This window comes from Ranitomeya imitator, chromosome 4, assembly GCF_032444005.1.
Source record: "Ranitomeya imitator isolate aRanImi1 chromosome 4, aRanImi1.pri, whole genome shotgun sequence".
Classification (NCBI taxonomy): domain Eukaryota; kingdom Metazoa; phylum Chordata; class Amphibia; order Anura; family Dendrobatidae; genus Ranitomeya; species Ranitomeya imitator.
The window spans coordinates 31,953,723-32,078,330 of NC_091285.1; the positions used below are offsets into that span (position 1 = coordinate 31,953,723).

Genomic DNA, 124,608 nt, shown 5'->3' on the forward strand with positions numbered 1-124,608 from the left:
GTGGTGGCTTTTTCTTAGGGATTCCTTTTTTAGGGACTTCAGGGTCAGTCGTCGTTGAGTGGGGGCGCCATATCGTTTCCCAGGGTGCCAACCTCCGCTGTCAGGAAGGGAATTTTCCTAGGGATAGGCACATCTATCTTCCCTAGTCTCTTCCTGTGCATATATATATATATTTTTTCTGGCTATATAGACCAGAGACCCTGTTTTTCCATAGGATCCCCCTTTCTGGTCTATTTGATATTTTCTATATATTTTTAATTATTATATTAAAATTCATTGTTTTAGGTCTTTTGTCAGTTCTCTGGGTTTTTTTTCCTTTAATAATAATAAGACTTTGCTATTGTTATTTTGGTTTTCTTTTTAAACCTTTTTTCCTCCAAACGCAGAGGATGAAGGACAGATCTTGTGGGCTTAACTTATCCTATCTGCTGATCCTCGGGCCATGGGTGTTGTAAAGTGGTGATGGTGCCAGCAATGGCTGATGCGACGCTTGTCCATGGAGGTCCTGGAAGTAAGGGTGTTCTGTCTGATGGCAGTCGCACTTGGTGTCCTGTACCTTCCGCTGAGCCCCTAGTCCATGTATCAGTGTGGCTGTAAGGATTGATGCCACCGCACGGTCTGAGCCCATTTGGCCCGGCAAAAGCATACGGGGAGTAGCAGAGCACTGCCAGCAGTTCCACTCTCGGTCTCTCTCAAGAGGCAACCGCACTGTACTCACGGGCCCGGAGCGCTCAGCTTCTTGCTTAGTCACAATAAGCGGACGCACTGCATGTCTTTGATCACAAGTTCTGCCCCATGTTTCCAGAAGCCCCTCCCACAAGTCGGTTTGGCTTGATGGGCACTTCTTGCGCACCATACGGTCAAGCTGGTCCCACAACAGCTCAATGGGGCTGAGATCTGGTGACTGCGCTGGCCATTCCATTACAGATAGAATACCAGCTGCCTGCTTCTTCCCTAAATAGTTCTTGCATAATTTGGAGGTGTGCTTTGGGTCATTGTCTTGTTGTAGGATGAAATTGGCTCCAATCAAGCGCTGTCCACAGGGTATGGCATGGCATTGCAAAATGGAGTGATAGCCTTCCCTATTAAAAATCCCTTTTACCTTGTACAAATCTCCTACCTTACCAGCACCAAAGCAACAGCAGACAATTACATGACCTCCACCATGCTTGACAGATGGTGTCAGGCACTCTTTTAGCATCTTTTCAGTTGTTCTGCGTCTCACAAATGTTCTTCTGTGTGATGCAAACACCTCAAACTTGGATTGGTCTGTCCATAACACTTTTTTCCAGTCTTCCTCTGTTCAATGTCTGTGTTCTTTTGCCCATATTAATCTTTCTTTTTATTAGCCAGTCTCAGATATGGCCAGCATCCCGGAGTCGCCTCTTCACTGTAGACGTTGACACTGGCGTTTTGTGTGTACTATTTAATGAAGCTGCCAGTTGAGGACCTGTGTGGTGTCGATTTCTCAAACTACAGACTCTAATGTACTTGTCTTGTTTCTCAGTTGTGCAGCGGGGCCTCCCATTTCTCTTTCTACTCTAGTTAGAGCTGGTTTGTGCTCTCCTGTGAAGGGAGTAGTACATACCGTTGTAGGAAATCTTCAGTTTCTTGGCAACTTCTCGCATGGAATAGACTTCATTTCTAAGAACAAGAATATACTGTCGAGCTTCTGGCCATTTTGAGAGTTTAATGGAACCAACAAATGTAATGCACCAGATTCTCAACTAGCTCAAAGGAAGGTCAGGGTTTATAGGTTCTCTAATCAGCCAAACTGTTTTCAGCTGTGCTTACATACTTGCTCAAGGGTTTTCAAGGGTATTCTAACATCCATTAGCCTTCTTACACAGTTAGCTGTTATGATCTGGTGATTAAGGAGCGACATGCGTCTAGCTCTGAGCAGGTGGCAACTATACTGACCGCAGTCCCTAAGCTCAACACAACACTAGAAGTAGCCGTGGAATGCTCCTAACTCTGCCTAGGCATCTCGTCACAGCCTAAGAGCTAACTACCCCTAAAGATAGAAGCAGGAAAACTATCTTGCCTCAGAGAAAATCCCCAAAGGATAGATTAGCCCCCCACAAATAATGACTGTGAGAGGAGAAGGAAATGACATACGTAGTATGAAACAAGATTTAGCACAGGAGGCCACTTCTAGCTAGATAGAAAAAGTACAGGACAGAGCGCTGTGCGGTCAGTAATAAAAACTAGAAAAAGTCCACCGCAGAGAAATGCAAGAATCTCCACACCTGACTAAAGGTGTGGAGGGCAAACTCTGCTGCCCAGAGCTTCCAGCTTAGCTGAATAGATCCATACTGAAAAGCTGGACAAAAGAACAAAAACAAAGAAAGTGTGAACAACAAAGTCCACAACAAGTGAACCGCAAAAGGACAAGCAAGAACTTAGCTTAGATGAACTGGTCAGAGTGTCAGGAAAGTCCTAAGAGCAATGACTCCAGGCAGGAACAATTGACAACTGGAATTTAATGAGGGATAAGGCCAGACTAATATAGCCGAGCCAGAAAAACGATCAGTGAAAACAGCTGCTGAAGCTAAATCCAAGAAGCAGCCATACCACTCAAACCACAGGAGGGAGCCCAAGAGCAGAACTCACAAAAATGCTACTTACAACCACCGGAGGGAGCCCAAGAGCGGAATTCACAACAGTTAGCAAACAAAAAGTACCATAAGAACACTGGAGTGATGGTTGTTGGAAATGGGCCTCTATACACCTATGAAGATATTGCATTACAAGTTTGCAGCTAAAATAGTAATTTACCACATTAACAATGTATAGAGCGTATTTCTGAATCATTTAATGTTAGCGTCATTGGAAAAAACTGCTTTTCTTTAAAAAATAAGGACATTTCTAAGTGACTCTAAACTTTCGAACAGTAGTGTGTCACCAGCATATCCAGCTTTACTGATCACTCACTGTTCCACAAGCTGTCTGGCTTATCAGACTCCACAGCATCAATGCCACTGGTCTGTGCTTCTCATCCTGACCAACAGCTTGATGACTCTTCCTCACCAGATGAGCCAATATTAATTATCTGAGACCGGTATTCACTGCCACTGGTTAAAGTTTGAGTACTAGGGAGTCCCTAAGACTTTTCACCCCGGCTCAGCCAGTGCCCATCAGATTTTAGCTTTCGAGAACCCACTACTTTCCCACTGATGATCTGTGCGGAAATTTGGCTGCAAGTGTTCAGTTCCCATGCAGCGCCACCACAGGAAAAATAAAGCATTACACATATCCCATTCAAATCAACAGGCAGGGTCCTCCAGAATGGGAAAATTTAGTTAATAGATAAGGATTGTGAAACAGGGATTCTTCCCACTTAATAATTCAGAATTTTTTGATAAGACAATGGAAAATATTTTTTTTTTTTATCATACCAGAGAACCCATTTAAGCCAGAAAATATCAAACATTGCTAAACTGAGTGTGTTCATTACGGACCCAAACTCCCTTGTACTTAAAGAGATTAAAATGAAAAAAAAAATTCCAACATCCCGGTGTCTGCGGAACTTATCTATAATGAAATTCTGTGTAATTTTATAATTTAGAAACAGACTATTCCACATCTTGGAAATTATCATAAAGAATCGCCATTGTGCCGCGGAGACAACATGGGCATCTCCAAATGTAGTTTTGACTGATGTTCTTCTAAAAAAAAAATATAGGTAAAATAATAACATAAAAAAAATCTAAAAAATATAGAATATAAATTATAATAGAATAATAAAAAATAGTAATAAAACAGAATAAAATACATCTTTATTTTCTCGTCTCTTGAGCTACTTTCTTAGCAATAATTTAACAGTCTCCATGAAAATTTCCACTTGCAGCTTCCTCACCGGCACACAAAATATGGGTCACTCCATGAGAACATCCGATCAGCGTTGTCTTTTGTTCTGAATCATTCTCCCCTGTTGTCTGTTGTCAGATAGAGAGCAGCAGCTGGCGGCAAAACGCAAAATCAACATTTTATTCACTAGCCTTTTCTAACTCTGCTGTAGTCACAAATTGCATAGTAGGGCACTGCCGGGCAAACCCTTGCCACAATTAGGCTAGAACCACAAACACTGACATAAATCTAATCCTCCGCCATGTACAGCGTGGATTAGAGTAAGCTTTGTTTGAAGGATTTTGCTTCCAATATTCAAATTTATTTATTCTAAAAAATGTAACAACCACATAAACAGGATATTGGGTATTTTATTTATTTATTTAAATTCAATATTTAAATTTACTTTTATAACTGTCCATTTTTTTTTTATATATTTTTAGGTTGTTATTTTTTTTTTAATTCTTTTTATTACATTTTTAGATTCTTTCATTTACTAGGTTTTCAGTCTATTATTTTATTTGCGTTTTTTGAAACGTATTTTTTTGTGTGTTTATGTTTTTTTAGAATGTATTAATATATTTGCATTAATTTTGAGCGTTTGTGCATCATTGGATTATATCCGTAGTCTACTGTAAAATAAACAAATATATTAAAAGTAAAAAAACAAATATTTTATCCATAATCTGCACCTGATGAAGTGAGATGCAAAAAAATGCCTAGATAACAATATAAAATTGGGTAAAATATATTATTTTGGGTATAATATGCAGCTAAACACAAAACATGTCTAAAAAACATCAATAATAATAAAATACTAAATGAGTAGACAAATAAATATTACATTTTGTTGGTTATAGTCTGCAGTCAATGCAGTAAAGTACAAAAAAATACTAAAAAAAAATAGAAAAATATTATATATATATATATATATATATATATATATATATATATACATGCCGTATAGAATTTTAGTTATAACTTGCAGTCAATAGCGTTAAATACAAAAAGAACTAAAAAAAAGAAAAATATACAAAACAATTAAAAATAAAAAAATATATATTTTCTTAGCTATAATCTGCAGTCGATGCAGTTATATAGAAAAAATGTCGAAAAAAGAAAAATATAGAAAAATAATTAAAAATATATATTATTTTAGCTACAATCTGCATTGGCAGTTAAACATAAAAATGCCTAAAAATATGAAAAATATACAAAAACAATGAAAAATAAAAAAAAATATAATGTAAATTATTTTAGTTATAATCTGCATTTTTTTATATTTATATATAAAAAATTATATATAAATATATATATTTAAAAAATTATATATATATACATATATATTGTAATCTGCAGTTAAATGCAAAAGATATAAAAAAACCTATAAAAAAAAAATATATATATTTTATTTTGGTTATATTATTGCATTTATTACAGTCAAATATAAAAAAATGCCTAAAAAACGCTCAATAATAATAGAAAAGCATATGTGCCTAGACAAGCCTAATACAGGTTTAGACAGCCTGCTTTTTATAATGACGTTGGTTCGGGAGTTTGGGAGGAGTGAAAATATGTTTATCTGCAAAGCTGCAAAAATAATTTAGGATGGCACAGTCTAAATACTGCATGGGCAGAGCAAAGCCTTGTGGCGTTGCCTGGAAAATGCAAAAAAAAAAAAAAAAAAATCTAGAAACACGAGCAAACATCTGCTGGGTTACAGAAAGGTTTGTCTGCGCCGTCCGTGCTGTTTGTGTGCCTCTCTAATGAGAGTGTTCAGCCCTCTGCACTCCATTGATTGGCGGATCCATCCTGCGTGGAGCTGCCTCCTGGCATTCAGCCATCCCTGCCTTAAAATGGACGTTTGGAAATAGAATCCGTGCAGGAAGATAATCACAAATGTCACGTAGACATAAAGAAATGCTAATGCTGAGCTGGGAGTTGTAAAAATATTCTGCATTTTTCTGTGCATTTCTATTCTCCCTGCAGCATAAAGTGCTGATCCGTGCCCGTCAGCCTGCGGGGAACGTCATTGTTTATAGTCTATACATACATCCATATCTGCCCCTTCCCCAAATCCTTACACAACATATGGAATGGCCCACTAAATCCTGTAAAACCCCGGCCGTACGATCCGCCTCGGCTCTCTCTGCCTTTGTGTGAAATCCTGGACCCCCTGGTTAATGAAGCAGCGAGGTCTCGAATCGAATTTCAGCGGCTCTCTGATTTAATTTGGACATTTCAATACTAATTGTCATTATTTTTTTTTTAACCATATGAAGCCCCTGAACGTCCAATTGATAGAACGCGATCTCTTATCCTGCATCCATAGCGCATAAGCAAGGGACAGGAGAAGATTAAACAGGGAGCGGAGGAGATGGGAGGGAGGAAGGAGGGGGTTCAGGCAATTTAACAGACTGCCATAAAGTGAATTCAGTGATTTCTTTATTTCTGTACCGAGCGTTTCTGTAGGCATAAAAATGAAGAAATCTGCATTTGTGATATTTCAAGAACAATTCGGTATATTATTAAATTAAGAAGGAAAGACACAAATAAACGTATATATCAGTGGAATTCTGAGAGAATAGAAGAAAATAATCCCACGTGTGTACATTGAATATTGCAATAACCATGGATGATGGGAATATAGTAAAGGTTATGCCCACAGAACATTATATATGTGTGTATACTGTATATATATACACAAACATACAGTTGTGCTCAAAAGTTTACATACCCCAGCAGAATTTTTGCTTTCTTGGCCTTTTTTCAGAGAATATGAATATATACCCCATTTCTTAACACCGTGTATTGCCCCCTCTAACATCAATGACAGCTTGAAGTCTTTTGTGGTAGTTGTGGTTAAGGTTCTTTATTTTCTCACATGGTAAAGCTGCCCACTCTTCTTGGCAAAAAGCCTCCGGCTCCTGTAAATTCCTGGGCTGTCTAGCATGAACTGCACGCTTGAGATCTCCCCAGAGTGGCTCAATGATATTGAGGTCAGAAGACTGAGATGGCCACTCCAGAACCTTCACTTTGTTCTGCTCTAGCCAATGACAGGTCGACTTGGCCTTGTGTTTTGGATCGTTGTCATGTTAGAACGTCCAAGTACATCCCATGCACAGCTTTCAGGCAAATTTGCCTCCAGTATTTGCTGATAACATGCTGCATTCATCTTTCCTTCATATTTGACCATGTTTCCTTTGCCTTTGTAGCTCAAACATCCCAAAACATCAGCGATCCACCTCCGTGCTTTACAGTAGGAATGGTGTTCCTTTCATCATAGGCCTTCTTGACCTCTCTCCAAATATAACGTTTATGGTTGTGGCAAAAAAGTTAAATTGTGGTCTCATCACTCCATTTTACCTGTTTCTAGAAGTTTTGAGGCTTGTCTCTGTGCTATTTTGTGTATTATAGGGGAGACACTTCGTGGCATTTGCGCAGTAATAGCTTTTTTCTGGTTACTCGACCATGCAGCCCATTTTTCTTCAAGTGCCTCCTTATTGTACATCTTGAAACAGCCACAACTGATACTTTTCAGAGAGTCCAGTATTTCAGCTGATGCTATTTGTGGGTTTTTCTTTGCATCCCAAACAATTTTCCTGGTAGTTGTGGATCACATTTTTGTTGGTCTCCCTGACCGTGGTTTTGTTTTTACAGAGCCCCTGATTTTCCATTTGTTAATCACAGTTTCAATAGGAGCAATGGGAAGACAGGAGATAAGATTCCTGGGCCCCTGAGCTGCCCCTCAGGCTAGGGGAGCCCTGTCTCTCCTTAAGGCCGGGATCACACACAGCGAGATACGGCCGAGTCTCGCAGATTAAAACCAAGCTCTGGCACCAGCACTCCAGAGCAGAGCATGCGGCCGCATAACAATACATGGAGCCGCACGCTCCACTCCGGAGTGCCGGTGCCAGAGCTTGTTTTTAACCTGCAAGACTCGGCCGTATCTCGCTGTAGTGTGACTCTGGCCTTACTCAGGGGTACCCTTGATGGTAGCGAGGCCTGAGTCACCGAACTGTCCCTATCTCCTGTCCAGCCCTGAGCTAAGTCCTTAACCCCCCCACCCCAGGAGGTAAACCGTAAAGGAAAACACTGATAAAGACCGATAGGGATAAACTAAATAGCACCACAAAGCAAACTATCAGGACGACACAATATGTGCGTGGAGAGAACACAATACAAATAGAGAAATGAACAAACAACGAAGTATACTTCACCAGACTCCAAATTAAGATTTGAGTATGAACAGCTACTCCAACACAGGACTGGTAAGCAAGAGGCACACAAATGCTATAGTACACATCCAGGAATGTTCTGTGCCATACTCTAAGGGAGAAGATGTTCCCAGCAGCCTCAGCCTATAATTGACACTAATCAAAAAGTTAAGTCCTGCAAAGCTAAAAATCAGAGAATAAACCACTGCAGATGACCAAACTCAGGCTGAGCAACAGGAAGGTTTAAGACTGCACATCAGACTCCCCAGTGTGAACAGTCTGAAGCTGGCAATATTTGAACACTGCTGACTGGCATTATCAATTCCAGATCCATTGACAATTCTTTTGCTTTCCCCATGAAACACAATCCAGAAATGTCAGTGGCTGGATGAACGATGCAATAGTCTGTCTGGATCCCAGAAACTCACTCAGCTTTTATGCACACACTGATTACAAGCAAACAGGTCACAGTTTACCTTTAGTAGCCATTCAAACCCATTTGTGTCAACTTCAGTGCATGTTATCAGGCCAAAATCACCAGGATATGTGAACTTTAGATCAGGGTCATTTCGATGTTTTGGGTTGCCATTATGATTTAAAAAGAGAAAACACAGTAGTTTGACAATAAATGGCTTCACCCAGCCACTAACAATGAGTGGAGAAAAAGTTTTGGTGTTATCATTCATATTCTCTGAAAAAAAGGCCAAGAAAGCAAAAATTCTGCTGGGGTATGTAAACTTTTGAGCAACTGCTCATATAATAATGCCATACTATATTTACATGAATACTCAATGCACAACTAGCACTACCATATTATGGCCTTGGTGTCCTTCTCCAATAGACATACATGGCCAAAAATGATGCAAGACAGAGCACGCTCTGTCTGCATAATTATAGTCAAAGGCCTCGTTGGCGCACAACCCTAAATCCCGTTTGGCGGGGTGTTCAGAGGTCAATGGAGTCATTTAACATAAAACACTGTATGAACCCAGCCTAAGCCATTCATTTTGTAACAGAAAAATATTGCTTGTGTCATCTGTATATTATTGATGGTAGATCGACTTTTCCTTCTCTTCTTCCAAAAGACACAACTTCTTTTTATTTTTTTTTAGAAATAATCTAATGAGGTCATTTTTTTTGTGGGACAAGCTGTAGTTTTGAATGGCACCATTCATTTTCCCATATAATGTACGGTAAAACATGCTTTAACTAAGAACCAGGGCCTGTGTTCACTAGGGGTGTCAGTCTGTTGGATGAAGCATAGTCAAGTGTGGTGTTGGAGAGCGATCAGCCAAAATGTGAGCTTTAACTGGGGAAGAGACATGCCAGAGTCTCTCTCTCTGCATAGGATCAGCTAGGAAAGCTCAGCAGTCTGTGTGTTGGAGATGCAGCCTGGTCAGTGTGAACTGTGCCTGGAGTTGAATACTTCTGCTTTGGTTTTGAATCCTTGGAGCTTTATGAAAGATATAAAACTTCACGTTTTGACCAAATCGCATTGCTTGTGTGAACGCTACCTAATGCCTACCTGAGAGCATGAATCCCTACAGTGCAATAAACTGGTGAAAAGAGAAAACACAATTCCGCCTTTGTTTTTAGGGTTTTGGTTTGACAGTGTTCTTTGTGCTGTAAAACATGGTAACATGATTCTCCAGGTCATCATGATTTTTATATATATTTTTTTAAATTTTGGGGACATATTTTAAAAATATATATTTTGCTTGTGTCACCATTTCATGGGACCCGTAACCATTTTTTTTTGACCAACTGCAAATCTGGTGATTTTTTTTCTTTAAGGCATTTGAGGAAATGAATGTTATAGCTTGGCCCCCGGCGGTACCAAATATATTTATTGTGGGGTGAGGGGTGTTTAAAAATGTTTCAGTTTTTCTTTTCCAATTTTTAACAAATCTCTTTTTAACACATTGTTGAATCACAAATAATAAACCTAATGTTTGGGTGAACGAACACTTCACCCGGCAAAACATAGCAATATCATAAAATGTCAAAGTTTATATTTTGAAAATGTTTATTTTATTATATTATGTTTTGTTCCCTAGGGGAACCAATTTTTTTATTTGGTAAGGACTTAACCTAGCCATAATAAAAAGAAAACTTACTGGTGGACAAGTATCAAAGGAGACATTTACATTAATTAAGGTAGGTCCAAGACTTTGGGTCATGGAGGGCAATAAAGTTTGTGGCATTTATCCAGCTTAGGCATGATCTTCATATGTGTCTTCTTTGGATGAACCACCACAGTAGAAGACCTCACTGGTTTACACTCCGAAAAGTAAAAGATGGGAAGAGACAATAGTCACAGACACTCCAAAGCTGAACCCCCCATGTGCAAGAATATACCTACTATAATACTACTATGTCACGTGGCTCAGTGGTTAGCAATGCAGCCTTGCAGAGCTGAGGTCCTGGGTTTACATCCCACCATGGACAACATCTGCACGGAGTTTGTATGTTCTTCCTGTGTTTGCGTGGGTTTCCTCCGGGCACTCCGGTTTCCTCCCACATTCCAAAGACATACTGATAGGGAATTTAGCTTGTGAGCCACATCGGGGACAGTGATGATGTCTGTAAAGCGCTGCGTAATAAGACAGCGCTATATAAGCAAAGCATATGAAATAAAATAAATAACCACCAAAAGGCTGTGTGCACACGATGCGGATTTATTGCAGATCCGCAGTGTTTTTTTTCCCGCGCAGAAACGATGCAGATCCGCAAAGTGATTTACAGTACAATGTAAATCAATAGGAAAAAAAAATGCTGTGCTAATGGTGCGGAAAATTCCGCATGAAAAACACTGCGGAACTAAAGTAGTAGCATGTCACTTCTTTTGTGCGGATCTGCAGCGTTTCTGCACTCTTCCATTCTAGAAATATGCAGTGGTAAAAAAACGCAGGAAATCCGCACAAAAACATACAAAATCCGCATAAAAAAAGTGTCAAATCTGCACCTGCATTTTCTGTCAGGAGATGCGGATTTTGTGAAGAAAATTCTGCACCCCAATCCGCAATGTGTGCACATAGCCTAATACTGCTCCTATGTACAAGAATATAACTACTATAATACTACTCCTATGTACAAGAATATATTATATCTACTATAATACTGCTCTTATGTACAAGAATATAACTACTATAATACTGCTACTTGTACAAGAATATAACTACTATAATACTGCCCCTATGTACAACAATATAACTGATATAATACTGCTCCTATGTACAAGAATATAACTACTATAATACTGCTCCTATGTACAAGAATATAACTACTATAATACTGCTCTGCTATGTACAATAATATAACTACTATAATACTGCTCTGCTATGTACAATAATATAACTACTATAATACTGCTCCTATGTAGAAGAATATAACTACTATAATACTTCTCTTATGTACAAGAATATAACTACTATAATACTGCTCTGCTATGTAGATGCGTAGAAAGAATATTTTTATTTTTTGCTTCTGTTTAGTTAGTACCGTATAAAAAGCTGAATTGAACACACCATATCAGATTTTGTTATTTTGCTTTATTTAGGATGTTACGTAATAAGACACATAATGACTTGAACATATAAAAGGAAATTATATCACATACAGGACGGACTAGCAAAGTAAGTCATCACATACTATAGAAATGAATAAATAGATCCTGGACTTCCCTTAGACTGTAAACATTGGATGGATGAAGGGACCCGGACTGATAGGAATACTGAGGTCTCTGTACGTCTCAGCTGATGGGGTACAGCATGATGGCCACGACCTTGTTACACACCACGAGCCAACATGTAATCCCTACACCACCTGAAATTAGAAATACATGTACAGTGAATAACCTGCGTATATAAGAGTCTACCTGGTGTTAATGTGGCTGACATTCCCGCTACACAAGAGTTGTCACACAGCAAATCGGTCAGTTACGGAGGGATGCACCACATTCCGCTAGATCAGTACAACTAGACAGTTGTGATCTTATGGAAACAGCCACTACAGAACGGGAAATAGGGGTCAAATTGGATGTGCAGTTATTATATAATCACAATCAAAATGGACATTTTTCTAAAATGTTTAGATCCAAATACTTCCATACTATGCCACATACAGTGGGTACAAAAGTATTCAGACCCCTTTACATTTTTCCCTCTTTGTGTCATTGCAGCCATTTGGTAAATTCAAAATAACAGGATTTTTGGTTGCTTACCGTAAAATCTGTTTCTTGAAGCCTCCATTGGGGGACACAGGAACCATGGGTGTATGCTGCTGCCACTAGGAGGCTGACACTATGCAAATAAAGTTAGCTCCTCCTCTGCAGTGTACACCCATACTGGCATTATACTCTTCAGTTAGTGAGAAAGCAGTAGGAGATAAATAACAAGGTTGAAAAACCATAACCACAAACTTGAGAACTGTAAACGTGAGAACAGTCATAAGACATAGAACAACAAAAACATTGGGAGGGAGCTGTGTCCCCCAATGAAGGCTCCAAGAAACAGATTTTACAGTAAGCAACCAAAAATCCTGTTTTCTTTATCGCCTCTCAATGGGGGACACAGGAACCATGGGACGTCCCAAAGCAGTCCCCAGGGCGGGAAAAACAGACTTCCATCAGGTCAGAGGACTCACCACTGCCGCCTGCAGGATCCTTCTGCCTAGGCTGGCGTCCGCCGAAGCGTAGGTACGGACCTTGTAAAATTTGGCGAACGTGTGGATGGAAGACCAAGTTGCAGCTTTGCAAAGCTGTAGGGCGGAAGCCCTGTGGTGCACCGCCCAGGAGGCGCCGACTGCCCGGGTAGAGTGAGCCTTGATCCCAGGAGGGGGCACTCTGTTCTTAACCCGGTAAGCCTCCAGAAATGCCGTTCTGATCCAGCGAGCAATAGTCACCTTAGAAGCCGGTTGGTTGGCCTCTGCGCGGGCCATCAGGTATGACGAAAAAAGAATCCGTCTTCCGGAAAGTGGACATTCTATCAGGTAGATCCTCACTGCCCTGACTAGGTCCAGCTTGTTCAACGATCGCTCCAAAGGATGAGTCAGAGCTGGACAAAAGGAAGGAAGAACGATGTCCTCGTTGAGGTGGAAGGTGGAAACCATCTTAGGAAGAAAGGAAGGCGGAAGCCTGAGGACCACTTTGTCCTGGTGGATGACCAAGAACGGAGGATGGCAAGATAGAGCCGCCAACTCGGAAACGCGGCGCATAGAAGTGATGGCCACAAGAAAGGCCACCTTCCAAGATAGGACTGACAGGGAAATCTCCCTGAGGGGCTTAAAGGGGGAAACCCTCAGAACGTCCAGTACCAGGTTTAAATCCCATGAATCCACAGGGGCCCTGTACGGAGGAACAGCATGGGCCACTCCTTGAAGAAAGGTCTTAACCTGTGGTCGGGAAGCTAAAGTCTTCTGAAAAAGGATGGAAAGCGCAGAGACCTGGCCCTTCAAGGAACTAAGAGCCAGGCCCGAATCCAGTCCTGCCTGAAGGAAGGCCAAAATGGAAGGCAGGGAAAAGGACATAGATGAAACGCGGTTGGACTCGCACCAACGGAAGTAAGCCTTCCAGGTACGATAGTAGATCCTGGAAGACGAAGGCTTCAGAGCCTGAATCATGGTGTGAATCACCCGGTCCGAAAGGCCGGATGCTCTTAGAACTGCGGTCTCAACAGCCACACCGTTAAACTGAGCGACCGAGATTTCGGGTGGCAGATCGGACCCTGAGACAGCAGATCGGGCCTGTCTGGAAGGCGCCAGGGAGCGTCCGCGAGAAGATTGAAGAGCTCCGCGAACCAAGCTCTTCTGGGCCAATCCGGGGCGATCAGGATGACCGGCACCCTTTCCGCTTTGATCTTCTTCAACAGTTTGGGAAGTAATGGAAGGGGTGGGAACAGGTAGGGCAGCACGAACTGTGACCAAGGAATGGCCAGAGTGTCGAAGCCCACTGCGAGAGGATCGTGAGACCTGGAGATGAACTGCGGAACCTTCCTGTTCATTCGAGAAGCCGTGAGATCCACGTCTGGAGTCCCCCATCGAAGACAAATCTGATGGAAGACCTCCGGATGCAAGGACCATTCCCCTGCCGCGAGGCCCTCGCGGCTGAGGAAGTCGGCGGCCCAATTGTCCATGCCGCGGATATGCACCGCAGATATCACAGGAACCGTTGCCTCTGCCCAGAGGAGGATGTTGGATACCTCAGCCAAGGCCAAGGAGCTCCGAGTCCCCCCTTGATGGTTGACATATGCCACCGCCGTGGCATTGTCCGTCTGGATTCGGATTGGAAGACCCCTGAGAATCCTTTCCCAGTGACGAAGGGACAGAAAAATGGCCTGGATCTCGAGGCCATTGATCGGCAAAGTTGCCTCCTGCGCCGACCAGCGGACCTGTACAGTCAGGTGGCGAAACACCACACCCCAGCCAAGCAGGCTGGCGTCAGTCGTAACCACCTGCCAGTGAACTGGAAGGAAGGACCTGCCCTGGGAGACGAGAGGTGACGTGAGCCACCAGTTGAGAGACCGTTTGACCTGGGGAGAGTCGGATCGGGCGGTCCAGGGAGAAGACAGGCGTGTTCCACTGAGACAGGATGGCTTGCTGAAGAGGTCACGAGTGAAATTGGGCGAAGGGAATCGCTTCAAATGTTGCTACCATCCTCCCCCAAACCTTCATGGCCGATCGGAAGCAGGGAGACTGAGGGCCCTGGAGCACGCGTATGTCCTGACGAAGGATGGATCTCTTGTCTTCGGGAAGAAAGACCTTCGCCTGACGAGTGTCGAAGCGCATGCCCAGAAAGATGATGCGCTGAGAAGGAATAAGGCAGGACTTCTTCCGGTTGACCAGCCACCCGAATCGGGCTAGGGTGTCGAGAACGATGGACAGGCTTTCGTGGGCCTGAGAAAAGGACGGAGCCTTGATGAGGATGTCGTCGAGGTATGGAAACAGAACCAGGCCTCTGACCCTCAAGATGGCCATCAGCGCCGCCATGACCTTCGTGAAAACTCTTGGGGCGGTTGCAAGACCGAACGGCAGGGCGACGAACTGAAAATGTTCCTGAAGCACTGCAAAGCGCAGGTATCGGTGATGTCCCGGGAATATCGGAACGTGGAGGTAGGCGTCCTGAATATCTATGGAACACAGAAATTCCTGAGCCTTCATGGAAGCAATTACTGAACGAAGGGATTCCATCCTGAAGTGCTTCAGATGAACTCTCCTGTTCAGCAATTTGAGGTCCAGAATGGGACGCACTCTGCCGTCTTTTTTCGGTACCACAAAAAGGTTGGAATAGAAACCTGTGAACCGCTCTTTTTCTGGGACGGGAACAATTACCCCGGCTTTGAGAAGAGAAGTGATGGCTGCGAAGAAACCCGGAACTAGAGCGGGATCTCTTGGAGGTCAGGATTCGAAAAAACGATCCCGGGGTCGTGAAACGAACTCTATCTTGTATCCCGAGGATACAACTTCCCTGACCCATGCGCCCTCTACTGAGGAGATCCAGATGTCCCTGAAGAAGAGGAGACGGCCGCCCAGTCGGGGAGGTGGGTTGTCGACTAGCCGAGAGTCAGGCCGAGGTGGTTCTTCCAGTCCTGGACCTGGAGGACCTACCCTGGGAGTAGCGAGGACGCCAGGAAGGAGTGGGCCTAAAGGATACCGCCTTCTTCTCTTGACGTGCCTGTGGCCTCTGTTGCTGCTGGGAGAAGGAGTTTGATGCCGCGAAGCGACGAAAAGGCCGAAAAGACCGAAATTGACGTCTAGGCGGGGGGTGACGAGGCTTGGCCTGGGGAAGAAGGGAGCTTGTGCCCCTAGTAGCGTCCTTAATGATTTGGTCCAGCTTAGAACCAAAAAGACGAGACCCCTGAAAAGGCAGGCTGGTAAGGGACTTTTTAGAGGACAAATCCACCTGCCAGGCCTTAAGCCAAACGGTCCGGCGGATGGCAACCGCGTTGCTGGACGCCTGAGCCGCACAAGACGCGGCGTCCAGGGAGGCGGAGACCAGACATTCACCCGCGTGAGAAATCTGGTTGGCAAGTTCCGACAGCTGTCCGGAAGGAACCCGTCCAGAATGCCCTGACCGAGCTGTTTGGCCCATTTGGATATGGATTTTGAAACCCAAGTGGAAGCAAAGGCCGGGCAAAGACTGGCTGAGGCCGCTTCAAAGGCTGACTTCGCGAAAGATTCTATGACTATCGCTAGAATCCTTCAGAGATGCTCCGCCGGACAGTGGGAGGACCGTGTTGGTGGAAAGTCTGGAAAGCGGAGGATCCACTAAAGGAGAAGCCGTCCAATTAGCGGTGAGCTCCGGAGAAAAGGGATATAAAACGCCAAGTCGCTTTCCTCTCTGAAAGCGTCTGGTTGGGTTCTCTCTTTCTCTGGTCATAATCTCCTCGAATTCCGAGGAGCGAAAAACTTGGAAGGTGGTTTAGCCCGTCTAAACGAAACCGCCTGATCTGCGGGTTCCGTAGAGGACTCCTTGATGCCACAGGTTAGATTTATCGCTCCAATGAGATTCTGAACCATATCCCTCATGGTAGCAATTAGGTTCGAATCCAGCTCCGAAATATCCTCCGAGAGCGCATCAGAGAACGCCTCGCCTGACTCAGGGGAGGAGGATCAGGAGGACGCCGACCGCAGAGGAGGACCGAGTGGCGAGATGGAGCAAGAAGAGGACTACTCATACAGACGAAAAAACACGGATACCAGGTTGCTGCAGGCCTGGAGGAAGATGCTGTGGATCTCCGGCGCAGATGGTGTGCTGTGCCTCCAGAGAAGATCGCTCTGCGAAGTTCTCCGGCGAAGGTGTGCGGCCCGATGCAGAAAAACTCTTGCCCTCAGTGTCCAGCAGCGGCGTGGAGGAAGGGGCGGAGCCAGCCGAGATGGCGTTGGTGGGTGGGGAAAAGCAGGGCACAGATTGTCAGGCGGGAGAAAGCCCGCCCGATGAAAAAGGAAGTGGGCGGAGTGCGGCACCGGAAGTAGGCCCCGGAAAAGCCGGGGCCAAAATTAGAAGCCGGTGACCGCCGCCGGTGACCCCGCGGCGCAGACGTTGCCCGGCTGGAGCGGTGCGACAGCCGCCGCATGAGAGCACTACCGCTGGTGAAGTGTCGCAGGAGTAGGCCCCAGAAAAGCCGGGGCCTAAATTAGGGGCCGGCGACCGCCAGAAGCAACGGTGCTGGCTGGTTGTGGAGGTGAGCGGCGCGGCAGTCTGTGAGGCCGCCACATAGAAGGGGGAGGGAGCGCTGTCACGGGCAGGTGGTACGCCGCAAGTAGGCCCCGGGAAAAGCCGGGGCCTAAATTAGGAGCCGGCGACCGCCGAGGGAAAGGCTGCAGGCAGGAGTGTGCCGCAAGCAGGCCCCGGGGGAAGCCGAGGCCTGAAGGAATAACGGCGACGGCGACCGCTGGGGGAACGCGGTGGGGCAAGGTAAAAGTAGCGCGGCTAGCAGAAAAAAACGCCGCGCCAGACAGAGCCACCGCGCAGGGAACGGGGAAAGTGCTGCAAATGCAGCGATGACTCCGCGCTGAATCCTAGGAACCCCTTTAGGAATACTCACCTAGTAAAATCCCACATTGTCTGCTACTAACCTTGGGAAGATATCAGACGTCCATAGGAGCTGGTGATGGACGTTCTCGTCTCCTCCGACCGATAGGCTCTGGTGGGCGAGTGGGTGAGGGACGGGGCCAAGACCGGACTTCTGAGCACGCTTGTGTGCTAGGCTCTTGCTCCTGGAGAGGGATCTATGAGGATACGGGGTGGCAGTACACGCCGTACTCATAGTCCGCTTGTGGGAGTACAGGTGTGACTGTTCACCCTGTATCCCTGAAAAGGAACGACGCACATTGAGGTAGATAAGGGTCTAATGAAAGACCCGTGTCCACCTCCTACTGACACTAAACTAAACTGAAGAGTATAATGCCAGTCGGCGGGGTGTACACTGCAGAGGAAGAGCTAACTTTTTTATTTGCATAGTGTCAGCCTCCTAGTGGCAGCAGCTTACACCCATGGTTCCTGTGTCCCCCAATGAGAGGCGATAAAGAAAGTTCGTTTTTTTTCTCAATGTACACTCTGCACCCCATCTAGACAAAAAACAGAAATGTAGGAATTTTTGCAAGTTTATTAAAAAAGAAAAACTGAAATCTCACATGGTCATAAGTCTTCAGACCCTATGCTCAGTATTGAGTAGAAGCCCCTTTTGTGATAGTACAGCCATGAGTCTTCTTGGCAATGATGCAACAAGTTTTTCACACCTGGATTTGGGGATCCTCGGCCATTCTTTCTTGCAGATCCTCTCCAGTTCCGTCAAGTTGGATGGTGAACGTTGGTGGACAGCCATTTTCAGGTCTCTCCAGAGATGCTCAGTTGGGTTTAGGTCAGGGTTCTGGCTGGGCCAGTCAAGAATGGTCACAGAGGTGTTCTGAAGCCGCTCCTTTGTTATTTTAGCTGTGTGCTTAGGGTCATTGTCTTGTTGGAAGGTGAACCTTTGGCCAAGTCTGAGGTCCAGAGCACTCTGGAAGAGGTTTTCATCCAGGATATCTCTGTACTTAGCCGCATCCATGTTTCCTTCAATGACAACCATTCGTCCTGTCCCTGCAGCTGAAAAACACCCCCCATAGCATGATGCCGCCACCACCATGTTTCACTGTTGGGGTTGTATTGGGCAGGTGATGAGCAGTGCCTGGTTTTCTCCACACATACCGCTTAGAATTATCACCAAAAAAGGTCTATCTTTGTCTCATCAGACCAGAGAATCTTATTTTTCATAGTCTGGGAGTCCTTCATGTGTTTTTTAGCAAACTCTATGCAGCTTTCATATGTCTTGCACTGAGGAGAGGCTTGTCTGGCCACTCTGCCATAAAGGCCCAACTGGTGGAGGCTGCAGTGATAGTTGACTTTGTGGAACTTTCTCCCATCTCCCTACTGCATCTCTGGAGCTCAGCCACAGTGATCTTGGGGTTCTTCTTTACCTCTCTCACCAAGGCTATTCTCCCACGATTGCTGAGTTTGGCTGGTCGGCCAGGTCTAGGAAGACTTCTGGTGGTCCCAAACTTCCTCCATTTAAGGATTATGGAGGCCACTGTGTTTGGAGCAACCTTGAGTACTGCAGAAATTTTTTTGTAACCTTGGCCAGATCTGTGCCTTGTTACAATTCAGTCAGGATCAGTAATGCACTGTATGTACACAGTGACTGCACCAGCAGAATAGTGAGTGCAGCTCTGGGGTATAATACAGGATGTAACTCAGGATCAGTAATGTAATGTATGTACACAGTGACTGCACCAGCAGAATAGTGAGTGCAGCTCTGGAGTATAATACAGGATGTAACTCAGGATCAGTAATGTAATGTATGTACACAGTGACTGCACCAGCAGAATAGTGAGTGCAGCTCTGGGGTATAATACAAGATGTAACTCAGGATCAGTAATGTAATGTATGTACACAGTGACTGCACCAGCAGAATAGTGAGTGCAGCTCTGGAGTATAATACAGGATGTAACTCAGGATCAGTAATGTAATGTATGTACACAGTGACTGCACCAGCAGAATAGTGAGTGCAGCTCTGGGGTATAATACAAGATGTAACTCAGGATCAGTAATGTAATGTATGTACACAGTGACTGCACCAGCAGAATAGTGAGTGCAGCTCTGGAGTATAATACAGGATGTAACTCAGGATCAGTAATGTAATGTATGTACACAGTGACTGCACCAGCAGAATAGTGAGTGCAGCTCTGGGGTATAATACAAGATGTAACTCAGGATCAGTAATGTAATGTATGTACACAGTGACTGCACCAGCAGAATAGTGAGTGCAGCTCTGGAGTATAATACAGGATGTAACTCAGGATCAGTAATGTAATGTATGTACACAGTGACAGCACCAGCAGAATAGTGAGTGCAGCTCTGGAGTATAATACAGGAAGTAACTCAGGATCAGTACCAGCTTAATGCATTTATGAAATTATTTCTTATTCTGCAGCTGTGAATCGGTGTTAGAGGGGTAAGCGTTAAATGCTCAATGTTACCTGCAATACCAGTGGGAAAAGCTACAAGACGTTCCAATGGTGCAATCCATTTACTAGGCAGCACGATCACCGGTTCGGAGTAGTATTTCCATATAAGAGAGATCATTAAAGCAGCCTAGAAAAAAAAAGAGTATGCACAAGTGTCATATTTTCTGCTCATGTCATTTACTCCGTACATCATTAGTCCTGGAGTTAGGACCGGCGGAATTCTTGGTCCTTGGCACTAAAAATTAGAGGAGCCCAGTAGTCTTCACACATTATGTACTTATTAATTACCAATATTATTTTTGACAGTTTAATTATAAACTTATTTTCCATAATGTTCTATCCACATAGAGACAATGTGGAAAATGTCCTCTGAAGCATAGAATACAGACCGCCATTCCAGTCCTTGGCAGCTTTCTTGTGAGCCTTGTTAGCGGGTTATTACCCCGGAGTCGCGGTTTGTCATTATTCTAGATCAGTGCTTCTAAGGGTATGTTCACATGCTGCGTATTTGCTGCAGATTTTGTGGCAGAAAGTTCAGCAACTGTCTGATCACCTGAAATAATCTGATTCGTATAAAAGAAATTGATTTTCAGTCGTCGCAAATATTTCTGTAAAAAAAACCTGCAGCTGCTCCTCTGTTTGTCTGCAGCGCTGAAGTCATGTGAACAGCGCTGCAGCCAATCATTGAACTTAGTGGCTCTACCTGTGGTTGCACCGCTGCGTCTTTGGACGCACATTCAGCTGAAATCTATTGCGGAGCAGAGAGCCACCGGCTCTCTGCACTGCAATACACGAGGTTGGCCAATCAAAGCCCGGCAGCAGATGTCGGCTTGCCAGTGATGGGTGGCATATGGCAGTGATACCATGGGTTACCCATGCTGGCACACCGAAGTCAGCTGCCAACTTATGTGCAGGCTATAGAGGAGCACACCGCACATCACGGGAACGGGGAAAGGTAAGAATAATCATTTGTTAATTTTTAAAATGTGCTGGAAAAGAATGGAAAATGGACAGAATGGGGGTATTGTCCCAGGAAAGGGCCCAGGATGGGGACATTATACCAGGAAGGGGCCCAGGATGGGGGATATTATACCAGGAAGGGGCCTAGGATGGAGGATATTATACCAGGAAGGGGCCTAGGATGGAGGACATTATACAAGGAAGGGGCCTAGGAAGGGGGACATTATACCAAGAAGGGGCCCATGATGGGGGATATTATACCAGGAAGGGGCCTAGGATGGAGGACATTATACAAGGAAGGGGCCTAGGATGGGGGACATTATACCAGGAAGGGGCCCATGATGGGGGATATTATACCAGGAAGGGGGACATTATACCAGAAAGGGGCCCAGGATGGGAAACATTACATCAGGAAGGGGGACATTATACTAGTAAAGGGCCCAGGATGGGGGTCATTATACCAAGAATTCTAAGAAAAGGCCCAGGAAAGGGGACATTATTACTGGAAAGGGCCAGAATGGGGGAGATTATTACTGGAAGGAGCCCAGGATGGGGGACATTATACTAATAAAGGGCCCAGGATGGGGGACATTATACCAAGAAGAGCCCCAGGATGGGGGACATTATAATAATAAAGGCTCCAGAATGGGGGTCTTTATACCAAGAAGGGGGCCAGGATGGGTGACATTATTACTGGAAGAGGCCAGAATGGGGGACATTATTAACAGAAGGAGTCAAGATGGAGGACACTATCATAGGAAGCGGCCCAAAAGATTATTAAATGGCCCAGGGCAGGGGGCATTATTACATTTTAGGGAACATTATACCAGGAAGGGGCCCAGAATGTGGGACATTGTTATAGAATGTGGCCCAAGAAGGACCCAGGATGGGGGGAAATATTACTGAAAGGGGCTAAGATAATAATAATCTTTATTTTGGGGACATTATTCCTGGAAGGGCCCCAGGATGGGGGACATTATTACAGAGAGGGGGAAGCTTATTTCAGGAAGGAGCCAAAACAGGGGATATTATTACATGGGGGGCGAACATGCACGTCTTTATAAGATAAAATGCTGCAAGAGGCCATACATATGAAAAACATGCAGGTGGGGGTCTAGGTCCAAATTTTACCCCGGGGGCTCACCGAACTGTAGCTACGTCACCGCAGGAGACTGTTTCTCTAGGCTGCACAGACTTGTCTTATTTCTCTAGCAGCCCAAGTTGCAACAAGGGAAAGAATACCGAAACTTCACAAAATATTATAAACTTCTTTCCAAGTCGTTGCACCTCCAATATTATTTACACAAGGATAGCCCCCCAAAAAATGGTGACGGGCACAAGCAGTGACTTGCATCTGTAATACCGGACGTGAAGCGGGTGCATTCATCGCAAAGGACGAGACTGGTTAGTATTAAGCCTCCGGACATTCACCCTCTGCATGGCGTCAGGGGGAATTTCTCAACATGGATTCACCGCATGATAAAAAAATAACACGATGGGCAGAAATATACATTTTTGAAAGAATCTTTTTGATACGAATGAGCAAAACAACGCAAAAAGGAAAAAAAAAAAAAAGGGAGCCGGAGCAGGTGTGCGCTTCTCCCCGGAATGTAAGGACATGACATCTCGGCTTGTGATCTGTACAAACCAGCAATAATAGAGAGGTAGGAAAAAAAAAAAATCCGAAATGCTGTTTTGTAAGTCAGATCTTGCCAAGGGCAACAATTTCAGCCGTCCCAGTGCTTTTTATGCATGAATTCTTTAATGTCAGGGAGGGGCAGCTGCCCGGGCATGAGTTGTCTTACAGCTACAGGGAATCCACCAAACCATTCCTACAGAAGTGCACACTGGGTGTGGTGGCGAGAAAGAATTGCCAGATTGTAAAACAGCGAGCCGTGAAGTCTCGGGGCTGCTAGTGCTGAATATGTCACACATGGTGCAAAGAAGTGCCATCACTCGACAGGAGTATAACATACGACAAGAATCGTATCGAACGTGTGATAAAAACTAAAAAAAAGTCCTCGCTCTAAGAAAAAAAAAAATTTAAATAGATTTTCTTGCAAAAAAAATACATAAAAAGAAAAAACAAAAAAAGACCTATCTAAATTGAAAAATGAAGTTTATTTGTCGTGAAAACGGTACAGAAAATAAAATATAACAATGCAAAAACAAACTGAAAAAAGGAATTAAATATTACTATACTTATTGTACCCCAGACAGAGCACACCTGTGAATTGAAAACCTTTCCCGGTGACTACCTCTTGAAGCTCATCAAGAGAATGCCTAGAGTGTGCAAAGCAGTCATCAAAGCAAAAGGTGGTTACATTGAAGAACCTAGAATATAAGACATTTTCAGTTGTTTCACACTTTTTTGTTAAGTATATAATGCCACATGTGTTAATTCATAGTTTTGATGCCTTCGGTGTGAATTTACAATTTTCATAGTCATGAAAATACAGAAAAATCTTTAAATGAGAAGGAGTGTCCAAACTTTTGGTCTGTACTGTATATCTATATATATCCATTGCTCAAAAAAATAAAGGGAACACTTAAACAACAGAGTATAACTCCAAGTTAATCAAACTTCTGTGAAATCAAACTGTCCACTTAGGAAACAACACTGACTGACAATCAATTTCACATGCTGTTGTGCAAATGGAATAGACAACAGATGGAAATTATTCGCAATTATCAAACATGCTCAATAAAGGAATGGTTCTGTAGGTGGGGACCACAGATCACATCTCAGTACCAATTCTTTCTGGCTGATGTTTTGGTCACTTTTGAATGTTGGTTGCGCTTTCACACTCGTGGTAGCATGAGACGGACTCTACAACCCACACAAGTGGCTCAGGTAGTGCAGTTCATCCAGGATGGCACATCAATACGAGCTGTGGCAAGAAAGTTTGCTGTCTGTCAGCGTAGTGTCCAGAGGCTGGAGGAGCTACCAGCAGACAGGCCAGTACACCAGGAGACATGGGGGGGGGGGGGGGGACTGTAGGAGGGCAACAACCCAGCAGCAGGACCGCTTCCTCAGCCTTTGTGCAAGTAGGAACAGGAGGTGCACTGCCAGAGCCCTGTAAAATTTCCTCCAGCAGGCCACAAATGTGCATGTGTCTGCACAAATATTTAGAAACCGACTCCATGAGGATGGTCTGAGTGCCCGACGTCCACAGATGGGGGTTGTGCTCACAGCCCAACACCATGCAGGACGCTTGCCATTTGCCACAGAACACCAGGATTGACAAATTCGCTACTGGCGCCCTGTGCTCTTCACAGATGAAAGCAAGTTCACACTGAGCACATGTGACAGATATGACAGAGTCTGGAGATGCCGTGGAGAGCGATCTGCTGCCTGCAACATCCTTCAGCATGACCGGTTTGGCAGTGGGTCAGTAGTGGTGTGGGGTGGCATTTCTTTGGAGGGCCGCACAGCCCTCCATGTGCTCGCTAGAGGTAGCCTGACTGCCAATAGGTACCGAGATGAGATCCTCAGACCCCTTGTGAGACCATATGGTGCGGTTGGCCATGGGTTCCTCCTAATGTAGGACAATGCCAGACCTCATGTGGCTGGAGTGTGTCAGCAGTTCCTGCAAGATGAAGGCATTGAAGCTATGGACTGGCCCGCCCGTTCACCAGACCCGAATCCGATTGAGCACATCTGGGACATCATGTCTCGCACCATCCACTAACATCACATTGCACCACAGACTGTCCAGGAGTTGGCGGATGCTTTAGTCCAGGTATGGGAGGAGATCCCTCAGGAGACCATCCGCCGCCTCATCAGGAGCATGCCCAGACATTGTAGGGAGATCATACAGGCACGTGGAGGCCACACACAATACTGAGCATATTTTCCTTGTCATGAGGCATTTCCACTGAAGTTGGATCAGCCTGTAACTTCATTTTCCACTTTGATTTTGAGCTTCATTCCAACTCCACACCTCCATGGGATATTTATTATGATTTACGGGACATTTATTTTGATTTACATTGATAATTGCTATGTTTTATTGATCTGAACACATTCCACGATGCATTGAATAAAAATATGCAACCGGAATATTTCATTCAGAGATATCTAGGATATGGTATTTTAGCGTTCCCTTTATTTTTTTGAGTAGTGTGTATATATATATATATACTAGACGGTGGCCCGATTCTAACGCATCGGGTATTCTAGAATATGCATGTCCACGTAGTTTATTGTCTATACATACACATATACACACACACACTTATACATATTTATACTGTGTGATGAACACTGTTAAAATGCTGAAAATCCCCCAAAACTTGCAGAATTTCTTGGGTCTTCAACCACCCCCCAAAAATTTAAGCATTTCAAATAGTGCAAATACACACTATGTACAAAGAAAGAAAAAAGCCAGCTCACCGATATGTGGAAGGAGCACGGAACTGCGTCCTGACTCGACGTAGTGCAAATCGAAGTAAAAGAGAAAAATGTTCCAGCTTCTTGATAAAATGTAAAACTTTAATCCATCATATAAAATAGTAGAAGACACACTCCTGGGACAATGCCATATCACAAGTGAAGAAAGCTACGCGTTTCGACCATACGGTCTTTGTCACAGCTGATCTACTCAGCAGTCCATCCAGTATAAGAAGGACTGACCTACCAATGGAAAGGTAAAAAAAAAAAAAAAAAAAAAAAAAAAAAAAAAAGAAGGGGCTCACCTGACCAAGAGTACTTGCAGTGCAGGCACAGATTCATGTATTTATATATTACATGTTTTTAAGCCTTTTTTTTGTGTGTGTTTTTTTCTGTCTTTTTTTGTATTTTCATATATATGGGATTTATTGTATCTTACCATTGTGTGTGTGTATATATAGATCAGCTGTGACAAAGACCGTATGGTCGAAACGCGTAGCTTTCTTCACTTGTGATATGGCATTGTCCCAGGAGTGTGTCTTCTACTATTTTATATGATGGATTAAAGTTTTACATTTTATCAAGAAGCTGGAACATTTTTCTCTTTTACTTGGAAATACACACTATGACTTTTCCCCCCAAAAGAAAAAAAGGAATATCTATCGCTGTGTAGTCTGATCCCACAATCATACTCATTACTGTTCCGTTTCCTACTGTTCTGTATGGTTTATTAGCAAAAAAGTAATGGGCAGTTGGAAGAGATTCTGACTACAGGTTCAGGGTTTATTTGTAGTCTGTTACCATGGAGACACTGTTTGTGAAAGGAATTTGTAATCAAGACCAATTTTAAATTTGCATCATTTTACTTTCTTGGATAGATTGGGACAAATAAAAAAAAGGTGTAATGCAAGAAGGAAATAGAGGCCAAAAGTAAAAGTGAGGTGATTTAATGGCTGTCATTCTTTGCTGAATGATTTACGTTTAGGTATATAGGATGAGTAAACCGCACTAATCCTTTGTTATGATAAGCAGCGGTGAGAAGCTGCGGTGACATTTCCACCCTCTGGGGATTATGCAGTGATGTCATCATATTCAAGGATCTTTTTGACAGACCTCATCTAACCACTGTGTGGAATTTTTGATGAAGTGTGTCACCGATCTCAAACAGCCACTCCACGTCCCAGGATAGGTGATGATAGGTGATACTTTCTTTATGAAATTATTTATCTTGGTCAGAAACTAACCCCATTTGGACTATCATTGCTCTCTTGTGTGAGTGATACTGCGTATTTACTTACCAAACTGGAGGACATTGTCATTATTGACACTTGATTTTGAGTCATTACATAGTAGTATTCTTCACAGTATCACTATTAATGTTGCAGAATACTTATTGAAAACTAACAGCGTATAGTTCCATAGTCAAAATTCTGTTGCATTTTTTTGTTTAATAGCCAGTTTGTAAAACAACTCAGGGGCACAGCGATGGGGAATCCCCATGCCCATCATATGCTAGCATACCCAAGTTTTTCAGGGTGTGTGTGTGGCGCGCCCGCATTTTGTTTTAGGGGCGCTACATCGATGACATATTTGTGTTATGGTTTGGTGATGAGAGGAACTTTTTGGATATTGTTTCCCCCTTGAAAATAAATACAGTTGATCTAAGATTCATATATAGAACCTATAAAGGTCTAGCTGCTTTTTGGATATTTTACATTACAAAGGATCCCCCAGGGCAGACTAAAAGGTACAATTTACAAAAAAAAAAAAAAACACCACCACTAAGGCTACGTTCACATTAGCGTTATGCATGTTTGCGTCGGGCGACGCAGCGGCGACGCATGCGTCATGCGCCCCTATATTTAACATGGGGGATGCATGCGTCTTTTTGTGCTGCGTTGTGCGACGCATGCGTTTTTTTTTTGCCGCAAGCGTCGGGCCAAGAAAACGCAACAAGTTGCATTTTTCTTGCGTCCAAATTCCGGCAAAAAACGACGCATGCGTCGCAAAACGCAGCGTTTTTGCGTGCGTTTTGTTGCGTTTTTGTTTGCGTTGTGCGTTGCGTCGCCAACGCAGCGGCGCACAACGCAAATGTGAACGTAGCCTAATAGTCTGTTGAGGTGTGAGAGTCACCATCCATATCCCATAAAAAAGGGTATTTCTAAAACACACTACCTATGTATTATTACGAACTGTTTTAGGATGGTCAGATCTATCGATAAGCCAAAGATTTGAAATGGAGGTTCCTGGGGGAGGAGAGCCTTTCAATGTTTTGAACTATGCTTATAAAATATGCATCAAGAAGGATAGTCATTCACTCTTTACATCTGGAAAAAGACGCCATTCATCACAATTGATAAGAATCATAGAACCTTTTGATAACCAGTCAGAAAAGATAGTTTTGGTTCTATGTAAACATTGGGGCTTCATTCGGGTGGACCCAGAACTCAATTATGTCATCCCTGCCTAGCTGGCCATTTCTTTAAGAAACGTAAAATTCGATTGAGACAGGTTGGTTCATAACCACTTCCCTCCCATCCAAAAAAGAACTGGTACCAACAAAGGGGAGTATACAACAATGAAATATCATCTAAAACTTTTCTGGATACCTAGAGGAATCTGGCTGCAGTTAAGAAGAGGGAAACGCTCTAACAATGGATGCATGGAGGTATGTAAATTGTTACTTATGTCAGAGGCATTTATCCTTAAATAAAACCTAAAAGTGTACTCTTATGCACCATCACCATTAACGATAGTGAGTATAAAGTGGTGCTTAAAACTTTGTGAACCTTTTAGAATTTTCCATATTTCTTCATAAATTTGAACTAAAACTACATTACATTTGCACACAAGTTCTAAAAGTAGAAAAAGAACCAAGTCAAAGAAATTAAATAAAACTATTACACTTTGTCCCATATCACGTCTGTCGAGTGGTAAAAGCATGTGAACCTTTCCTTTAGGTATCTTGTGTGACCCCCATATGCAGCAATAGCTACATTCGAAATGGTTACAATTGTCGATTAATCCTGTATATCGGCTCGGAGGCTTTTTAGTCAATTTTTCCCTACAAAACATCTTCAGCTGTTATGTCGTGAGTTTTCTCCCATGAACTTCTCGCTTCAGGTTCTTCCAAAACATTACTATAGCCTTAAAGTCGAGACTTTGATTTGGTCTTTCCAAAACTTTAACTTTGTTCTTCTTTATCCATTGTTTTCTAGAACAACTTGGGGTTTTGGGTCGTTATCTTGCTGCATGGTCTCTTTGAGATTCAGCTCATGGAAAGATGTCCTGACATTTTCCTTTAGAATTTCCTGGTATAATTGAGAATTAATTGTTCAATCAATGATGGCAGCCATCCTAGCCCAGACGCAGCAAAACAAGCCCAAGCCATGATACCACCACCACCACCGTGTCTCACAGATGGTATGATGTTTTCATGCTGTTAGTCAGTGTATTTCTGTCTCTAAACACGTTTCTCATTTAATCCAAAACCACCATTTTGGTCTCACCGGTCCACAAAACACTGTTCCAATAGTCTTTTGACTAGTCTAGAAGATCTTTAGCAAACCGCAGGTGGGAAGCAATGTTCTTTATGGTCAGCAGTGGGTTTCTCCTTACAATCCTGCTGTACACATCACTGTTCATCATTATTCATTAACATTAGCTAATGTGAGAGAGGCCTTTAGTTGCTTAGAAGTTACCTTGGGTTCCTTTTTGAGCCCATTACTTTTATATGCCTTGCTCTTGAAGAAATATTTTTTGGTCAATCTCTCCTAGAAAAGAGTCTTGAATTTCCTACATTTGTATACAATCTCTGACTGTGGATTACTTTAGTCTAAACTCTTTAAATGTGGTTGTTTAACCCTTTTCCAGCCTCATGACCAACAACAATTCTTCTTTTGAGGTCCTCAAAAATCTCCTTTGTTCATACCATGATACAATTCCACAAACGTACTGTAAATCCTAGACTCTGATAGATCTCTTTTCTTTAAATAATACAGGTTGCCCACACCCAGTTGTCATCCCATTGATTGAAAACATCATTCTAATTTCACCTTCAAATTATTTTACAATCCTAAATGATCACATACTTTTGCCACTAACAGACATGCAATATGGGATTTTGCCCCTGGAAGAAGCCACAGCAAAATGTGCATCAGGCATTACAAGGTAATACACATTATGCATCACGGACACAGTAGAATCATAGAATGTTAGAGTTGGAAGGGACCTCCAGGGTCATCGAGTCCAACCCCCTGCTCAATGTAGGATTCGCTAAACCATCTCAGTGCCGCAATTGAGTTGCAGGTGACATGAGAAGACAATTCTAGGTCTGTGTCCTTCCAGTTCAGTCCAGGCTCGGATCGAGAGCTAACTACTTCTGTGTTTGCTCTATGGTGTGTGACCTGGACAGCTTATTTAAGCTCCTGATATCCTGCTGTCCACTGACAGTTATTACTTGACTAGCTCAGGTGATCTGTGTATCTTCATTGTATTCGCAATGCACATTCCTGATTTTAACTACTCTCTTACCTTTCGATTTTGTCCCTGCACAGACCTCCTGGATCTGACCCGGCTGCCCTGACCATTCTTTCTGCCAGCCTGCACCACCGGCCAGCAGCTGACTCTGTGGCTCCAACCAGGGTCCCGGAATAAGCCTATATCCCTGTACAAGGGTTAAAGATTTAAGGCCTTAGCAACACAAGGGATCTTGCAGAGACAGAGTGGCTTGTGCCAAGTCTGGTAGCCATTTTAGCGCTGCCACATGACCACTGACAGTCCCAGGGGACACTAATGTAGTTATTTTGTCAGTTTTATGCAAAAAAATTGAAAATTCAGAAAGGTTCACACACTTTCAAGTACTACAGTATCCTCAGTTTCCTTTTGTCACCCGATATTTTAATTTATCAACTTCGCAGCAGGGACTATGGATCAGGTTTTCATTGAACATATTTTGCGGTTTCGCATAATAAATTGAAAATCTGCATTTGCTTGAAAAATTACACAAACTTTTAAAAAAATTAGCAGGAAACCACTTGTGATAAGAACTGGGTAGAAAAACACTGTATACAGTTTTGTTAACAAAAAACAGAGAAAAAAAGGCAAATTTCACACAGACACCCCATAGAAAAGGGCAGCACAAAATTGTTGGCACCTTTCCAAAATTGTGGGTAAACAACTTTGTTTTCAAGCATATAATGCTCGTTCAAACTCACCTATGGCAAGTAACCGATGTGGGCAGAAAACAGATACCAGATAAAAAGGGGAGACGTTGACTTAATCTTATTAATTAATAAGCATTATGTGTCTGTGTGTGCCACACTAAGCAAGATGAACAGAAAGAGAAGAGAACTGTCTGAGGATTTGAGAAGGAAAATTGTTGAAAAATATCAACAATCTCAATGTTCCTTTGGCCATGGTGCACAACATAATCAAGATGTTTACAACCCATGACACTGTAGCTAATCTACCTGGACATCAGAGAAAAATTGTTCAAAAGTTGCAAAGCAGTATAGTCCAGATGGCGGATAAGTAGCCCCAATCAAGTTCCAAAGAACTTCAAGCTGTCCTGCAGTCTCAGGATGAATCACTATCCGTCGACATTTGAATGAAATGAAACTCTACGGCAGGAAACCCAGGAGGACCCTTCTGCTAACACAGAGACATAAAAAACTAGACTGCTATTTGCCAAATGTATGTAAGCCAAAATCTTTCTCAGGAAGCATCTTGTGGACAGATAAGACTAAGATAGAGCTTTTTGGTAAAGCACATCATTCTACTGTACACTGAAAAGGGAATGAGGCCTACAAATAAAAGAATACAATACCTTCAGTCAAATACAGTGGAGATTCAAAAATGTTTTGGGGGTTGTTTTGCTGCCTCTGGCACTGGGTGTCTTGAATGTGTGCAAGGCATCATGAAATCTGAAGATTACCAAAGGATTTTAGTGCCCAGAGTCAGAAAACTGGGTTTGCATCCTAGGTCATGGGTTTTCAAGCAGGACAATGACCCCAAACATATTTCAAGCAGCCCCCAGAAATGGATGGAAAAGCGCTGGAGAGTTCTAAACTAGGCAGCAATGAGTCCGGATCTAAATCTCATTGAACGCTTGTAGACAGATCTTAAAATTGCTGTTGGGAGAAGGTGCCTTCAAATACAATTGTTGGGAGTTTTTGGAGGGGACTGTTGTCTCATTCTTGACTGATTCTCGTTGATCCTTTGTTCGGGGTCTATGCGTGATTTTTCGCTTCATATTGTAATGTTTTCTATTAGTGAAAGGTCCGGACTGCAGACGGCCGATTGATCACCCAAACTCTTTTCTGCAGAGCCGTGCTGTTATGATAGAGGCGGTATGTGGTTTACCATTGTTTTGCTACAATATACAAGGTCTTCCATGAAATAGGCATTATCTGGATGGAGCAGATGTTCCTCATACACCTTTATGTCATGCTCAGCACTGATAGCGCCTTTCATGTGTGCGCTGCCCCTACCACAGCTACTGATGCCCCTCAACTATCAGAGATGCAGAATTGTGCGCTGATAACAAGCTGGATGGTCCCTGTCCTCTTGAGTTTGCAGGTCCATGGTTTCCATGCAGAATTTCACGTTTTTATTCCTCTAACCACAGAACAGTTTTCCATTATTCCTCCGCCCATTATAAATGAGCTTCGGCCAAGAGAAGGTGGCAACGTTTCTGGAATGTGTTTGGCTTCTTTTTTGCATGATAGAACTGTAACTTGCATTTGTGGATTGTACAGATCTGTGTTCATAAACAATGATTTCTGGATTATTCCTGGGGCCATAGAGTGACTGTGTTTAACGCTGAGCCAACTGAGAATCCGTAGGTCACGAGCGTTCAGTGTTGACCGTCGTCCATGTCCCTTGCACACATGGATTTCTCCAGAACCTATTATGTGCTGAAGATGTTGGGACATTCAAACTCTTTGCAATTTCACACTGAGGAACATTTTTCTAAACTTCTTCCACAATTTCTAAGCACAGTTCTTTTACAGATTGGTGACTTCTGACCATGTTTGCTTCCGAGAGACTCTGCCTCTCTAACATGCTTTTTGTAGTCATGTGAAAATTGACCCTCCCGCTGTTGTCCATTAGTAACACTTACTTTACAAGCCTTTTGTTAACTCTTACCCAACTTTTCGAGATGTGTTTTTGCCATAATTTCTAAAAAAGAGTTATTTATTTCAATTTGAATTGGAAAAGTGTATCGTCCATAAAATATAAGATAAGATAAAATAAGAGACTTCCTGGTCATTGCATTCTCGATTTCTCTAAATTTTTCATAACGTCCAATACTTTTTGAAATTGGGGTTGTAAATGAATGATTTGGTTGGCAATCTTTTTTTGATATTTTGAATTTAACGCAAAACGTCTGTGGACTCTAGGAATTTCAAGGGTCTTGAATGGTATAGCTGACATTGGCAGGGGCGGACGTAAGATATAAACATAAATGTTATCAAAAGTGTATCCTGGTGCCTGAGGATGATCTCAATCCACCCCTATATGTATTATGTCATAGCTGAGACAAATTTTTTGCCCAACTTCAGAAAGTTAGCTCCAAAAAAAAAAAAACCAAAAACACTTTTTTCCATTAAAAAAATTCACTAAAAGACCAACGTAATCGTACATATATAAAAGAGATAAAGTAGCAGGTGCAAACTCCAATAAGCAATACTAACATAAAAAAGAAAGTTCACCATCACCACCATTATTATTATATCTCATCAAAATGTAGTTTATTAAAGGGAATCTGTCAGCAAGCTTTTGCTATGTAATTTAAGAGTAGCACGATGAAGGGGCTGAGACCCTTATTCCAGCGATGTGTCACTTACTAAGCTGGGTTTTGCCATTTCAATAAAATCAGAGTTTTACCAGCAGGAGATTATCACTACAGGACTAGATGTCTGGTACCTCCTTGTCCAACTTTGTCCCCTCCACTGATACAGTACAGAAAGCAGCCACTCAGTAGTGTGGGAGGGGTTATACAGTGTCACATTTTTTCAAATTCCACAAAATTAAATGTATTTTATTTGGATTTCATGGGATACCAAAACAAAGTAGCAAGTACCGTATTTGTGAAGTGTAAAATATTAATCTGGAAATTGTCACGTGCAGTTGTATTCAGCTCCCCCCTGAGTCAGTACTTTGTAGGACCACCTTTCGCTGCAAATACTGCTGCAGTCTTTTGGGGTCTGTCTCTCCCACCTTTAGAGGTGACATTTGTGCCCCTTCTTTGCACACTCGCTCTCGCTCAGTGAGATTGGATGGAGACGTTTGTGAACAGCAATTTTCATGTCTTGTTACAGATTTTCAATGGGATTTAGATCTGGACGGTGACTGGGCCGTTCACACACAGGAGTATAATGGGCACCACATAGTGCTCCATATAGTATAAAGTGCCCCACATAGTGTTCCATACAGTATTATATGCCCCACATAGTGCTCTATACAGTATAATGGGCCGCACATAGTTCTCCATACAGTATTATGCGCTCCACATAGTGTTCCATACAGTATAATGGCCCCACATAGTGTTACATACAGTATAATGGCCCCATACAGTGCTCTATACAGTATAATGGGCCCCAGATATTGCTCCATGCAGTATTATGGGCCCCACAGAGTTCCATACAGTATAATGGCCCCACATAGTGCTCCTTAACTCCTTTCTGACATCGGACGTACTATCCCGTCCATGTGGGGTGGGCCCCTATGACCATGGACGGGATAGTACGTCCAGCGCGATCGGCGGCGCTCACGGGGGGAGCGCCGCCGATCGCGGCCGGGTGTCAGCTGCCTATCGCAGCTGACATCCGGCACTATGTGCCAGGAGCGGTCACGGACCGCCCCCGCCACATTAACCCCTGGCACACCGCGATCAAAGATGATCGCGATGTGCCGGCGGTGCAGGGAAGCACCGCGCAGGGAGGGGGCTCCCTGCGGGCTTCCCTGAGCCCCCCGCAGCAACGCGATGTGATCGCGTTGCTGCGAGGGTCTTACCTCCCTCCCTCCCTGCTCGAGCCCCGGATCCAAGATGGCCGCGGATCCGGGTCCTGCAGGGAGGGAGGTGGCTTCACAGAGCCTGCTCAGAGCAGGCACTGTGAAGGCTGCAGCGCTGCACGTCAGATCAGTGATCTGACAGAGTGCTGTGCAAACTGTCAGATCACTGATCTGTGATGTCCCCCCCTGGGACAAAGTAAAAAAAAAAAATTTTCAAATGTGTAAAAAAAAATAAAAAAAAATATTCCAAAATAATGAAAAAAAAAATATATATATTATTCCCATAAATACATTTCTTTATCTAAATAAAAAAAACAAAAACAATAAAAGTACACATATTTAGTATCGCCGCGTCCGTAACGGCCCGACCTATAAAACTGGCCCACTAGTTAACCCCTTCAGTAAACACCGTAAGAAAAAAAAAAAAAAAACGAGGCAAAAAACAACGCTTTATTATCATACCGCCGAACAAAAAGTGGAATAACACGCGATCAAAAAGACAGATATAAATAACCATGGTACCGCTGAAAACGTCATCTTGTCCCGCAAAAAACGAGCCGCCATACAGCATCATCAGCAAAAAAATAAAAAAGTTATAGTCCTGAGAATAAAGCGATGCCAAAATAATTATTTTTTCTATAAAATAGTTTTTATCATATAAAAGCGCCAAAACATAAAAAAATGATATAAATGAGGTGTCGCTGTAATCGTACTGACCCGAAGAATAAAACTGCTTTATCAATTTTACCAAATGCGGAACGGTATAAACGCCTCCCCCAAAAGAAATTCATGAATAGCTGGTTTTTGGTCATTCTGCCTCACAAAAATTGGAATAAAAAGCGGTCACGTGTCCGAAAATGTTACCAATAAAAATGTCAACTCGTCCCGCAAAAAACAAGACCTCATATGACTCTGTGGACCAAAATATAGAAAAATTATAGCTCTCAAAATGTGGTAACGCAAAAAATATTTTTTGCAATAAAAAGCGTCTTTCAGTGTGTGACGGCTGCCAATCATAAAAATCCGCTAAAAAACCCGCTATAAAAGTAAATCAAACCCCCCTTCATCACCCCCTTAGTTAGGGAAAAATTAAAAAAATGTATTTATTTCCATTTTCCCATTAGGGCTAGGGTTAGAGTTAGGGCTAGGGTTAGGGCTAGGGTTAGGGTTAGGGCTAGGGCTAGGGTTAGGGTTAGGGCTAGGGTTAGGGTTAGGGCTAGGGTTAGGGCTAGGGTTAGGATTAGGGCTAGGGTTAGGGCTAGGGTTAGGATTAGGGCTAGGGTTAGGGCTACAGTTTGGGTTGGGGCTAAAGTTACAGTTAGGGTTTAGATTACATTTACGGTTGGGAATAGGGTTGGGATTAGGGTTAGGGGTGTGTCTGGGTTAGAGGTGTGGTTAGGGTTACTGTTGGGATTAGGGTTAGGGATGTGTTTGGATTAGGGTTTCAGTTATAATTGTGCCTAAACAGTGGAAACCCCACATCAGGGGCTCTCCAAATGCGACATAGTGTCCGATCTCAATTCCAGCCAATTCTGCGTTGAAAAAGTAAAACAGTGCTTCTTCCCTTCCGAGCTCTCCCGTGTGCCCAAACAGGGGTTTACCCCAACATATGGGGTATCAGCGTACTCAGGACAAATAGGACAACAACTTTTGGGGTCCAATTTCTCCTGTTACCCTTGGGAAAATACAAAACTCGGGGCTAAAACATATTTTTTGTGGGAAAAAAAAAGATTTTTTATTTTCACGGCTCTGCGTTATAAACTGTAGTGAAACACTTGGGGGTTCAAAGTTCTCACAACACATCTAGATTAGTTCCCTGGGGGGTCTAGTTTCCAATATGGGGTCACTTGTGGGGGTTTCTACTGTTTAGGTACATTAGGGGCTCTGCAAACGCAATGTGACACCTGCAGACCATTCCATCTAAGTCTGCATTCAAATGGCACTCCTTCCCTTCTGAGCCCTCCCATGTGCCCAAACAGTGGTTCCCCCCACATATGGTGTATCATCGCACTCAGGACAAATTGGGCAACAAATTTTGGGGTCCAATTTCTCCTGTTACCCTCAGGAAAATACAAAACTGGGGGCTAAAAAAATAATTTTTGTGGGAAAAAAATTTTGTTTTATTTTTACGGCTCTGCATTATAAACTTCTGTGAAGCACTTGGTGGGTCAAAGTGCTCACCACACCTCTAGATAAGTTCCTTAGGGGGTCTACTTTCCAAAATGGTGTCATTTGTGGGGGGTTTCAATGTTTAGGCACATCAGTGGCTCTTCAAACGCAACATGGCGTCCCATCTCAATTCCTGTCAATTTTGCATTGAAAAGTCAAACGGCGCTCCTTCCCTTCCGAGCTCTCCCATCCGTCCAAACAGTGGTTTACCCCCACATATGGGCTATCAGCGTACTCAGGACAAATTGTACAACAACTTTTGGGGTCCAATTTCTTCTCTTACCCTTGGGAAAATAAAAAATTGGGGGCGAAAAGATAATTTTTGTGAAAAAATATGATTTTTTATTTTTACGGTTCTACATTATAAACTTCTGTGAAGCACTTGGTGGGTCAAAGTGCTCACCACACCTCTAGATAAGTTCCTTAGGGGGTCTACTTTCCAAAATGGTGTCACTTGTGGGGGGTTTCAATGTTTAGCCACATCAGGGGCTCTCCAAACGAAACATGGCGTCCCATCTCAATTCCAGTCAATTTTGCATTGAAAAGTCAAATGGCACTCCTTCGCTTCCGAGCTCTGCCATGCGCCCAAACAGTGGTTTACCCCCACATGTGGGGTATTGGCATACTCAGGACAAATTGTACAACAATGTTTGGGGTCCATTTTCTCCTGTTACCCTTGGTAAAATAAAACAAATTGGAGCTGAATTAAATTTTTTGTGAAAAAAAAGTTAAATGTTCATTTTTATTTAAACATTCAAAAAATTCCTGTCAAGCACCAGAAGGGTTAATAAACTTCTTGAATATGGTTTTGAGCACCTTGAGGGGTTTAGTTTTTAGAATGGTGTCACACTTGGGTATTTTCTATCATATAGACCCCTCAAAATGACTTCAAATGAGATGTGGTCCCTAAAATAAAATGGTGTTGTAGAAATGAGAAATTGCTGGTCAACTTTTAACCCTTATAACTCCCTAACAAAAAAAAATTTTGGTTCCAAAATTGTGCTGATGTAAAGTAGACATGTGGGAAATGTTACTTATTAAGTATTTTGTGTGACATATCTCTGTGATTTAATTGCATAAAAATTAAAAGTTGGAAAATTGCGAAATTTTCATAATTTTCGCCAAATTTCCGTTTTTTTCACAAATAAACGCAGGTACTATCAAAGAATTTTTACCATTGTCATGAAGTACAATATGTCACGAGAAAACAATGTCAGAATCACCAGGATCCATTGAAGCGTTCCAGAGTTATAACCTCATAAAGGGACAGTGGTCAGAATTGTAAAAATTGGCCCGGTCATTAACGTGCAAACCACCCTTGGGGGTAAAGGGGTTAAAGTATAATTGCCCCACATAGTGTTCCATACAGTATAATGGCCCCACATAATGCTCTATACAGTATAATGGCCCCACATAGTGCTCCATAAAATATAATTGCCCCACATAGTGTTCGATACAGTGTAATGGCCCCACACAATGCTCTATACATAATACCCAAATTTATATAGACCAATTACTGTATAAGGCGTACCTCCAAAATAACATATAACCAAATAAAGAGGGAAGTAACATACCAAAAATAAAATATAAAAGATTTTTATTTGACAATTTTTAAAAGCCAAAAAATACAAATAATACATACAAAAAGGGGATGAAAACACGGCAAAATGAGCCCAAGGCAGTCCATAAAGTATGATATTATACAAAAAAACAAAGTATAGCAATAATAGAGTGGTGTATTAATTTACATGCAACAGCAGGTTCTGGAATACAGAGAAGAAAAATTGACCAAAAGTGTGCCTACTAGAGGCTAACAAAATATAAGGCAATTCACTAACACCTATAACAAATAGTCAGATAATGCTAAAAAGCTATGCTAACACACAAGGTAACAAACCAATGTAAGTGGTATAAAAACCTACTGAAGATTGCGGGTATATAAAGCCATATGTTGGTATATAGACAGATGGTAAACAAAAATGGTATAAGGCTATAAGGCAACGCCATAAAGGAAGGTATCAGTGCATAATGCTACTGTGGTGAATGCCCCATTGCGCCTATGTAAAAGCCATATAGAGAGGTCAATAGTAATACGCTAGCGTTATACTCATACCTGCTAATGGACGGATCTGCCAGGGACAAGAAAACCCCTGGCAGATCCGTCCATTAGCAGGTATGAGTATAACGCTAGCGTATTACTATTGACCTCTCTATATGGCTTTTACATAGGCGCAATGGGGCATTCACCACAGTAGCATTATGCACTGATACCTTCCTTTATGGCGTTGCCTTATAGCCTTATACCATTTTTGTTTACCATCTGTCTATATACCAACATATGGCTTTATATACCCGCAATCTTCAGTAGGTTTTTATACCACTTACATTGGTTTGTTACCTTGTGTGTTAGCATAGCTTTTTAGCATTATCTGACTATTTGTTATAGGTGTTAGTGAATTGCCTTATATTTTGTTAGCCTCTAGTAGGCACACTTTTGGTCAATTTTTCTTCTCTGTATTCCAGAACCTGCTGTTGCATGTAAATTAATACACCAGTCTATTATTGCTATACTTTGTTTTTTTGTATAATATCATACTTTATGGACTGCCTTGGGCTCATTTTGCCGTGTTTTCATCCCCTTTTTGTATGTATTATTTGTATTTTTTGGCTTTTAAAAATTGTCAAATAAAAATCTTTTATATTTTATTTTTGGTATGTTACTTCCCTCTTTATTTGGTACAATGCTCTATACAGTATAATGGGCCCCATATAGTGCTCCATACAGTATTATGGGCCCTATATAGTGTTCCATACAGTATAATGGCCCCACATAGTGTTCCATACAGTATAATGTCCCCACATAGTGATCCATACAGTATAATGTCCCCATACAGTGCTCCATACAGTATAATGGCCCCACATAGTGCTCCACACAATATAATGGGCAGAGTTCTCCATACAGTATAATAGCCCCACATAGTGCTCCATACAGTATAATGGGCCGACAGAGTTCTCCATACAGTATAATGGCCCCATATAGTGTTTCATACAGTATAATGGCCTCCATATAGTGCTCCTTACAGTATAATGGCTTGACATAGTGCTCTATACTGTAAAATGGCCCCACATAGTACTCCATACATCATAATCGCCCCACATAGTGCTCAATACAGTATAATGGCCGTGCCACATAGTGCTCCATTCAGTATAAAAGGCCCCACATAGTGCTCCATACAGTATGATGACCACAAAAAGCGCTCTATACAGTATAATGGCCCTACATAGTGCTCCATACAGCATAATGGGCCCAACATAGTGTTCCATACAATATAACGTGGCCATGCATTGCCTTCCTTACAGTATGATGCCCCACATAGTGCTCCATTCAGCATAAAGGGACCCACATAGTGTTCCATACAATTTAATGGTAACAAAAAGTGTTCCATGCAGTATAATAGGCCCCACATAATACTCCATATAATATAATGGTCTCACATAGTTCTCCATTCAATATAATGGTCTCACATAGCGCTCCATGCAGTATAATGGCCCCACATAGTGCTCCATGCAGTGAGATAAAATTATACCTTGATATCTGTGATTTGATGTCTTACTCCAGATAAATCCATGTTTTTCTTAACCCCTTCAAGACCTTGCCCTTTTCCGTGTTCTCCTTTTTCGCTCCATTCCTTCCCAGAGCCGTAACTTTTTTATTTTTCCGTAAATATGGCCATGTGAGGGCTTGTTTTTTGCGGGACAAGTTGCACTTTTGAACGACATCATTGGTTTTAGCATGTCGTGTACTAGAAAACGGGAAAAGTGTGGTGAAATTGCCAAAAAAGTGCAATCCCACACTTGTTTTTTTGTTTGGCTTTTTTGCTGGGTTCCCTAAATGCTAAAACTGACCTGCCATTATGACTCTCCAGGTCATTACGAGTTCATAGACACAAAACATGTCTAGATTACGTTTTATCTAAGTGGTGAAAAAAAAAATCCAAACTTTGCTAAAAAAAAACCTAAAATTGTGCCATTTTCCGATACCTGTAGCGTCTTCATTTTTCGTGATTTGGGTTCAGGCGACGGCTTGTTTTTTGCGTGCCGAGCTGACGTTTTTAGTGATACCATTTTGATGCAGATACGTTTTTTGATCGCTCGTTATTGCATTTTAATGCAATGTTGCGGAGACCAAAAAAACTCTGGCGTTTCAAATTTTTTTTCTCACCACACTGCTTAGCGATCAGGTTAATGCTTTTTTTTAATTGATAGATCGGGCAATTCTGAAAGCGGCGATACCAAATAAGTGTAGGATTGATTTTTTTATTGTTTTATTTTGAATGGGGTGAAAGGGAGGTGATTTAAACTTTTATATTTTTTTTATGTTTTTCTTACTTTTGCCATGCTCCATGGGAGGCTAGAAGCTTGCATAGCCTGATCGGCTCTGCTACATCATATCGCTCCTATGTAGCTGAATTACAGGCTTGCTATGAGCGCCGACCACAGGGTGGCGCTCATAGCAATCCGGCATCAACAATCATAGAGGTATCAAGGAGACCTCTGGTTGCTATGCCGACGCATCGGTGACCCCCGATCATGTGATGGGGTCGGCAATGCACGGATTTCCGGCCCAATGGCGGAAAATGTGAGACATGTAATGACTGACAGTCTGTTCTCCTGATCTACATGTCTCACACTGGTAACGCCTCCTTTCATTTAAAATAAGCTCTGGAGGCGGAGTCTCAGGGAGATCTATGTCCGGCCCAGAGATCTTAACAGCTCATTTACATATTAAGAATAACGTGGATTTTTCTGGAATAGAACATGGAATCACAGATATTAAGGTATCACTTTGTTCAGCTTCCTATGATCCGCATGCCTATATAGACCGCTTCGGAGGGTCGATCCTACTGTTGAGATTTCCATTAATACGGTATTTACTTTTAAAGATGCAGTTAACTCTTTTTTTATAGCATTATATTTGTCAAAGCTGGTTATATCCTTCACCCTGACATCTCATTATAATTATTTACAATTTCAATTTTTGACATCATTATTACAATTTGATTACTTTATCTCTATTGTTGTCACCATCTACTGTGGATTTGCTTTGAAATATCTTTCTTTTATCAAGTGATTTAGTAAACTACATTTTGATTAAGAGATATAATAAATTACAATTTTGTCTAACGGTGGTGATTGTGAACTTTATTTTTTTTTAGGTGAGTATGAGCCCCTGATTAACAGGAAGTAAATTTTAGACTTCCACAGGCCCCTAACAGACAACGTATGAAGTCACTGACATTATTTTTCAGGCACTATTGCAGTTTACAGAGGTCTTGAGGAGGAAAAACACAAGAAACATAGCTGAAAAGCCTCCCATTTTGGAAACTGGACCCCTCTAAGAATTCATCTTAGGGAGTTTTTGGACTACACAGGTGTCTTAAAAATGTTTATAGTAGGATGAAGGAAAAACTTTGGCACTCACCCCATGGCTAAAAAATGATGACTTTATTACATACCATGTGGAGGATACAGACAAAGAGCGACGGCCGTTCCACACTGCTGAGTGCTTCATCCAGGCTGAGAGTCCTGATGAAGCGCTTGGCAGGGCGAAACGGCCATCGATCTTTTCTCTGTCCATGTATGTAATAAAGGAATCATGTTTTAGACACGGGGTGAGTGCCACAGTTTTTTCTTTATTGCTGCTTTTGATAATGTCTGTCTCCTGTAAAGCACAACATTTAGCAATGATACAACTGACTCAGGACATGATATTTATCTCCATATGTTACTCTGTTAATTTGATTGCAAATATTAGTAGTGCCGACCTATTCTATTAATTTATTAAAAGTTTTTTATAGCAATGGAGCGTGAAAATGATCAATTATATTTGGCCAAAAATATTTTGATTTAGTTATTATTATGTTTCCCAAGAGGTAAAATGAAAAAAGAGAAAATGTAATTCGTAATGTATTATGGAATTTTCGGCAATTTTTCCTGAGTATGGAAACACTGTCTATGAGGTTGTACAATACCGTTTAGACGCATGGCGGGGTCCAGAAGAGAAGTAGAGGTATTTGGCTTCTGGAGTCCAAAGTTAACTGGAATGGTTTTCGGTCAAACCCTGAAGATATTCCCACCCCTAGAAGTGACTCCATTTTGGGAAAACTACGAAGTGAAAACGTTCCTAAACATTAAAGGGAACCTGTCACCCCCAAAATGGAAGTTGAGCTAAGCCCACCGACATCAGGGGTTTATCTACAGCATTCTGTAATGCATTCTGTAATGCTGTAGATAAGCCCCTGATGTATCTTGAAAGGTAAGAAAAAGGAGGTTAGATTATACTCACCCAGGGCTGCGGTCCGGTCCTATGGGCGTCGCAGTCCGGGGCCTCCTATCTTCTTACGATGACGTCCTCTTCTTGTCTTCCTGCCGCGGCTCCGGCGCAGGCGTACTTTGTCCTGTTGAGGGCAGAGCAAAGTACTGCAGTGCGCAGGCGCCGGGAAAGGTCAGAGAGGCCCAGCACCTGCGCACTGCAGGACTTTGCTCTGCCCTCAACAGGACAAAGTACGCCTGCGCCAGAGCGTGAAGAGGACATTAATTTAAGAAGATGGGAGTCCCCGGACCGCAACACCCATCGGATCGGACCGCCCCTGGGTGAGTATAATCTAACCACTTTTTCTCATCTTTCAGGATACATCGGGGGCTTATCTACAGCACTACAGAATGCTGTAGATAAGCCCCTAATGGCGGTGGGCTTAGTTTACCTTCCATTTTGGGGGTGACAGGTTCCCTTTAACCACAATTCTGGAAATACGCGTCTTCTCCCATAAACTGATTTAGTTGAGCATGATGAGGGTGTGAATTGCTTCAGTTCGAGGGTTTTAGCACCTTTGGAAAAAGCGTTATATAAACTGCTCAATTTGTTTCCTCCACTCTACAGAATCCTTGAATTCATTTTCCCTAACACGTATGTCGTGGTGTCACGTTATAAAGTCTGTATCCTGCTGGGTCGGTTTGCAAACTTAATTAGCGGCGGGTGTCATCACGCAGGTCTTCACGGGAGAGAGATTTTCCTCGGGTGACCATTTACACAGTTTACACCCCAGTTGAAGGGATGGTGCGTGGCAGTTTTCGACTGTGCAGAAAAACACCTGTATCTGCATCAAAAGAGGGGCTGGTGGGGACATCACAAGAGGGGGTGGTGGGAACATCACAAGAGGGGCTGGTGGGGACATCACAGGAGGGGCTGGTGGGGACATCACAGGAGGGGCTGGTGGGGACATCACAAGAGGGGCTGGTGGGGACATCACAAGAGGGGCTGGTGGGGACATCACAAGAGGGGCTGGTGGGGACATCACAAGAGGGGCTGGTGGGGACATCACAAGAGGGGCTGGTGGGGACATCACAAGAGGGGGTGGTGGGAACATCACAAGAGGGGGTGGTGGGGACATCACAGGAGGGGCTGGTGGGGACATCACAGGAGGGGCTGGTGGGGACATCACAAGAGGGGCTGGTGGGGACATCACAAGAGGGGCTGGTGGGGACATCACAAGAGGGGCTGGTGGGGACATCACAAGAGGGGCTGGTGGGGACATCACAAGAGGGGCTGGTGGGGACATCACAAGAGGGGCTGGTGGGGACATCACAAGAGGGGCTGGTGGGGACATCACAAGAGGGGCTGGTGGGGACATCACAAGAGGGGCTGGTGGGGACATCACAAGAGGGGCTGGTGAGGACATCACAAGAGGGGCTGGTGGGGACATCACAAGAGGGGCTGGTGGGGACATCACAAGAGGGGCTGGTGGGGACATCACAAGAGGGGCTGGTGGGGACATCACAAGAGGGGCTGGTGGGGACATCACAAGAGGGGCTGGTGGGGACATCACAAGAGGGGCTGGTGGGGACATCACAAGAGGGGCTGGTGGGGACATCACAAGAGGGGCTGGTGGGGACATCACAAGAGGGGCTGGTGGGGACATCACAAGAGGGGCTGGTGGGGACATCACAAGAGGGGCTGGTGGGGACATCACAAGAGGGGCTGGTGGGGACATCACAAGAGGGGCTGGTGGGGACATCACAAGAGGGGCTGGTGGGGACATCACAAGAGGGGCTGGTGGGGACATCACAAGAGGGGCTGGTGGGGACATCACAAGAGGGGCTGGTGGGGACATCACAAGAGGGGCTGGTGGGGACATCACAAGAGGGGCTGGTGGGGACATCACAAGAGGGGCTGGTGGGGACATCACAAGAGGGGCTGGTGGGGACATCACAAGAGGGGCTGGTGGGGACATCACAAGAGGGGCTGGTGGGGACATCACAAGAGGGGCTGGTGGGGACATCACAAGAGGGGCTGGTGGGGACATCACAAGAGGGGCTGGTGGGGACATCACAAGAGGGGCTGGTGGGAACATCACAAGAGGGGCTGGTGGGAACATCACAAGAGGGGCTGGTGGGGACATCACAAGAGGGGCTGGTGGGGACATCACAAGAGGGGCTGGTGGGGACATCACAAGAGGGGCTGGTGGGGACATCACAAGAGGGGCTGGTGGGGACATCACAAGAGGGGGTGGTGGGAACATCACAAGAGGGGGTGGTGGGGACATCACAGGAGGGGCTGGTGGGGACATCACAGGAGGGGCTGGTGGGGACATCACAAGAGGGGCTGGTGGGGACATCACAAGAGGGGCTGGTGGGGACATCACAAGAGGGGCTGGTGGGGACATCACAAGAGGGGCTGGTGGGGACATCACAAGAGGGGCTGGTGGGGACATCACAAGAGGGGGTGGTGGGAACATCACAAGAGGGGGTGGTGGGGACATCACAGGAGGGGCTGGTGGGGACATCACAGGAGGGGCTGGTGGGGACATCACAAGAGGGGCTGGTGGGGACATCACAAGAGGGGCTGGTGGGGACATCACAAGAGGGGCTGGTGGGGACATCACAAGAGGGGCTGGTGGGGACATCACAAGAGGGGCTGGTGGGGACATCACAAGAGGGGCTGGTGGGGACATCACAAGAGGGGCTGGTGGGGACATCACAAGAGGGGCTGGTGGGGACATCACAAGAGGGGCTGGTGGGGACATCACAAGAGGGGCTGGTGAGGACATCACAAGAGGGGCTGGTGGGGACATCACAAGAGGGGCTGGTGGGGACATCACAAGAGGGGCTGGTGGGGACATCACAAGAGGGGCTGGTGGGGACATCACAAGAGGGGCTGGTGGGGACATCACAAGAGGGGCTGGTGGGGACATCACAAGAGGGGCTGGTGGGGACATCACAAGAGGGGCTGGTGGGGACATCACAAGAGGGGCTGGTGGGGACATCACAAGAGGGGCTGGTGGGGACATCACAAGAGGGGCTGGTGGGGACATCACAAGAGGGGCTGGTGGGGACATCACAAGAGGGGCTGGTGGGGACATCACAAGAGGGGCTGGTGGGGACATCACAAGAGGGGCTGGTGGGGACATCACAAGAGGGGCTGGTGGGGACATCACAAGAGGGGCTGGTGGGGACATCACAAGAGGGGCTGGTGGGGACATCACAAGAGGGGCTGGTGGGGACATCACAAGAGGGGCTGGTGGGGACATCACAAGAGGGGCTGGTGGGGACATCACAAGAGGGGCTGGTGGGGACATCACAAGAGGGGCTGGTGGGGACATCACAAGAGGGGCTGGTGGGGACATCACAAGAGGGGCTGGTGGGGACATCACAAGAGGGGCTGGTGGGGACATCACAAGAGGGGCTGGTGGGGACATCACAAGAGGGGCTGGTGGGGACATCACAAGAGGGGCTGGTGGGGACATCACAAGAGGGGCTGGTGGGGACATCACAAGAGGGGCTGGTGGGGACATCACAAGAGGGGCTGGTGGGGACATCACAAGAGGGGCTGGTGGGAACATCACAAGAGGGGCTGGTGGGAACATCACAAGAGGGGCTGGTGGGAACATCACAAGAGGGGCTGGTGGGGACATCACAGGAGGGGCTGGTGGGGACATCACAAGAGGGGCTGGTGGGGACATCACAAGAGGGGCTGGTGGGGACATCACAAGAGGGGCTGGTGGGGACATCACAAGAGGGGCTGGTGGGGACATCACAAGAGGGGCTGGTGGGGACATCACAAGAGGGGCTGGTGGGAACATCACAAGAGGGGCTGGTGGGAACATCACAAGAGGGGCTGGTGGGGACATCACAAGAGGGGCTGGTGGGAACATCACAAGAGGGGGTGGTGGGGAGATAACAAGAGGGGCTGGTGGGGACATCACAAGATGGGCTGGTGGGAACATCACAAGAGGGGCTGGTGGGGACATCACAAGAGGGGCTGTGGGGACATCACAAGAGGGGCTGTGGGGACATCACAAGAGGGGCTGTGGGGACATCATATTATATGGGAGATTGTGGGGGACATTATACTGAGGACTGTGAAGGACATTATACCTGGGCCATAGGGATATCAGATTATATTGGGGCCTGGGGAGGATACTACACTGGGGGGCTGTGGAGGACATTATACCTGGCTGTGGCCTGCGGGGGCATCATACTGTATAAGGAGCTGTAGGGGAAATACTGGGGTCTGTGGTGACAATACTCTTTAGGGGACTGTGGGGGGTATTATTCCTGGGCTGTGGGGACAGCAGATTACATGGGGGCCTGTGGAGGATATTATACAAGAGGGATTTGGGGGATATTATACTGGTGTCTGTGAAAGACATTATACCTGGGCTGTGGGGACATCATACTATATAGATGGCTGTGGGGTCAGGATGGTGGTGCCTTAGGGGTCCTGTTGCCTTAGTCTCTGAGCCATTTCTTTGCTTGGGGGCTGAAGGTTCATCGGGGAGAAGGGCACCGTCGGCTTCATGTGCCTAGGGCACCAAAATATCTTGCCCTGGCCCTGCCAGGAAACCCCGGAGATAATTGCTGATGCTTAATGTGGTCATACGTAGTAGCGGAAATTCTGTCCCTTCCAGAAGCTTCTAGCGGTGACTTATCTTCCTTGAGAACAAAAGGATTGGACATGTTGAAGTCCAACATGCCTGACCCTCATATGAAGAGAGAATTGGGATGCCGCCATACACATCAGTTAGTTGGAAGACATTCTTCCAATGTTTGAAGCCAAATTTAGTCTCTCAAATCTATGTGTAATGGACTCCAGTTGTAAAAACACCAAAAAGTTGAAGGGTCTGCAGTATTTTGACTGCAGGTAACATTTTATATCTTACCTTGCCACAAAAAAACCTTTAACTAGCGAAGCAAGACAACAAGCCTCATAAAAAATGGGGTTGTCCAGAATTAGGAAAACATTAATCCAAAAACAGCGCCGCCCCCCTGTCTACAGGTTGTATGTGGTATTGCACCTTTATAGTAATCACTTCAATGAAGTTGATCTGCAATACCTGATGCAACCAGAAGACAGGGGTGGCGCTGTTTCTGGAAGAAGGCAATTATGTGTTTCTAATAGTGGACAGCCGAATTACAATTGTTTTGAAAAACTAATACAAGTATAAGTCATACAGATGTCAGATGACGGGCAGCAAAGTGGATGAAATTTTTCATAATCTGCAGATATTTTCTGCAAGGAAACTGACCGGTGATGAGGATTTTACATTCGCAGAAAAAAAAGAGCAAAGATTCGCTGCTTGTTTATCCCACTGACTTTAGGAAAGTGAAAATCCGCAATCAAATCACAATTTTTCGCATCCGCAGCAGAATCCACGGGTATGAAAAACTGCCTAAAACAAAGAAAATTTGCAGAGAAATTTCGGAAGCTCCCTTGACTTGTGGAATCAACACATGACTGCTGCAGTCAATCAGAGGCCACAAATGTCTGAAGGTCATTGGGGGTCAGACGCAGAACAAGCAGAGACACAACACAGATTTAATCCTTTTCGGATAATCTGTTGGAATCCACTGCTGAAAATCTGCTCCAATATGTGCATGATTTTGTATGGATTTTCCTGTAAAAGTAAGGTTGGATTCACAGCAAATCTGACACATGTGGGCATCAACTAAGAGGATTAGAAAAATCTCCACTTTTCTGCAGTGGTATAATTTCTTGAAGCAGGTCTGCCACCAGATCACACAATGCAAACTGCATACATTACTGAATAAGTATCTTAGAACGTACTGGTGTACTTACTTTGTAAAGCAACGTTGATATGACTGTATAAACATTTAGTATAAGTGTAAACTCAATCTCCCCCTCAACTAGCCTAATTGACAGTTCCTCAATGTCCCCCCTCACTGTTGCTGAATCTCCGCCGATTTAGTCTGATTGACAGCTCCTCAGTGTGCCTCCTTCCTGCTGCTGCTGAATCTCAGTAAATGTGGTCTGATTGCCAGCTGATTAGTGTTGTTCTCCCTGTTAATGAATCTCTGCCAACATAGCCTGATTGATAGCTCCTCAGTGTCCCTCCTCTCTACTGAATCTGCCCACGTAGCCTGATTGGCAGCTCCTCAGTATCCTTCCTCTCTACTGAATCTGCCCACGTAGCCTGATTGGCAGCTCCTCAGTATCCTTCCTCTCTACTGAATCTGCCCACGTAGCCTGATTGGCAGCTCCTCAGTGTCCCTCCAATCTGCTAAATCTCTGCCGATCTAGCCTGATTGACAGCTCCTCAGTATCCTTCCTCTCTTCTGAATCTGCCCACGTAGCCTGATTGGCAGCTCCTCAGTATCCTTCCTCTCTTCTGAATCTGCCCACGTAGCCTGATTGGCAGCTCCTCAGTATCCTTCCTCTCTTCTGAATCTGCCCACGTAGCCTGATTGGCAGCTCCTCAGTATCCTTCCTCTCTTCTGAATCTGCCCACGTAGCCTGATTGGCAGCTCCTCAGTATCCTTCCTCTCTACTGAATCTGCCCACGGAGCCTGATTGACAGCTCCTCAGTGTCCCTCCAATCTGCTAAATCTCTGCCGATCTAGCCTGATTGATAGCTCCTCGGTGTCCTTCCTCTCTGCTGAATCTTCGCACATGTAGCCTGATTGATAGCTCCTCAGTGTCCCTCCTCTCTGCTAAATCTCTGCCGATCTAGCCTGATTGATAGCTCCTCAGTGTCCCTCCTCTCTGCTAAATCTCTGCCGATCTAGCCTGATTGATAGCTCCTCAGTGTCCCTCCTCTCTGCTGAATCTGCCCACAGAGCCTGATTGATAGATCCTCAGTATCCTTCCTCTCTGCTGAAGCTGCCCACGGAGCCTGATTAATAGCTCCTCAGTGTCCTTCCTCTCTACTGAATCTGCCAAGGAGCCTGATTAATAGTTCCTTAGTATCCCTCCTCTCTGCTAAATCTCTGCACATGTAGCCTGATTGATAGCTCCTTGGTGTCCTTCCTCTCTGCTGAATCTTTGCACATGTAGCCTGATTGACAGCGGCTCACTATCTCTCTTCCCTGCTGAATCTTTGCACATGTAGCCTGATTGATAGATCCTCAGTATTCCTCCTCTGCTGAATCTCTGCCCACATAGCCTGATTGACAGCACCTCAGTATCCCTCCTCCCTGCTGAATCTCTGCCCACATAGCCTGATTGACAGCACCTCAGTATCCCTCCTCCCTGCTGAATCTCTGCACATGTAGCCTGATTGACAGCACCTCAGTATCCCTCCTCCCTGCTGAATCTCTGCACATGTAGCCTGATTGACAGCACCTCAGTATCCCTCCTCCCTGCTGAATCTTTGCACATGTAGCCTGACTGATAGCTCCTCAGTATCCCTCCTCTCTGCTGAATCTCTGCCCACATAGCCTGATTGATAGCTCCTCAGTGTCCCACCTCTCTGCTGAATCTCTGCACATGTAGCCTGATTGACAGCTTCCCGGTGTCCCTCCCGTCTGTTCCCCTCACTTAGCCTGACAGACAGCTCCTGAGTGGTCTTCCACCCTGCTGCAGCTGAGTCTTCACCAATCTAGACTGAGTAACAGCTCCTCAGTTTCCCCTCTCGCTGTTCCTGAATCTCCTCCGATATAGCCTGACAGACAACTCCTCAGTGTCCCTCCTCCCTGCTGAATCTCTGCCCCATAGTCTGATTTCTTCAGAGTCCTTCTCCCTTCTACTGAATATCCATCCACCTAGTCTGATTGACTTCCCCCCAGTTTCCCTCCTCCCGAATCTCCACTCACCCAGTCTGATTGACTGCTCCTTCCTCCCCGCTGATGAACTCTTACACAATCTCAGTACAAGCTGCAGTTGTCAGTCAGTGTTTACTGAATACATTGGACTCTCACTCTTTAGTTGGACTCATAAAATGCTCATTTTAATAACAGGATTGTACAGTCATTATGATGGGGATATTCAAAGTAATTCTACCAGCCTCATCAGGCTTGACAAATCAATTTAGTATTATATTCAGTTTATAATGTTAAATCTGGTTACACATCTGTTTTAATGCTTACCATTGCTTGACGTTATAGGCCTAAACCCTGAGGCTGCACGCGGAAAGACCATGGTGACATTATGCGCCTTCCGTTTTCTGTCAGGTGCGGTGTTATCGTGAAGAACCTCTGAGGATCCAAAGCACTAAACACACAAACCTTCCACATAAACAAGCACGGTCACTATTACAACCAGGCAGGCGGTTTTATCTATCGATATGGATCCACTCAGAGTTTCCATGACGCCTGACAGAAAACAGGAGGAGACATGACATCAGAATCTCAGAGCAGACCAGCCCGAGGCTTTAGTTCTAGAAGTTCAAGCATTCATATGTCAACACAGAAGGACAATCGGCCTCAGTTATCAAAAACTGCCTAAAAAAATGTCTTCGACGCTGCTGCATATGTGCTACATGCACTGTGTTCCAAATTATTATGCAAATTGGATTTAAGTGTCATAAATATTTGTTTTGTTTTTCAAATAAACTCGTGGATGGTATTGTGTCTCAGGGCTCAATGGATCACTGAAATCAATCTGAAACACGTGTGATAATTAGTTTTCTAGGTGATTCTAATTAAAGGAAAACTACTTAAAAATGATGTTCCACATTATTAAGCAGGTCACAGTTTTCAAGCAATATGGGAAATAAAAAGGATCTCTCTGCTGCTGAAAAGCATCTAATAGTGCAATGCCTTGGGACAAGGGATGAAAACATTAGATATTTCCCAAAAACTTAAGCGTGATCATCTTACTGTAAGAGATTTGTGCCTGAATCTGAGCACAGACGTGTTCGTGCTGATAAAGGCATAATGAGGAAGGTTTCTGCCAGGTAAGATCATCGGATTAAGAGAGCAGCTGCTGAAACGCCATTACAAAGCAGCAAACAGATATTTGAAGCTGCGGGTGCCTCTGGAGTCCCTCGAATCTCAAGGTGTAGGATCCTTCAAAGGCTTGCTGTGGTGCATAAACCTACTATTCGGCCACCCCTAAACAGTGTTCACAAGCAGAAACGGTTGCAGTGGGCCCAGACATACATGAAGACTAATTGCAAACAGTCTTGTTTACTGATGAGTGTCGAGCAACCCTGGTGGTCCAGATGGATGGAGTAGTGGATGGCCACCATGTCCCAAGGCTGCGATGTCAGCAAGGAGGTGGAGGAGTCATGTTTTGGGCCGGAATCATGGGGAAACAGCTGGTAGAGCCCTTTAAGGTTCCTGAAGGTGTGAAAATGACCTCTGCAAAGTATATAGAGTTTCTGACTGACAACTTTCTTCGATGGTCTAAAAAGCAGAAACCAGGAGCAAAATCGTCTTCATGCTGACAATGCCCCATCTCATGCTGCAAAGAATCCCTGAGTCATAGGCTGCTATGGGCATAAAAGGAGATAAACTCATGATGCGGCCACCATCTTCCCCCGACCTCAACCCTATAGAGAACCTTTGGAGGATCATCAAGCAAAAGATCTATGAGGGTGGGAGGCCGTTCACATCAAAACCGCAGCTCTGGGAGGCGATTCTGACTTCATGCAAAGAAATACAAGCAGAAACTCTCCAAAAACTCAAGAATGCAAGAATTGTGAAGGTGATAACAAAGAAGGGTTCCTATGTTATCATGTAACTTGGCCTGTTAGGAGGTTTTGGAGTTAAATAGCTTTTTTGTTCAGTGAATGTGACCTCCTAATGCTGCAAATTCCACAAATGAGCATTTTCAGTTCTTTATATCAAATGTTTAGAAATTCTACTGTGCCTACGGTAATAATTTGGAACAGTGCATTGTGAGTTTTTATTTATTTCGGAGATTATACTGTTACTGACTGACTGTCATTTGCACCGACCATTTAGGAAAATCCGAGAAACATGCCATTTGCATAATAATTTGGAACATGGTGTAGAGGCAGGAATCCCTCATCTGTGTGTGGAAGGCATCATGGCAGCTGGTCTCCACCCAGCATCTCAGAGACAACTGAAAATTAGGCATAGGAGAGGAGAAAAAGGGTGGAAAATGCAGGATGCATGAAGAGGCAGGGTTTAGTCCCACTGACATTATATGTATATATACGGTACATATATATATATTTTTTTAAGAATAGTGGTTTGAGATGAGGAAATTAAGTGCTCCTACCTGCAAGACATAAAACACAATGCTGACCACCCACTTGATCTTCGCTAGCTGAGCCGTCCTGGCCTTTACTGTAGGTAAGAAAAGAAAGGAGGGAAAATCAAAAAAACATTAAACACAAAGGGACCACAAAGTATAATAAGGTTCTGCATGTCAGAAAAAGAATCAAATACATACACCATGTGGGATCCAAATGTTGAGATCAGGCTAAGGCCATGTGTATACACATGTGGTCCCTTCATTTAGCATGGCCTTAGCCTGATCTCAACATTTGGATCCCACATGGTGTATGTATTTGATTCTTTTTCTGACATGCAGGACCTTATTATACTTTGTGGTCCCTTCATTAAGCATGGCTGCATTGGGTAAAGGCCGTTAAGGCATTGATCTTTATTTGCCTGTGGGGTCCATTGTTTTCTATCGATACCTGTAGGGCTATATGGTACTGTGATATTAGCAGGTCTACACTTATTTGCTCATATTGTTGTGTTGTTTTGATCTATGAACCATGTATATATAACTAATTGTTTTTGTATACTAAGCACATTGTATATGGTTATACCACAGGCCATTTTATTGTATTGTATGACCATGCTGGAGTAGTTGGGGATGTGGGTTGTCACTCTTTTCCTACATTATCATATTAGGATATGACTTGTGTACAAGATTTGTGCTGTTGTTGCACTTTTAATGTTTTTATCTGTTTTTCTGTGTGATGTATCTTTTTATGTGTTGCATTATTTTTTGTAAAAGCTTACTAATAAAAGATTTTGTATTTTTTTACATATGGTTGTGGTGCTCCCTTCCGTGTGGACTTGATCTTTCTCTATGGGTTTAGCAACTTTCAAAAGTATTAACCAATGTACTACACAATACTCACCTTACTAGTCCCCTGTGGGTAGATCCCGAGTCCCTTATCGGTAGATCCCAAGTCCCCTGTCGGCAGATCTCGAGTCCCCTGTCGGCAGATCTCGAGTCCCCTGTCGGCAGATCCCGAGTGCCCTATCGGTAGATCCCGAGTCCCCTGTCGGCAGATCCCGAGTCCCCTGTCGGCAGATTCCGAGTCCCCAGTCGGCAGATCCCGAGTCCCCTGTCGGTAGATCCTGAGTCCCCTGTTGGCAGATCGCGAGTTCCCAGTCGGCAGATCGCGAGTTCCCAGTCGGCAGATCGCGAGTCCCCAGTCGCCAGATCCCGAGTCCCCTGTCGGTAGATCCTGAGTCCCCTGTTGGCAGATCGCGAGTTCCCAGTCGGCAGATCGCGAGTCCCCTATCGGTAGATCCTGAGTCCCCTGTCAGCAGATCTCGAGTCCCCTATTGGTAGATCCTGAGTCCCCTGTCGGCAGATCTCGAGTCCCCTATCGGTAGATCCTGAGTCCCCTGTCGGCAGATCTTGAGTCCCCTATTGGTAGATCCTGAGTCCCCTGTTGGCAGATCACGAGTCCCCTGTCGGCAGATCCTGAGTCCTCAGTTGGGTTCTGTATACTGCCTCCAAAGATGGCATGGAGATGTGATCACTACGTTAGGCCGCCGGCTGCAAAGACAACCGGTGAGAACGCTGGGATCGTGTTGGGGAAGTGTATGGGGTGATGAAACGATCTCCTGCTTTCTTACTGCATAGATGCCACAGTCACTAGTTACTGTGGCTTACAGGGGGTTTAATGGCCGGGATTAGCGTAAACCTGCCGACCAATCCTGGTCAATACAGCTTCTGGTGTTGCGGGCTCAGCTCCGCGGCCTGCGCCATAAATAAAAGGCGAAGACGGTAAGGGTTTTTCCTCCCTGTGAACGTTCCTGACACGTCGGCAATAATGTCTAATACACAGAATAAATAGTCATGGCCATTTTGGCCCAGCAATCTGACTTTTTACAACACATCCTGTGCTTATGCCATAAATCATTTCCCAATGTTGCGGGAAAAATGTTTAACGATTTATTTTTTTAACGAACCATTTAGTTTTCACTGCACAATGAATGGCGTAAAAAACAAAACCCCCAAAAAACATATTTTTTCCCTCTCATCTCACTTGGAATTTTCGTATTGTTGTCCTGTACATTATATGGTAAAATGAAATAGTGAGTAAAAAAAAAAAAAAAAAAAACTCGTGCAAAAACAAGTCCTTGTGTGGTTAGGTCGATGGAAAAATAAAAAAAAAGTTGTAGCTCTTTGAGAAAGTGGAGGAGAAAAAAAAAAAAGGAAAAATAAAAAAAGGCCCAAAACATGAAGAGGTTCATATGTATGGTGGGAAAACCATATTACATGTCTAGGAAAATAAGGATAGTGAACCAGGGCTGGCCTCCATTGTTTGCTCTCATGGCTTGGCCTGGGGCGGGTACTACAAGGCTCACATGATGATCCCTGCTGATACCTCGCACCTTCTCCAGACTGCCGGGCACAAGCCCTGTTTACTAGGACATCTCAGACAATCACATTTATTTATAGGGCATTCAGATTTGCGGATGAGAGCACCCTGCATGACAAAGACCCTTTATGATTTAAAGACCCCTGAGATTAAAAAAAACAGGTCTGGAGCGGCTGCGGCCATTCACATGGAAAAGAACATGGCAGCAAAGAATAAGGTCCATGCACATTTTGTATCTGCATTTTATTCCGGGCCGCCCTTCTTGACGCCCCCAGCCTTTAATCCAGAATATCTATAATTTGACACCCTACAAATGCCGGATCAAAGGTTATGGTTTATGTAGAATACAGAGGTTTTCTGTCGGTGGCCTGAGGTGGTGTCAGCCGTCCTCGAATATCCATTGACTCCGGCCATTAATTTCCTTTTAGCATATTTCTAAGTTTCACTTCTGAATGTGACATTTTTATCGTAAAAATAAAGCAAATAAATCCCACATAAATATAAAATAACCAAAGCCAAATGCACCGGAATAATTGTGCAAAGAAATGTCTTTTAAGAGGCCTTCTGTGCCTTGTCTGAGTAGGGGGGCACGGTTTGGATGGAAAAGGGATATGGCTTGGCTCAAAGGATCTAACATACGCAGCAAATTTTGGAGCAAATTTTTGTTACAAAATAAGCTAAGTAATAAGAGGTGTAAACTTAAAGACGGTCTAAAAAAGCGCCAGGTTTATCAAACACGCAAATAAATAAATCTGGCGCATTTCAAGATTGTCCCATCCAAGGGCCGCCATATACAGTACAGACCAAAAGTTTGGACACACCTTCTCATTTAAAGATTTTTCTGTATTTTCATGACTATGAAAATTGTACATTCACACTGAAGCCATCAAAACTATGAATTAACACATGTGGAATTATATACTTAACAAAAAAGTGTGAAACAACTGAAATTATGTCTTATATTCGAGGTTCTTCAAAGTAGCCACCTTTTTCTTTGATGACTGCTTTGCACACTCTTGGCACACTTTCATAGTCATGAAAATACAGAAAAATCTTTAAATGAGAAGGTGTGTCCAAACTTTTGGTCTGTACTGCATAAAAGATAGGTTATGGCCGAACCATCTCTCTCCCCATAACAGGACCCAGTTCAGAGCTGCAAACTCCTCCGGCAGCTCATCTCCTGGTCAACAAATGGATCAGGCACTAGAAATCCAACCTGTCCATGATCTGTTGGGGGAGAGTCGGTGGCCCCCATACATATCCCACCGACTTGGCTCACATCCAATCTTCTGGAGCGCACTGCTCCCCTGCCATCCTACTTGTCAGGGGACACAACACTCATGAAGATTGACAGTTTGGACCAGCGGCGTGGTTGCACCAATGGTCGAACTGTGGCTCCCTCATGCTGCCAGGAATCGAAAGTTGGCTAAATCAGCCATCTGCTCAACTTCAGAGAAGCCCTTGCAAGCTCTAAAGCAAAGAGATTGTAAGCGCTCACTCGTCGCCTAGAAGACTGTCCACCTCTGATTAACTGCGGAGGAGGCTGGTAAAACTCAAAAAATCCTCTGTTTCTTGAGAATGGAGGGGATAATCAAGGAGACGTAAATTGCAAAGTATTTATAAGCACTTTGCAATTGAACCAATTTAAAGGGATGAGACAGCCCCTTTAAGAAGAAAAGGTTCGGACAGTTGAAATCAAACAGCCTGATTCTTCTTTTCCCCAATATTTGCCACTAAGACAAAATTAAGACACAATAGATGGTCGTAGGGTTCTACGAATATGGTTTTGTCCAACGACAATCTCATGTCATCTCATAAAAATAAAGATTTGTATTATTATGTGTACGGCACCTTACGTCTGTCTTCTTCACGGTGCCGAGTGAAAGGATTAATGTCGGCACACGCGGCATTAAGATGTGGCTTTTCCCACTAGGTTACATAAATAATGGTTTATTATCAGAAGGCCGGTGCCAGAAGTAATCACAGGAACATTTGCTCAGAGTTGACATTCCTCGAGGATCAGTTATTGGGTTAATGGAACTTTAATTATCACTAATTAGAAAGTCCCCTGATAAGACGACAAGTATCGGCCATTTCCCACAGTCCGGCCCTCACTTAAAGGGGTTGTCTGTGCTGAATAACTACTGACCATATGCCCTACTAGGATCCTTAGGTGTAATAGACGGGGGTCCGCTTCTCAGGACCCCTGTTATTTACCAGACGTCCATAGATGTGAATTCATCAAGAATTTCCTTCTTTCTCACCTCTGAAACATTGATTAATAAATGGCTGCGGACAATCACATATGTATTGGTGGCAGTGACGTCCCATGCTCGGACTTTTCCCCATGGCCCTGTGCATATTTCTTAAACTAAGGCTCCTACTTGCTGTTCTTTTTAGAAAGTGGTTCTGCAGCAGCTGAGGTCTCTTGCCTTTTCCTCATCTTGTGCTGTAAACTAAATTTATATTGGAAAACATGTGGGATCATTGCAAAAAAATCAGCGCAATTTGCATTGCATTGAGTGCAGACCCCTGCAGTGACACCTGGACCCCCACTTCCTGGGAGAAGAGGCGAGGAGGTGTGATGGTGCTATAATGGTGCAGTAATGTGATAAGGGCTGACCTCCATATTATAATGCGGGCCTCCTGCATGGTGAGGAGCCAGTCCACACAATGGCACACAGTTGGGCATCCTTGATTGACCAGAGCCTAATCCAGCAGCCGTAATGATATGCAGTAAGAAAATTAGTATAAACATAAAGGGGGCTATCCTACTCCCGAGTACCCGATCCCCCTGTAGTGAAATGCAAATCTAGAGGTGGCTCTGTCCATAAACGCCCACAGGACATATAGGCAAGGCAGGTCCTTGTACATCGGGTGCGCCTGCCACCAGAAACCCACCATATGTTTATACCAGATTTGTAGCAGGAACGACTGTGATTTTGCAATACAGGTTTATATAGGAGGAACGTAAAATAAACATGTTTCCTTGACAGCGAGACCTGGCATAATTTTACAGGATTTTCTAAGTATGCTCAAAATGTAAGCCCTATACCAAAAATAAGCCCCAATTACAGCCAGGGCCGGAGTTAGGGGGATGGGTGTAATTACTGGGAAATTGCACAGGGTCCCTACTCTCTTAAGGCTAGGTTCACATTGCATTAGTGCAATGCGTTTAGCGGATACGCTAACGGAATACGTTAACGCAATGTCCAAAAAGGGATTGCGTTTGGCGATCCCGCTAGCGCAGGTGCCCGATCTGCGCTAGTGAAGAACGGACCCTGAACGCAAGCAGCGTTCGAGGTCCGTCCGAAAATAACGGGACATCGCTGACACATGCAAAAAATGGCATACGTTAGCGATGCGTTAGCACATTGCGGTCAATGGGTGCGCTAACGGATCCGTTACATAGCGTTAATTGCGACAATTGTGCCATGTAACGGATTCCGCTAGCGGACACCCACTAACGCAATGTGAACCCAGCCTTAGGGGGTCCAGTGTTTCTATCCCGAGGTTAAGACTGCTGAAGGACCTTTGGTGACATCACGGTCATGTAACGACTGGTTGTCATTGAAGGAAACATGAATGCGGCCTTCCAGACTATGAGAAATAAGATTCTCTGGTCTGATGAGACGAAGATAGATCTTTTTGGTGATAATTCTAAGCGGTATTTGTGGAGAAAACCAGGCACTGCTCATCACCTGCCCAATACAATCCCAACAGTGAAACATGGTGGAGGCAGCATCATGCTATGGGGGGTGGTTTTCAGCTGCAGGGACAGAACGACTGGTTATCATTGAAGGAAACATGAATGCGGCCAAGTACAGAGATATCCTGGATGAAAACCTCTTCCAGAGTGCTCTGGACCTCAGACTTGGCCGAAGGTTCACCTTCCAGCAAGACAATGACCCTAAGCACACAGCTAAAATAGCAAAGGAGCGGCTTCAGAACAACTCTGTGACCATTCTTGACCGGCGCAGCCAGAGCCCTGACCTAAACACAACTGAATATCTCTGGAGAGACCTGAAAATGGCGTCCACCAACGTTCACCATCCAACCTGACGGAACTGGAGAGGATCTGCAAGGAAGAATGGCCGAGGATCCCCAAATCCAGGGGTGGAAAACTTGTTGCATCATTCCCAAGAAGACTCATGGCTGCACTAGCTCAAAAGGGGCTTCTACTCAATACTGAGCAAAGGGTCTGAAGGCCATGGGATATTTCAGATTTTCTTTTTTAATAGATTTGGAAAAATGTCTACATTTCTGTTCTTTTTCAGTCATGCAGAGTGTACATTAATGAGAAAAAAATGAACTTTTTTGCATTTACCAAATGGCTTCAATGAAACAAAGTGTGAAAAACGTATAGGGGTCTGAATACTGTCTGTACCCACTGTATACGTGTATATATGCAGTGAGTGTGATGATATGATTAGATTTGAATAAATTTGGATTGTTGTTCATAGAAGAAAAATTAAGGCATCCCCTGAAAATAAGCCCCAACGTATCTTTTAGAGAAAAAAAAATATAAGACCCTGTGTAACAGGGGAACACCATGTGCCCCCAGCGCCTGATGTAAAGCCGCCCTCGGACTTGCCTCACGGGTTACAGAACCCAGGTTTCCATGATGCTCCAGATATTGCGCCCACACGTCTGACAACTACAAGTGATACTGTCAAAATTGCAATCACGAGTTAAGGAAAAAAATAAGTGTACAGTAGATGAAGCTAATTTTTCCCTAGTGGAAACTTTGAGCGTAATCCATGATTTGGCAGCTTTATAGTGAGGAGTCGGTGCGTGCGCCTCGCGGTATTACCGTGCGTCTTCAGCTTGTCCGTCATCTTGTTGATCTTGCGCTCCAGTCTGGCGTACCGGGCGAACTCGTCCATCATACTGATACTGGAGAGCTCCTGTCTCATACCCTGAATATCGGACCTCATCTGCTGCTCCTGGTCCACATCCTTCTGCAGCAAGCGGGACACCTACGCCGGACAAAACAGATGTAGCAGAGCCGGGTCATCAGATCACACAACGCAGTGGGGCTTTTCATAGATAAATGGAGCGCGTTATCATATAGGGGGTTTACAGTTTGCGTTATATTCTGGTGATCCGAGCAGTTATGGAGGTTCCAAATAGAGCCAGACCGATTCCGCAATGTCCTAGCGTAAACCATCATTATTGTTACCAGCATGATCTAGTGATGGAAACACTGATTCCAGTGATGTGCCACTTACTGGCTGCTTGCTGCAGTTATGATAAAAATCAGTTTTATCTGCTGCAGATCTACCAGTTATCTGAATGGCAGCTTTCAGTGTACACTGTGCATAGGCAGAAAGCTGCCACTTAGTGGTGGGGAAAAGGGTTATATAAAGCTCATGAATATGGAGGGCAACAGGCAGCGGGTTTACTAGTCTTCAAGTGTTAATCTCCTGATAAAACAGTGATTTTATCAAAACCATAGCAAGCAGCTCAGTAAGTGACACATCACTGGAATCAGGATCTGTGTCCCTACATCAAGCTGCTTTCAGATTAGGTGGCAAAATCTGGTGACAGATGAAACAAGATGTCTAGTTTTTTTTTAATGGGACAAATGCAATAACACGAAGCATTACTTAGGTCCCGCAGCTCCAGTGTCGATCTTCATAGACACTGCTGCTGTATCAGCGACATGACGCCTACGACAGGTGACCGCTGCAGCCAATCCTTGGTTACGCTTTGTAGATGGGACGTCACTGCTACATCCCTGTGACCCGAGTATTTTAGAGACCACTGAGGATGGGGCGCTGGAGCAGCAGGGGGTTCAACAGATAAGATTTATAGGGCTGAGCAAAATGATTCCCAGAACACGGGCCCAGCAGCCTCCAGACCACAGCCGTTAGCCATGCCCTATGTGACGGCGTCTCCAGCGCCTCTTCTGATTAGTAGGCCTGGCACAACGACCTGCTGTAATGATGAAGTCCCACAGGGTCGGCTAATCAGAAGAACCAGGGATCCCGGCGACTAGCAGGGCTCTGGTCCAGCGGCAATGGACTACCGATGTGGCCACTGGACCAAGGTCATATGAATCTTTACGGTCAATGATAAAACATGTCACCTATACACAGAATAAGAGCCCCCCGGACCTATTTTGGAGGCGTGAGAATAGCGGTCATGAACGTGTGCCGCTGCTCCACTCAGGGTCTATGGGACTGAGGTAGATAGCGGAGCGCTGTGCGCGGCCGCCTCCGTCAGTCCCAAACACTGTGAGCACCACTGACACCTCACTGAAACCTCTGCACATTAGGACCCCCATTCTGATCATTAGCGGAGCCCCAGTGACATTAATCACCTCTCTCATGAATAGGCCACACTTTATGTGAATTAACCCTTGACGCCAGGGCGACAGAACCATGATCATCACTAACTGATCAGGTTCTGTCGGATGAGGAGAAAATGGAGAAATGTCTCCATCCTGTCGGTGGACATCGGACTCACTGACTTGGCTAGCGGAGTGCGATCCGAATATTAGATGGAACTTGGACATACCGGGATTTATCTTCCACGGTCAGACACTTCCAAGAGGGGGGGGGGGAAATCGGACACGTGCACGGCCCCATATTCTAAGGCTACGTTCACACTAGCGTTATGCTAGTTTGCGTCGGGTTTGCGTCGGGCGACGCATGCGCCCCTATATTTAACATGGGGGACGCATGCGTTTTTGTTGCGTTGTGCGACGCATGCGTCTTTTTTGCCGCAAGCATCGGACCAAGAAAACGCAACAAGTTGCATTTTTCTTGCGTTCAAATTTCGGCAAAAACCGACGCATGCGTCGCAAAACGCAGCGTTTTTGCGTGCGTTTTTATTTGCGTTGTGCGTTGCGTCGCCGACGCAGCGGCGCACAACGCAAATGTGAACGTAGCCTAACAAGGGAACGAGTGCTGTCAGTGACACGTCGGTCAGCGCTCGTCAGATTATTCCGCTCGTCTCCATGATCATTAATCAGATCATCCCACAGTGCGCCAACGCAATTCCTGCAAGAAAAACGACACCTTCCATTCTGCTGCATCTACAGGAGCCACAAACACCGAATATTCCCTGAATATGGCGTATACACTGAAGGGGCCGGTACACGGCTGCCCCCGGTCACTGCACACATCCCAGCCACAGACTGTGCAGATACACAGGGCCGGGGCAGTGCGAGGATACGGCTGCCACTGAGTGGACAGATATGGCGGCACACAATGGTGGAGTCCACTGGAGGGGGGACCCTCCATATTTGTTTACAGGGGGACCCTCCATATTTATTTGCAGGGGGGGACCCTCCATATTTGTTTACAGGGGGGCCTCCATATTTATTTGCAGGGGGACCCTCCATATTTGTTTGCAGGGGGGGACCCTCCATATTTGTTTGCAGGGGGGCTCCATATTTGTTTGCAGGGGGGGCTCCATATTTGTTTGCAGGGGGGGACTTCCATATTTGCAGGGTGGGGGGGCTCCATATTTGTTTGCAGGGGGGACTTCCATATTTGTTTGCAGGCGGACCCTCCATATTTGTTTACAGGGGGACCCTCCATATTGGTTTGCAGGGGGGACCCTCCATATTGGTTTGCAGGGGGGACCCTCCATATTGGTTTGCAGGGGGGACCCTCCATATTGGTTTGCAGGGGGGACCCTCCATATTGGTTTGCAGGGGGGACCCTCCATATTGGTTTGCAGGGGGGACCCTCCATATTGGTTTGCAGGGGGGACCCTCCATATTGGTTTGCAGGGGGGACCCTCCATATTGGTTTGCAGGGGGGACCCTCCATATTGGTTTGCAGGGGGGGCCCTCCATATTGGTTTGCAGGGGGGACCCTCCATATTGGTTTGCAGGGGGGACCCTCCATATTGGTTTGCAGGGGGGACCCTCCATATTGGTTTGCAGGGGGGACCCTCCATATTGGTTTGCAGGGGGGACCCTCCATATTGGTTTGCAGGGGGGACTTCCATATTTGTTTGCAGGCAGACCCTCCATATTTGTTTACAGGGGGACCCTCCATATTTGTTTGCAGGGGGGACCCTCCATATTGGTTTGCAGGGGGGACCCTCCATATTTGTTTACAGGGGGGACCCTCATAGTAACATACATAGTAACATAGTTAGTAAGGCCGAAAAAAGACATTTGTCCATCCAGTTCAGCCTATATTCCATCATAATAAATACCCAGATCTACGTCCTTCTACAGAACCTAATAATTGTATGATACAATATTGTTCTGCTCCAGGAAGACATCCAGGCCTCTCTTGAACCCCTCGACTGAGTTCGCCATCACCACCTCCTCAGGCAAGCAATTCCAGATTCTCACTGCCCTAACAGTAAAGAATCCTCTTCTATGTTGGTGGAAAAACCTTCTCTCCTCCAGACGCAAAGAATGCCCCCTTGTGCCCGTCACCTTCCTTGGTATAAACAGATCCTCAGCGAGATATTTGTATTGTCCCCTTATATACTTATACATGGTTATTAGATCGCCCCTCAGTCGTCTTTTTTCTAGACTAAATAATCCTAATTTCGCTAATCTATCTGGGTATTGTAGTTCTCCCATCCCCTTTATTAATTTTGTTGCCCTCCTTTGTACTCTCTCTAGTTCCATTATATCCTTCCTGAGCACCGGTGCCCAAAACTGGACACAGTACTCCATGTGCGGTCTAATTAGGGATTTGTACAGAGGCAGTATAATGCTCTCATCATGTGTATCCAGACCTCTTTTAATGCACCCCATGATCCTGTTTGCCTTGGCAGCTGCTGCCTGGCACTGGCTGCTCCAGGTAAGTTTATCATTAACTAGGATCCCCAAGTCCTTCTCCCTGTCAGATTTACCCAGTGGTTTCCCGTTCAGTGTGTAATGGCGATATTGATTCCCTCTTCCCATGTGTATAACCTTACATTTATCATTGTTAAACATCATCTGCCACCTTTCAGCCCAAGTTTCCAACCATATTTCCAACCAAGTTTTCCTCCATATTTGTTTGCAGGAGGGGACCCTCCATATTTGTTTGCGGGGGGGGGGGGGGTCCTCCATATTTGTTTGCGGGGGGGGGGGGGTCCTCCATATTTGTTTGCAGGGGGGGACCCTCCATATTTGTTTGCAGGGGGGACCCTCCATATTGGTTTGCAGGGGGGACCCTCCATATTGGTTTGCAGGGGGGGGGGACCCTCCATATTTGTTTACAGGGGGGACCCTCCATATTGGTTTGCAGGGGGGACCCTCCATATGTTTGTAGGGGGGGACCCTCCATATTGGTTTGCAGGGGGGGACCCTCCATATTTGTTTACAGGGGGGGGGACCCTCCATATGTTTGCAGCAGGCTAGGACCTGGGGGAGCCCACCGTCTGCTGTGAGCTGGGCATTGCTGCAGATGACAGAGGTTATGTCAGGTGAGGAGGCGGCTCGGTGCACAGGGGACACGGCCGCCCTTGATCCCTTGATGCACATTGCTGTTGCTGCACATGGAGGTGACAGTGGTCTGTGGGGCGGGGGGGGGTCTGAAAACCGCGCGCATTCCGCCAGCTGCCTGTATCCGCGGCCCCTCCACACCCGCTCGCCCTCTTTAATCCTCTGCTTGCCTACTTACTATTGAGGATAAGGAAGGAAGCTGGATTTTAAAGAGATTGCAGAGAAACACCGTGCTGAGCACTAAGAGCCAGGCACAGCTGTCCGCCATGTTTCCCCGGGATCACACACAATAGCGATCCCGAGCCCCGCCCCTTATCCGCCGCCAGTGAGGAGGAGGAGGAGGAGGGAGCAGAGATGGCCGGCGGCCGCCGCCGCAGACACACGCGGGGCACGATGGCGGGAATGGCCGGGGGCAGCACGGAGCGCCGGGAGGAGGAGGAGAAGCCTCAGCAGGAGAACCCTCCGCAGCAGCCGCAGCACGCCGGGGCCGGCGGTGACGCTCCATCCGCTGCGCGCAGCCTCTGACCAATCAGCGCCCGCCCTTCTATTTACCACTAGTGATTCAAATAAAACCTGGAGAGAAAAAAAATAATAATAATAAAAAAAAAAAACAATGGAGGGAAAAAAAATAAAAATAATAAAAAAAAAATCCCTAAAGCCGATTTCCTCTCACCCCGCCCCCTGAGATGGGGGAGGGGGCAATTAGCGGATGACTGACAGCTTCACCTACCCAGACAGGTGCCCGTGTTATGGTTTAAAAGGCGCCCTGTAGGCGGCCTCCACCAATCGGCGGGGGGTAAGGGGGCGGGGACTGCGGCGGAGCCCCTCCCACCTACCCCCGTCCCCCCCCTCCTCAGCAGGTTGAATAGATAAGGAGGCGGAGGGATCCTATCCGGTTTGAACTAGTTCTCCTGGCGGTGGCATATTAACCGCTGGCGAGCGCTGTGCATCCAGCTAGTTCTTTGTGAGGACTCCATCTGCAGGAGGAGAGCGGGGACTTCAGCGGCGCGGACTCCCGGCTCGGCCATTACTGCTGCTGGACGATCACTACTTGGAGGGATTATTTTTTTTTAGCCGCGTTCTAATAGCACAAAGCGATCGCCATGCCCAAGAGAAAGGTAAGCGGCTCCTCCGCGCTGCTCCGCCGCCGCCATCCTCCTCCTCAAGGACGAAGGCGCGGGACCTCTGCGGCTCCCCTCAGCTCGCTGCGCCCGTTTTACCGCCAAAAAAAAGTGACGCCATTATTGCGCCTTTTTATTTGGCGCCTCTTTTCAGTTTTATTTTTTTTTTTACTTTTATATTTTTTTTTCCCTCACATAATTTTTTTTTTTTTGTCACATTCGGTGTTCGCGGTTTTTGTGTAATGGCGGCCACGGTGGGGGGAGGGGGGGTAATGGCGCGCGGCAGAAGACGAGGCTCAGCTTCTGTCGTGTGGGGTGGGTTTTTTTTTTTTTTTTTCTCGTCTTCCCGCCCGCCCCGCAGCCCTCGGTGGCGGGTTCTCCTCAGCGCTCTCCTGAGCCGACTGGTCAGTTACAGTGAGCGGGGAGGTCCGCACACGTTCTAGAACGTTCACGACGCGCTTTAGCCAATCGGAGAGCTCCGGGCGATGATCCTTTAACCAATAGGAGAACGGTAGATCGGTGACGTCACAGCCCATCAAGTTCCCCCGTGTGTGGTGTATGTCGCTGATGACCCTGAGGGGGGGGGGGGGGGAAGCTACTGTCTCCATAGATGAGGCATGTTCCACTCAGGCGCACCAGGTGGGGGGAGGGCGGCCAGCGCCATGGCTTTGGCTCTTGTTTGTTTATAAGGCAGCTTACATTCTTCCCCGCGCACACCCCCCTCCCTCCTCCTCCTCCCATTTATTCTTTACTATGGATTTTACGTCCTGTGGCCATATCTGCTCAGCGCCCTCTGCCGGCGGAGGAGTGTTGGGAGGACTGAACATGCTGCAGGCTTACAACGGTGTAAGTCAGGCCTGCAAGTCAGTGGCTGCTGCAGCGCATGGTCCTAGCGCCTCCTGCCGTAGTCTGAAGCTGCACTGCAATATTCAGACACTTTTGGTGCAGATCTGCTACATTTGCACCTCAAAGCAAAAAAAAACAAAACAACTTTTTTTTCATTATGTATTTTTATTACTTGTTTTGCAATTCCCACGCATTACTGGTTTAACATTCAGGAGCCTGGGAAAGATGGGTCACTGCTTTAACTTTGCACTGAGTAACTGCTGATTGATTCAAGTAATGACTTCTTGTAAACCTCTTATCTTTCAGGTTAATGCCGCTGATGCTGGAGATGCCAAGGATGAGCCCAAGAGGAGGTCGGCACGGTTGTCAGCTGTGAGTATTCACCATTTTTTACAGGGTTTTTTTTGTTTGTTTGTTTTTTTTTTTCCAGCAAGTTAAATTTTAAATGTAGCTTGGTTGTCATTTTCAATACATGTGAAAAGTGCCCTCCCAAGGTTGTAAATGAGACCTGAGCCCCCTCTACTAAGGCTGCCGTCACACTCGCAGTATTTGGTCAGTATTGTACATCAGTATTTGTAGCCAAAACCAGGAGTGGGTGATAAATACAGAAGTGGTGACATGTTTCTATTATACTTTTCCTCTAATTGTTCCACTCCTGGTTTTGGCTACAAATACTGATGTAAAATACTGACCAAATACTGATCGTGTGACGGCAGCCTTAGAGAAATGGCTGTTAATCTACTAAGCAATCACTGGAATCGACATGATCTCTTATGGTGAGGTGCCATACAGATAAGAAGTTGGTGAAGACCGAAAAGGATAAAAAATTGTTAGTAAATAACAATGGAAAAAAACACCTTTAAATATGGCGAAAGAAGCCTCAAAGTGGTGTGGAAGGAAACAAACTGCTAGCAAAAAAGATAACTATCAGCAAGTGGAGGGCAGGGAAGAGAGCGCCACATGCTGGTGATGTTTGCTGCCTTCCACGACACTTTCAGGCTTCTACCCTGTTTTATTTTTATATCTTTTATCCAAATCATTGGTCACTCACTTCAGCACCTTACCATGATAGATCATGGTGGCTTCAGTATATTGAAGTGTCCTTGGCCTCTATAACTAGGACTATGGGAATAATCAATCACTGGATAGTGACTGAAGTGAGGGGTCTCTGGTCCTTACGCAGGGGCAGATCATTTCATTCTTTTAGCCCATAGAAGAAGCTGACTGCAAAAAAGTAATTGTTGTAACAGATAAAGACCCTAAAGCTTTCAAGTCTGTAACAATCTACAAACTATCTGTGTGGTATCTTATCTGCTCACTGGATTCTATATAACTTTGTGCCTTTTGTTATTTTTAATAGAAACCTGCTCCACCAAAAGCCGAACCAAAGCCAAAAAAGGAAAAGGCAGCAGTAAAGGTGAGTTCATGTCCCAGCGGGCGGCCGTGACCCGGTCACACTAATGGGAGCTGTAGACGGATGAAGTGGTGGGCAGGTGCCATTTATCTGCTCACTTGGCCCATTACTGCATCTCTGTACTTTTAGGAGTTGACAAAGTTTTAAAATGGCGCCACCTCTGTTCACAGTTTGTGTGGGGTATTGCAGCTCTGACTCATTGATGTGAATGAGGCTCGGGTGCAATAGGAGCCTGTGGGCACAACTTTATAAATACTTATAAGGTGCAATCCCTTTATTCTATAGAAGTTTCTTTTCAGTCTGCTATAGCAGAACTTCTGGTCAGACGAGGTGGATTTAGGAGCCATCTTCTACTTGGACAACCCCTTATTACATCATTTTTACTTGTTCTCCTGAGTGGCTGCGGTGTTCATGTGAAGGGACTGTACTGTGCGTGTGCCAGCGGACTACATGTTGCTGGTCCAGGAGGTTTAGTATGGGGGGACCTTCTTGCTTAATAAGGGTTTCTCCAAGTAGCAGACAACCCATTTAAATGCTCTTCCATAGAGGGGACATGACAACCTACATCTCTGATCACCAGCTGTTAATACACGTGTTGGCTTCCTACAGAGATGCCGTAATTTATCTTTCCTGTATACTTTTAGGAGAAGGAGGACAAAAAAGTTCCAGCAAAGGGAAAGAAGGGAGCTAAAGGCAAACAGACTGAAGAAGCTAACAAAGAAGACGCTAAGGAGGACCTGCCATCCGAAAATGGAGAGACAAAAAGCGACGAGGTGGGTAATGCTCTGTGCCTGTGCAGCATCACACCGTGACTACACAAAGTAATGGTGTCCGGCCCCGTGTTAACTATGTAGGGAGATTTAGTATTGCAGCGAACAAGTATACACATGGTGTAAAGTGCAAAAAAAAGAGCATCTGTTTACTGCTTGTTACTTGCACATATACTCTGCTCCCACCTGATGGCCCCTGTGACTTGTATAGGAATCGGTGCTTTTTTATTTCTTGTTGGGGCGTACAAGCTTCCAGTTGCACCACCGCATGTCTTGCTGTGACTGGGGATCTATAATCAGTTCTGCCAGTATAACTAATTGTTAACATTGTAACTAAGTTGCTGCTCGGTTCCAGTCACTTCAATGGGATTGACCTGCAAGACCAAAAGCATCCAAAGGGGCTTTACATTTTTGGCATCCACTAGAAGACGTAAAGTGGTGAACTAAAGCTATTCACAATTAGAAGGATAACTGTCCGATTGCAGTCAGTCCAACTAGTCTATCCAAGATCCAGCCAAGTGTTTCCCTCTGGATGTCACCAGTGTGTTAATTATCTTTTTGAGCAGAAGTACAGTAGCATAAGTTGGTATCTACAACCCACAGAAGTTGCTCAGGTAGGGCAGCTCATCCAGGATGACACACTGCTCAAACGTTCAGAAACAGACTCCATGAGAGGGCCAATATCACGTTACAACAGACTGTCTAGGAGTTAGTTGACTGATGTTTTGATCCAGATCTGGGAGGAGAGCATCCATTGCCTCAAATCAGGAGTATGCCCAGGTGTTGTAGGGAGATCATACAGGCACGTGGAGGTCACACACACTACTGAGCATCTTTTCCTTGCCTTGAGGCATTTCCACTAAAGTTGGATCAGCCTGTAATCTCATTTTCCACTTTGATTTTGAGCATCATTCCAACTCCAGATCTCTGTGGGATACTAATATTTTTTTTATTCACATTTATCATTTTTGTTTTGTTATTGTCAGTGTTAGATTTGCAACTGGAATATTTAGTTCAGTGATATCTAGGAGTATCTTGGTGTTCCCTTGACATTTTGTAATATCTGTGTCTATATCTTTTTTTTGTGCGGTGTGGCCAAAGATTACGTGCCAATTATTTGACCATACCAAAGAGTGCACTGAGAACCTGTACTTGGTTTGAACACTCATTCTGTAACAGTCTGTAACAACAAAAAAAGCGTTCTGAGTATTTTTTTTTTTTTATTGTTTTCTAACTCTTCTACTCTTCTTCTCCAGGCCCCAGCATCCGATGGAGACAAGGATTCCAAATCTGAATAACCTACATCTGTTCTAAGTCTTTTATCAGTGGTTCCTGTACCTCCCTTGTACAATTCAGAGGAATATTTTTATCAGCTATTTTGTAAATGCAAGTTTTTTAGTAGTTTAATTCTAGAAAACACACTTTTAAAATAGGAGGGAATCCCACCATGTCTTTCGTTTCTTGAGTTGTGTCTTTCTTTAAGTATTTGACACGTTCTGCCCATTCTATACTGTGATCGGTCCTGCATATTGTAACGGAGCGCTAGGAAGGAGCGGAGCTTCAGTTCCGTCTAGACAGTTAAATGCGTGAACAACAAAACCTTAATTTTTTTTTTCCTTATTTTGTAATCTAATGCCTTCTGCTACTTTTCTTAGCGGATTCCCTGACATGGCGTGGGGATGGCAATGCCCAGTGTTCTCATGCTGGCTGATATGGATGGATTTTTTTTTTTTAAATTTGTCTTCAATAACATTTTACCTGTTCTCTGTACCCATATTGTCTTGCGTACAATTTTTACAATCTAATAAAAAAAAAAAAATCCCCTGGTGTTGGATTTCCCTCTAAAAAAATTGTGTACTTATCTGTGATGTTACCATATTTTTCCTATATATTTTTATTTTTTTTGGGTAGTGGTATTTTATTTTCAGTAACTATGTAAAAGTGCTGTGAATCTTTTTGAAAACCTTCGAGTGTGTAGTGAGCGTGATGTGAAGTACTGGGAAGTTACGAAAAAAAGAACTTAAAGTTTAAAAAAAAAAAAAAAAGCGGTAAAATTTGTCAACCACTTCACTCCCCAGGGCAGCAGCATTATCTTTTGTTTTTTCATTTCTTAAGAACTTTCTCTACCATTTTCTCCCCCTTTCTCAGAGAATTTTGGGGGGGGTGTTTAAGCTAACGAGTTGAAGATACTGGTACGAGGGGGGTGCTCTGTTTTGTTTTTACAAGAACAACTTGTATTTTGAGATTTAAAGTTGTTAAAGCCGCTAGTTTTTATGGATTCTGATTTTTCTCACTTTCATTCATGTTTTTATTCCTAGATTTCCATTCTACTAGAGTTTAAAGGTTAAAAAAAAATGTACAGATTGTTCATAGTGTCTGTGTACTGATCACCAAACCAATAAAACCTGGTTTAAAAAAATTTATAGCTACTTGTTGGATCGTGAATTATGACTTGGTAAAGTTTAGTTAATAAGGGATGACAAATTGTCCTGGAGTGTTGGGATCTAATCTGATGGGAATGTTAACATTTATTCTAAACTTCTACACATGAACCCCTTCACGACATGAGCCGTACTATTACTGCAGAGGTCGTCTCCCACTTTGATTTGGGCTCCGGCGCTGAGCCCACATGAGTCACAACATGTCAGCTGTTTTGTACAGCTGACATTTGCGCGCAATAGCGGCGGGTGAAATCGTGATTCACCCGCCGCTATTAACCTGTTAAATGCCACTGTAAACCGCTGAGAGCGGCATTTAACTACCGCTTCCAGCCGCGCGGCCGGAAATAAGCGCATGGTTGACCCGTCACATGATTGGGGTCGGTGATGCATCAGGATGGTAACCATAGAGGTCCTTGAGATCTCTAAGGTTACTGATGCCAGCCTGCTGTGAGCGCCACCCTGTGGTCGGCGCTCAGAGCAAGCCTGTAATTAAGCTACATAGGAGTGATCATCAGATAGCTGTTGTGTAGCTGAGCCGATCGAGTTGTGCCAGCTTCTAGCCTCCCTTGGAGGCTATTGAAGCATGGCAAAAGTGAAAAAAAAATTTAAAAATCAGAAATTAAATCGCCCCCCCTTCCACCCCATCCAAAAAAAAAAAAAAAACAATAAAAAAATCAAACCTACACATATTTGGTATCGCTGGGTTCAGAATAGCCCGATCTATCAAAAAAAAAAAAAAGCATTAACCTGATCGCTAAACAGCGTAGTGAGAAAATTCAAGACGCCAGATTTTTTTGTTTGTATTTTCTCTAGTAACCCCCCACGACAGCACACCTGGAGGATGTTACCCCTTTCCTAATAGGGACAGGAAATGACAAGAGGTTAAATAACCCCTCCCTCATCTTCCCCTCAGTGTTCTTTCCTGTCCCTACTAGGGATGAAGAGGTCATCCCAGGTGCACTGTGCCGGCAGCGGTCACCGGGGGAATAGAATAATCTAGCCGGGCAGCTGGGATCAGACTTGCGTCCATTCCCCGTCGCTGCTCCCGTCTCCTCCGACTCGGGACTCCTTTCGCCACCATTCCGCACCTGCGGGTAAGGTCTGGGGCGTTCTTCGGCTGGAGGCCTCTCTGAGCTCTCCAGCCCTTCTCCTCCGCGTGCGTGTGAGTACTTCCGGTCTGAAGCCGGCGGCCGGATAGGACGTCAGATGCCGGCCGGCTTCTCTGAACAGGAAGTTCCTCGTGCGTTCCGGCTGGAACGCTAGGCAAACGGCGTGGAATACGTCGGCGTTCTCCCCCCCACCCCCACGTACTTCCGGACACCGGAGGAGGAGGTCCTCATCCAGGAGGACAGGTGCTGCGGTCTGGTCGCCTATATATTCAGGCCCTGGACAGGAAGACATCGCAGGTAGGACCACTGTGTGGTGAAGACTATGGAGATGTCTGCTTCCTCGCGCTCTGCACCTGCAGAACACAGCACCATCCCGACCCCAGTGAGTACTCTGGCCCCGGGTGTCCATTCCCTGATGTGGGTTGTAGTCTTATGATTCCTTCTCCCCTTCCTTTTTAGGGGGACAAGGAACCCACATCAGGAAGCAAAACAAAAACTACCCGCAAATGCGCAGTTTGTATGAAGAAGCTGTCCTCTTCATACAAGAAATCATTGTGCAAAGAATGCACAGACAAAATCATCAGGGAGGAACAGCCGTCCCTGATGGAGGAGATTAAAACCTTAATCCAGCATGAGATTAAATCATCTCTGGCCACTCTTTCCCAGCCTACACCATCTCCTAGTGCCCCTCCTGAGGCTAAGAAAAGGAAACTTAATCCACAGGAGGAAGAGCAGGAGGACTCTCGGGGAGAGACGTCGGACGAACCCCCAGAGGAGGGTGAATTATCCCTGGACTCTGAGACCGTCCAGTAAGAGAGATACTACTTCTCTTCATCTGATATAGAAGAACTCACGGCTGTAAGGAAAACTATGGAGATTGAGGAAGAGAAGACGGCCCAGTCAGTACAAGAAGAGATGTTTGGAGGACTTCGTTCTAGGAAGCGTCAGGTGTTTCCTATTCACCAAAACATCCGGGATTTAGTTCTGGAGGAGTGGGAATCCCCAGAAAAGAAGCTGACTACTCCAGCGGAAATTAAAGACAGATTTCCTGTAGATGCCGAGACAGTGTCATGCTGGTCAGAAGTTCCAAAAGTGGACGTCCAGATTGCCAGAGTAGCCAAAAAGACCACGCTACCATTCGAGGATGCCTCCCAACTGAGACCCCCTCTGGAACGTAAAATGGACGGACTACTAAGAAAGTCGTGGGAAACATCAGCGTCCTTACTGAACATCAATTCAGTATCCACTTGCGTGGCTAGATCGATGCATCGCTGGCTGGGGCAGCTAGAGGAGCACTTGTCCTCAGGTACTCCGAGAGAAGATATTCTAGCCTCCTTGCCTATCTTCCAGAAAGCAACAGGCTTTTTAGCAGATGCTTCCGCAGAATCCGTGAGAGTGACGGCGAGATCATCTGCACTGTCAAACTCAGTAAGGCGTGCACTTTGGCTAAGATCCTGGTCTGGTGATATGACTTCCAAGATGAGGCTGTGTTCGATTTCCTTTCAAAGGAAATTATGTTTGGACCAGCCTTGGATGATCTTTTGGAGAAGGCTTCAGACAAGAAAAAGACCTTACCAGAACCTAGAAACCCTAGGAAAAGACCCTTCCGCGCTCAGCAAGAGCATACTCCTCAATATAGAGGAAAGGGTAAGACAGGTCGCTGGAGTTATCCAAAAGGAGGGAAAGACAGGAATCTTTTTCTTTCCCAACCCCAAAATCAGAGAAAGCAATGACGCCGTCATAGTGGGGGGTCGGATTTCGAACTTCCTCCCAGTCTGGCAAGAGATCGGTGTGGATCAGTGGACCTTAAGATTGGTCAAAGAGGGGATGAAAATAGAGTTTACATCATAGCCCCAAAAAAGAATGAAAACGACAACGTTATCAACACCGAAGCTACAGTCCACTCTGATAACTGGGATAGAAGATCTTATTCAACAATGTGATCTCCATAGTCCCAGAAGACGAAAGAAACAAAGGTCATTATTCCAGCCTATTTCTGATAAGGAAACCAAACGGAACCCATCGGATGATAATCAATTTAAAACCTCTGAATCAATATGTAACCTACAGAAGATTCAGAATGGAGTCCGTGAGATCGACAGTACCCTTAATAGGGCAAGACTTTGTCATGGCAACCATCGACTTACAGGACGCATATTATCACGTCCCAGTCCATCCGACCTATCGAAAATTTCTAAGGTTTGCGGTCACCAGAGGAGAGGTTATAGACCACTTCCGGTTCAATGTCCTCCCATTCGGACTATCATCAGCTCCAAGGATCTTCACAAAGGTCATGTCCGAGGTAATGGCCTACATCAGAAGACGGCAGATATAATCCCATACCTCGACGACCTCTTGGTAGTGGCTCCCACGGTTCCAATTCTACAGGAACATCTTCAAACAGTCCAGATCCTGTCATCCCTGGGATGGGTGGTAAACCCCAAAAAATCGGACATGGTTCCGTCCACAACGAAGATCTTTTTAGGGGTCTTATTAGACTCCCACAACCAAACATCTTTCTTGCCCGAACAAAAGCGTTCCCTGCTTACATCAAAGATAAGAATGTTGCAGGACAAGAGAGTATCTCTAAGATGGGCCATGTCGGTTCTAGGAACCATGACATCTTGCATCCAGATGGTGGCATGGGCACAAGCCCACACCAGGATACTTCAGACCCATATTCTATCAAGCTGGGACGGATTCCCAGGTTCTCTAGACAAAAAGATCCGGATACCACCGCATGTAAGGTCCTCATTGACATGGTGGCTACAAAAATAGAACTTAATAAGAGGAGTTCCCTGGTTGCAGGTCCCAGCAGTGACCATAACAGTAGATGCCAGCGGAAAAGGTTGGGGAGTTACGGTAGACCAGCACATATTCCAGGGATTCTGGTCAACCGAAATAGCACAGCAATCTTCAAATTTCAAAGAGCTAAAAGCAGTAGAAGAAGTTCTCAAAGCGGCAGTAACTCTTGTACAAAATTCCCATATAAAGATATACTCAGACAACATGACAACAGTTGCCCACCTTCGCCATCAGGGAAGTACAAGACACGAGGATCTAAAAAGAATATCTGCGAGAATATTTTCGTGGGCCGAAGAACATGTTCTCTCCATATCCGCCCTACATATAAAAGGAGAGATAAACGTACAAGCCGACTTCCTGAGCAGAACAGAGGTCCATCCAGGAGAATGGAGCCTAAACCCAGAAGTCTTTCAGATACTGGTCAAAAGATGGGGACAACCAGAAGTGGACTTGTTCGCGAACAGTCAGAACGCAAAGGTAGACCAGTTCTTCTCGCTAGATCCGATGAATCCGGGGTTAGCTGTGGACGCATTGGTCCAACCATATGCTTTCCCGCCATTGCCAGTCCTACCAAGAGTCCTGCAGAAGATAAGGGCAGAAAAACTCAAGGTGATCTTAGTGGCTCCACTTTGGCCCAAAAGAAGTTGGTTCGGGGCCCTCATCAGCCTAAAAATAGATGGACCAATAGCACTTCCACCAGTCAAAGACCTTCTCTACCAGGGGCCAATACTCCATCCAGATCCCGAGAGGTTACACCTAAATGCCTGGCTTCTGAATTCTCAATTCTGAGAACCAGAGGGCTATCAAAGAGAGTAATTAAAACACTACAAAAAAGCCGTAAAACAGTCACTAATTCTATCTACCAAAAAATCTGGAAGACTTTTATCACATGGTGTGCTCCTGAATAACCTAACCCGGACAGACCGAACCTAGCCAGGATCCTGGATTTCCTACAAGATGGGCTGGAAAAGGGTCTCAGACCCAGCACCCTCAAGGTACAAGTGGCAGCCTTAAGCTCTTATTTTGACCAGTCTTTAGCTGACCATAGATGGGTGAGAAGATTCATGACTGCAGCATCCCGCATATCTCCAAGACCCATAAATATAGTTCCATCCTGGGACTTGAATATAGTCCTGAAAGGACTTACACTGCCACCGTTTGAGCCCTTGTCATCCATAAGTATGGATAGACTCGCCTGGAAGACCACCTTCCTTCCTGGTGGCTATAACAACAGCCAGAAGAGTTGGTGAACTACAAGCCCTGTCAATCAATGAGCCCTACATGAAGATTCTTCAGGACAGGCTTATCCTGCGATTAGACCCATCCTTTCTCCCAAAGGTCGTCTCTGATTTCCACAAATCGCAGGAGATAATTCTTCCGTTGTTCTATCAAGAACCAAAGAATGAGGAAGAGGAACATTTCCATACTTTGGATGTTCGAAGAATGGTACTCTATTATCTTCATGCATCAGAGAAGATTAGAAAAGATCAGAATCTGTCTATTCATCTTCTCGGCCAGAATAAGGGGAAGAAGACTTCCAAATCTACAATTGCGAATTGGATCAAAAGAGCAATCCTGGAGGCTTATCAGATTCAAGGCCTTCCACCACCAGAAAAGCTCACAGCCCATTCTACTAGAGCAACAGCTGTCTCCTGGGCCGAGAAAGCCAGTGCTTCCATCGAGCAAATATGCAGAGCGGCTACGTGGTCCTCGGTCCATACGTTCTCCAAACATTACAGGCTTGACCTGATGTCAAAAGAAGACTTAGCCTTCGGAGAAAAAGTCCTTAGTGCTGTAGTCCCTCCCTAAAAATTACTCTTGGGTACTGCTCCAGGTGTGCTGTCATGGGGGGTTACTAGAGAAAATAGAATTATTCTTACCGTTAATTCGGTTTCTAGTAACCCACCACGACAGCAGGAGTAATCCCTCCCTTTGCTTGATATACGTTCTGAAAAGAATAAATATAATTTGAAGCATTCATTCTCCTGTGGTCCTTTATAATAACACTGAAGGGAGGATGAGGGAAGGGTTATTTAACCTCTTGTCATTTCCTGTCCCTATTAGGAAAGGGGTAACATCCTCCAGGTGTGCTGTCGTGGTGGGTTACTAGAAACCGAATTAACGGTAAGAATAATTCTATTTTTTTGGTCGCCGCAACATTGCATTAAAATGCAATAACGGGTGATCAAAAGATTGTATCTGCACAAAAGTATCATTAAAAACATCAGCTTGGCACGCAAAAAATAAGCCCTCACCCGACCCCAGATGGTGTCGTTCAAAAGTACATCTCGTCCTGCAAAAAAATAAGCCCTCACGTGACCATATTGATTGAAAAATAAAAAGTTAGGGCTCTGGGAAGGAGGGGAGCGAAAAAGGGCCGCGGCGGGAAGGGTTTAAGGTGGCCATATAAATGAGACTTCCAAACTGGCTGATGGCGACTATCTTTTGCACATTTTTAATTCTGTCAAAGGCTTTTAAAGACAGCGATTGGAGCTGGCTCCAGTTGCTGCTGTTTCAGGCAGATGGCAGCTGTGGTCCACCATGATTGCGATGTGCAAAGCCCCTAAACCCATTGCGTGCACAAACACTTTGTGTTGGAGGGGATAAATGGGTTCTCTGGTTTTGGAAAATCCCAGTCCTATGGCTGCAGTGTGGTGTGTGGTTTTTTTTTTGTTTTTTTTTGTTCCTTCCCCACCCCCACCCCCCTCACCATCTTTGGTCAAGTGCAAAGTTTGTCAGTGTTTCCTGCATTTGTCAACAGCTGCAGACAATCTGAGCACAGCTGCTCATGGTGTAAACTTTGACATAACCAGTGACCTCAACAACTAAGTTGGCACTGGAGACAACACACAGGTAGTTGTGGTGTGGACTCTGCCCTGGACCTAAGTAGGCAGAGTAAAGTGGTTTATTGTGTTTTGTTTTTTTTCTTCATACATAGCCGGCCATCAAGTCACAAGTGCAGGGCTCTGAGGACTCAGATGGTGTCGGAATATTGACCAGACAATGGGATCGGGTCCTGCAGCCTCTGTATTAAAAGTGCAAAGGAGAAAATGGAATATTCTTCCTGAGAGCTTGGGACACAGTAACAACGGCACCGCTGTATCCCAAGAGCCTGTCTGGCAGCCATATCTGCACTTATGCACTGACAAGCTACACCGGTATGACAAAGCTGGTGCCTCCTTTTGGAGGAATAAAATTCATTTTCTCCCAGACTTTGTACTTTTCAGTAAAGCATCTGGGCACCTTCCAAACGCTACTAACCTGCAGATTTGTTCTATATCTGCAGGTTAATGGGTCACTTTAAATAGGTTTTGCTTAACCAAATCAGAAAAATCCTTAGATCTAAGGTCCGCTTCAACAGCCATGCCATAAATTGCAGCTGTGAGATGGAACAATGGACCTTAAAAAAAAAAGTTGGAACAGAAAAAAAAGACCAGAGGTGTCTGTAACCAACTAGATAAGGTTGGAGGACCATTCTACTTGAGGACAGTCCAGTGCTACCGTGATCAAGCTCAATCTTGACCCACTTGGGTGTGGGGTCGGAAAGAGAAAAAGCAAAGAAATGTATATTGATGGGAGTGTTCAATGTGAAGGCCCATGGTTCTCAGGACCTGGCTAAAAAGAGGTCCACATCAGGAGGCATGCAACAAAGGCAGGTGGCCAGACATCCAGAAAAGAGCCCACAATCCTGGATCTCTTGACTAAAGCCCCCGTCACGCAAAGCGAGATCGCTGCTGAGTCACAAGTTTTGTGACGCAACAGCGACCTCAGTAGCGATCTCGCTATATGTGACACGTAGCAGCGACCAGGCCCCTGTTGTGAGATTGCTGGTCGTGTCGGAATGGCCTGGACCTTTTTTTGATCGTTGAGGTCCCGGTAGCACACATCGCTGTGTTTGACACCTTACCAACGACCTCGTTGACAGGACGTCCCTCATTGAGGTCTGAATCGTCATGAAATAGCTGCCATGTGACATCATTCTACAGGTCACCGCATCGCTGTTGCGTCGTTGGTGAGATCTCACTGACATCTCACCAGCGACCACATAGCGACGCAGCAACGATCCCTGACAGGTCGTATCGTTGTCGGGATCGCTTTAGCGTCGCTAAGTGTGACGGGGCCTTAAGTCTGGGGCACAGTAATGTCTGCCCTGGGAGTGTGAACTACTGAGGGCACTGGAAAGCCCTGAGAAGAATTCTGGAGGCTTGCCTCCTGGCCAAAAGTCTCATTGTATGTCCTTGGTAGTCAAACTTGAACAGGTGATCATGTGGAAAGGAGATAGAAAAATGGCTCTAAATTTTGGGAGATTAAACTGTAGATGGGGTTCCTCCTAGAAACCAGAGATCTAGAGTGGAGTGTTGGGCTAGCACCTCTTTCCAGCCAGAAAGACTCGAGTTGTTAGTCACCATCTACAATTGGAGGACATGCTGCAGAACAGGGGCTATAAACTGCCAAGGAAGATCTCTGGAGGAAGAAACCCTGGGTGTAGTCGTGAGTAGGCTTGAGCGAAACGGATCGGACAAATTCAAAAGTCGCCGACTTTTGGCAAAGTCGGGTTTCATGAAACCCGACCCGATCCTAGTGTGGGATCGGCCATGCGGTCGGCGATCTTTGCGCCAAAGTTGCGTTTCGTATAACACGTTTGGCGCCATTTTTTCAGCCAATGAAGGAGCGTGGGCAGAGTGATGACATAGGTCTCAGGGGCGTGGACGCCTATCGCCATCTTCTCGGTTGTGCGCTGTAGCGATTTGCAATGTGTAACACCAGCTTTTCTGTTCAGGGACGGAGGGAGAGCGAGAGAAAAGAAAAAAAATGATAGATTTCCCATTGACTTTGCATTGGGTTTCGTGTTTCGGTCGATCCCCCGACTTTTCGCCATAATCGGCTGATTTCACTCGACTCGACTTTTGAGATAGTCGGGTTTCGCGAAACCCGACTCGACCCTAAAAAAGTAAAAGTCGCTAAACCCTAGTCGTGAGTCCAAATGGATTTAGAAATGAAGGAAGTCAACAGTAAAGCAAGGGAGAGAGTAGGTGGCTTTGCAGTATTGATGGAGGCTTTTTCTTGTAAGAAGGACTACAAGAATGACCATCTTTCCCCCAAGGCATTTATTCAGTTGAAAAAGTGAAAGAAAGCTTTCTCCTATGCCTCATTGGGGGTCACAGGACCATGGGTGTTATGCTGCTTGCCACTAGGAGGACACTAAGTAAACAAAGCGTTAACTCCTCCTCTGCAGTATACACCCCTTGACTGGCCAGTAATGACTCAGTTCTTGCTTAGTGTCTGTAGGAGGCACTTGGGTCTGTTTTCAGACCCCACCGTTCTCCCAGTGCGTTGGTTAGTGGTGACCACCGATGCCAGCCTTTTGGGCTGGGGCGCAGTTTTCAATAACCACATGGCTCAGGGTCGTTCGTCCAAAAGAGAGTCGCGTCTCCCAATCAATATCTTTGAAATTCGAGCGTTCACTGTTGCCTTACGCAACTTTCACCACCTTCTCGCAGGCCATCCCATCAGAATCCAATCCGACAACGCCACAGCCGTGGCGTATATCAACCGGCAAGGGGGAACCCGCAGCAGGGCAGCCATGCTCGAAGTCTCCCACATCCTGCGCTGGGCCGAGACCAATCACTCGCTTATCTCGGTGATCCACATACCGGGTGTGGAAAATTGGGAAGCGGACTTCCTCAGTTGCCAAGGTCTTGCCTCGGGCGAGTGGTCCCTCCATCCGGAAGTCTTCCAGCAGATTTGCCTTCGCTGGGGGATGCCGGATGTGGATCTCATAGCCTCGAGGTTCAACAACCAGATGCTCTGGTCCTGTCGTGGCATCGGTTCCAGCTGCCATGTATATTTCCACCTCTCCCCTGGCGGCTTCCAGATCGCACAGATCTTCTCTCACAGGGCCCAATTTGCCACCAGAACTCCGGGGCCCTGTCTTTGACGGCGTGGCCGTTGAATCCTGGATTTTAGCCCAAGCCAGATTCTCTCCAGGGGTTTCCTCTACCATGATTCGCGCTAGAAAACCCGTATCCATGCGCATTTATCATCGCACCTCGCGCATCTTCTTTTCATGGTGCAATACCCATGGACGTTCTCCTTTGTTTTTTTCCATTCCGTCCATTCTGGAGTTTCTCCAATCAGGTTTAGAGTCAGGCCTTGCCCTAAGCTCGCTCAAGAGACAAGTGTCCACATTGTCTGTTCTATTCCAACGAAAGATTGCTTCCAGACTGCCGGTTAAGACGTTCATCCAAGGAGTCTCCCGGGTGGTCCCCCCTATAGAATGCCTTTGGCGTCATGGGATCTTAACTTGGTTCTCGGAGTTCTTCAGGAGGCCCCTTTCGAATCATTGCAGGACATCTCTCTCACCCTTCTTTCATGGAAGGTGGTCTTTCTCATGGCAATTACATCAATCAGGAGAGATTCTGAGTTAGCGGCTCTCTTGCCGACCCCCCTTCCTGATTTTTCACCCAGACAAGGTAGTTTTGAGAACCTCTCCCTCTTTCCTACCTAAAGTCGTCTCCTCCTTTCATCTAAATGAGGACATTGTCTTGCCGTCATTCTGTCCGGCATCAATCCATTGTATTGAGAAAGCTCTCCATACTCTGGATGTGGTAAGAGCTCTTCGGCGGTACATATCTCGCACGGCTCCCTTCCGTAAGTCGGATGTCCTGTTCGTGCTTCCAGAGGGACATAGGAAAGGTCTATCTGCCTCGAACGCCATTCTAGCCAAGTGGATTCGCTCCACTATTCAGGAATCCTACCACATCAGGAACACCCCTGTCCCAGCAGGGATTAAGGCGCTTTCGACTCGGTCGGTGCTTCTTGGGCCATTCGGCACCAGGCTTCCGCACAAGAGCTTTGTAAAGCTGCGACTTGGTCCAGTCTGCATATCTTCACGAAGCACTATCACATCCATACCCAGGCTTCGGCAGACGCTGCCCTTGGCAGGCGCATTCTGCAAACAGCGGTACCTCAGTAAGCCAATGGTGCATGGGGTTTTAGCAGTGCAATTGCTCCCCACCCAGGGACTGCTTTAGGACGTCCCATGGTCCTGTGTCCCCCAATGAGGCGTAGGAGAAAAGGAGATTTTTGTGTACTCACCGTAAAATATTTTTCTCCGAGCCAATCATTGGGGCACACAGCACCCACCCTGTTAGCCTATTGGCTGTTTTGTTGTTGTATTTTGTTTCTCAGTTTTTGGGACATAGTTTACTTGTCTTGGTTTTACTCCTACTGCTTTACTACCGAACTGAGTCGTTACTGGCCAGTCAAGGGGTGCATACTGCAGAGGAGGAGTTAACGCTTTGTGTTTACTTAGTGTCCTCCTAGTGGCAAGCAGCATAACACCCATGGTCCTCTGTCCCCCAATGATTGGCTCGGAGAAAAAGATTTTACGGTGAAAACACAAAAATCTCCTTTTTTCAGGAGAGTTCAAGTGGGGAAACTCTGAAACCCACCCGAAAAAGCGTTTAGGAAAATTAACATTCATTTTGACATGAAAAAATACTTGCTGTTCTTATGTTCAGGCTTTTAAGCGTCTGTTAAGTTCTTCAGGATTCTAAAAACAAGTGGTTCAAAGAAGTGACTTGACCGTCTTCCAGGTGTTTTCAATTGGGAAGGTAAAAACCAGTCCAGGATTTCACCTGGGCGTCTTCTGGAGCATTTTTAAGGCGTTTCTACCTAAAAACCTCTAGTGGTTTTACCCCTTTCCGACCTTTTGGACGTATCCATACCTCCATGTAGCCTGGTAATTACAGACCTGGGACGTGGGGCAATTTTGCACACATAGATGCTGCAGGCGATCGCCGCAGAGTGCCAGCTGATTCTGACATCTCACATCAGGCACTCAGTGGTGCCCGCACCACTACCGGCACTTTAACCCCCTAAATGCTGCCATCGAACTCGAGTGCAGCATTTTTGGAGCAGACAGGGGGAAGAAAGCCCCTCTGCTCTTGGATCAGAAACCCCACTGCAACAATTGTTGCCATGGTGGCTCGATGTTGTCAGAGCATGATCAGCGACTTGGTAGTGCAGCGCTAACAGCTTGCATAGGATGGGCATGCTCCTGCATCCGTATACTATACAAGTAATCAGCCTGCAAAAAATGATAGTCCCATAAGTGGGACAAAGTGAAAAAGTTAAAAGAAAGTGAAAAAAAATTGTAAAAATATATTTTGTACCCAGAAATAAATATTTTTATTGAAAAAATATATATAAATAATAAAAGTACACACATTTGGTATCGCCACATCCGGAACAATCCAACCTATAAAACTCCCACTAGTTAACACTGTAAAAAAATAAATAAATGAGACAAAAAGGCTTTATCGTCAAACCGCTGAACAAAAAGTGGAAAAAAACGCAATAAAAAAGATGGATATAAATAAACATGGTACCGCTGAAAACTTCATCTTGTCCCACGAAAAAACAAGCTGCCATACAGCTCCATCAGCAGAAAAATAAGAAAGGTACTGCTCTCATACTAAAGTGATGCAAAATAATTTTTTTCTATAAAATATTTTTTGTGTCAAAGCTCGAAAACATATAAAATCGATATAAATGTGATATCGCTGTAATCCTACTGACCCGAAGAATAAAAGTGCCTTATCAATTTTACTACACACGGAATGGTATAAAAAAAAAATCCTGAATTGCTGGAATTGTTAATTCTGCCTCCCAAAAATCGTAATACAGTGTGTCTGTAAAGTCATGATGCACTTTTGACCAGTCACTGGAAAGCAGCAAGAAAAAAAACAAAAACGATAAAAATGTGAAATCTGCTCCAAATAAAAGACAAACTCTCCCAGTTTCATTCCTATTCAGTGCAGTTTGATGTGGGCTCCATATGTTGCCCTATAGACATCCAAATTATAGCATAAGCTTATGGTTGCATGATGTCACAGACCTGGCAGTGTATTAATCAGAGTTCAGTTTATCAAGGGTTAATCTGACTGGGGGCTCAGCAACAGCTTAAATGAGTTTGTGTTTGATTGATTCTTGTTATCTGTCCTCATGAACAGGTCTGATGATTGGGCCAAAGAAAGGGCACCAAAATGTAAACTATGAAAGTGCACCATGACTTTACGGACATACTAGAAAGCGATCAAAAAATGTCATGTGGCCGAAAATAGTACCAATAAATCTTTCAGCTCGTCCTGCAAAACAGAAGCCCTCACATAACATGAGGAGAGCATTTGATTATTGATTTTTTTATATGTATGGATCATTATATGGGGCCCATTATACTGTAAAGAACAATATGGGGCAGCATGGTGGCTCAGTGGTTAGCAGGAGTCCTGGGTTCAAATCCCTGGGTTTCCTCTCACACTCCAAAGACTTACTGATAGGGGAGAGTGATGATAATGTCTGTAAAACGCTGTGGAATTAATGGCCCTATATAAGTGAATAAAAAAATATATATATGGAGCCGTTATATTGTATTGAGTAATATGTGGGGCTATTATACTGTATGGATCATTATATGGGGTGCATTATATTGGGCCCCTTATCCCCTTTACCCTCAAGGATGGGCCAATTTTTACAATTCTGACCACTATCCCTTTATGAGGTTATAAATCTGGAACGCTTCAACGGATCCCGGTGATCTTGACATTGTTTTCTCGTGACATATTGGACTTCATGATAGTGGTAAAATTTCTTTGATAGTACCTGTGTTTATTTGTGAAAAAAATGGAAATTTGGCGAAAATTTTGAAAATTTTGCAATTTTCCAACTTTGAATTTTAATGCCCTTAAATCACAGAGATATGTCACACAAAATACTTAATAAGTAACATTTCCCAACTGTCTACTTTACATCAGCATTTTGTTAGGTAGTTATAAGGTTTTAAAGTTGACCAGCAATTTCTCATTTTTACAACACCATTTTTTTTAGGGACCACATCACATTTGAAGTCACTTTGAGGGGTCTATACGATAGAAAAATATCCAAGTGTGACACCATTCTAAAAACTGCACCTCTCAAGGTGCTCAAAACCACATTCAAGAAGAAGTTTATTAACCCTTCAGGTGTTTCACAGGAATTTTTGGAATGTTTAAAAAAAAAATAAACATTTACCGTATATACTCGAGTATAAGCCGAGATTTTCAGCCCAAATTTTTGGGCTGAAAGTGCCCCCCTCGGCTTATACTCGAGTCACGGTAGCGGTGGGGTCGGCGGGTGAGGGGGTGAGGGCGCTGAGGTATACTTACCTAGTCCCAGCGATCCTCGCGCTTTCCCTGCCGTCCCACGGGCTTCGGCGCTGCAGTTTCTTCCTCTCTTCAGCGGTCACGTGGGACCGCTCATTACAGAAATGAATAAGCGGCTCCACCTCCCATAGGGGCGGAGCCGCCTATTCATTTCTCTAATCAGCGGTGCCGGTGACCGCTGATAGAGAAAGAAGCTGCGGCACCGAAGACAGGAGGGGACAGCGCGAGGATCGCCAGGACTAGGTGAGTATGTTATATTCACCTGTCCTCGTTCCAGCGCCGGGCGCCGATCCATCTTCCCGGCCGGCGCCTCCATCTTCCCGGCGTCTCTGCTCTCTGACTGATCAGGTCAGAGGGCGCGATGACGCATACAGTGTGCGCGGCGCCCTCTGCCTGATCAGTCAGAGCAGAGACGCCGGGAAGATGGAGGCGCCGGAACGAGACGCCGGGAGCTGCAATCAAGGGAGGTGAGTATGTGTTTTTTTTTCTTTATTGCAGCAGCGGCGGCACAAATTTATGTGGAACATCTATGGGGCACAGTGAACGGTGCAGAGCACCGTATATGGCACAGCACAGCTATGGGGCACAGTGAACGGTGCAGAGCACCGTATATGGCACAGCTAGGGGGGGCACAGTGAACGGTGCAGAGCACCGTATATGGCACAGCACAGCTATGGGGCACAGTGAACGGTGCAGAGCACCGTATATGGCACAGCACAGCTATAGGGCACAGTGAACGGTGCAGAGCACCGTATATGGCACAGCACAGCTATGTATGGGGCACAGTGAACGGTGCAGAGCACCGTATATGGCACAGCACAGCTATGGGGCACAGTGAACGGTGCAGAGCACCGTATATGGCACAGCTATGGGGCACAGTGAACGGTGCAGAGCACCGTATATGGCACAGCTAGGGGGCATAATGAACGGTGCAGAGCACCGTATATGGCACAGCACAGCTATGGGGCACAGTGAACGGTGCAGAGCACCGTATATGGCACAGCTAGGGGGCATAATGAACGGTGCAGAGCACTATATGGTTCACACCTATGGGGAAATATGAACGGTGCAGAGCACTATATGGCACAGCTATGGGGAAATAATGATCTATTTTTATTTTTGAAATTCACCGGTAAATGCTGCATTTCCACCCTAGGCTTATACTCGAGTCAATAAGTTTTCCCAGTTTTTTGTGGCAAAATTAGGGGGGTCGGCTTATACTCGGGTCGGCTTATACTCGAGTATATACGGTACTTTTTTTCACAAAAAATTTATTTAGCTCCAATTTGTTTTATTTTACCAAGGGTAACAGGAGGAATTGGACCCCAAAAGTTGTTGTACAATTTGTTCTGAGTACACTGATACCCCATATGTGTTTGGGCGCATGGCAGAGCTCGGAAGCGAAGGAGCGCCATTTGACTTTTCAATGCAAAATTGACTGGAATTGAGATAGGACATAATGTTGCGTTTGGAGAGCCCCTGATGTGCCTAAACATTGAAACCCCCACAAGTGACACCATTTTGGAAAGTAGACCCCCTAAGGAACTTATCTAGATGTGTTGTGAGAACTTTGAACCCCCAAGTGTTTCATTGCAGTTTATAACGCAGAGCCGTGAAAATAAAAATTCTTTTTTTTTTCTCAAAAAAATATTTTTTGCCCCCAGTTTGTATTTTCCTAAGGGTAATAGGAGAAATTGGACCCCAAAAGTTGTAGTCCAATTTGTCTTGAGTAGGCCGATACCCCATATGTGGGGGTAAACCACTGTTTGGGCGCATGGCAGAGCTTGCAAAGGAAGGAGCACTGTTTGACTTTGCAATGCAAAATTGACTGGAATTGAGATCGGACGCCATGTCGCATTTGGAGAGCCCCTGATGTGCCTAAACAGTGGAAACCCCCCAATTCAAACTGAAACCCTAACCCCAACACATCCCTAACCCTAATCCCAACCCTAACCACACCCCTAACTCCAACACACCCCTAACCCTAATCCCAACCATAACCCAAACCACACCGCTAACCCTGACACACCCCTAACCCTAATCCCAACCATAAATGTAATCCTAACCCTAACTTTAGCCCCAACCCTAACTTTAGCCCCAGCCCTAACCCTAATTTTAGCCCTAATTTAGCCCCAACCCTAACTGTAGCCCTAACCCTAACTTTAGCCCCAACCCTAACTTTAGCCCCATCCCTAACTTTAACTTTAGCCCCAACCCTAACTTTAGCCCCAACCCTAACTGTAGCCCTAACCCTAACTTTAGCCCCAACCCTAACCCTAACTGTAGTCCCAACCCTAACTTTAACCCAACCCTAACCCTAACTGTAGCCCCAACCCTAACCCTAACTTTATCCCCAACCCTAACTCTAGCCCCAACCCTAACTGTAGCACTAACCCTAACTAGCCCCAACTCTAACTTTAGCGCCAACCCTAACTTTATCCCCAACCCTAACCCTAACTGTAGCCCCAACCCTAACTGTAGCCCCAACCCTAACTGTAGCCCTAACCCTAACTTTAGCCCCAACCCTAATGGGAAAATGGAAATAAATAAATGTTTTAAATTTTATCATATTTCCCTAACTAAGGGGGCTATGAAGGGGGGTTTGATTTACTTTTATAGTAGGTTTTTTAACGGATTTTTATGATTGGCAGCTGTCACAGACTAAAAGACGCTTTTTATTGCAAAAAATAGTTTTTGCGCCTCCACATTTTGAGAGCAATAATTTTTCCATATTTTGGTCCACAGGGTCATTTGGGCCTTGTTTTTGACGGGACGAGTTGCCGTTTTTATTGGTACTGTTTTCAGGAACGTGACATTTTTTGATTGGTTTTTATTCCGATTTTTGCAAGGCAGAATGAACAAAAAACAGCAATTTGTGAATTTCTTTTGGGGGGGGGGGTGTATATACCGTGATAAACCAGTTTTTTTTCTTCGGGTCAGTACGATTACAGCGATACCTCATTTATATTATTTTTTATGTTTTGGCGCTTTTATTCGATAAAATCTATTTTATATAAAAAATAGTTTTTTGCATCGCTTTATTCTGAGGACTATAACTTTTATTTTTTTGATGATGATGCTGTATGGTGGCTCATTTTTGCTGGACAAGATGATGTTTTCAGCGGTACCATGGTTATTTATATTCGTCTTTTTGATCGCGTGTTATTCCACTTTTTGTTCGGCAGTATGATAATAAAGCATTTTTTGCCTCGTTTTTTTTTACGGTGATCACTAAAGGAGTTAACTAGTGGGACAGTTTTATAGGTTGGGTCGTTACGGACGAGGCGATACTAAATATGTGTACTTTTATTGTATTTTTTTATTTAGACAAAGAAATGTATTTAATGGAACAATATATTTGTTTTCTTTACTTAGGATTTTTTTTTTTTACACAATATAATTTTTTTTTTTACTTTTTCACTTTGTCCCAGGGGGGATATGACTATATAGTGTTAGATCGCTGATCTGACACTTTGCAGTGCACTGTGTCAGTGATCTGAGAGGCACTGCAGGGAGGCTTGCCTGTGCCTGCTCTGAGCAGGCGTTTGCAGCCACCTCCCTGCAGGACCCGGAAGGCCCACCCGTGGCCATTTTGGATCCAGGCCCTGCAGGGAGGAAGAGGTAGGAGACCCTCAGAGCAACACGATCACATCGCGTTGCTCTGAGGGTCTCAGGGAAGCAGGCAGGGAGCTGTTGTGAATTCTGTTGTCGGGCTCCCTCCTGTGGTCATGAATGGTACTTCGGCTGGTTCTGTCCATGGACTTCCTCTGGTGGGTGTTTCTGAGTTTCCTTCCTCAGGTGACGAGGTTAATTCGTTAGCTGGCTGCTCTATTTAACTCCACTTAGATCTTTGCTCCAGGCCACCTGTCAATGTTCCAGTATTGGTCTAGTTCACTCCTGGATCGTTCTTGTGACCTGTCTTCCCAGTAGAAGCTGAGTTCCAGCTTGTATTTCTTTGGTTTACTATTTTTCTGTCCAGCTTGCTATTTTATTGTTTTCTTGCTTGCTGGAAGCTCTGGGACGCAGAGGGAGGTCTTTTTTGCGCCCTCTGCGTGGTCTTTTTGTAGGTTTTTGTGCTGACCGCAAAGTAACCTTTCCTATCCTCGGTCTGTTCAGTTAGTCGGGCCTCACTTTGCTAAATCTATTTCATCTCTGTGTTTGTATTTTCATCTTTACTCACAGTCATTATATGTGGGGGGCTGCCTTTTCCTTTGGGGAATTTCTCTGAGGCAAGGTAGGCTTTATTTTTTTATCTTCAGGGCTAGCTAGTTCCTTAGGCTGTACCGAGTTGCATAGGGAGCGTTAGGCGCAATCCACGGCTATTTCTAGTGTGTTTGATAGGATTAGGGATTGCGGTCATCAGAGTTCCCACGTCCCAGAGCTCGTCCTTATTATCAGTAACTATCAGGTCATTCCTTGTGCTCTTAACCACCAGGTCCATTATTGTCCTGACCACCAGGTCATAACAGTACAGGTGGTCCAAAGTACTAATGCATCTCAATAGAGGGATAAGAGAAGTTCTGAGACCATTTTTTTTTCTTTGCAGTGTGTTTTGTCTCTATTTTCCCCTTTACCTCTGGGTGGTTCAGGACACTGGTGTAAACATGGACATTCAGGGTCTGTCCTCTTGGATGGATAATCTCACTACAAGGATACAAAACATTCAAGATTTTGTCGTTCAGAATCCGATGTCAGAGCCTAGGATTCCAATTCCTGATTTGTTTTTTGGTGATAGATCTAAGTTCTTGAATTTCAAAAATAATTGTAAATTGTTTCTTGCCTTGAAACCTCGCTCCTCAGGTGACCCTGTTCAACAAGTAAGGATCATTATTTCTTTGTTACGTGGTGACCCTCAAGACTGGGCATTTTCCCTTGCGCCAGGAGATCCGGCATTGCGTGATGTTGATGCGTTTTTCCTGGCGCTTGGATTGCTTTATTACGAACCTAATTCAGTGGATCAGGCAGAGAAAATCTTGCTGGCTCTGTGTCAGGGTCAGGATGAAGCGGAGATATATTGTCAGAAGTTTAGAAAGTGGTCTGTGCTCACTCAGTGGAATGAATGTGCCCTGGCAGCAATCTTCAGAAAGGGTCTCTCTGAAGCCCTTAAAGGGAAGGTGCCATCAAAAAATTTTTTTTTTCAGAAATTGTAAAAATGTAAAGAATGATTACATTTTCTTAAAAAATATTATCATTTGTTTATAATTTAGTAAAATATGAAAAATAATTTGAAAAGTTTTGGAATTTCCACTTTTCAACACTAGGGGGAGCAGCTGCTGAAATTTCAGAAAAACCTAGTGTACAACTAGCTCACATTACTGCACTGCAGTAATTATGGGCGGAGTCTGCTGACGTGTGTGATGTCTCCTCTCCTCCCCTTCTGGGTGTTTGCTAAGGGATTAGAGAGGATGATATTCAGGAACCCAGTGAGCAGCCATTTTGTTGGTGACTGCAGAGTATGGCTGCCGTCACACTATCAGTATTTGGTCAGTATTTTACCTCAGTATTTGTAAGCCAAAACCAGGAGTGGAACAAATAGAGGAAAAGTATAATAGAAACATATGCACCACTTCTGCATTTATCACCCACTCCTGGTTTTGGCTACAAATACTGAGGTAAAATACTGACCAAATAATGATAGTGTGAAGGCAGCCTTATACTGACAAGTAGACGGTCACCGAGGATGGCAGGCATCAAGGATTCTGGGAGATATGTGGTGGAGGGAGCAGGGTGACAGCAGCACAGAGTATTTCAGGAGAGCAGTGTGCTGGTCTATAGGGGCCCCCTGTTTGGTGCGCGGAGCAGCCAGGGATTGTACATAGAGCGCTGTCTTTTATACACATGGATGGACCGTCTGCTCCACAGAAATCCAGGAAACATTTCTGCGGATTGATGGCCTGGTCTGATCCAGATTTTGCATGCAGACCCCATTCCCCTCCTCAGATCCTGTCTTCTCCATCCTGTCCTGGCGATGTGTGAAAGCGAGGTGACAGGCGCAGTCCGGGGTGACGCTGGGAAGGAAATGTAGCCATATAGTAACGATAAAAATGAGACCCCTCTCTTCAGCTGCCTCACCAGCCTTCCCCTGACTGCACCTAACTGGAGGTCATGCTGCCCCCTCTATTACCCCAGACCCGCGTGCAGGTGCTCAGCCAGAACCACCATAGAATGGGTCCGCTTTCTGAAGATAATACTGCCATAGTGTTCTCACATAATACCGCCATATAGATCACACACAATACTATCAAATAGATCACACAATACTGTCATACAGTTCTCACATAATACCACCATATAGATCACACATAATACCGCCAGTGTTCTCACATACCGCCATATAGATCACACATAATACCGCCAGTGTTCTCACATACCACCATATAGATCACACATAATACCGCCAGTGTTCTCACATACCACCATATAGATCACACATAATACCGCCAGTGTTCTCACATACCACCATATGCTTCTCACATAATACCGCCATATAGATCACCCATAATGCCGCCACATAGATCTCACATGTATTGTAAATAAAGACTCGGCCAGAATAAAGTCCTTTATTAATCTTTTTTATACCATACCGAACGCATAATCCTCGACTCCCTCATCTCCCACAACAAAAATAATAAACCACAATGGGGAAAGACACGCAGGGGGGAGAGGAGTGCATAGGAGAGGATTAGATACTGACTGCTGAGCCGTGTATCTAATCCTGTCCTGTGTGATACTGTGCTGCGCCGTGTATCTAATCCTATCTTGTGTGATACTGTACACAGGACAGGATTAGCTACACAAGACTAGATTAGCTACACAGGACAGAGGTAGCAGTGGTAGATGGTATATAGAGACAGGCAGCAGTGGTAGATGGTATATAGAGGCAGGCAGCAGTGGTAGATGGTATATAGAGACAGGCAGCAGTGGTAGATGGTATATAGAGGCAGGCAGCAGTGGTAGATGGTATATAGAGACAGGCAGCAGTGGTAGATGGTATATAGAGACAGGCAGCAGTGGTAGATGGTATATAGAGGCAGGCAGCAGTGGTAGATGGTATATAGAGGCAGGCAGCAGTGGTAGATGGTATATAGAGGCAGGCAGCAGTGGTAGGTGGTATACAGAGGCAGGTAGCGGTGGTATACAGAGGCAGGTAGCGGTGGTATACAGAGGCAGGTAGCGGTGGTATACAGAGGCAGGTAGCGGTGGTATATAGGGGCAGGTAGCGGTGGTATATAGGGGCAGGTAGTGGTGGTATATAGTGGCTGGTAGCAGTGGTATATAGTGGCTAGTAGCAGTGGTATATAGGGGCTAGTAGCAGTGGTATATAGGAGCAGGTAGCAGTGGTATATAAGGGCTGGTAGCAGTGGTATATAAGGGCTAGTAGCAGTGGTATATAGTGGCTGGTAGCAGTGGTATATAGGGGCTAGTAGCAGTGGTATATAGGGGCAGGTAGCAGTGGTATATAGGGGCTAGTAGCAGTGGTATATAGGGGCTAGTAGCAGTGGTATATAGGAGCAGGTAGCAGTGGTATATAGGGGCTAGTAGCAGTGGTATATAGGAGCAGGTAGCAGTGGTATATAGGGGCTAGTAGCAGTGGTATATAGGGGCAGGTAGCAGTGGTATATAGGGGCAGAAAGCAGTGGTATATAGGGGCTAGTAGCAGTGGTATATAGTGGCTGGTAGCAGTGGTATATAGGGGCTAGTAGCAGTGGTATATAGGGGCAGGTAGCAGTGGTATATAGTGGCTGGTAGCAGTGGTATATAGGGGCTAGTAGCAGTGGTATATAGTGGCTGGTAGCAGTGGTATATAGTGGCTGGTAGCAGTGGTATATAGGGGCTAGTAGCAGTGGTATATAGGGGCTAGTAGCAGTGGTATATAGGGGCTAGTAGCAGTGGTATATAGGGGCTAGTAGCAGTGGTATATAGGGGCTAGTAGCAGTGGTATATAGGGGCTAGTAGCAGTGGTATATAGGGGCTAGTAGCAGTGGTATATAGGAGCAGGTAGCAGTGGTATATAAGGGCTGGTAGCAGTGGTATATAGGGGCTAGTAGCAGTGGTATATAAGGGCTGGTAGCAGTGGTATATAGGGGCTAGTAGCAGTGGTATATAGGGGCTAGTAGCAGTGGTATATAAGGGCTGGTAGCAGTGGTATATAGGGGCTAGTAGCAGTGGTATATAGGGGCTAGTAGCAGTGGTATATAGGGGCTAGTAGCAGTGGTATATAGGGGCTAGTAGCAGTGGTATATAGGGGCTAGTAGCAGTGGTATATAGGAGCAGGTAGCAGTGGTATATAAGGGCTGGTAGCAGTGGTATATAGGGGCTAGTAGCAGTGGTATATAAGGGCTGGTAGCAGTGGTATATAGGGGCTAGTAGCAGTGGTATATAGGGGCTAGTAGCAGTGGTATATAAGGGCTGGTAGCAGTGGTATATAGGGGCTAGTAGCAGTGGTATATAGGGGCTACTAGCAGTGGTATATAGGGGCTAGTAGCAGTGGTATATAGGGGCTGGTAGCAGTGGTAGATGCATAAGAAAATAAAAACTCTGTACTTACCTTCCGTCCTCTCCCAGGAAGTGCTGAATCATGTTCAGGGCAGAGCAGTGTGACGATCTCCCTGCTGTGCTCAGAACAGGTCGGCAGTGATTGCAGCCTGTGCTGTAATAATAAGTACAGGCTGCAATCACAGCTCCTGAGCTCCTGGCTGCAGATACTCACCCCGACCCTCGCTCCCAGCAGCAGCTTCTCCCTGGCAGCTCCTGCTATGATCGCACACACTGAGCTGTGTGTGCGATGACAGAGGAAAAAAACAAAATGGCCGCGATCTCCTCTCACAGCTGTGACGTAGCAGCCCAGTGGGCGTGTCCAAGTCACAGCTGAGAGGCAGGAGGAGCGGTCGGAGCCCGACTGTTGGCTCCTATGCCCATGGCTGCCGTAAGTGAGGTGTGCAAGTGTCGTGCCCAGACACTTACACCCACACTAATGAAAATGGCGGCCTCCAGTGGCAAAAGTAAAAATGAATAAATAAAAAAGTATTAAAGTACTACATTTACTTTTGTATTAAAAATAATTGATTATATAATCAATAATTATTAATACAAAAACTAAAATCACGGCACCCTCCCTTTAACCCCTTCATGACCCAGCCTATTTTGACCTTAAAGACCTTGCCGTTTTTTGCAATTCTGACCAGTGTCCCTTTATGAGGTAATAACTCAGGAACGCTTCAACGGATCCTAGCGGTTCTGAGATTGTTTTTTCGTGACATATTGGGCTTCATGTTAGTGGTAAATTTAGGACAATAAATTATGCGTTTATTTGTGATAAAAACGGAAATTTGGCGAAAATTTTGAAAATTTCGCAATTTTCACATTTTGAATTTTTATTCTGTTAAACCAGAGAGATATGTGACACAAAATAGTTAATAAATAACATTTCCCACATGTTTACTTTACATCAGCACAATTTTGGAAACAAAAAATTTACAAAACCATTTTTTTTAGGGACCACCTCACATTTGAAGTCAGTTTGAGGGGTCTATATGGCTGAAAATACCCAAAAGTGACACCATTCTAAAAACTGCACCCCTCAAGGTGCTCAAAACCACATTCAAGAAGTTTATTAACCCTTCAGGTGCTTCACAGCAGCAGAAGCAACATGGAAGGAAAAAATGAACATTTAACGTTTTAGTCACAAAAATTATCTTTTAGCAACAATTTTTTTATTTTCCCAATGGTAAAAGGAGAAACTGAACCACGTAAGTGGTTGTCCAATTTGTCCTGAGTACGCTGATACCTCATATGTGGGGGTAAACCACTGTTTGGGCGCACGGCAGGGCTTGGAAGGGAAGGAGCGCCATTTGACTTTTTGAATCAAAATTGGCTCCACTCTTTAGCAGACACCATGTCACGTTTGGAGAGCCCCCGTGTGCCTAAAAATTGGAGCTCCCCCACAAGTGACCCCATTTTGGAAACAAGACGCCCCAAGGAACTTATCTATATGCATAGTGAGCACTTTGAACCCCCAGGTGCTTCACAAATTGATCCGTAAAAATGAAAAAGTACTTTTTTTTCACAAAAAAATTCTTTTAGCCTCAATTTTTTCATTTTCACATGGGCAACAGGATAAAATGGATCCTAAAATGTGTTGGGCAATTTCTCCTGAGTACACCAATACCTCACATGTGGGGGTAAACCACTGTTTGGGCACATGGTAAGGCTCGGAAGGGAAGGAGCGCCATTTGACTTTTTGAATGAAAAATTATTTCCATCGTTAGCGGACACCATGTCGCGTTTGGATAGCTCCTGTGTGCCTAAACATTGGCGCTCCCCCACAAGTGACCCCATTTTGGAAACTAGACCCCCCAAGGAACTTATCTAAATGCATATTGATCACTTTAAACCCCCAGGTGCTTCACAGAAGTTTATAATGCAGAGCCATGAAAATAAAAAAATAATTTTTCTTTCCTCAAAAATGATTTTTAGCCTGGAATTTCCTATTTTGCCAAGGATAATAGGAGAAATTGGACCCCAAATATTGTTGTCCAGTTTGTCCTGAGTAGGCTGATACCCCATATGTGGGGGTAAACCACTGTTTGGGCGCACGGCAGGGCTCGGAAGGGATGGCACGCCATTTGGCTTTTTAAATGGAAAATTAGCTCCAATCATTAGCGGACACCATGTCACGTTTGGAGAGCCCCTGTGTGCCTAAACATTGGAGATCCCCCAGAAATTACCCCATTTTGGAAACTAGACCCCCAAAGGAACTAATCTAGATGTGTGGTGAGGACTTTGAACCCCCAAGTGCTTCACAGAAGTTAATAACGCAGAGCCATGAAAATAAAAAATAAAAATTATTTTCTCAAAAATGATCTTTTAGCCTGCAATTTTTTATTTTCCCAAGGGTAACAGGAGAAATTTGACCCCAAAAGTTGTTGTCCAGTTTCTCCTGAGTACGCTGATACCCCATGTGTGGGGGTAAACCACTGTTTGGGCACACGTCGGGGCTCAGAAGGGAAGTAGTGACGTTTTGAAATGCAGACTTTGATGGAATGCTCTGCGGGCGTCACGTTGCGTTTGCAGAGCCCCTGATGTGCCTAAACAGTAGAAACCCCCCACAAGTGACCCCATTTTGGAAACTAGACCCCGAAAGGAACTTATCTAGATGTGTGGTGAGCACTTTGAACCTCCAAGTGCTTCATAGAAGTTTATAATGCAGAGCCGTGAAAATAATAAATACGTTTTCTTTCCTCAAAAATAATTATTTAGCCCAGAATTTTTTATTTTCCCAAGGGTAACAGGAGAAATTGGACCCCAAAAGTTGTTGTCCAGTTTCTCCTGAGTACGCTGATACCCCATGTGTGGGGGTAAACCACTGTTTGGGCACACGTCGGGGCTCAGAAGGGAAGTAGTGACTTTTGAAATGCAGACTTTGATGGAATGGTCTGTGGGCGTCACATTGCGTTTGCAGAGCCCCTGGTGTGCCTAAACAGTAGAAACCCCCCACAAGTGACCCCATTTTAGAAACTAGACCCCCCAAGGAACTTATCTAGATATGTGGTGAGCACTTTGAACCCCCAAGTGCTTCACAGACGTTTACAACGCAGAGCCGTGAAAATAAAAAATCATTTTTCTTTCCTCAAAAATTTTGTTTTAGCAAGCATTTTTTTAGATTCACAAGGGTAACAGGAGAAATTGGACCCCAGTAATTGTTGCGCAGTTTATCCTGAGTATGCTGGTACCCCATATGTGGGGGTAAACCACTGTTTGGGCACACGTCAGGGCTCGGAAGTGAGGGAGCACCATTTGACTTTTTGAATACGAGATTGGCTGGAATCAATGGTGGCGCCATGTTGCGTTTGGAGACCCCTGATGTGCCTAAACAGTGGTAACCCCTCAATTCTACCTCCAACACTAACCCCCCACACCCCTAACCCTAATCCCAACTGTAGCCATAACCCTAATCACAACCCTAATCACAACCCTAATTCCAACCCAACCCTAAGGCTATGTGCCCACGTTGCGGATTCGTGTGAGATATTTCCGCACCATTTTTGAAAAATCCGCGGGTAAAAGGCACTGCGTTTTACCTGCGGATTTTCCGCGGATTTCCAGTGTTTTTTGTGCGGATTTCACCTGCGGATTCCTATTGAGGAACAGGTGTAAAACGCTGCGGAATCCGCACAAAGACATGCTGCGGAAAATACAACGCAGCGTTTCCGCGCGGTATTTTCCGCACCATGGGCACAGCGGATTTGGTTTTTCATATGTTTACATGGTACTGTACACCTGATGGAACACTGCTGCGAATCCGCAGCGGCCAATCCGCAGCCAAATCCGCACCGTGTGCACATGGCCTAATTCTAAAGGTATGTGCACATGCTGCGGAAAAGCAGCAGTTTCCCATGAGCTTACAGTTCAATGTAAACTTACGGGAAACAAAAATCGCTGCACACATGCTGCGGAAAAACTGCACAGAAACGCAGCGGTTTACATTCCGCAGCATGTCACTTCTTTGTGCGGATTCCGCAGCGGTTTTACAACTGCTCCAATAGAAAATCGCAATTGTAAAACCGCAGTGAAATGTGCAGAAAAAACGCGGTAAATCCGCCATAAATCCGCAGCGGTTTAGCACTGCGGATTTATCAAATCCGCAGCGGAAAAATCCGCAGAGGACCAGAATACGTGTGCACATACCGAAACCCTAACCCTAGCCCTAACCCTAACCCTACCCCTAACCCTAGCCCTAACCCTACCCCTAACCCTAACCCTACCCCTAACCCTACCCCTAACCCTACCCCTAACCCTAACCCTACCCCTAACCCTACCCCTAACCCTAACCCTATTCTAACATTAGTGGAAAAAAAAAATTTTCTTTATTTTTTTTTTGTCCCTACCTATGGGGGTGACAAAGGGGGGGGGTCATTTATTATTTTTTTTATTTTGATCACTGAGATATAATCTCAGTGATCAAAATGCACTTTGGAACGAATCTGCCGGCCGGCAGATTCGGCGGGCGTACTGCGCATGCGCCCGCCATTTTGGAAGATGGCGGCGCCCAGGGAGAAGACGGACGGGACCCCGGCTGGATCGGTAAGTATGATGGGGTGGGGGGGGACCACGGGGGGGGGGAATCGGAGCACGGGGGGGAATCGGAGCGCGGCAGGCGTGGAACGGAGCACGGGGGGCTGGAACGGAGCACGGGGGGGCTGGAACGGAGCACGGGGGGGTGGAACGGAGCACGGGGGGGTGGATCGGAGTGCAGGGGGGGTGATTGGAGCACGGGGGGAGCGGACAAGAGCACGGGGGGGAGCGGAGCACTGGACAGAGGGGAGCCGGAGCAGTGTACCGGCCAGATCGGGGGGCTGGAGGGTCGATCGGTGGGGTGGGGTGGGGGCACACTAGTATTTCCAGCCATGGCCGATGATATTGCAGCATCGGCCATGGCTGGATTGTAATATTTCACCCGTTATAATGGGTGAAATATTACAAATCGCTCTGATTGGCTGTTGAAAGTGAAACTGCCAATCAGAGCGATCGTAGCCACGAGGGGGTGAAGCCACCCCCCCTGGGCTAAACTACCACTCCCCCTGTCCCTGCAGATCGGGTGAAATGGGAGTTAACCCTTTCACCCGGCCTGCAGGGACGCGATCTTTCCATGACGCCACATAGGCGTCATGGGTCGGATTGGCACCGACTTTCATGACGCCTACGTGGCGTCATGGGTCGGGAAGGGGTTAAGAATGTCATGGTGGGGTTTCCCATGCCTGCTGGTCTGAATGAGTCTATGTCCTTGGCCATTCAGATCGATCGACGCTTGCGTGAGCGTAAAGCTGTGCACCATTTGGCGGTACTATCTGAGCATGGGCCTGAGCCTATGCAATGTGATAGGACTTTGACCAGAGCTGAACGGCAAGAACACAGACGTCGGAATGGGCTATGTTTTTACTGTGGTGATTCCACTCATGCTATCTCTGATTGTCCTAAGCGCACTAAGCGGTTCGCTAGGTCTGCCACCATTGGTACGGTACAGTCTAAATTTCTATTGTCTGTTACTCTGATTTGCTCTTTGTCATCCTATTCTGTTATGGCATTTGTGGATTCAGGCGCTGCCCTGAATTTGATGGACTTGGAGTATGCTAGGCGTTGTGGTTTTTTCTTGGAGCCCTTGCAGTATCCTATTCCATTGAGAGGAATTGATGCTACGCCTTTGGCCAAGAATAAGCCTCAGTACTGGACCCAATTGACCATGTGCATGGCTCCTGCACATCAGGAGGATATCCGCTTTCTGGTGTTGCATAATCTGCATGATGTGGTCGTTTTGGGGTTCCCATGGCTACAGGTTCATAATCCAGTATTGGACTAGAAATCTATGTCTGTGTCCAGCTGGGGTTGCCAGGGGGTACATGGTGATGTTCCATTTTTGTCTATTTCGTCTTCCAATCCTTCTGAAGTTCCAGAGTTTTTGTCGGATTATCGGGATGTATTTGATGAGCCCAAAGCCAGTGCCCTACCTCCTCATGGGGATTGCGATTGTGCAATTAATTTGATTCCTGGTAGTAAGTTTCCTCAGGGTCGATTGTTCAATTTATCTGTGCCAGAGCACGCCGCTATGCGGAGTTATATAAAGGAGTCCTTGGAGAAAGGCCATATTCGCCCGTCGTCATCACCGTTAGGAGCAGGGTTCTTTTTTGTGGCCAAGAAGGATGGTTCTTTGAGATCTTGTACTGATTACCGCCTTCTTAATAAAATTACAGTCAAATTTCAGTATCCTTTGCCGTTGCTGTCTGATTTGTTTGCTCGGATTAAGGGGGCTAGTTGGTTCACCAAGATAGATCTTCGTGGTGCGTATAATCTTGTGCGTATTAAACAGGGCGATGAATGGAAAACAGCATTTAACACGCCCGAGGGCCATTTTGAGTACCTGGTTATGCCATTCGGGCTTTCCAATGCTCCATCAGTATTTCAGTCCTTTATGCATGACATCTTCCGAGAGTACCTGGATAAATTCCTGATTGTGTATTTGGATGATATTTTGGTCTTTTCGGATGATTGGGAGTCTCATGTGAAGCAGGTCAGAATGGTGTTCCAGGTCCTTCGTGCGAATTCCTTGTATGTGAAGGGGTCAAAGTGTCTCTTTGGAGTTCAGAAGGTTTCATTTTTGGGGTTCATTTTTTCCCCTTCTACTATCGAGATGGACCCTGTTAAAGTCCAGGCCATTTACGATTGGACTCAGCCGACATCTGTGAAGAGCCTGCAAAAGTTCCTGGGCTTTGCTAATTTTTATCGGCGCTTCATCGCTAATTTTTCTACTGTTGCTAAACCGTTGACTGATTTGACCAAGAAGGGTGCTGATGTGGTCAATTGGTCTTCTGCTGCTGTAGAGGCTTTTCAGGAGTTGAAGCGTCGTTTTTCTTCTGCCCTGTGTTGTGCCAGTCAGATGTTTCGCTTCCGTTTCAGGTTGAGGTTGATGCTTCTGAGATTGGAGCAGGGGCTGTTTTGTCGCAAAGAAGTTCTGATGGCTCGGTGATGAAGCCAAGTGCTTTCTTTTCTAGAAAGTTTTCGCCTGCTGAGCGTAACTATGATGTTGGTAATCGTGAGTTGTTGGCCATGAAGTGGGCATTCGAGGAGTGGCGTCATTGGCTGGAAAGAGCCAAGCATCGCGTGGTGGTCTTGACGGATCACAAGAATTTGACTTATCTTGAGTCTGCCAAACGGTTGAATCCGAGACAGGCTCGATGGTCGTTATTTTTCTCCCGTTTTGATTTTGTGGTTTCGTACCTTCCGGGCTCTAAGAATGTGAAGGCTGATGCCCTGTCAAGGAGTTTTGTGCCCGACTCTCCGGGTGTTCATGAGCCGGTGGGTATTCTCAAAGAGGGGGTAATTTTGTCTGCCATCTCCCCTGATTTGCGGCGGGTGCTGCAAAAATTTCAGGCTGATAGACCTGACCGTTGCCCAGCGGAGAAACTGTTTGTCCCTGATAGATGGACTAGTAGAGTTATCTCTGAGATTCATTGTTCAGTGTTTCCAGCAAAGTAGACACTCCAGCTCCAGCAAGATGGATAAAAAGTTGCAAATTTTATTAATCCAAAGTGGCAATAAAAGCAGAAAAATTCCTTACAAAAAGTGGACCAGACAGGTGATTGTAAGAATACGGCTACGCGTTTCGACCTATAGCGGTCTTACTCATGCACAAGCAGCTCCAGGAATGAGCGCGCTATATCTCCCATACAGGCTTAAGACACGCCCCCCACATCACATGACAGGTTCGTAAGGTCCTAGAGCTACAGATGTCTAAACATATTAAAAAATAGACTGTAACATACATAACATACTAAAACACTAACAATAGTGATACATGATTTCACTTTTCTTGTTCATGCCTGCAGGATAACGAGTATTTAGATTGTAGATCCAAAAAGCCTCTCTAGTGAGCAGGCGTCTCCTTGAATCTCCTCCGCGATGTGACATATACACTTTCTCAATACCCTGCACCCTTAGAGCGGTGATATCCCCATTATGTTGCAAATTAAAATGTCTCGATACCATAGAGATATTTTTATTTGTATTTCTTATATTGGGGTTAATAGCGTCTCTAATGTGTTCAGTTATTCGAGTTTTTAATTTGCGTGACGTACACCCTATATAAGAGATCTGGCATAATATGCAATCTACCTTGTACACCACATTTTTCGTATGGCAATTTATGAAACTATTTATTTTGTACTCTTTGGTATTATCCGAATTCTGAAAAATGTTACCTAATTGTATATGTGCACAGGTGCTACATGCAGAAGTCCCGCGTCTAAAAAAGCCTTTACATTCCAGCCATGTACTGGATCTAGTTTTATTAGAAAAAGAGGAGGAAGAATTTGGGGCGATTGAATCACCAATAGTACGTGCCCTTCTCGCTACCACATTTATTCCATCCTTCAAAATATCCGACAATATTGCATCCTCATAGAGGATAGATAATCTCGTGTTGATAATACCTTTGATTTGATTGAATTGGGAGGAGAATAACTGAACACATTAGAGATGCTATCAACCCTAATATAAGAAATATAAATAAAAATATTTCTATGGTATCGAGTCATTTTAATTTGCAACATAATGGGGATATCACTGCTCTAAGGGTGCAGGGTATTGAGAAAGTGTATATGTCACATCGTGGAGGAGATTCAAGGAGACGCCTGCTCACTAGAGAGGCTTTTTGGATCTACAATCTAAATACTCGTTATCCTGCAGGCATGAACAAGAAAAGTGAAATCATGTATCACTATTGTTAGTGTTTTAGTATGTTATAGTCTATTTTTTAATATGTTTAGACATCTGTAGCTCTAGGACCTTACGAACCTGTCATGTGATGTGGGGGGCGTGTCTTAAGCCTGTATGGGAGATATAGCGCGCTCATTCCTGGAGCTGCTTGGGCATGAGTAAGACCGCTATAGGTCGAAACGCGTAGCCGTATTCTTACAATCACCTGTCTGGTCCACTTTTTGTAAGGAATTTTTCTGCTTGTATTGCCACTTTGGATTAATAAAATTTGCAACTTTTTATCCCTCTTGCTGGAGCTGGAGTGTCTACTTTGCTGGAAGTGCTGCTGCTGGACGCCTTGATCAGGACGGGCTCCTGTGCTCTGCTTTCAATGGTCTGGGTGGTGAGCTGGCTGCGACTTTTGTAGTCGTTTTTTTCTTGTTTTTGATTGTTCGGTGTTGGCTGGTCATCCTGGAATCTTTGGTACCAGAGATTTGGTGGCTAGATCCTTCTGGTGGCCCTCTCTGTCGCGGGATGTTCGTTCTTTTGTGCAGTCCTGTGGGACTTGTGCTCGGGCTAAGCCCTGCTGTTCTCGTGCCAGTGGGTTGCTTTTGCCCTTGCCGGTCCCGAAGAGGCCTTGGACACATATCTCTATGGATTTTATTTCGGATCTCCCCGTCTCTCAAAAGATGTCGGTCATTTGGGTGGTTTGTGATCGCTTTTCTAAGATGGTCCATTTGGTACCCTTATCTAAATTGCCTTCCTCCTCTGATTTGGTGCCATTATTTTTCCAGCATGTGGTTCGTTTACATGGTATCCTGGAGAACATCGTTTCTGACAGAGGTTCCCAGTTTGTTTCGAGGTTTTCAATACGCAAAGAGAAAAGAATACGCTGATAGGGAGATCACCAAACAATTACAAAATATGGCTTTTATTAGAAAAGTGCACACAGAAAAACAGTACAATAAAACCACTTAAAAACACATACATGAAAAAAATAATGAACAGTGAGCACGACCAATGTCTAAATCAGAGCAAGTGGGAGACAAAATAAGAGATACAGAGGGTATATACGTTACACAGGTGCTGCAGAGCCGCAGGCAGCCAGGAGGTGTGATGGAGCTGAAGCCAGGGCGTCAGTCAGGAGAGAGGAGGGGGGCCGAAGCCCAACGCGTATCGCTACACACAGGTAGCTTCGTCAGGGGCAGAAAGAGTATACCTGAGGCACAATTCAAAGATCTATATATAGCCCCAATTACATACCGGAGTGAAGGGATTCAGAACAGCTGTGAGAGCTCCAGAGTTCCCCGAGGTCCAAATGCTAGGAGTATGTGCGCGCACCTTAATGCGCAGGTGCCAGCCAGCGATGCCGATGGCTCAGGTGCGCCCTCCTTAATGAGAGAGCCAGAGAACAAATGCGCATACTCCCGATATAAACATGTTGCTATGGCCACCAGAAAAAGCCGGCCGGCCAAACTAAGTAACATAGAGATGCGCATGCGCCTGTAGAGCGCCCAGTCGCAGGATGGAAATATAAATATAAACAATGATAATATTGCCCGAGACGCCAGTACATCGGCGCCAAGAGGCAAGACTGAACGTTCAGTTGCACACATATAAGCCAAGCATATTCTGCGAATAAAGGCAAATAACCCTGGCCTTAGAGCTGAGCCGGCAATAAAAAAAAAAAAAAAAAAAAAATTATAGATCGCAGATATAGACAGCAGTGCAAGCGCTAACACGCAGTAAAACTAAGATGTAGGCGCCACATAGTGCGCGGGCGCTAATTAGCAATGCCGCCGGCTATAGACGCATATATATTGACAGAATGTACATTCATGCAGCTATAACCATTATCGGCGTAAACGAATCGCCATAACACCCACAGTGGGCCAGCAAAACAAGATGTGACACCGAAACCACCCCATGCGTAAAAAAACATTTTCCAAGCCACCAATCCTACGATATTAACCTGAACGATGAAAATAGTAGCCAAGGAACGCGCAGGCGTCAACGTTGAAATTCATTAATGTGAAAAACCAGGCACAAACCGCACATGTTCCAAAAGGAAATTAGTTGTCATGTCCACAAAATTACACCGGACACAGAAGGCATATTACAGATAAATGCAGGCGCAAATGCACAATATACAGAATACAAAAAAAAATAAAAAAAAAATTGGAGTTTAAAGCTGTTTGTAAAAGCCTGTAAATAATAAGTCCTCGTTGAGCCCACAGGGGGATTGGCTTTGAAGTTTGAAAATCCACTTGGACTCGCATCGAATAAGAGCCTGTGTAACGTTGCCCCCCCTAATATTTATGTGGACAGTCTGTAGGCCCATAACTTTGAAAGTAGATGTCTTCCCCCCATGGATGTCCAAGAAGTGCAAGGCCACCGAAGTGAGCATTTTGTTCTTCTCTCGGTCTCTGGATGCTGTAGAAATATTAGACAGGTGCTGCTGTGTTCTCTTCCGCAATTCTTGGGTAGTCTGACCCACATAGATTTTAGGGCAGCCGCAAAATATTGCATAGACAACATTCCGTGACCTGCACGTAAACAATTCTCTTGGACGAATCTGAAATGATAAGGTCGAAATTGAATAGCCGTCCTGTGCAATCATGAATTGGCACACACTGCAGTGGCCACATGGATATGTACCATAGACCTTTGTGCCCCGATTCAAACTCACAGTGGGTCGTTGGTAATGACTGCGGCACAAATTGTCCCTTAAAGTGGTTTTATTGTACTGTTTTTCTGTGTGCACTTTTCTAATAAAAGCCATATTTTGTAATTGTTTGGTGATCTCCCTATCAGCGTATTCTTTTCTCTTTGCGTATTGGTTTACTGTTTTTGTACGCTGTGGGATCGATCCCATTGTCTATATTTTTATATTTCTATGGTGCCCTCCATACTATTCATATATATGTTGTTTCGAGGTTTTGGCGATCCTTTTGTGCTAGGATGGGTATTGATTTGTCTTTTTCCTCGGCTTTCCATCCTCAGACAAATGGCCAAACCGAACGAACTAATCAAACTTTGGAAACATATCTGAGATGTTTTGTTTCTGCTGATGAGGATGATTGGGTGTCCTTTTTGCCGTTGGCTGAGTTCGCCCTTAATAATCGGGCCAGCTCGGCTACTTTGGTTTCGCCGTTTTTCTGCAATTCTGGTTTCCATCCTCGTTTCTCTTCAGGGCAGGTTGAGTCTTCGGACTGTCCTGGTGTGGATACTGTGGTGGATAGGTTGCAGCAGATTTGGACTCATGTGGTGGACAGTTTGACATTGTCCCAGGAGAAGGCTCAACGTTTCGCTAACCGCCGGCGCTGTGTGGGTCCCCGACTTCGTGTTGGGGAGTTGGTTTGGTTGTCGTCTCGTTATGTTCCTATGAAGGTTTCCTCTCCTAAGTTTAAGCCTCATTTCATTGGTCCATATAAGATGTCTGAGGTTCTCAATCCTGTGTCGTTTCATTTGACCCTTCCAGCTTCTTTTGCCATCCATAATGTATTCCATAGGTCATTGTTGCAGAGATACTTGGCTCCTGTGGTTCCATCCGTTGATCCTCCTGCCCCGGTGTTGGTTGAGGGGGAGTTTGAGTATGTGGTGGAGAAGATTTTGGATTCTCGTGTTTCGAGACGGAAACTCCAGTACCTGGTCAAGTGGAAGGGTTATGGTCAGGAAGATAATTCCTGGGTTTTTGCCTCTGATGTTCATGCTGCCGATCTGGTATGTGCCTTTCATTTGGCTCATCCTGGTCGGCCTGGGGGCTCTGGTGAGGGTTCGGTGACCCCTCCTCAAGGGGGGGGTACTGTTGTGAATTCTGTTGTCGGGCTCCCTCCTGTGGTCATGAATGGTACTTCGGCTGGTTCTGTCCATGGACTTCCTCTGGTGGGTGTTTCTGAGTTTCCTTCCACAGGTGACGAGGTTAATTCGTTAGCTGGCTGCTCTATTTAACTCCACTTAGATCTTTGCTCCAGGCCATCTGTCAATGTTCCAGTATTGGTCTAGTTCACTCCTGGATCATTCTTGTGACCTGTCTTCCCAGTAGAAGCTAAGTTCCAGCTTGTATTTCTTTGGTTTACTATTTTTCTGTCCAGCTTGCTATTTTATTGTTTTCTTGCTTGCTGGAAGCTCTGGGACGCAGAGGGAGCGCCTCCGCACCGTGAGTCGGTGCGGAGCGTCTTTTTTGCGCCCTCTGCGTGGTCTTTTTGGAGGTTTTTGTGCTGACCGCAAAGTAACTTTTCCTATCCTCGGTCTGTTCAGTTAGTCGGGCCTCACTTTGCTAAATCTATTTCATCTCTGTGTTTGTATTTTCATCTTTACTCACAGTCATTATATATGGGGGGCTGCCTTTTCCTTTGGGGAATTTCTCTGAGGCAAGGTAGGCTTTATTTTTCTATCTTCAGGGCTAGCTAGTTCCTTAGGCTGTGCCGAGTTGCATAGGGAGCGTTAGGCACAATCCACGGCTATTTCTAGTATGTTTGATAGGATTAGGGATTGCGGTCATCAGAGTCCCCACGTCCCAGAGCTCGTCCTTATTATTAGTAACTATCAGGTCATTCCGTGTGCTCTTAACCACCAGGTCCATTATTGTCCTGACCACCAGGTCATAATAGGGAGCCCCCTCCTTGCGCGATGCTTACCTATGTCACCAGAATGCTGTGATCATGTTTGATCGCAGAGTTCCCGGGGTTAATGTGCCAGGAGCAGTCCGTGACCGCTCCTGGCACATAGTGCCGGATGTCAGCTGCGATAGTCAGCTGACACCGGAGCCCGATTGGCCGCGCTCCCCCATGAGCGCAGCTGATTGGTGAAGACGTACTATCCCGTCGGTGGTCATATGGGCCCATACCACCTCGACGGGATAGTACGTCATATGTCTGAAAGCGGTTATACTGTATGGAGGACCATGTGCTGCCCATAATACTGTAAGGAGGACTATGTGGTGCCCATAATACTGTATGGAGGAGTATGTGGTGCCCATAATATTGTACAGAGGACTATGTGGTGCTCATAATACTGTATGGAGGACTATGTGGTGCCCATAATACTGTAAGGAGGACTATGTGGTGCCCATAATACTGCACGGAGGACTATGTGGTGCCCATAATACTGTAAGGAGGATTATTTAGTGCCCATAATACTGTATGGAGGAGTATGTGGTGCCCATAATATTGTACAGAGGACTATGTGGTGCTCATAATACTGTATGGAGGATTATGTGGTGCCCTTAACACTGTACAGAGGACTATACTGTCTGATCTAAAATAATAAATCTGCAGTCACACTGTGCTGCGAGGATTCACCAGTTTCCGAGCTACTGTAGAATGTACAATAGAAATCATTCATGTAATGTAAGAAGTGAAATCTTTGGCATTGTACCATACCTATATTTCTCTGCTGTATCTGTGCATCATGGATTGCGGTACGGTATGTGGTAAAGGGGCCCACTGAGACTCTTTCGCCCGGAGCCCACGAAAAACTGGATTTAAGGGCATACAAATTAAAAGTATGAACATTTTCTACATTTAAATGAACATTCTTATATTTTCATAAATAAAAGGTACTTATCTAAAGTGCAATGTGTCACAAAAAAAGCAATCACAGAATCATTGGAGTATGTTGAAGCGTTCCAGGAGTTATTACCACATAAAGTGGCGCTGGTCAGAATTATAAAATTTGGCTTGTTCAGGAAGGTGAAAACAGAGTCGGTAGGTGAATGACGTTAAAAAAATGTGGACAGGGGAGAACCTAACCAAACTGTTATATACTTTCAATATCTTAATTCTAAATAAATAAAACCTATTGAAACAAAAAAAATGTGGACAGCATTGCGGACACCAAAACCCATTGCAAATACTGCCAGATTACGTGGCTTTTGCTCCTGTCAATTCCCGAAATAATTGATTTACAAATATAAAATTGTACGTGTGTGGTTGCATAACAGTGGACAAAATCTGTGAGACAGAAGCCAAAATAAACCAGTATGGTCAATAAATAAAGTACAACCTGCAGGGAAGAAAAATGAATCAAAAGATCCACTTTACAATGCCAAAAAATACACAAACCACAAACATGATCAAAACATCGAAACCACATTTAACCTTAAAGTAGTGCGCAGCCAATCCACAGGACGGATAGCTAGATTCGTGGAGGTGTCATCATGGCGAAGATGGTTCGCAAGAATCGCTCCCATTCATCAAATGTAGACATGGGCATGCGGATAACTGTGTATAAAAATAACATAAGGGATAACAAATGATTAAACATGAAAACACTAAGAAAAATAATTTATAATAAAAAAAAAGCTTCAGAAAAAAAACAGAACAATGTGTAAAACGATGCTTCAGAAACAAAAGTCGCAAGTTTCCGCATGAAAACCTCGCCATTTTCGGACATCTGAAAAACATAAGCTTTTTTGATCATGTACAAATGATCTTTGTATGCCTAGGCCTGCGAGGATGACAAGTGTGCATCACCGGCATCTGACTCTAGAGGAAGAAAGGTTTAATCATCATCTCAAACAGTGATTTTTTTACTGTACGAGAAGTGAGACTAATAATTCTTTACTGAACAAGCAGTGAGACTAAGGATTTTTTAATGTACAAGCAGTGAGACTCAGGATTCTAAGACTATGGATTCTTTACTGTACAAGCAGTGAGACTAAGGATTCTAATACTATGGATACTTTACTGTACAAGCAGTGAGACTAAGGATTCTAAGACTATAGATTTTTTACTGTATGAGAAGTGAGACTAATGATTCTTTACTGTACGAGCAGTGAGACTATAGAATTTTTACTGTACAAGCAGTGAGACTATAGATTTTTTACTGTACGAGCAGTGAAACTATAGATTTTTTACTATACGAGCAGTGAGACTAAGGATTCTTTACTGTACGAGCAATGAGACTAAGCATTCTTTACTGTACGAGCAGTGAGACTATAGATTTTTTACTAGATTTTTTACTGTATGAGCAGTGAGACTATAGATTTTTTACTGTACGAGCAGTGAGACTATACATTTTTTACTGTACGAGCAGTGATACTATGGATTTTTTACTGTACGAGCAGTGAGAATATAGATTTTTTACTGTACGAGCATTGAGACTAAGGATTCTTTACTGTATGAGCAGTGAGACTATGGGTTCTTTACTGTACGAGCAGTGAGACTAAGGATTCTTTACTGTACGAGCAGTGAGACTATAGATTTTTTACTGTACGAGCAGTGAGACTAAGGATTCTTTACTGTACGAGCAATGAGACTAAGGATTCTTTACTGTACGAGCAATGAGACTAAGGATTCTTTACTGTACGAGAAGTGAGACTATAGTTTTTTACTGTACCAGCAGTGAGACTAAGCATTCTTTACTGTACGAGCAGTGAGACTATAGATTTTTTACTGTAAGAGCAGTAAGACTAAGGATTCTTTACTGTATGAGCAGTGAGACTAAGGATTCTTTACTGTACAAGCAGTGAGACTAAGGATTCTAAGACTATGGATTTTTTACTGTACGAGCAGTGAGACTATAGATTTTTTACTGTACAAGCAGTGAGACTATAGAATTTTTACTGTACGAACAGTGAGACTCTAGATTTTTTACTGTACGAGCAGTGAGACTAAGGTTTCTTTACTGTACGAGCAATGAGACTAAGGATTCTTTACTGTACGAGCAATGAGACTAAGGATTCTTTACTGTACGAGTAGTGAGACTATAGTTTTTTACTGTATGAGCAGTGAGACTAAGCATTCTTTACTGTACGAGCAGTGAGACTATAGATTTTTTACTGTAAGAGCAGTAAGACTAAGGATTCTTTACTGTATGAGCAGTGAGACTAAGGATTCTTTACTGTACAAGCAGTGAGACTAAGGATTCTAAGACTATGGATTTTTTACTGTACGAGCAGTGAGACTATAGATTTTCTACTGTACGAGCAGTGAGACTATAGATTTTTTACTGTACAAGCAGTGAGACTATAGAATTTTTACTGTACGAACAGTGATACTCTAGATTTTTACTGTACGAGCAGTGAGACTATGGGTTCTTTACTGTACGAGCAGTGAGACTAAGGATTCTTTACTGTACGAGCAGTGAGACTAAGGATTCTTTACTGTACGAGCAGTGAGACTAAGGATTCTTTACTGTATGAGCAATGGAAGAGAAACATCCGGCTGACGCAACACAGGGGCAGAAGTAAATCAGCGTTTAAGCTCCTGAAAGGCAGAAACAGCCGTGGAGGACCAATTCGTCACATCAGCGCCTTTCTCCGTCAAATCGGTCAGAGGTTTAACCACACTGGAGAAGTTGGCAATGAAACTAAGATAAAAGTTAGCAAAGCCCAAGAATTTCTGAAGGCTCTTCACAGATGTGGGCTGAATCCAATCATGAATGGCCTGAACTTTAACCGGATCCATTTCTATAGATGAGGGAGAAAAAATGAAACTTTCTGCACTCCAAAGAGGCACTTCGACCCCTTCACAAATAAAGCATTATTACGGAGGATCTGAAATACCATCCTGACCTGTTTCACATGAGACTCCCAATCATCAAGATAACTCCGAAAGATATCATGCATGAAGGACTGAAACACAGATGGGGCATTAGAGAGTCCGAATGGCATCACAAGGTATTCAAAATGGCCTTCGGGCGTATTAAATGCAGTTTTCCATTCGTCACCCTGCTTAATACGAATAAGATTATATGCCCCTCGAAGGTCAATCTTAGTAAACCAACTAGCCCCCTTAATCCTAGCAAACAAATCAGTAAGCAAAGGCAAAGGGTATTGAAATTTAACCGTGATCTTATTCAAGAGGCGATAATCAATATAGGGTCTCAAGAAGCCATCCTTCTTGGCAACAAAAAAGAACCCCGCTCCCAACGGTGAAGAAGATGGCCGAATATGCCCTTTCTCCAAAGACTCCTTAATATAGCTCCGCATGGCAGTATGTTCAGGCACAGACAGGTTGAAAAGTTGGCCCTTAGGGAACTTACAACCTGGAATCAAGTCAATAGCACAATCACAGTCCCTATGCGGTGGAAGGGAACTGGATTTGGGCTCATCGAATACATCCTGGAAGTCAGACAAAAACTCAGGAACTTCAGAATAGGGGGAAGAGGAAATTGACATCGAAGGAACCTGATCATGAACCCCCTGACAACCCCAACTAGTCACAGACATAGATTTCCAATCTAACACCGGATTATGTACATGTAACCATGGAAAACCCAGCACAATATCATCATGCAAATTATGCAACACCAGAAAACGACAATCTTCCTGATGGGCTGGTGCCATGCGCATGGTCAGCTGTGTCCAAAACTGAGGTTTATTTATAGCCAATGGTGTAGCATCAATCCCCCTTAAAGGAATAGGGTTCTGCAAAGGCTGCAAGGGGAAACCACAACGTCTGGCAAATTCCAAGTCCATTAAGTTCAGAGCGGCGCCTGAATCCACAAATGCCATGACAGAAAATGACGATAATGAGCAGATCAAGGTCACAGATAACAGAAATTTAGGTTGTACAGTACTGATGGTAACCAGAAATAACATGAGCAGAATCGCCTCAGTAAAAACACAACCTATTCTGAGGCCTGAATCTTTGTCGTTCAGCTCTAGACAAAATCCTATCACACTGTATAGGCTCAGGGCTCCGCTCGGAGGACAACGCCACAGTGTGCACAACTCTGCGCTTGCGCAAACGCCGATCAATCTGAATGGCCAGAGACATAGAATCACTCAGACCAGCAGGCGTGGGGAACCCCACCATAACATCTTTAACGGATTCTGAAAGACCCTTTCTGAAAATTGCCGCCAAGGCATCCTCATTCCATTTAGTCAACACAGACCATTTTCTAAATTTCTGGCAATACAATTCTGCTGCTTCTTGACCCTGACACAGGGCCAACAAGGTCTTCTCTGCATGATCCACAGAATTAGGTTCATCATACAATAACCCTAGCGCCTGAAAAAAGGTGTCTACATTAAGCAAAGCAGGATTCCCAGATTCCAGGGTAAATGCCCAATCCTGAGGATCACCACGCAACAGGGAAATAACAATTTTAACCTGCTGAATGGAATCACCAGAAGAACAGGGTTTCAGAGCAAAAAAAACAGTTTACAGTTATTTTTAAAGCTCAAAAATTTGGATCTGTCCCAAAAAAACAAATCAGGAGTTGGAATTCTAGGCTCTAAAGCCGGAGTCTGAACGATATAATCGGAAATACCCTGTACTCTAGCAGCAAGTTGGTCCACACGAGAAACCAATTCCTGAACCTCCATGCCAGCACCCAACTCCTGAGCCACCCAGAGGTAAAGAGGGAAGGAAAGACAAAACAGACTACAGAAGAAAAAAAATGGCTCAGCACTTTCCTTCCCTTCTTCTGAGATGCGTTTAACTCATTGTTGGCCAGTTGTACTGTTATGATCTGGTGTCCGAGGAGCAGCATGAGACGTACTCTGGAGAAGGTGGTACCTGTACTGACCGCAAACCTGAACTTAGCATCGCAACTAGAAGTAGCCGTGGGATGTACCTAACACTCCCTAGACACCTCGACACAGCCTAAGAACTAACTTCCCCTAAAGATAGAAACGGGAAAACTATCTTGCCTCAGAGAAAATCCCCAAAGGATAGACAGCCCCCCACAAATATTGACTGTGAGAGGAGAGGGAAATGACATACGCAGACTGAAATCAGGCTTTAGCAAAGGAGGCTATTCTAGCTAAAAAGAAAGAATAGGACAGAGTACTATGCGGTCAGTATTAAAACACTAGAAAATATCCACCACAGAAAATACAAATCTCCACATCTGACTAAAGACATGGAGGGTATATCTGCATCTCCAGAGACACAGCTTGGCTGCAAAAAATCCTTCACAGACAGAGCTGGACAAGACAAAACATGAAAATGCACTGAACTATAAGGTCCACAGCATGTGGACAGCAAAAACAAAGCCAGAACTTATCTTTGTTGAAATGAACAGCAAAACAGGAGAGACCAGGTATGGATGAGAATCCTCCAAAAACAATGGACAACTGGCACTGACTAAAGGATCAAGCAAGACTATATAGCCCAGTCCAAATTGCAATAAGTGGACACACCTGATAAATGCTGCGATCCAAAGACAGCAGCACTACCACTCATAACCATCGGAGGGAGCCCAAGAGCAGAATTCACAACAGCAGTCATCCTGTCCTCTTTTCAGAAACCACCCTCAAAGTATGATGTTTCTCCCACCATGCTTCACGGTTGAGAGGGTGTTCTTGGGGTTGTACTCATCCTTCGTCTTCCTCCAAACACAGCGAGTGGAGTTGATACCAAAAAGTTATTTTTTGGTCTCATCAGACCAAATGACCTTCTCCCATGCCTCCTTCCTCTGGATCATCCAGTGTTGTGAATTCAGCTTTTGGGCTCCCTCCGGTGGTTGTAATGCAGTTGTGCCTGGACTGCAGGAGTGGACAGGTGTATCTACTAATTGCAAAACTGACTAGGGTATATAGCTTTGCAGGATCCTTTAGTCAGTGCCAGTTGTCCATTGTTCTTGAAGGATTCACTTCCCTGCTGGTCTCTCCAGTTTGCTGTGCTTTTCTACAAAGATAAGTCCTGGCTTTGTTTTTGCTGTCCACCTGCTGTGGACCTTATAGTTCTGTGCATTTTCATGTTTTTGTCTTGTCCAGCTTAGTCTGTGAAGGATTTTTTGCAGCCTAGCTATTTCTCTGGAGATGCAGATATACCCCCCATGTCTATATATTTTCTAGTGTTTTTATACTGATCGCATAGTACTCTGTTCTATTCTTTCTTTTTAGCTAGTATGGCCTCCTATGGTAAAATCTGATTTCATATCTGCGTATGTTATTTCCCTCTCCTCTCACAGTCAATATTTGTGGGGGGCTATCTATCCTTTGGGGATTTTCTCTGAGGCAAGATAGGTTTCCTGTTTCTGTCTTTAGGGGTAGTTAGATCTTAGGCTGTGCCGAGGGGTCTAGGGAGTGTTAGGTACCCCCACGGCTACTTCTATTTGCGCTGCTAGGTTCAGGGTTTGCGGTCAGTACAGGGACCACCTTCTCCAGAGTCCGTCTCATGCTGCTCCTAGGCCACCAGATCATAACAGTACAACTGGCCGACAATGAGTTAATTGCATCTCAGAAGAAGGGAGGAAAGCTTTTGAGCCATTTTTTTTTCCTCAGCCTGTTTGGTATTTTCCTCCCTCTTTACCTCTGGGTGGCTACGGAGTCTAGTATTAACATGAATGTTCAGGAGTTAGTTTCTCGGGTGGATCAGCTTGCTGCTAAGGTACAGGGTATTTCAGATTTCATTGTTCAGACTCCTGCCTTAGAACCTAAGATTCCCACTCCTGATTTATTCTTTGGTGACAGATCCAAATTTTTGAGTTTCAAAAATAACTGTAAACTGTTTTTTTGCATTAAGACCCCGGTCTTCTGGTGATCCTATTCAGCAGGTTAAAATCATCATATCTCTGCTGCGTGGTGACCCACAGGATTGGGCATTTTCCCTGGAATCTGGCAATCCTGCTTTGCTTAATGTTGATTCGTTCTTTCAGGCATTGGGGTTGTTGTATGATGAGCCTATTTCTGTGGATCAGGCTGAGAAAATCTTGTTAGCCCTGTGTCAAGGTCAAGAAGCGGCAGAATTGTATTGCCAGAAATTTAGAAAATGGTCTGTACTGACTAAATGGAATGAGGATGCCTTGGCGGCAATTTTCAGAAAGGGTCTTTCTGAATCTGTTAAAGATGTTATGGTGGGGTTCCCCACGCCTGCTGGTCTGAGTGATTCTATGTCTCTGGCCATTCAGATTGATCGGCGCTTGCGCAAGCGCAGAGTTGTGCACACTGTGGTGTTGTCCTCCGAGCGGAGCCCTGAGCCTATGCAGTGTGATAGGATTTTGTCTAGAGCTGAACGTCAAACATTCAAGCGTCAGAATAGGTTGTGTTTTTACTGCGGCGATTCTGCTCATGTTATTTCTGATTGCCCTAGGCGTACTAAGAGAATCGCTAGTTCTGTTGCAATCAGTACTATACAACCTAAATTTCTGTTATCTGTGACCTTGATCTGCTCATTATCATCATTTTCTGTCATGGCATTTGTGGATTTAGGCGCCGCTCTGAACTTAATGGACTTAGAATTTGCCAGACGTTGTGGTTTTCCCTTGCAGCCTTTGCAGAACCCTATTCCTTTGAGGGGCATTGATGCTACACCGTTGGCTAAAAATAAACCTCAGTTTTGGACACAGCTGACCATGCGCATGGCGCCAGCCCATCAGGAAGATTGTCGTTTTCTGGTGTTGCATAATTTGCATGATGATATTGTGCTGGGCTTTCCATGGTTGCAGCTACATAATCCGGTGTTAGATTGGAAATCCATGTCTGTGACTAGTTGGGGTTGTCAGGGGGTTCATGATCAGGTTCCTTTGATGTCAATTTCCTCTTTCCCCTATTCTGAAGTTCCTGAGTTTTTGTCTGACTTCCAGGATGTATTCGATGAGCCCAAATCCAGTTCCCTTCCACCGCATAGGGACTGTGATTGTGCTATTGACTTGATTCCAGGTTGTAAGTTCCCTAAGGGCCAACTTTTCAACCTGTCTGTGCCTGAACATACTGCCATGCGGAGCTATATTAAGGAGTCTTTGGAGAAAGGGCATATTCGGCCATCTTCTTCACCGTTGGGAGCGGGGTTCTTTTTTGTTGCCAAAAAGGATGGCTTCTTGAGACCCTATATTGATTATCGCCTCTTGAATAAGATCACGGTTAAATTTCAATACCCTTTGCCTTTGCTTACTGATTTGTTTGCTAGGATTAAGGGGTCTAGCTGGTTTACTAAGATTGACCTTCGAGGGGCATATAATCTTATTCGTATCAAGCAGGGTGACGAATGGAAAACTGCATTTAATACGCCCGAAGGCCATTTTGAATACCTTGTGATGCCATTCGGACTCTCTAATGCCCCATCTGTGTTCCAATCCTTCATGCATGATATCTTTCGGAGTTATCTTGATAAATTCATGGTTGTATATTTGGATGATATTTTGATTTTTTCCAATGATTGGGAGTTTCATGTGAAACAGGTCAGGATGGTATTTCAGATCCTCCGTAATAATGCTTTATTTGTGAAGAGGTCAAAGTGCCTCTTTGGAGTGCAGAAGGTTTCTTTTTTGGGTTTCATTTTTTCTCCCTCATCTATAGAAATGGATCCGGTTAAGGTTCAGGCCATTCATGATTGGATTCAGCCCACATCTGTGAAGAGCCTTCAGAAATTTTTGGGCTTTGCTTATTTTTATCGTCGTTTCATTGCCAACTTCTCCACTGTGGTTAAACCTCTAACCGATTTGACCAAGAAAGGCGCTGATGTGACGAATTGGTCCTCCACGGCTGTTTCTGCCTTTCAGGAGCTTAAACGCCGATTTATTTCTGCCCCTGTGTTGCGTCAGCCAGATGTTTCTCTTCCATTTCAGGTTGAGGTTGACGCGTCTGAGATTGGGGCAGGGGCCGTTTTGTCTCGGAGGAATTCTGATGGTTCCTTGATGAAACCGTGTGCCTTCTTTTCTCGGAAGTTTTCGCCTGCGGAACGCAATTATGATGTCGGCAATCGGGAGTTGTTGGCTATGAAGTGGGCATTTGAGGAGTGGCGACATTGGCTTGTGGGGGCCAAGCACCGTATTGTGGTCCTGACCGATCATAAGAATCTGATTTACCTCAAGTCTGCCAAACGGCTGAATCCTAGACAGGCTCGATGGTCCCTGTTTTTCTCCCGTTTTGATTTTGTGGTCTCGTACATTCCTCGTACTAAGAATGTTAAGGCGGATGCCCTCTCTAGGAGTTTTTTTTCCTGATTCCCCTGGGGTTCTTGAGCCGGTCGGCATTTTGAAGGAAGGGGTGATTCTTTCTGCCATCTCCCCTGATTTGCGACGGGTTCTTCAGGAATTTCAGGCTGATAAGCCTGACCGCTGTCCTGTGGGGAAACTGTTTGTTCCTGATAGATGGACTAGTAAAGTGATTTCTGAGGTTCATTGTTCTGTGTTGGCTGGCCATCCTGGGATTTTTGGTACCAGAGATTTGGTTAGTAGGTCCTTTTGGTGGCCTTCTTTGTCACGGGATGTGCGTTCTTTTGTGCAGTCCTGTGGGATTTGTGCGCGGGCTAAGCCTTGCTGTTCCCGCGCTAGTGGGTTGCTTTTGCCATTGCCGTTCCCTGAGAGACCTTGCATGCATATTTCTATGGATTTTATTTCCGATCTTCCTGTTTCCCAAAGAATGTCGGTTATCTGGGTTGTCTTTGACCGATTTTCTAAGATGGTTCATTTGGTGCCTTTGCCTAAATTGCCTTCTTCTTCTGATTTGGTTCCGTTGTTTTTTCAGCATGTGGTACGTTTGCATGGTATTCCGGAGAATATTGTGTCCGACAGAGGTTCCCAGTTTGTTTCTAGGTTTTGGCGGGCCTTTTGTGCCAAGCTGGGCATTGATTTGTCTTTTTCCTCTGCATTTCATCCTCAGACAAATGGCCAGACTGAGCAAACTAATCAGACCTTGGAGACCTATTTGAGATGCTTTGTGTCTGCTGATCAGGATGATTGGGTGGCTTTTTTGCCATTGGCCGAGTTTGCCCTTAATAATCGGGCTAGTACGGCTACTTTGGTTTCGCCTTTTTTTTGTAATTTTGGTTTTCATCCTCGATTTTCTTCTGGGCAGGTTGAGCCTTCTGACCTTCCTGGTGTGGATTCTGTGGTCGACAGGTTGCAGCAGATTTGGGCTTATGTGGTGGACAATTTGGTGCTGGCTCAGGAGGAGGCTCAGCGTTTTGCTAACCGTCGTCGGTGTGTTGGTTCCCGGCTTCGGGTTGGTGATCTGGTTTGGTTAGCTTCCCGTCATGTTCCTATGAAGGTTTCTTCACCTAAGTTTAAGCCTCGATTTATTGGTCCTTATAGGATTTCTGAGATTATTAATCCGGGGTCCTTTCGCCTGGCGCTGCCGGCCTCTTTTGCTATTGATAATGTCTTCCATAGATCTTTGTTGTGGAAATATGTGGAGCCCGTTGTTCCCTCTGTTGATCCTCCGGCCCCTGTATTGGTAGATGGGGAGTTGGAATATGTTGTTGAGAAGATTTTGGATTCCCGTTTTTCGAGGCGGAAGCTTCAGTACCTTGTCAAGTGGAAGGGTTATGGCCAGGAGGATAATTCTTGGGTTTCTGCCTCTGATGTCCATGCCGTTGATTTGGTTTGTGCCTTTCATCGGGCTCATCCTAATCGGCCTGGGGACTCTGGTGAGGGTTCGGTGACCCCTCCTCAAGGGGGGGGTACTGTTGTGAATTCAGCTTTTGGGCTCCCTCCGGTGGTTGTAGAGGGTAATGCAGGTGCTGCCTGGACTGCAGGAGTGGACAAGTGTATCTACTAATTGCAAAACTGACTGGAGTATATAGCTTTGCAGGATCCTTTAGTCAGTGCCAGTTGTCCATTGTTCTTGAAGGATTCACTTCCCTGCTGGTCTCTCCAGTTTGCTGTGCTTTTCTACAAAGATAAGTCCTGGCTTTGTTTTTGCTGTCCACCTGCTGTGGACCTTATAGTTTTGTGCATTTTCATGTTTTTGTCTTGTCCAGCTTAGTCTGTGAAGGATTTTTTGCAGCCTAGCTATTTCTCTGGAGATGCAGATATACCCCCCATGTCTTTAGTCAGATGTGGTGATCCGTATTTTCTGCGGTGGATATTTTCTAGTGTTTTTATACTGACCGCATAGTACTCTGTTCTATTCTTTCTTTTTAGCTAGTATGGCCTCCTATGCTAAAATCTGATTTCATATCTGCGTATGTTATTTCCCCCTCCTCTCACAGTCAATATTTGTGGGGGCTATCTATCCTTTGGGGATTTTCTCTGAGGCAAGATAGGTTTCCTGTTTCTGTCTTTAGGGGTAGTTAGATCTTAGGCTGTGCCGAGGGGTCTAGGGAGTGTTAGGTACCCCCCACGGCTACTTCTAGTTGCGCTGCTAGGTTCAGGGTTTGCGGTCAGTACAGGGACCACCTTCTCCAGAATCCGTCTCATGCTGTTCCTAGGCCACCAGATCATAACAATCCAGATGGTCATTGGTGAACTTCAAACGGGCCTGGACATGTGCTAGTTTGAGCAGGAGGCTCTTGCGTGCCCTGCACATACATTATTGTGTTACTAACGATGAAGTTTGAGACTGTGCTCCCAGCTCTCTTCAGGTCATTGACCAGGTCCTCCCATGTAGTTCTGGGCTGATTCCTGACCTTTCTCAGAATCTTAATTAATTGCCCCACGATGCGAGATTTTGCAAGGAGTCCCGGACCAAGGAAGATTGACAGTTATCTTGTGTTTCTTCCATTTTCTAATAATTGTGCCAACAGTTGTTGCCTTCTCATCAAGCTGCTTGCGTATTGTCCTGTAGCCAGGGCCGGACTTGGACTAAAAATCAGCCCTGGCATTTGAAGTTACACAGGCCCACTTGTCACATGGTGACTGTATAATATCTTTGTACAGTTGTAGGCAGGGCCGATTTTAGGCAAAGTGGGGCCCTACGCCTAGGCAAAATTTAAAATGGGGCCCCAAATGCTAACATATTGCACATCACACAAAAGCATTTTGGTTGTATTTACAAGCGCTGAGTTCAGGCCACTAAATGAGTTTGATCAACAATACTGAAGTTGTTCAACACTTGTTTCCCGGCCTCTTTCCACCAGCTGAGGAATAATGATGGGACAGAACAATCACTAACAGATCCCCATACAGCATCATGTTATCAGCAGCACATCTACAGTTTACACCGGCGATGTGCTGCTGAGAACAATGATTTTTGTTCCAGCATAAACAATCTGAATATGCAGCATTTTACGTGTTTAGTAAAATACACCCCATAGTCCTCCATATATTATAATGTGCACCGCAGTCCTCCATATAGTATAATACACTCCCTATAGTCCTCCATATATACAGTCATGGCCAAAAGTATTGACACCCCTGCAATTCTGTCAGATAATACTCATTTTGTTACGGAAAATGATTGCAAACACAAATTGTTTGGTATTATTATCTTCATTTAATTGTCTTAAATAAAAAACACAAAGAGAATTGTCCTAAAGCCAAATTGGATATAATTCCACACCAAACATAAAAAGGGGTGGACAAAAGTATTGACACTGTTCGAAAAATCATGTGAAGAAAGAAGACCAAAGAACTGTCTGAGGACTTGAGAAACCAAATTGTGAGGAAGAATGAGCAATCTCAAGGCTACAAGTCCATCTCCAAAGACCTGAATGTTCCTGTGTCTACCGTGCGCAGTGTCATGAAGAAGTTTAAAGCCCATGGCACTGTGGCTAACCTCCCTAGATGTGGACGGAAAAGAAAAATTGACAAGAGATTTCAACGCAAGATTGTGCGGATGTTGGATAAAGAACCTCGACTAACATCTAAACAAGTTCAAGCTGCCCTGCAGTCCGAGGGTACAACAGTGTCAACCCGTACTATCCGTCGGCATCTGAATGAAAAGGGACTGTATGGTAGGAGACCCAGGAAGACCCCACTTCTTACCCCGAGACATAAAAAAGCCAGGCTGGAGTTTGCCAAAACTTACCTGAAAAAGCCTAAAATGTTTTGGAAGAAGGCAAAGGCATCAACATAGAGTTTACAGGAGAAAAAAAGAAGCATTCAAAGAAAAGAACACGGTCCCTACAGGCAAACATGGCGGAGGTTCCCTGATGTTTTGAGGTTGCTTTGCTGCCTCTGGCACAGGATTGCTTGACCGTGTGCATGGCATTATGAAGTCTGAAGACTACCAACAAATTTTGCAGCATAATGTAGGGCCCAGTGTGAGAAAGCTGGGTCTCCCTCAGAGGTCATGGGTCTTCCAGCAGGACAATGACCCAAAACACACTTCAAAAAGCACTAGAAAATGGTCTGAGAGAAAGCACTGGAGACTTCTAAGATGGCCAGCAATGAGTCCAGACCTGAATCCCATAGAACACCTGTGGAGAGATCTAAAAATGGGAGTTTGGAGAAGGCACCCTTCAAATATCAGGGACCTGGAGCAGTTTGCCAAAGAAGAATGGTCTAAAATTCCAGCAGAGCATTGTAAGAAACTCATTGATGGTTACCGGAAGCGGTTGGTCGCAGTTATTTTGGCTAAAGGTTGTGCAACCAAGTATTAGGCTGAGGGTGCCAATACTTTTGTCTGGCCCATTTTTGGAGTTTTGTGTGAAATGATCAATGTTTTGCTTTTTGCTTCATTCTCTTTTGTGTTTTTTCATTTAAGACAAATTAAATGAAGATAATAATACCAAATAATTTGTGTTTGCAATCATTTTCAGGAAGAAACTGAGTATTATCTGACAGAATTGCAGGGGTGTCAATACTTTTGGCCATGACTGTATGTGCACCACAGTCCTCCATATAGTATAATACACTTCCTATAGTCCTCCAAATATTAAAATACAATGCTCAGTCCTCCATATAGCATAATACACTCCTCATAGTCCTCCATATAGCATAATACACTCCTCATAGTGCTCCATATAGTATAATGCACCGCCATAGTCATCCATGTAGTACAATTCACTTCCCATAGTATAATGCACCCCATAGTTCTTCATATAGTATAACGTATTCCCCATAATCCTCAATACCGTATAATGCGGCCCACATATAGTATAATGCAGCCACCACCCTACAGAATATAATGCAGCCACCCCAGAGTATAATGCAACCACCCCAGAGTATAATGCAGCCACCCCATAGAATATAATACAATCCACCTCCCCATAATATATAATGTAGCCTCCATAGAATATAATGCAGCCCCCATAGTATAACACAGCCTCCCCTATAGAATATAATGTACCCCCACAATAGTATATAACAGCCACATAGTATATAACACGGCCTCCCCCGTAGAATAGAATATACCCCTCATAGTATATAGAACAATCCGCATAGCAGATAACACAGCCCACGTAGCAGTATACATCACAGCCCATGTAGCAGTATACAGCACAGCCCACATAGTAGTATACAGCACTGCCCACATAGTAGTATACAGCACAGCCCACATAGTAGTATACAGCACAGCCCACATAGTAGTATACAGCAGAACCCACACAGTAGTATATAGCACAGCCCACATAGTAGTATACAGCACAGCCCACATAGTAGTATAAAGCACTGACCACATAGTAGTATACAGCACTGCCCATATAGTAGTATACAGCACTGCCCACATAGTAGTATACAGCAGAGCCCACATAGTAGTTTATAGCACAGCCCACATAGTAGAATACAGCAGAAACCACACACTGTATTATATAGCACAGCCCACATAGTAGTATACAGCACAGCCCATGTAGTAGTATACAGCAGAGCCCACACAGTAGTATATCGCACAGCCCACATAGTAGTATACAGCAGAGCCCACACAGTAGTATGTAGCACAGCCCACATAGTAGTATACAGCACAGCAGACACAGTAGTATACAGCAGAGCCCACACAGTAGTATATAGCACAGCCCACATAGTAGTATACAGCACAGCCCACATAGCAGTATACAGCACAGCCCACATTGTAGTATAAAGCACAGCCCACATAGTAGTATACAGCACTGCCCACATAGTAGTATACAGCAGAGCCCACATAGTAGTTTATAGCACAGCCCACATAGTAGAATACAGCAGAAACCACACACTGTATTATATAGCACAGCCCACATAGTAGTATACAGCACAGCCCACATAGTAGTATACAGCACAGCCCACATAGTAGTGTATAGCACAGCCCACATAGTAGTATATAGCACAGCCCACATAGTAGTATACAGCACAGCCCACATAGTAGTATACAGCACAGCCCACATAGTAGTATACAGCACAGCCCACATAGTAGTATACAGCACAGCCCACATAGTAGTATACAGCACAGCTCACATAGTAGTATACAGCACAGCCCAAATAGTAGTGTATAGCACAGCCCACATAGTAGTATACAGCAGAGCCCACATAGTAGTGTATAGCACAGCCCACATAGTAGTATACAGCACAGCCCACATAGTAGTATACAGCACAGCCCACATAGTAGTATACAGCACAGCCCACATAGTAATATACAGCACTGCCCACATAATAGTGTATAGCACAGCCCACATAGTAGTATACAACACAGCCCACATAGTAGTATATAGCAGAGCCCACACAGTAGTATACAGCAGAGCCCACATAGTAGTATATAGCAGAGCCCACACAGTAGTATACAGCAGAGCCCACATAGTAGTATATAGCAGAGCCCACACAGTAGTATACAGCAGAGCCCACAGAGTCGTATATAGCAGAGCCCATACAGTAGTATACAGCAGAGCCCACATCTCTCCTCCCCCCAGAATGGCCCCAGAGTCCAGTAAAAAAAAACAAAACACTCCTCACCTTGTGCCCGCGTTGCTCCCTGCTCCTGTCTCGGCGGCTGCCGCTGCACTGCCTGGGACAGAGTGAGTGCGCGCGCACCCGCAGTGTCAGAGGCAGAGCGGGGAATGATGGGAGAGGGAGCATCAGGTGGCGCTCTCTCCTCCATCACTGTATTCAACTGTACCGGCGTCATAGACGCCGGTATGGTTGAATGCGGCAGCGGCGGCGCTGCGGGGTGGGGGAAAGGGTGAGTCGGCATGCAGCGGACCACTACTGGCACTGGCCCTTATGGCATTTGCCAGAACTGCCTGATGGCCAGTCCGGCCCTGCCTGTAGCCCATCCCAGCCTTGTGCAGGTCTACAATTTCGTCCCTAATGGTATATGCACACTTTGCGGATT

General features: G+C 44.9%; 2 protein-coding genes across 2 annotated transcripts; one reads left to right on the forward strand and one right to left on the reverse strand.

The window, feature by feature from the left end:
- Positions 1-11,597: 11,597 nt before the first annotated feature.
- LOC138675360 (guided entry of tail-anchored proteins factor 1-like) lies at positions 11,598-65,379 on the reverse strand. The gene is made up of 5 exons (XM_069763488.1): positions 65,033-65,379; positions 60,259-60,424; positions 53,090-53,157; positions 20,079-20,193; positions 11,598-11,891 (listed from the first exon to the last, which is right to left on the reverse strand). Exons 1-5 carry the CDS (start codon positions 65,120-65,122, stop codon positions 11,818-11,820), a joined length of 513 nt encoding a protein of 170 aa, XP_069619589.1. The 5' UTR covers positions 65,123-65,379; the 3' UTR covers positions 11,598-11,817.
- Positions 65,380-65,809: 430 nt separating this feature from the next.
- LOC138675361 (non-histone chromosomal protein HMG-14-like) lies at positions 65,810-71,428 on the forward strand. The gene is made up of 5 exons (XM_069763489.1): positions 65,810-65,972; positions 67,128-67,193; positions 68,182-68,238; positions 68,880-69,008; positions 70,262-71,428. Exons 1-5 carry the CDS (start codon positions 65,958-65,960, stop codon positions 70,301-70,303), a joined length of 309 nt encoding a protein of 102 aa, XP_069619590.1. The 5' UTR covers positions 65,810-65,957; the 3' UTR covers positions 70,304-71,428.
- The last annotated feature ends 53,180 nt before the right edge of the window (positions 71,429-124,608 follow it).

Excerpts from the sequence above, each read along its gene's own strand:
- LOC138675361 (XM_069763489.1), top strand. Across the intron at positions 67,194-68,181 it reads GGTCGGCACGGTTGTCAGCT|AAACCTGCTCCACCAAAAGC; the intron begins GTGAGTATTCAC and ends TATTTTTAATAG. Across the intron at positions 68,239-68,879 it reads AGGAAAAGGCAGCAGTAAAG|GAGAAGGAGGACAAAAAAGT; the intron begins GTGAGTTCATGT and ends GTATACTTTTAG.
- LOC138675360 (XM_069763488.1), bottom strand. The coding sequence starts at position 65,122 with ATGGCGGACAGCTGTGCCTGGCTCTTAGTGCTCAGCACGGTGTTTCTC. Across the intron at positions 60,425-65,032 it reads TTCCTTCCTTATCCTCAATA|GTGTCCCGCTTGCTGCAGAA; the intron begins GTAAGTAGGCAA and ends TGTCCGGCGTAG. Across the intron at positions 20,194-53,089 it reads TTGTGTTTTATGTCTTGCAG|GCTGCTTTAATGATCTCTCT; the intron begins GTAGGAGCACTT and ends TTTTTTTTCTAG.